The 115,096-nt window shown below is 38.6% G+C and overlaps 1 protein-coding gene across 3 annotated transcripts; it reads right to left on the bottom strand.

The window, feature by feature from the left end:
- Positions 1-10,348: 10,348 nt before the first annotated feature.
- Positions 10,349-75,315, bottom strand: LOC135469760 (regulator of G-protein signaling 22-like). 3 transcript variants are annotated; one of them, XM_064748344.1, is made up of 22 exons: positions 74,973-75,315; positions 72,615-72,643; positions 55,084-55,146; positions 53,255-53,485; positions 51,175-52,451; positions 50,476-50,637; positions 49,939-50,110; positions 49,016-49,275; positions 48,261-48,555; positions 47,911-48,012; positions 47,171-47,365; positions 46,496-46,579; positions 45,438-45,770; positions 39,913-40,140; positions 39,408-39,485; positions 35,317-35,478; positions 34,099-34,278; positions 33,013-33,174; positions 32,006-32,023; positions 26,637-26,874; positions 14,179-14,346; positions 10,349-12,606 (listed from the first exon to the last, which is right to left on the bottom strand). In XM_064748344.1, the coding sequence occupies exons 1-22, from the start codon at positions 74,995-74,997 to the stop codon at positions 12,410-12,412; spliced, it is 4,659 nt and encodes a 1,552-aa protein (XP_064604414.1). In that variant the 5' UTR covers positions 74,998-75,315; the 3' UTR covers positions 10,349-12,409. The 3 variants fall into 3 exon arrangements, with proteins under 3 accessions (XP_064604414.1, XP_064604415.1, XP_064604416.1); XM_064748345.1 differs by lacking the exon at positions 39,408-39,485; XM_064748346.1 differs by lacking the exons at positions 72,615-72,643; positions 74,973-75,315 and adding an exon at positions 65,488-65,699.
- Positions 75,316-115,096: the final 39,781 nt, after the last annotated feature.

Here is a 115,096-nt window from a genome sequence, read left to right on the forward strand (position 1 = left end):
ATGGTATGGCAGGGTGATGGGTTGTGTGTTTGCCTGAGAACCAGCAGGTACATGGATGGCTGGGGGCATCAATTCCCACATCTGACACTAAGCAAAGTGACAGTTATGGTATGGCAGGGTGATGGTTTGTGTGTTTACCTCAGAACCAGCAGGTACATGGACGGGTGGGGGTTCAATTCCCACATCTGACACTAAGCAAAGTAACAGTTATGTTATGTCAGGGTGATCGTTCGTGTGTTTACCTCAGAACCAACAGGTACATGGATGGGTGGGGCTTCAATTCCCACATCTGACATTGGGCAAAATGACAGATGCATAGATAACTGGTTAGTGGGCGTTTAAACCTATCCTTGCAGTGCAGTGACAAGATGACTCTGGTAAAACTGGGAGAGAGTCTGATAGATTATGTGCTCTGTTTGGCAAAAATCATTATTTCACAATCTTAAGTAATTGTCAAAAGCACAACTGTACTATAAATAATATTGGCTGTAATACTCAAGGTTTCTTTTTAAGTCTTTTAAAGAACACACATGTATACATATTCTGAAAGTATAACATGAAAATTTGTCAAAAATTAATGAATTTTTCAAGTGTTAACTACATATACATTTGCAATATATCTTCCCGGTTGGACAAAACAAGAAAGAAAATCTGAGTTGAGTTAACTAATAATGTTAACCCAAATACTCTACACTTGCAAAAGATGATATCATAATAACCAATCTGACAAATTTTCCGTGACACGATTTATTACAGATGACAAAACGTTAATTAACCAGAATAATAGTATTAGCAAAGTTAGCCCATAAATGAAACTGCAGTATGGTTGACTTGAAACGGAGAGCGAATAATGCATTGTGTCCGCATACCTTTACGACTGACTGGAGTCTGGGTTGTGTAAAGTGTCGCAGGCAGATAATGACATAGTGTAGGGTAGAAGGAAAGCTCCAGCTACCAGAGGACCTTAAATCTTCCTTGTCTCCTCCCAGGCTTGGGTTGATTAAAGGGGGAAGGGGGGTGGGTTATTATGTGAAGTCAATGACACAGAAATAACATCTTAACCCATTTGACTTTTATATTCCCTTCAAGGCCGACTGATCACAAGAAGCATTTAGAACCCAAGAGGCACTAAGAAAAATCCGGCAGGCAGGATTTTCTTACAGACATACATGTAGTATGTAACCCATGAAGGTACATGTATAATGTATATTCAATCTTCTGCAATTAGAAGGCAACAAGAGTTAAAGTCCCTGAAAAGAACAAGACATGTACGTATGAATTGCATATTGCATTCAAAAAGCACATTATTGTTCAGACATGAGGCCAAAATGAAATGAGATCTCAATCGATGCCTTAAGAAAAACACCAGCTAAACATCCTACCACCTCTTAAATATCCTACCACATATCAACATGTCAAAGACCCTACAAAGATCTGGATTGCAAAAGGGGTAAGTGGAGGGTGGTTGGTGATTGTGTGGGTGGGGGGTTTGAGCAGAGGGGAGAATGAATTTGTTTGGGAAGCTAATCAAATATTTTACGAGAAATCAGGTGCAGGTAGTGGTACAGTTCTACATGTATTACCAACAAACTACAAACAGCTCAATTTTATTAGCTTGAGTAGTGTTTTAGCATTATGCCATACTCAAGACTATTTCTTCAGTCAGTTTCATGGGTAGATGGAACCAAAGGGCCCTTCCCTCTGGTAAGCCACCAACCTCTGGCAAGTTACTGATGAATTTTGTCACATATGATACACAGATTATCTATCCCATATCAGACAACATACTTTTCATTGGACAGCAATGGTCACATGGGGAACGTGTTCATATACATTCCCGTATCTTGCAACCAACGCCACATGCATCTTCCAACTAGGCTATCGGTTTGATCGGCTCTTAACACACAACGGCGTCACTGAAGTGATTCATTCTCACATCCTCTTTTTTCTCTGAATTGGGTATTTTACATACTGGTCGAGGTGTCCGTGACAGGACATGGAAATTTATCCCGCATGGGTCAAAATACTTGGGTTTCCATTGGACAGCAACAGTTATCTGGTGGACGAGTATATTCCTGTATCCTGCAGTTAACTAGGGTATCTCCCTTTATTCAGTTGTGAAAACAATGGTCACATCGCTCAAGCAATTCCCCTATACATTGGTCCTCTGCACTGAATTGATGGGTCTTTGGCAGGAAAACTCCATGACATGGTTACTGGGTCAGAGGATACGGAAATATATGGTGTCAGTTCATATTCAGTACAAAACCTTCATATTTTGTGAGGCATCAGTGACAGGATAGAAAAATATATGGAGTCAGTAACCCCCATACTTTGTGAGGTGTCAGTGAAAGGATACAGAAAACTATGGTGCCATTAACCCTCATATCTTTTTAGTGAGTGAGTGAGCACTTAGGGTTTAACGCACTTGGCAATTTTTAGTCATATGATGACAAAGGAGTCCTTAGAGTGCATGAATGTGTCAGGGATAGACATTAGAGGAACAGCTGGCAAGACAATTGTCCTGTTGATCCCTAAGAGTTACCAAACATTTTTTTGCAACTCGCAGGACAAAATTTCTCCCTGCTGAACTGTTGGCCGATCTATGATTAAATGCACTGTGTACGTATGAATCCACTTGAACACCAGTTTGGGAAACTGATCAAAGTAGCAAACTTTCATGTATGCGCAAATTTTCATCACCAAATATTCAATCACAATCCCTGCTGCACATAAATTTTGATGGACAAGGCCATTTTTTTGTCCGACATGTCAATTGTAATTTTAAACACTGCGTAAGACGTTCCTCCTTGTTGCAGGAAGGATTTCCACCGATCTTTTGTCCAGTGCTGCTTCATTCAGACGGCTTACCAAAGGTAAGTAAGCGGCCCCACTCACACAATTATACTGATAATGACAATGTCAATGTCAATGCAATGATAATGTCAGTAAGCCTCATATTTTGTATGGCCTTTTTATTGGTGTTACTGAGTAACTGTGTAAATAATAATGCACACCATATCAGTGGGGTTTTCAGTGAACGGTAGACCACACAAACGCCCACACAAGCATCATCGGCCACTTACTGCCACAGAGGCCCCGCGAACAGTGAGAGTAACATGTAAATGGGGATAATGGGCATAATAGTAAAATAAAACATGAAGCAAGCTTTTATAATAGTGGGGCATAGTAGACCTGAAACTATGGTAGATGTACATGTATATAGTAAGCTGAATAGTAGGACTGTAAGCTCAATATTTTATTGTGGGTGCCAGGGCACCTGACTGTTAAAATCCCAAGCTGTTGATCATCCCAAAGGTAAACATCCATCCATATTTCAGGTACCTCAACCTGTCCACTGATCCCAAGTTGCCAAAATGGCCTCGCGATTGCAAATGACGGGCATGTGTTTGTGATGGGCGGCCATCTTTATGAAGTTCAAGAGAGCGGAAAAGTTGAACTTGCTGAAACATGGATGGATATTTACCTTTGGGGTGATCTGCAGCTCAGGATTTTAATAGTCAGGTACCATGAGACACTAAGAATTGTAAAGGAATAGCTGCACAGGGCAGGGAGGTTAGTATTCAACTGTTTTCAGAAATTTTATGATTGTTCCTTCAGTCATCCACGGCTATTCTGGGATATGCACTACACTATAGTAAACCCGATTGATGGGTATAGTACACCCACTATCACTGATAGTACAAGTAAATAGGGCATAGTAGGCCCCAAAGTAGGTAATAGTTGGACCCCTAAGTAGATCATAGTAGACCCCTAAAGTAGGAGATAGCAGACTATAGTATTTGACACCTAAGAGGAGGACATGACAGACTCAATATGTTAGTATGGCTGAGTAGATCTAGCAATAATCCCAACAGTTTAACAAACAGCACATAGATCTCAGAGCATGCCAATCCGTACAGTTGTAGGAAGGTAGGCTTATCATGTACTGCATGTACTATACAGTAGGCATACTAGTACCTTAGTACGTTTGTAGGCCTATACTCAATGGTACAGTTTCACAATCGTAATATAGCTACATGCCTGAAGCAATCCACACAGATTTTACTTACAAATGGATATTTAGAATAGTGAGACAATCCCTAAGATTCCGTCAGCGCAGGATGTCAAAGGCGGATGCTGAAGTGCCGATTTTCCAGTGTTTCCGAACTTCCCTGAAAGTCGGTAGCTCCGGCTTACCAGTCTACAATGCCTCCATGCTTGCCTGTGGCCAAATCAAAACAAACTCGCTACTTCCACTGCACAGTGGAGAGTACAGCCGCTAACTTCTACAAGTATCTTCGGAAGTAGCTCAAGGTAGGTCCCCGAACACGACCCGGCGATTTATACCGAGGTAAACTTTCCAATAATTCCAAACTGTGCCTGTAACTTCACAAACCATCCGACTTTCCCTCCCGTAACTTCGCTCCGGCCATGCAGTTTGCGCGATGCATGTTGGGTAGATTATATCCTTCCGCACTCGCGTTCAGAGAAGTAGGTCACCGTTCTGACGGGTAGCCATGTGTTTAGATGATTTCTTCTCATTTGTTGCGCCACCGTTGAGCATTCAGACGTACTTTATCTACAGTTGTGTCACCAGAACAGCTGTGTTAGGGCTAGAGTCGTGGTAATGCCATGTCGGCGGAGGACTACTTCCCTATTTTGACAGCTCCGACTTACCTGTGTGTCGGCTGCTATCATACAGGCACGCACCTGACCTAGACATGGCTTTAATCTGTTTAGTTATTCGCATTAAATGCACTGTAAAGAAAACAAGATGAAAGCTTAAAACTGAAAGTAATTCTCACGTTTAAAAAACACAAAGGCATATCTGCAAATCAACAACGCAAAATTCTCAACAAATGTTGAAGTGAAAAGCATCTTTATTTATGGCACAGGTAGGCCTACGGTATGTATAGCCCTAGTCTATAATAACCACAGTAGAAGCGTTTGAAGTTCACCAGTGATCGTCTGCTCAGCAAAGTTGACCACGTGACCAGCTTACTGTACTCGGACTTGAAAACGGGATTCCTGACGTGAGGTGACATTTGAACATCGGCCCGGTGAACGTCGGCCCATTGCAAATAAAGTTCGACGATGTTGGCCTACCCTATATAAATAGACTCTCTAAGTACACCGTACTAATAAATGCACTTAGCGACATGTATGTCGACACATGTATATTTCATGCCTAAATACGAATATTATAGGCCTACCAAAATCGCAACGACATGGTCGTGTGAAATATTACTGTTGTCACTTTTAAAGCCATATGCTTAATTAGAATCATTAATTTATTTGGCAAGAAACATATTTCGGACCATTGGTTCAATTTAAAAAAGCAATAAAATATGAATTTTTACGTTTATATATATATATATATATATATATATATATATATATATATATATATATATATATATATATATATATATATATAACATACTGAAAAATTCAAATGTCCCACGTACGTGGGAAGGTCTTCTAGATACCTGCGGATGGTTGTGCGTTTCCCTCGGGTTCTCCCCGGTTACCTCTCATCATAATGCTGGCAACCATTGGATAGGTGAAATGTTTCTGAGTACGGCATACAACACCAAATAAATAAATAAATAAATATTTATTTCAATAGCCTCTGCTCTGGTTTTGGGACAGCTGCATGCATAAATTAGTGTGAAATCAGCGTATACTCAAATATTCATGGATTTTATATCTAATCAAGATGCCTAATTAAGACTGTTTTAGGTTATACTGTATATATAGTCAGAGCGCATCGGTTTTACATAAATTCAATATTTAAAATTGTGTGTATGTGTGTGTGTGTGTGTGTGTATTTGCATGCATGCTCCAATTTTGGTCATAATTATACATTTACATATATACATGCACATTTGCTAAAATAATGTCATATGTATGAGATAAGTCAACTTCCTAAATCATGCAGTCTGAACAATTAACGTCATACACTTTGTTATATGATATATAGGGTGTATGTATAAAGACGTGCATTCTAGCATCACTCAGGCAATAGACTTTCTGTTAAAATTAACAGGTTTACTTTCTGAGTGTACATGTACATATACTCCTAACTGTGGCATGATGCTTGATGAATAACGCAACATTAACAGTATTAGGTTTCATACTTGTGAAATACAAGTGCATCCACCGGAGTTAGTTATGTTTTTCTCCAGAGTTTCAAATCTAAATCTTGCATTGCAATTGCAAAAAACAGTTGGTGGGTAGAAGCAACATATTTGGCGCAAGGCAGTCTGTGCTCTTCGGTGTGCTCAAAATGGTGTCCCATTGAGGCATGCTTGCATGCGTGGGATGTCCCAATGAAGCACTGAACTTGTATATGAGCACTCAGGCCGGCCTGCTGCAATTGTAGTAGAAGCCGTCGTGAAATGTCCTTAATACTGTTAAACTTGAATTGATTGATTGATTGATTGATTGATTGAGTGCATGTATGATTGGTGTCAGAACTCGCTCAAAAAAAGCTTCGGAGAAAACCCCACACATAATCCACAATAAACTACGGACCGCCACCAGGTACCTATTAAACAAACACAAGACGGGAAAACAAGCAATCCACTGGGCACCAATTGCTCCATGCAAGATTTGAATACAGTCTGTCTGGGTGCGAATGATTCCTCTGTGTCGAAAAATTGTATGCTATTCTAAATAACAGCGTATTATGAGTGCGATATTTCATCTCATATAATTACTTCGATGTCACGAATAAGAATTTACATCAGAACATGTTAATATGCCGTTCTTACGTTCCTTCACGAAATCATAAAATCAGGACTTATGTATACATAAGTGACGTAGGCACTTCGGGTACGTAGTACCATTTATCAGCTATATAGCACTGTCATGCTCTAGTTGTACTCCCCATGCTGTCTTGTATCGGATATTTGGCACGTGTATTTAGCAGACTTTGGGAGATGTCTGTATATATGAAACCAGTGCCTTATTAGAACTTCCATTGCTCGGTTTCACTCAACAAAATAATCTCTTAATTTAGCACAAAGTCTATAGCCTGGGTGATGCTAGAATGTATTCTGCTGTTATATCAGATTATTCTTTTAGACATAGCACACCTATTCCATTAATCCAACATAAAGATTCTATTAATTTAACAGAATATTATGCCGAATATGACAGAACATTATGTTATACTAACAAAATATATTACATTCTAGCATCACTTAAAAAACAGACTTTCTGTAAAAATTAACAGATTAATTTTTTAACTGTCTATGATTCTGCCATTTGCCTGTGTACAGTCGATATGGGTTTACATTTACGAACAGATTTTCAAAAATAAACGGAAAGAAAAACAACAATCAGATCACTTTTTTCGACAAGCATATACATTTCTTTATCCAGGTGTAGGAAGACCTTTCAGCTGATTATAGAGCAGGGCCCTGTTCTTCAAAACTGGTTTAAGGCTTAAACCAGATTTACCTTTAGGCCAAGTCTTCAGTTTTGTACTTAGCCCGAAAAAGACTGTGTAGCATTATATTAAGTACTAGTATAGACTAAAATTGCTGCTGTTATTTTTTGACTTTGGAGAACAGCATTGGTTAAAAAATTAAATTTAAAATATGACTTGATACCAGTATTAGCTAATATACTTTCGAACAACTGGGCCCAGAAGGTAATCCCACGATGAGAAATTCAAAAGGGCTAATTAGTACTCGGTTCTCTTGGAATGCATGCCGAATGTACAATTAATAGATTATATGTACACAAGCCATACTCATTTTTTGACGATGAAGAGAAACAGTTCAGTGTATAGCTTTTGTATTCGTGTAATAAAGACACTTGTTCTGGATAATCCATGGCATAAATCGTGTGCGTGACTTGACTCAATACTGAACTAACCACCGGTTAGCTGTGTACAGCCTCCGGCATAGTATATCAAAGACTGTCATCTGGTGTATATGTCTCTTGTTAAATCCAGTCTCGGTCAACATCTTGTCGCATCTCTTGCATTCTTTATTCGCCTAATCCCCAGGGTTGTATGCCAGACAGGTAGGGTTTCCAGAGCACAAGGGTCGGTGAGTGTCGTATTGCCCATTACGGAGTCCGAGTGCGTGATTTGACGGGGATTGCTTATATCAGCTTGAACCAGTGCATGTTTGCAAGGTCCCGCCATCGGGTAAAGGTCGGCCGCGTATTTTGACAATACAATGCAACACAGATACACTAACCAATCACTTACACAATACAAAGAGCCTCCACTTCTGAAGGTCCATATGGAAATCAAAACTAATCGTATATTCTGATTGGTTTCTAAGGCTTAATTACGCCCACGTCATAATTTATGGCAGAATGGCCGCGCAAGGACGGAAGATTTCGTTTGGGCACCAGATGTCTAGCGGCTGTGTGTATACTATTACCAGTACTACATTATCACTATATGTGAACGTCATATTATTCAATGCTGCGATGTAAGTGTAGACCATCATATCCATCCATATATGAACAGTGTGCAGACTTATTTCACCTTTGTTACAGAAATACTATTGGATACACTTTGTATCGACTATTTACTTTCCCCTGTATACGTCTTAATCCTCCACCAGTCTCCTATTTCTTTTCTTTTTGGGTTTTAACAACGGTCTAGACTTCAACAGCTGCAATATTCATCCACGTTTCCATACACCTAAACGTGCATAATCCAACGATTGTACAGGTGCAATTACTCTCCCCAGGACAGGATGTATTATACTTCAAGGGTCCTTTGCTTCCTTTCCGGCCGTAAGTGGGAAAGTCTTCCAGCAACCTGGAATAACCTGCATAATACTGGCCGCCGTCGTATAAGTGAAATATTCTTGAGTAGGGCGTAAAACACCAATCAAATAAATAAATAAATGAAATGAACAGGTACAATTTTGAAACACCCATCCGTACTCAACTGAATATGGGACGATGGCTACAGTATCGTCGAATAACACTGGTTTTACTTTGCATTTTCTTGCCCAGATCTCTGACAGGGTATCATGTCTATTTGACGAGTGAAGGAACGATAACATTTCAGATAGTTGCCCAGACATGACAAAAAATGTTTCAAATGGACTAAGCTTGTATGTCCGTTCAGGTTATCTTAGTCGAAGTTAATAGAAAACACTTAGCTACCTCCAACGACAAGTGAATCTCCTCGGAAACTTCATTGAACCTATAAGCACCGTTCTAAAAGTGAACAATTCTTTGAGTACGTCTCTAAATACCAATCAAATCAATCAATCATTCAATCAATGCATCAAATGTATTGATAGCCAAATAGACCCAACAATATAGAGGTGAAAATTGAGGAATTATTTTCTTTTTAAGTCTCCATGCCCTCATGTAGGGAACTTATCTGGAAAGTAGAATATTAGTTTATCAGGGTATGTTACCTTCTTAATTTTTATTCACTTTGATTGGTATTTTAAGTGTTACCTTCTTCCACAATAGCATATAGCAATGGTGGGAGTTCCCGGTCCCCCCCCCCCCCACACCCCCATAACGTTGGCTGCCGCCGTGGAAGTGAAATATTGAGTACGCCGTAAAACACAAATCGACGCTAATTTTAATGTGCTGTATATATAACCTCATCATGAGCTACAAATACTTGTGGATATATATGTTTCACCGGTTACGTGTTACCATAAATCAAATATCGTATTGTCACAAATGATTATCATGAAATGACCTATTAATACCATGCCTCGTAATTTTCTGTTGCCTACAGCGCCACACCGAGTCACACAATAAAGAAACTGCTAGGTTCTTGTATCTTAATACGTCTTTATAGCTGTTGTATTACTGTTTTTACACTTCTAGCTGCCGACTGACAAAACCACAAGTCCTACTCGTAAAATGTTAACTGAACTTTCTCGTATACCACCGTTAGGACATGTAAGGCCATTAACAGTGCAGCATGATGGCCCAGGAGCCTGTCACCAATGCGGTCACTGTGAGTTCAAGTCCAGCTGATGCATGCTTGCTTCCTCTCGAGTCGTACGTGGAAAGGTCTGCCAGGAACCTACGGAAGGCCGCGGTTTTCCACGGCCTCTGTCCGGTTTCCTCCAATCATAATGCTGGCCACCGCCGTGTAAGTGAAATATTCTCGAGTACGACGTAAATCACGAATCAAATAAATAAATAACTAAAAACACTCTAAACAACCAGTAAATTCACCCTCTTATTTGACTCTTAATGACCAAACTATAGATATGTTCTTCTCTAACAAAACGTTGTAGTTTGAACAAGATCCATTCAAGCATACCATAAATGCCACCCCCACCCCAAAAAAAAACAAAACCCCTAAAACAGTCGAATTCTTTTAAAATTTCTGATTTATTTCATTACAATATTTTATATACATTTTGGACGGAAAACAGATATAATTACTTGGACATACAAATTTAACAAGCATGAATATATAATTTACATAAGCTTCTTGTATTCACCTATATACATAAGGTCGAATTACCTAATTAACAGTATATACAAGCATTAATTAAATACTTTTTTGACATTTTATGTACAATATATGTGCAGCCTGTTCCGAATTTGAACATTTACTACCCGAAAAAAAATTTAACAGAAAGTCTGTTGTCTGAGTGATGCTAGAATGTATATTCTGTTATTTCAGCAGATTATTCTGTTAAATATATTATATAAGACATACATTCTACAAATTCAACATAAAGATTCAATTAGGCTAACAGAATATTCTCTTGAATACAACAAAGTATTGTGTTATAATAATACAATAGCATCTAGCATCACTCACACAACAGACTTTCTACTGATTTTTAGTTTAAACCGTTCGGGATCCTGCAGTTTACTCATTTCTTGCACACATTAGACTCTGGAGTCGATTCTCAACTGATTTAAACTAGATCGACGACTACAGCTTGCAAGCACAATCAAACCTCCGAAGACCAGGTTTACATTTTAATCTACTTGGCAGGAAATCAAATCACACCCTGTATAAACTCACATGTAATGCTATCTGGGTAAATTCTTGGGCTGCACTGTTTTTTCCCCGTTAGCGCACTTTTGTTTCTAACGAGTGGTTATCAGTACTGTTTAGCCTTATCAGCAAAAGGACATATATACAAAAATAAATCATGCTCAAGCAGGCCAAGAAAAAAATAATCCACAGGAACAGTTTTAAAGGTTCTAAAACCCCAGAAGCCGTCTCTATAAAGTATGCAGGGAAGAAAAAAAAAGTAGATGTCTAATTATGTTGTTGGTGGAGGTTATCAGTTTTAGAGGAAAGTGACGGTAGCCCATACCGTGTGGGTTTACTATAAACGGAACTGGCTAATACAGAGCACTAACCATGCCAGAAAAACATTTATATTTTAGTGCAAATAAACTGCTCATGTGTTTACCTTTGAAATATTACATGGGAACGCGCAGTTACGTATGATTCGCTAAAAAGCTAATGTAAATACTAGTTTTGGGGTTATATTTTGTCAAACAGATAACACATGTTGATTGTTCGACAGTTCAGCATGCGTAAACAACCATGAATAATCAATGTTTTAAAAGGTTTGCCCAGTTTACAAACAGTCCTGAATTTCCATAACACAAATGGATGTTGATAACAAAAATATGTGCTTGACCTACTTCGCTCAGACCCATTCTTGTTCTATTATCAAACAGGTCACATTAGTTGCATAACACACCGTAGTTCTTCCAATAAACAACCAACCTGGCCTGTTTAAGTCATTTTTATATTGAACACTTCCACAGGAGACTGGAAGCCAATACTTCAACAGAAGACTGGAAACAAACACATCAATGTATTCACAGGGTTGCTAGAGAATATTTCTGAACAGGAATTCACGACTTGAGATAATAGTTCATGCCTTTTTCCATTCGAAAAGACACAATCCAAAGATGAAAACAAACTATTAATGTACATGTTGAGAAAAAGTAGGGTCTTTGGGAGTTCCACTTTTTGCATATTGTTTTACCGGTTGACAAGCTGAACTGTGAGATGGACACTTCCCTTACTCCATGTATTTCACCATCAGACCAAAATAACAAAGACATACATATCCACCTTTGACAGTTCATGCCATGAATATGTTATAAAAACGTAAGTACATGAGAAAAGAATATTCATAACTTTATCAGGAGTTTCTACAAAAGTTATAAACTTCATAACTTTTTAAAAGTGGAGGCTCTTTGTATTGTGTAATTCATGCCTAATGATCTGTCAACCCTAGTATTCAGGACATAAATAAAGGAGAGCTATATAAAATCTGTCAGAAGGCCTTATTAATTAAATCTATGCAGGTAGAAGACTTTGATTAATTAATTCTGTTTTCAGGTAGGAAGGCCTTGGCAGGTTGAGTTAATTTTCAGGAAGTAGGGCCTCGATGGAATGAGTCTGTTTTCAGGTAGTAGGGCCATCACGAGAAAGGCTGTGTTTTCTCCTAGACCCAGGCACTGTTAAGGTTAGAGAGGCCTCTGTCTTTGCCATAGGTTTAGGCAGGGATGCTGATTTACCAGCCTCTATCTTTGTTGTTCTACCGCTCCTGCTGGTTGCAAAACTTCTATCACTTCTTGCTTCTCTATCGGTCTTAAGACCGCCTGAAATTATAAAAAAAAGAAACTGAAACTTTTTTGTTCAGCTACTGATAAAAAAGTTTGTCTGACTCCAGCTGGCTGAAGGACATTTCCTAGTCTGAGATACACACAGCATTTCCCTTGTCATAAAACTCTGCATAGGCCAGGAAAAGTACAGTTTTATGACTTCAAAAGTGGGTTTTACAAACACATCATTGTCAAGAGTCCAAGGTGTTTTAAATCTGCCTACCCTTGCACCAGGCAGGCATTTTCTCCACTCTAGATAAGGACCCATATCTCATGTACATGTGATGCTTCAGTCTCTTAATTCTCTCCACTTTATAGCTTATATATGGACACATCCTAAATCATTAGTGCATATACACTTAAAACTCCTGACTCAGAACTTGGAATGAACTTTCTGAGAAAAAAACTTCTTTTAATCAGCTGAAAAGAATGTAAAAACTAAAGCCTCCAGTACATTTATTTAAGGGATATAGGCCTACATGAAAACTACTGTAAGTTTTTTTTTTTTTAAATTTCCAAATTTTTAGTTAAGGATGTGTATAAAAACAGAAAAAAAATTCTATGCCTTGTTCTTGGGAGTAGTCTTACAGACCAAAAATCAACAAAAATGCAGTTTTAATTTTTGAGACATAAGATGTGCCTCAAGAATAAATGTTTTTGTATCACTTTCTTTGGCAGAATTTCCTCCATTCCCTACATAACCATAATCTTCATACCAGTTCTTGATTTCATGTATGCTTTAAGGATAAAATTGATTATAATTTTTTTAAGCTGCACATACAGCTGAGATATGTACATATATAGCACAGTCACACACAAGACCATCCTGTACTATCACAAAATTTATACACCAGACACACCAAACCAATTCAAATTTCTGCTTTACAGGCAGAATGAATTTGTTTTTCAGAACTGGAGAAGGGTATAAAGTGAAACTAAAAAATCATTTATTTCTTCGAAATGGGAACTCTCCAGGCAATTTTTCCTGTTCAAGACATATTTATGTGATCAAAAAGCCTTGCAAAAAGGAAAATGATAAAATCACCAGGATCAGTCAAAATAGAAGTTGGATTTTCAATTTTATTTTTATTCCATTTTGGATTATTTTTTGGTGTTGTAATATACAAACTGAATTGGGTGTCGCCTGCAGACAGTCACTTGTTTATCCAAATCCATGGTGTCTAGTTACAAAATCTCTCATTGCCCTTTCAATTATGGTAACTAAATGTTCCATTCCATATATTTCTCCACAATAGCAATGCCATGTGTTTGAGGTAACATATATTGAGTATTGAGGTTTCCTGTGCAATAGTGACTCAGGTCCAAGCTGAACTGACCAAAGTTGTCGTGCAAAAAACATCATCAAAAAAGCAGTAATGAACAACAGATTACACTGCTTAGGCCTCAGTTACTTTAGGTGGGAAAGCGTCCCCTTTCACTGAGTAAAAACACCTTTCTTAATACTTCACCGATGCAAATTTTCATGAACAAAAATCCAACAAAACCCAATTTCATTTTTTTTTAAATTGCACGTTAATGCATTGTAAATCTAAACACACAATGTTTTACCTGGCTTGTTGTTCTTTTCTTTGTCTAGCAAAGAGTTGGGTCCTGACTTGAAATCCTTCTTGGAACGCTTGGAGGACGGTGGACTCTCAGACTTGTTGTCTGCCTTGGTCAGGGTGTCTGTTTGCGCACTGCCTGACAGCCGGTCCTTCTCCAAAGGTTTCAGAGATCCTGTCAATAACAGATTGATTTATTTTATTCATTTCATTGTTATTTAAGACCATAATCAAGAATTTCCAACTTATATGATGGCGGTCAGTTTTATGAGCGGAGGAAACCAGGGTGGCAAGAGTAAACCAAGGTGGCAAGGTAAACCAGGGTGCCAAGGTAAACCAGGGTGGCAAGAGTAAACCAAGGTTGCAAGGTAATAAGGGTGGCAAGGGTACACCAGGGTGGCAAGGGTAAACCAAGGTGGCAAGGTAAACCAGGGTGGCAAGAGTAAACCAAGGTGGCAAGGTAAACCAAGGTGGCAAGAGTAAACCAAGGTGGCAAGAGTAAACCAGGGTGGCAAGGGTAAACCAGGGTGGCAAGAGTAAACCAGGGTGGCAAGGGTAAACCAAGGTGGCAAGGTGAACCAGGGTGGCAAGAGTAAACCAAGGTGGCAAGAGTAAACCAGGGTGGCAAGGGTAAACCAGGGTGGCAAGGGTAAATCAGGGTGGCAAGGGTACACCAGGGTGGCAAGGGTACACCAGGGTGGCAAGGGTAAACCAGGGTGGCAAGGGTAAACCAGGGTGGCAAGAGTAAACCAGGGTGGCAAGGGTAAACCAGGGTGGCAAGAGTAAACCAGGGTGGCAAGACTAAACCAAGGTGGCAAGGTAAACCAAGGTGGCAAGGTAAACCAGGGTGGCAAGGGTACACCAGGGTGGTAAGGGTAAACCAGGGTGGCAAGGGTAAACCAGAATGACAAGGGTAAACCAAGGTGGCAAGGTAAACCAGGGTGGCAAGGTAAACCAGGGTGGCAAGAGTAAACCAGGGTGGCAAGGGTAAACCAGGGTTGCAAGGGTAAACCAGGGTGGCAAGGGTAAACCAGGGAGGCAAGGGTAAACCAGGGTGGCAAGGTAAACCAGGGTGGCAAGGGTAAACCAGGGTGGCAAGGGAAACCATGCACTTACCCTTGGCATGTTACTGACAAGTTTTCCCATGCTGGACATAAGATTTAAACAAACCACATTAGTGGAAAGAATTGTGGTCTTCAACAAACATTAATCCTGGGTCGAGTCACACCTAGGATTTTAAAAGAGCAAGTTGTAACTTCCTCGCTTGGCGTTCAGCACGAAGGGGAAAGTGCAATGGCTGGTTGACCCATATCAGTATAATGGCTCAGGCGGGGTGGCTAACTTGCCTTCGGGAAAGTGTCTCAGTGAATCAGCACTAGATAAAAGAGTGGTGGAAATCCGTTCTGCAACAAGGAGGCACATAACATGCACTCTAAGGATTCCTTCATCGTTATATGAAAAATTGTTAAGTACAACCTTAAACCCCAAGCACTCACTCACTCACTCAACAAACGTTAAAGACAAATGGCCACATGTGTATCGTCGAAAGCAATGGGCTCAGGGGAATCTACAAATATTAACTTTAATTTTGAACCTGTTCATCATACGTCCTAGAGAATGAAAGGCCAGCACCTTTAACCACTAGACCATATAAACCTCTCCCCAGCAATAAGAGATGGAAAACTGGGGCCAATGGAAATGTTAAAAAATCATGAACAATTCATTTTATAGTCTAACATGAATTTTTGGTGGTGTTCAATTTCTTAAATTTGAATGAAGTCAGAAATCAATGAAGTCTTTTGACTGAACATTCCCTGATGATGATGATGATGATGATGATGATGGTAAATTCAGCTTACATTGACCTAATTTTGGACACCCGCTTGCCATGCAAAAATATTACTCTACATCATGAGAATTTTATAGTTATGAACTGAGGAGCCTGCCTGGAGCATCACAAAAACATAGGTGTCTTCCACCATATCATGGCCTGTATCACATTGGATTAATAGTGTAGGCAATGATTGTGTTACACTATAGCAAACATGCAGATAGTGATTGTGTTAGCATTAGCAATGATTGTGTTACACTATAGCAAACATGCAGATAGTGATTGTGTTAGCATTAGCAATGATTGTGTTACACTATAGCAAACATGTAGATAGTGATTGTGTTAGCGTTAGCAATGATTGTGTTACACTATAGCAAACATGTAGATAGTGATTATGTTAGCGTTAGCAATGATTGTGTTACCATAAGCTATGGTTTTGTAATACTGCAGTATACATCTAAGTAGTGATTGTGTTAGCGTTGGCAATGATTGTGTTACCATAAGCTATGGTTTTGTAGTACTGCAGTATACATGTAGATAGTGACTGTGTTAGTGTTAGCAATACTTGTGTTACCATAAGCTATGGTTTTGCCATACTGCAGTATACATGTAGATAGTGACTGTGTTAGTGTTAGCAATACTTGTGTTACCATAAGCTATGGTTTTGCCATACTGCAGTATACATGTAGATTGTGACTGTGTTAGTGTTAGCAATACTTGTGTTACCATAAGCTATGGTTTTGCCATACTGCAGCATACATGTAGATTGTGACTGTGTTAGCATTGGCAATGATTGTGTTACCATAAGCTATGGTTTTGCCACACTGCAGCATACATGTAGATAGTGACTGTGTTAGTGTTAGCAATACTTGTGTTACCATAAGCTATGGTTTTGCCATACTGCAGCATACATGTAGATTGTGACTGTGTTAGTGTTAGCAATACTTGTGTTACCATAAACTATGGTTTTACCATACTGCAGCATACATGTAGAGTGTGACTGTGTTAGCATTAGCAATGATTGTGTTACCATAAGCTATGGTTTTGCCATACTGCAGCATACATGTAGATAGTGACTGTGTTAGTGTTAGCAATACTTGTGTTACCATAAGCTATGGTTTTACCATACTGCAGCATACATGTACATTGTGACTGTGTTAGTGTTAGCAATACTTGTGTTACCATAAACTATGGTTTTGCCATACTGCAGCATACATGCAGATAGTGACTGTGTTGTTAGGGGTTAGAAAACTAGGTTGTGGTTGATGTGCCAAATCTAGCATGCATAACGGGAAGGGGGGGGGGTCTAAATATAATCCACAAGCAAATGGCTATGCTGAGGAATACCTGCAGCATACACATCCCCAACTGCTTTGCACAAAAACAGAAGAAACAAGTCGACTATAATATATCTCCCAAACCATATGTTTATTTTGACATACTGCCAGAGAACTCATTTAAGGGATAATCACACTCTTGTAGCCACATATCAAAAATATTTATTTATTCATTGATTTCATTGGTGTTTTATGCCATACTCAAGAATATTTCACTCATATAATAGGTGGCCAGCATTATGATGGGAGCATATCAAAAATTTATTTATTTATTTATTCAATTGGTGTTTTAGAAATATTCAGTCGGCTTCCCTAGTACAGGCATCTTCTCAGGACCAGAACCAACCACTGTCCCTCACACAATACATGTAAATGTGATTTCACTTCTATGATTCCCAGACAGTCAGCTTCCCTAGTACAGGCATCTTGTCTGGACCAGAACCAGGCATCTTGTCACGACCAGAACCTACCACTGACCTTCACACAATACATGTAAATGTCATTTCACTTCTATGATTCCCAGACAGTCAGCTTCCCTAGCACAGGCATCTTGTCAGGACCAGAACCAGGCATCTTGTTAGGACCAGAACCAGGCATCTTGTCAGGACCAGAACCAGGCATCTTGTCAGGACCAGAACCAACCACTGCCCCTCACACAATACATGTAAATGTCATTTCACTTCTATGATTCCCAGACAGTCAGCTTCCCTAGCACAGGCATCTTGTCAGGACCAGAACCAGGCATCTTGTCAGGACCAGAACCAGGCATCTTGTCACGACCAGAACCAACCACTGCCCCTCACACAATACATGTAAATGTCATTTCACTTCTATGATTCCCAGACAGTCAGCTTCCCTAGCACAGGCATCTTGTCACGACCAGAACCTACCACTGACCTTCACACAATACATGTAAATGTCATTTCACTTCTATGATTCCCAGAGAGTCGGGTTCCCTAGTACAGGCATCTTGTCAGGACCAGAACCAACCACTGCCCCTCACACAATACATGTAAATGTCATTTCACTTCTATGATTCCCAGACAGTCAGCTTCCCTAGTACAGGCATCTTGTCAGGACCAGAACCGGGCATCTTGTCAGGACCAGAACCAACCACTGCCCCTCACACAATACATGTAAATGTCATTTCACTTCTATGATTTCCAGAGAGTCAGCTTCCCTAGTACAGGCATCTTGTCAGGACCAGAACCTACCACTGTCCCTCACACAATACATGTAAATGTCATTTCCCAATGTATTTGGCATTCTAAAAAGACGTGTCCATTTCAATGAATTTTCCTCAGGACTTTGCCCAGTTTCCTCCCTCCAAAATGCAGGCTGCCATTGTATTAGTGAGTATTCTTGAGTACTTGTAAAACAGGGATGAAACAAATAAATAAATAAATTCCAATAAATGAATAACACACATTTCTGTAAATCACATTATCTCTTTAATAATTCAGTCATTCCCTGAATGATTTTACTGTAAATGTTGGAGATTTTGAGAAAGGCTCTATTAACATCTGCAATGCTAGACAGTTCTACAAGTACACAGACTCCCCGCACGCTTGGCATTAATGTTTCATTTCCAATGAAAATCAAACAGGAAAAACATCAATGGGTGATCCAGTGTACTCTAAATGTACATAGATTCTTGACCACCCCTGTCTTATTTATCTTTGATGTTATCAGTCGATGTTCCTTATCAGCCAACGATGTTCCTTATCAGCCAACGATATTCCGTTATCAGCCAATGTTCGTTTGAGCCAGTGAGCTAAAGGCATCCTGTATGAGGAAGTCTTGTTGTTTGTTAATCTAGCCAAGGCTCCAAGCTTTTTCTATCTATTTATTGTGAAAACTTAGTCTTTTCCAGCCTGCAGTGAAAATAAATAGGGCTGGGCAAAGTGTGCAGTCTCCAGATGTCAAACTGCAGGGATGGCCAAGAGACTAGAGGGATGGCAGCCACAGATCCAGGAGATAATCACAGGGCTATGGAAACTGATAAAACCCAGAAACTTCCCACCCCCCAAAAAATGGTAGTCCAATTAGTTATTTGTCCTATTGCTGACAACCTCCATTGCCTTAAATCTGTGTATGTTTATTTACTAAGGTGGATTTGTTGATGCCAGCGCACAGTAATAATAGCCCGTAGGTAGCTGACACGGTCACAAAAGCATCAGCACCATCTAGCAACAAAATAGTCTTCCTCCTTTTTTTCCAATTTAACACACTTTTTTTTTAGTGAGACCAGTACGTGAAAAACCAGAAACTTAATTTCATGGGTTTTTTAGAGGGTCTTTAGATGCTTGGCAGGCATATTTACTTTCTGAAATTGGCTACAAATTGTATGTATGATTGCATGTACCCATGCAGGCCATGTAAACTTAAACTACTGCTTTAAACAGAGTTAATTTACACATTTACTTTTCTTTCCATGATTTCAATTTTTTTCGTCGTTTTTCCCCAAATAATAAAAAACAGTTCAAACAACTGCTAAAAAGTAAGCCAGGATTTATAATCCATGCACACAAATTTACCTTGACAAAGTAATCAGCTTTCTTTTTTATTTTTCTTTTTCTTTTTAAAAAGAATGAAGTGAGCTAACATCGCTTTTATGTATGCTGAGCCTTAAATCTAAGTGCACACATTTTCCATTGTCAAAGTAATCACACCGGTTTTTATGTCCCCCTATGAAGATCATGCAAATGACACATAACAGATTGTTTTGAAGGTTAAAAATTTTCGCATTCGTTTGTCAAGAATAAACAAAAATCTTAAATGGAATTGTCACTCCGATTACAAAACATTATGCAAGTTGTAGCTTTGTGACTTACAGTAATTATCAAATTTAAGAGTTATACAGAACAGCCGGATCCTAACCTTAAATTCTACGGCCAATGTGGTCAAATGCGTATCATATGTGGACGATCCAAGTATGATGGACATATCGTGATCAGGTAATTATCATTATCAGGTGTCGTTTTCCGGCATATCAACAATTCATACGCCGATCGTGGCGCCATGATCCAACCATCATCCGCATATGATGCCCGGATGATACTTAGAGGGTAACAGCTGACAAGTTCACTGTCAGTCCATGGCCCACATAGGGTTCGTGTATGGCCCGCGTATGATACACTTATTGTCTGGCCATGATTGGTGGCGGCTTTAGGGTTATGATGCAGCTGTACTGTAAGTGGAAAAAACAATTCCTATAAACAGCTTGCAGAACAAGTCAAATGGAGTAAGATGCCCTACTCTGGGCACAATGTACTCTTAAGGGCTACAGGGACTACTCGTTATATATCTACAAATACTTTAAGGGCCTCTGTGGCTCAGTTGGTTAGCGCGCTAGCGCAGCGTAATGACCCAGAAGTCTCTCACCAATGTGGTCGCTGTGAGTTCAAGTCCAGCTCATGCTGGCTTCCTCTCTGGCCGTACCTGGGAAGATCTGCCAGCAACCTGCGGGTGGTCATGGGTTTCCCCGGGCTCTACCCAGTTTCCACCCACCATAATGCTGGCCATCATCGTATAAGTGAAATATTCTTGAGTACGGCGTAAAATACCAATCGAATAAATAAATAAATACAAATACTTTAGACTCAAAAAGCACTCTGCTTTTTAACCTTTATAGTAAAATCTTCACAGTGTAATAGTGCTCAACCCCTAACCACATGGCAAAAAAGGTACAGTTTCAATCCTGGCCATGGACAGGAAATTCAATGATTCCCTGTTTGTAAAGGCCTTTGCGACAATAAATGGTCAACGGCATTCTTATGGCAGTAAACGCCGTCTCCCTGGTTGTAGGTGGAAAGGTCTGCCAGTAATTTGCAGATCGTTGCGCGTTTCCCCCCGGCCTCTGTTCAGTTTTCTCCTACTATAATGCTCGCCGCCATTGTATAAGTTAAATATTCTTGAGTACTGCATAAAACACAATCAAATAAACTTATTTATTTACTTATTTGATTTGTGTTTTACGCCGTACTCAAGAATATTTCACTTATATGACGGCGGCCAGCATTATGGTGGGAAGAAACCAGGCAGACCCCGACGCACGACCATCTGCAGGTTGCTGGGAGACAATCAAAGAAATCAATTAAATCGAACAATATGGCCAGCAAATCTATGTTTAGGTACTTAACACAGCAGAAAGTTTGTGAGCATTAAACTTGCCAATGGTCATGCAGTGGATCACATGCAAGAACTCCTGTCACATCCTGTCAAAAGCATATATTTCTATAAAAAAAAAAATCGTGAAATTTTTCAGTGGAAGTTGCTTTTTGTCCAGCCATCAAATAAAAGTAAGATTTTAAGTTGGAGCATCTTATAGTTCACTTAAAAAAACTTTACATGAAAGCATTCAACTGTCTTTACTGGAAAGTCATCATATATACAGTAAAGTTTCTGTCTGTACATTTAGACTGCAACAACTCTCATCATCGACGCTGCAGCAGTGTGTGTGCGTGTGTTTTCTGACAGTTTTGTCTGGCAGGGATTCCCTTTGCCCACTGAAGTATGATAAAAGCCAAGACTACCTGGAATGCCTAGGATGTGTTCAAGGAGTGCGGAGCAATATTTAATGAGAAGAAAACAGAGGGAATGCCAGCCTCCAGAGGTGGTAGATAACAGAATTGACGGAGAAAGGGGGGGGGGGGGGGAAAGCCGGTCAGTAGTTGAGTCTAAAGAGCACAGAGGATGCCCAACTCACCCACGCCCAAATCAGCCGAAAACTGTGGTTGTAATGTTAAGAAGAACTGTCCTACATAACCAGCATAGTTGGCGAGTCAAGTGTTTCACCAGATGTTTTCCGAGGGGACTTTGTTGGCACCACAACAGCTGATTCAATAGCCTAGATTTTTCCCCATGGAAAGCATGACTAAAGCTACTTATGAGTCTTCTCCAGCCAACACAGTTTATATATGTCTTCACTGCAGCACAGCTTTGTGAGAACATTTGGACTGATGAGGGCTGAACATGGGTACAGCTGTAGTTTTACAAGTTGACCTGGCGTTGTTTAACCAATCACATCCCAGAAGACCATTTATCATTTCCCCTTACCCCACAGACCTTATCCCTGCCCCTCCAGAAAACTCATACATCAAGGGAAACATCACCCTGAGGCATTCCTTATCCATAAATGTCAAATACATGACAGGTCAAGAATATAAGTCAGCATGAATTATGAAAGTCTTTGTATCTGATGTCTTCAGCATGTGACTCTGAAGCAGATCTGTATGATGGCCAGACTATGAAATATTGCATGACCTGTACTGTAATGCCATCGAAATATTGCATGACCTGTACTGCAATGCCATCGAAATATTGCATGACCTGTACTGTAATGCCATCGAAATATTGCATGACCTGTACTGTAATGCCATCAAAATATTGCATGACCTGTACTGTAATGCCATCGAAATATTGCATGACCTGTACTGTAATGCCATCGAAATATTGCATGACCTGTACTGTAATGCCATCGAAATATTGCATGACCTGTACTGTAATGCCATCGAAATATTGCATGACCTGTACTGTAATGCCATCGAAATATTGCATGACCTGTACTGTAATGCCATCACTGTGTGAGGCATGCATGGAATTAATGCATTCTTTACCTGTCTGAATATGACATTACTTGAGGATAAGACTGGCTGATGACAATATTATCTGATGATGACACATGAAACAGCCTGATAATAGTATATAAATCTGTTAATGACAATTTTTTATGATGATACCGTGTAATGATGATGTTGCCTACAGAAAACACTGACAGATGATGTCAATGCCTAAATATGACTGTCTGGTAATAAGGACATGTGATGACACTGTTTGATGATGACATTGACAGATGATGACACTGCCATAGGATGACAATGCCATAGGATGACATGGAGTTACATGTAGGATGACACGGCCACATGTAGGATGACACAGTAGGAGGCTGACACTGCCATATGTAGGGTGACATTGCCACATGAAGGATGACACTGCCACATGTAGGATGACACTGCCACATGCAGGAAGACACGAACAGTAGGAAGGTGACACTGCCATATGTAGGGTGACACTGCCACGTGAAGGATGACACTGCCACATGCAGGATGACACTGCCACATGCAGGAAGACACGAACAGTAGGAAGGTGACACTGCCATATGTAGGGTGACACTGCCACGTGAAGGATGACACTACCACATGTAGGATGACACTACCACATGTAGGATGACACTGTCATATGTAGGGTGACACTGCCATATGTAGGGTGACACTGCCATATGTAGGATGACATAGCCACATGTAGGATGAGACTGCCACATGTAGGGTGACACTGCCATATGTAGGATGACATTGCCATATGCAGGGTGACACTGCCATATGTAGGATGACACTGCCATATGTAGGATGACACTGCCATATGTAGGGTGACACTGCCATATGTAGGATGACACTGCCTGATAGTGACACTGTCCTGGCATGCGTTTTGTGTTCTGAATTGTTTCATGCATGACATCCAATGCCAAAAGTCTGTTAATATCAGAACTGTCCCTATCTTGATAAGATTCTTAATAGCCTGTATAACCTTCCACTTGCACTGGAAGTCCAGGTTTTTAAAAGAAAATTCTTCATAGTTTTTAATCAGAACATTTTAAGTTTCTTCTTTAATTTAACAATTATGATGGAATTACTGTTATTGCCCTAAAAATTTGCCTTTAATAAAAAAAGCATCTTTAGAGCCAAATTAAACGTCTGGAAAATATTGCTTTTGCTAGTGAAACGTTTTTCAGTGGTTCAACACAAACCTTGAAACACTTCCGTAAGATCACTGGAACTTTCAGAATAAGGTAAAATGAGCTCTCAGAATAAGGTAAAATGAGCATTATCTTGGGCAAGAACAAGACAAACATCTTATGATATCTGTCTCTATATCTGATTAGTCTGCCGATGAGAGTGGTATCAAACTGTAACTCTGTTTAAACTTTTGAACCACAGGTCCTTTATTATACACATCTTGAATATTGGTAACATACCACAAACATTAACAACCAAAAATAATTTACACATATTGTTACCAAAAAGACCAAAAGAAAACAATTATTAATACCCTATCTTATACCCTAGTTTCTCAACTTTTCGCATATGGAAGAGCAACTTTCCTTGCAGTTTATGGGCGTTTTAATTTGACTTTTGAGACAAAACTACATTGGTTGGATGGGGGCTTATTTCAGGGCTTCACAAAAAAGTATAAATATCCCCAAATATTTGGTGGAGTTTTGCATGTGCTTGTTGGTGTACATATTTACACAGTAAATTCTCACCTACCATACTTAAACCACACTGTTGGACAAAAAACTCTTTTCCCTGCGGGGTGAGTAAAGAAAAGGCATTAAGAGTGTGTACACATTTACCTCTGATTGTAGACCAGCATATACACATTAATGGTTGTGATAAGCCCCATTCGCATTGATAACTTACTGAAGTTCCAGGTGGATTTACCACAGATAAGACTCACCATGGTGTGCCTTAAAACTAACACCTGCCAAAGATCACCTTTAATGGAACATAAATTAAGTGGGGAGATAAAGCTAGTTTCCGCTGGTTAAGGGGGGTCCCCGTGGAGCCCCAATCTTCCCATCGCCCTTTGATTACAACCAGCTGTCTAGGAGGGTAATGAACTGACCTGTGCACCTTGTACCCATGTGCTGGAGAGATCAGTAAGTCTTGTATCCTGATAAGTGTGGTGGATGGGGGACAAGGTAAAGGCCACATTCCACAAATCTACAGCATGCTGCCTATGTGGCCTGCCTATGTGATCTACAGAGAATGTAATAATGCCAGTGGGGACATAATAATGCCATGGGAAATATAATAATGCCATGGGGAACATAATAATGCCATGGGCACCTGGAATAAGAACTATGGCCCAAAAGCACAACTCAAAAGCAAAGCACAAAGGAGTTTTCCATCTATCATAAAGCTGGCTGCTGTTGTGAAATATTCTTGTGTACAACATTAAAAACAAATCAAACAAATCTTGTATACCCATACTGTAGCATTCAAGCTAATTCTTCTGGGATTTTTTTTTTCTTGCGGACAGATATTAGTCCACCTGAAAGCATAGACTATGTTTCTTTCTCAGTGTTTAAAGTGTGAGAAAAGAGAAAGCCATATTAGATTCCTGTATTAGAATTACTTGTGTATTGGTTAAAAAGGGGGCAGACCAGATATCCAAAAAAAAAACCCAGAAGAATTCCCATATTGTAGCATTGGAGCTAAATCTTCTGATTTTTTTGAACAGATATTACTAGTGCTAAAAGCATAGATTATGTTTCTTTCTCAGTGTTTTAAGTGTGAGAAAAGAGAAAGCCATATTAGATTCCTGTATTAGAATTACTTGTGTTTTGGTTAAAAAGAGGGCAGACCAGATATCCAAAAAATCCCAGAAGAATTAATTTGTACATGTACTAAAAATGTTGGTGACATCAAGTACAGCTGTACCCAAAGCTTCTCTTGGGATCTAACATTTAAGTTTACACTATAAATGAACTCCAAATGACTGGCAATATGTACATAGTATAGCTGTACTTTAATTTCTCATGCCGGGCTGTGATGCTTAAAAGCTCATATTTTATGCTTACCAAATCTGAACAGGACAAATAACATTATCATGCTATTTAACTACCGCTATATTTATCGTAACTCGTAACTTATGTCAAGATTAATACCCTTGGAAAATTGGGGGATAAGATATCTTGGCCCATTGATAGCAAAATGGCTACGCCAGAAGTCAATGGCAAGCAGACAAGATATACTCAACCAAGAGGTTTCATAATTGTACATGGTAGGTTTATTTATGGACGATGGCAAGTTTTGCCTTCAAAGACTTGCATTTATTTATAATTTAATAGATATGCAATCCAGCCAAATCGAACCCGTCTCCCCTTCATGGCATAATGGACAGCTCCTGGTAACATTCTGGGCCAGTGGGTGTTACAGTAACCAAGGAGATGGATGAACTCATGGTATGAGAGGTGATGAGTGAATAGTCTAGTCTTGATTGGGTACATATGTTCCACAGAGGGACACAGAGCTCTACAGAGGGTTTTAGGAGAGGGTGGTATAATTTAGATGGAGATGTGGTTTAGTATTAACATGTTCCTACACTGCTTGATTTACTTTGTTTACTGCAGGTGCTTAACACGACAAACAAAATGCACCTGGTTCAGATGATGGTTAGAATTAAGAGAATTTTTTTTTTTACTGATGGTGACTTCATTAATTAAGAGATATATACCTGTTTCAGTGAACGAGCTTAACGAACTCTCATCCAGGTGATTTAGTATGTCTTCGGCCTGGAGAGCAGCCATGTACTGAGAGTATGTCCACGAGATACTGTCCTTCCCTGCGGCAGATCCTGGATCATCTCCCACCTCGCTTCCCTCCGCCTTCGTTGCGAACGGATCGTGGAAATTATCCGGCTCATCGTAATCCCCTTCTAAAGGTAATCCAAGAGCTTGACGTCTAGCGGCCTCCTGTTTACAGTAAACAGACAAACAGCACAAAGGTAAAAATCCCAGAGATTGTAGGAACAGAGTGCGCCAGCCAGGAGCTGGTTATAGGGATGTCTTCACCCAAGCACTACCGTACCATGGAGCTCTCCCCACAAAGACTGGTGGAACACCACAGGAAGGTGTATACCTCTAAAGCCAGAAAGGTTTTCTCCGTCTCTAGTTACTTAAGTGGTGTAATTTACACGGCAACTCCTCATCAGAATTTATCAGCCTCAGTTGGCTTACAGCTCCCTGCCCGACCCTACAAGTATAACCAGGCTACCATATCCCCTTCCCAAGCCCTTCTCAGGTTGCCTCTTCTCTTAGCTTGTACAGACCCACAACAACCCAGGGTAGAGCTTTAAGACATGCCGTGGGAAGAAACATGTAGGCTACACATCTCATACTGTATAACACCAGATAGACAGACTAAAAGTACACCACCCTAGCTACAGGCTAGTTATTTCTGAAATGGTATACCGGGAGATTTATGGAGGCTAAGCATAAAGTATGGTTTCAACTAAAGTTTAGCTTTTTTAAAGTGACAGATTTTGCTTGATTCTGATTGATCGATTCATCCACCCAACTCATACATCTAAAGAAATGAAGATAATTTATATAGTTACATGAATTTAGCTTCTAAGAAGAGCCTTAAATCTAGATAACTAAAGAATACTCAGGTAAACCATGACACTCATGCTTTGTTACATGTACGCACATGTACCATCAATTAAAAAAACAAAAACATTTACAGAATTACATTTTATATAAATGAGCCATAAACATTAATATTCAATATCATTAATTAGAAGAAAAAAATGTACCAATGACGCCGAGTTATCTGATGAAGGAGAAAATATACACACAAGATAAAATCAGCCAAATCTATGGAAACTGACTGATTGTCAAGTTTGAATATAAATTTCGAAATCGCAGGGGCATGTCATAAACAAATCACCTACACAGTATTACAGTGTGTTTTGATGATTACTGTGACACCTTGTAAACTGACTAATCCTATTCTTTATTCATTCATATTTTATACAATCATATTTATACAATCATATTTTATACAATCACATTTTACACAATCATATTTTATACAATTATCAACACTAAATGGAACATACCTTTCCTTCACTGAATAGTATTTTCAAAGAAGTTTCAGAAAAGTGATCCACTATGCATAGGTATATTAAGACTTGTGCCTTCAGCGTTCGTACTGCCAACTTCTTAAATAGTTTCCTTTGAATAATTTTTCAAAAATACTATGATGGTACAGAAATTTTCACTAAAAAAAGCATTTGTTTAAACTTTGCGAAAACTACAGCAAGCGACAATGTGGGGTCCACAGAAAATGTCAGAATAGAAGACATGCATTAAAGTTAAAATAGCATATACATGTATATTCACATATGAGGAGAGCGAACAAGTCAACTAAAAGACAACAAAACCGATATAAGATACACTAAAACTTAACGGACAGAACTGGATGATTTTTAATTGGGCATGAGGAAAAACTCTTGTCCATGTAGTGACACATTTTGCTGGATTCTGACAGATTTATCCACCAGATAGGATAACGCACTTAGGAGATTTTCCTGAAATTTGATTAATTTCTTATCAGAAAAACTTAAGTGTTAGCATAAAAAGTATAAATTTATAGCTCATTTTTACACACCACGCATTCGGTGAAATAGGGCTCCGCATGTAACTCACCGTTTTCTTAATTTCTCTAATTCCTCAACCTTCTTAAACATATTAATAACTGAGATTTTGGAGACAAAACTACAGAGGCCAATTTTACAAAAAGTACAGTTTTATCAGTCTACACAGAGTAATGCCTTCAGAATATGTTTAAATAAACACCTTGCAAATATGTAAAAAGCTTGAAGAATTACAGTAAACACATGTAGTTACATGTAGCTTAGGCTAGGCTGACTATAAACACATAATGGTAAGAACTACATTATTCTCCATGGTAATGGGACCGGTGAGAGACAGCCTGGTGTACTACTGGTAAATGTGTTTACTGTAAAACTTCAACATTTTTAATCTCGTTAGCACTTTTTTGCAGTTGAATTTATGCATACAATTACGATGCAAAATGACGCTAAAATATTTTTTTGTGTCACTGAAGATTCAGGCTTCATAAAACTGTGCAAATTATTTCTCTACATTCCATAATTCTCTGAGATTGTTTCAAACTATTAGATGCACAGGTGGTTGGAAAAGTTGAAAAAGTTGAAAAATCAGGGTATATACCAGCCTGGATTAATTTTAGACATGTTCAACTCTGAAGTGATGTAAAACAACCATAGTCAGCTGAATTGTCGATCTTACACATATACACAACAGTATATTAAGGAATTTCAAAAACTTTAGACAGCACATTTCACCTGAGTTTGTCAGCAAACTGTAAACAGTTTCTCAGGTTAATTCCGTGACCTCAATTTCACGGCTTTTAAATACCCTGATTTTCCAGGGTTTGTCCTCAAAAAGCAATGACAGTAACCAGTACAAAAACTACATACTTTACCATTAGGAAAAATACTACCTTCTGAGGATGAATATGGAAGAATATTACCTGGGAAAAACTAGCAGATAATCAATGAGGTTCGGACAAGATATATGTGCATAAATTATTTAAACTACAGGGCTCGTATTTGTCGAGCAAACTCAAGTTTTATGTCTGTGCTTTAAAAGCCAAACTCAGAGCAGGGAAGAACTCAAATTTTTTTGCAGTAAAAAAATCAGCGTACAAATTTTGAAATCAAACTTTCAAATATTTTAATGGTACCCATGAATTTAGAATTTAGACATATCTTAAGACATTCAATAAATATAAGCCCAGGTCTATTTGAGAGAGACTGATGTACAGAGAAGCCTGCAGCTACCAGACAGTTTATGTTTTTATGTTACAGACTTGTCACTGAGAACACTATTGTGACAGCTGCATGCAGAATTCACTCAGTTGTGACCCAATTTCCGGCAAGAACTCTAATGTTATTTGCTGACACCAGTTTTCCTTGGTGTTCAAACATCCAAAAACAGCATAAAAATGAACTGAAAATTCACGTCTTTCTTTTGTCCCATCTTGATGCTAATGATTTTTCCTGTTTTTCAAGATTTTCTGATGATGTAAACATCCAAAAATGGCATAAAAATGAAACTGAAAATCCACCTCTTCATTTTGTCCCATCTTGATGTTTATCATTTGTCCTGTTTTCAAGATTTTCTGATGATGTAAACATCCAAAAATGGCATAAATATGAAACTGAAAATCCACCTCTTTATTTTGTCCCATCTTGATGCTAATGATTTTTCCTGTTTTTCAAGACTTTCTGATGATGTAAACATCCAAAAACGGCATAAAAATGAAACTGAAAATCCCCCTCTTTATTATGTCCCATCTTGATGCTAATGATTTTTCCTGTTTTTCAAGATTTTCTGATGATGTAAACATCCAAAAACGGCATAAAAATGAAACTGAAAATCCACCTCTTTATTATGTCCCATCTTGATGCTAATGATTTTTCCTGTTTTTCAAGACTTTCTGATGATGTAAACATCCAAAAACGGCATAAAAATGAAACTGAAAATCCACCTCTTTATTATGTCCCATCTTGATGTTTAAGATTTTTCCTGTTTTTCAAGACTTTTTCCAGCACGCAGTTCTGTTCTGTTTTTCTACCCTGATCCTACACGGAGGAAAAATAAATTCTACCCGTAAAGCAACAATTAAAATTGGTGTGACTTTATGGTCACAGATTTTCATTGATCTGATACTTACATAAATAATAACCTTAAATGAGCTTGACATCATTAAAGACAGCATTCTGAGTTGTGAGTGCTCGAGTCTGTCCTTCATGTTTCAGTTTCTACATGTCTAAAGTTATTTTGACAAATAGCATTCCAGGAGTTGGTCTGAATACCTAGTAACAAAGACAACTGGACATTTCATGAGGTCTACATACCAGTAACATAGACATCTGGAGATTCCATGAGTTCTAAATATTAGCAATAATATGGAGTTTTACGAAGCTAGTAATAAAGACATCTGGAGATTCCATGAGTTCTACACAGCTAGTAACAAAGACATCTGGCGATTTCTTGAGGTATACAAACCAGTAACAAAGACATCTCGAAATCCCATGAGATCTACACAGCTAATGACGAAGAAAGACACCTGAAGAGTTCTACATGTCTTAACAAGGGCATCTGGAAATCCCATGAGCCCTACACACCTATATAGTAACAAAGACATCTGGGGATTCCATGAATTCTACATACATACTAACAAAGACGTCTGGAAATCCCATGAGATCTACCCAGCTAGTAAGAAAGACACCTGAAGATTCCATGAATTCTACATACATACTAACAAAGACGTCTAGAAATCCCATGAGATCTACCCAGCTAGTAACCAAGAAAGACACCTGAAGATTCCATGAATTCTACATACATACTAACAAAGACATCTAGAAATTCTACACACCTAGTAACAAAGACATCTGGATATTCCATGAGTTCTAGACACCAGTGGCAAAGAATCTTTAGATTCCATGAGTTCTACACAGCTAGTAACAAAGATGTAGAGATTCCTGGAGTTCCACACACCTAGTAACAAAAACATCTGGAAATCCCATGAGCTCTGCACAACTAGTAACAAAAACATCTGAAGATTCCATGAGTTCTACAAACCTAGTAACAAAGACACCTGGAAATTCCATAAGATCTACACACCAAGTAACAAAGACATTCTGAGATTCCATAAGATCTACACACCTAGTAGCAAAGTCATGGAGATTCCTGGAGTTTTACACACCTAGTAACAAACGCATGTGGAGATTCCTGGAGTCTGACACAACAGTGAAAAAGACAAAGCTAAGAAGGATAAAAATGAAAGAGAACTACAAACAAAAGGCTGAGAAAGCAAGCTACATGCATATTTTATCAATCACAATAGCAAGCAGAAAGGTCTACAAGATATAACAGTCATAAATATATAGATTAATACAACTCAACAGTAGTTGTAAAGTGAGGAAAGAAGTGTTCAATTACGTATACATGCAAAGACTACGGACTAAATTCTACTCCACAACTAACATACCTTCCGCTTTAAGATTTGCTGTGAACAAAGACAATCAAATATGTTCAGATTGTTAAAAACCAAGCCGTTGACAGTGAATGTGTACATTTCCATGCTCTCACTGTTCATGGTGGTGCCTTAGTGACAATAAGCGGTTGAATGGTGGTGCAAATGGCTTTACATTTTTACATTTTCTCACTGATTTGTCCTTATGATCTTCCTCGTTCACTCTCAGCAGTGGAGATTTTGCCACAGACACACACCTTTTTTTGTCAATTATTCTGTCATCCCCTGTCATATTAGATCTGGTCAAACTGTCTGAATGTTTCTGACAACACTTTCTCACTTTTATATTTATCCCTGATCATGCAACTTTCTCAGTCACCTTTTGCACTCAGCCATAGAGATTCTGATGAACATGAAGCAATCAGAAAAGACACCTTTTAATTTTGGATTTGTTAAAAATTAGGCCAAACTACCAAAAGATTTTTTTGTAATATCTCTTGCATAACAATGTTGCCATCGGGACACACATCTTTCCTTGTCAATTTGGATGACACCCTGTGTCAGACGACTTGATCATTTTCTTGTCCCATTTTCTCACTTGGTCTCCTGTGTTTTACGTCTCTGATTCATTACCTTTGAACTTCACCTGTGTGTACTAAGCAATATAACAAATCTTGATGTTGCAGTCTGAACACAGATCTTTTCTTGTCAAATTGTTATCCTGCGTTAAATTGCCAGGACATTTTATAACCACATTTTTTCTTTTTCACCAGTCTTTTATGTCCCTGATTCATTACCTTTGAATTTCACCTGTGTGTACTAAGCAATATAACAAATCTTGATGTTGCAGTCTGAACACAGACCTTTTCTTGTCAAATTGTCATCCTGCATGAAATTGCCAAGGCATTTTATTGGCACATTTTCTGTCTTTTTCACCATTGTTTTATGTTCCTGATTCATTACCTTTCGGTTTTACCTGTCCATACTGAGGAGCGTAACAATTTCAATGCTAGCACACGCACCTTTTCTCTCTGCTCCTCTAGCCGTTGCTGTCTCTCGCGTTCCTTCTTCTTCACGCGCCGTCTCTGGCGCTCTATCGTTGGTAACACTTTGTCTGGAGCTAAATTTGTTCTATATTCACAAAATTCGTTCCAGTGGGAAAACAGCACCCTGAATACAATCAGCTGAAAGCACAGGAAAAAAATGAATGATGACATGTTAAAAATCAACCTATGGATAACAAGGAAATGAGTCACTATTTCGCCAGCCATAAACAAATCTCCAAAGCAAAAAGAAAGTTGGACTTCATAACAGAAGCTTCATGAGTGCACTTCTGACAAAGTTCCAAAATAGTCAGGATATATGTTCCTTGACTCTATATTAACATGTTTATATGTTTAATTCTCTGTGTCCTCCTGAGCATGAGTTTTCAGTCGTTGATTTTAAGTTTATCACCAGTCTTCCTGGCCCATGGAGTGTCAGTTTATTAAAAATGAGCTTTAATCACTTTAAACAGCCTCACTGAACAATGCTATATTCTACGAACTACTCCTTAGGTACGTGTACATAAGCCTCATTCAGGTAAGGGCTGATCAGTGATATCAGGCCATGTTGGTGTCAAAACAGACATTCGTATACAAGTCCTCGGGCAAAGTGAACATTCCAGAACAATGTTCCTATTATAAGATCAAAAATTAAGTCCAATTCCCAACACAATGTTCAACGCAAACCATTAAAGAACTAAGAAAGCATATACAATACGAAATTAAGAGATGCAGTAAAGAATTTTCAGTATATTGGCAGGAAACAAGAAATGCTCAGGGTGAATGAATGAATGAATGGATGAATGAATGAATGAAAGCAGTATCCAAATCTTTATTACCATGCTAGGTTATAAGTTGTTGATATTCAAATAAGTATCTCAGTTGTACTTTGCTTGAAGAGAACTGAAGAGGTGCACCAAAAGAGTTTGATTCAGTTCATGAGTGGAAGGTTTAGTGTCTCAAAATGAAAATTAACATGATGCAAACTGTTATATGAACTCATTAAATGGGGACAGGACGTGAGTGAACATGACTTGTTCAAGGACATAATCTGTCAAACCTTACCTGAGCATCTCTGAACAGGTATGGCCCCTTTTCGTACTTCCTGTCGATGATTTTATCGGCCGTCTCCTGAGGGATGTCTACCTGTAAGCTGGGCGGGATGGGAGAATCCAAGAAACAGTTGATGATGGCATTGATCTTGTGGAGAAGCGTGGAGTCGTCTGTGTTTGTGTGGTGTAATTCCTGGTAAACGAGAAGAAAACAACACACAGACATTAAAGTGACATTAAAGAGACTACTCCAAACACTTTTTTGTGTGCATTACATCAATCAATGCAAATTCGATCAAATTTTTTGCAATATTTTAAGACAGCCCAAATAATTATCAAATATTCACAAAAACCAGCCTATACACTTTGTGTTAGGCTTCAAACTCAAACTGCAATTCATAATGCATTTAGAACTTTTTCAATCATTTTACCACTATAATTAATACAAGCATGAGTCTGACATTTACTGAAAGGTAATTCTATTCTTGGCAAATTGAAAAAATTTGATTTCATCAGCGAATAAGAATTTTTGCCGAAAATCTTACCTCTACATAAAGGTATATATTTCTAATAATAATAATAATATAATACATATAGGCTAAAAAATCCTAAACTATTTACTGCTAATGGTCTTTGCTAAATGCACATGAAGATAAATTATCTGTAAAAAAAATTATGTTACTAGAGTAAAATGTGCTCTACTTTAAAAGTTCATCTTGATTAATCCTCATGTATCTTTTGTCCTTCAACTTACCGCTATTTACTTTAGATAAAAGTTCCTAAAGATAGATTGTCTTTCCTAATAAATTCTTCATTCTTCACGTAAATCAACGAAACGATGTATCTGACAAAATGTCCAGATACATCCTCACTTTCAAACTCGATAATCTAAATAAAGTTACATCTCTTGTCCTTCTATCTTCAATGCTTCACCTGACATATTTCTAGCAAGAACAGTGCTACATTTCCGATCTCAGGTGCTGAATCAATTAATTTGTGTTCCTGACATCATCTGATCCAGAAATGATGACCATCTTAGACGTGTGTCTGTCAGAATGTTTGTCAGTTATCCAGCAAGAGGCCCAGTTTTCCAGAAGACTCGACACCGTCCTGTCACCCGAAACACCTGATCGCCATCACACCAGTGACATAATTTACAACCAGTGCATAAATCACCTACGAAGTAACATAATACACTAAACGAGTCTACGTCAGAAATGTCAAAAATCACCTTGTACTTTTGAACCTCCAGCCAGAAGAGTACATCATTCTCTAAGCTGTCGCCTTTGATAGAGATGTAGCGTCGGAACTGTAGGGACGTGATAGGGTTGAGGAGAGCCTTGCGGAACGTCATGATGTCACCAGATGATGTCACCCAGCGACTCTCCAACATCTGGAACATTTTAATACGTAACGGGGCCACAGTCATTAGCAAGTGTGAAGTCAAGCACATCAGTTGATACATGGATGAAATTTCAAATAGTCGCTCAACTGTTCTGTAATATGGAAAAAAGAAACACTTTTGTTGTTCTTAATTGTATCTTGATTCGCTAATCTTATTTTACCAATATATAATGTAATCATGATTCCTCCAAAGATTCTCATCTGGCTCCTTTTATATATATTCTTAATAATTTAAAGATAAAGATAAAGATTAAGATTAGGATTATCTAAAAAAAATCAGTGGAGGAGATTAGTGCTACCAGTTATTGATCCATTCCATCCTTGTCCACATGTATATTTGATTTATTTACCTGACTGATGTTTCACTTATACGACGGTGGCCAGCGTTATGGTGACCATAACGAAAACCAGGTAGAGCCCGGAGGAAACCCACGACCATCCGCAGGTTGCTGACAGACCTATCCACATACGGCACATGTATACTTAAGCCCACATACATACATGGAGTATAAGTAGTACAGTGCTCCAGAATAGTAAAGTAAGATACATCTATCAGAACCCAAATTAAGGCACACCATGATTGTGTTGTCAAAATTCATGTTTTGTTGGTAAATTATTGTACAAATGCACATGGGTATGGCATGAAACATCAATCAAATAAATAAATAAATAAATAAATAAATAAAAGCAAATTTACATGACAAAAGCACACTGTGTTTACATACACATGACAAGGAAACATCAAGAATAATGAAAGTAAATAAAAAAACTTCATACCATTAAACTAGGATAGAAATGTGAACTCTCATAAAGCAAAGAAATTTGAATTAACACAAACTGAAATCAGTTTCACCACTCAATTCTTCACATACAAATAATGTGTATACACATGTAGCTAATTTGTGTACATACAACTAATGTGTATACACATGTAGCTGAGTTGTGTACATACAACTGATGTGTGTACATATGTAGCTAAGTTGTGTACATACAACTGATGTGTGTACACATGTAGCTAAGGTGTGTACGTACAACTGATGTGTGTACACATGTAGCTAAGGTGTGTGCGTACAACTGATGTGTGTACACATGTAGCTAAGTTGTGTACGTACAACTGACACGTGTACACATGTAGCTAAGTTGTGTACGTACAACTGATGTGTGTACACAAGTAGCTAAGTTGTGTACACACAACTAACGTGTGTACACATGTAGGTAAGTTGTGTAACACGTTTACAAATTTTCTGATCAGGCCCAGGCTCAGACTTATGTCAAAATTTTAATCATTAAACTTGTTATATTCCTTCTTGTATTTTTTTTTTTTTTTTTTTTTTTTTTTTTTTTTTTTTGCAATTACTGCATTATCATGACAATGACATTTAAAATTAATTGTCTGCGTCTTTAAAGGTGCTAGCTTCATAAAACCTGGGACTGTATATAACAGGCCCACATAAAGCTATGCAAATTATTTCTCTACACTCGTAGTTCTCTCAGAATATTTCAAAATATTCAAAAAGATGTGTAACTCTGAATGAGTAATATGTTGTCTGCCAGCCTTACAAAAAGGTCTACTTGACAAGCTGAGCTGAACAGCACAATTCAGACAAAACTCCTTCAAAAACAAAAAATCTCCAGTAGTGCAAGTCTCAGAGACCATATCATGTTGCCATGACAACAAGTGTTTTGATGGCTTTCTGGTATGTTTTGTGACATCTTGGGTCTGACAAGATGTAAATCACAGTTTATAGGCTTCCTGCTGACATGTTTCAGCCTCTAATCAAGGAACAATTCAGAGAATTTGGTTTTCCAAGGACCTTTCATGTTTTTCTTAGTCTGAAGAGTTCCTGTAAACAAAGCTAGGAAGGAGAGAGAGTGGCTGGGAGAAAAAATGTCTTGGCTTGTCTAAACAGAAACAGGGCAGAGATGGAAAAGTCTGCAGATAACAGCCATCATCTACTTAACAGACATAATCTTTAGATCGCATGGCCAATTATTGTCAGCGGAATCAATTTGCAGCCTTCAGAAGTGTGGGGCTAGGATGAAAACAAACAGGCGTATGGTTAAGACATGTCACTCATTTCATCTGTGAAAATTATCATTTAAAAAACATGTGCAACGCAGGCTGTTTAATCGCAATGATAAAAAAATGGCATGTTATACTTAGATTTTAAATGGGTGGGGCTTTTCTACATGTATTTTAGCCATAAATATAGAATATCCGGTCAATTTTATGGAAATAACCTAATTCAGACGAAGCCTTCACATTTGCAAGCCTGTCAAAAATAGAACCTAGTTCATGTATGGAAGCAAATAAATTTTTTACATGATGGTTCAGCAATAACATAATAATCAAGAGTTGAAAAGCAACATAATTAAGGAATAGAAAATTGTAGTTATTTGATTTTTGATGCTATGTATTTGAACATAAAAAATGTAGTTTGAGTCGTAAACTCAAAATGTTTGAAATGTAGACTGTGCAATGCACAGTCTGGTAATAATGATTGTTATCAGATACATGTAAATAGCATCTGCGAGTGCAAAAACAACAAGAAAAATAAAAATAAATAAAAAATATTGTATTATATACAAATCTGACTAGTAGTCAGATGTAGTCAGAAATAGAGCTCATGCCAAAATACAACTTACATGAATAAACAAAACTTCACCAAAGCAATGTCAATGCTTAAACAATCAGACATCTATTCAAAACCAAAAAAGCACAGCAGACATCAGTCCATAATCCAACAAAGAAGATCAGAGCATAGCACAGACATCTGGCCAAAATCCAACAAAAAACTTCACAGCACAGACATCTGTCCAAACTCCAACAAGGAAGATCAGAGCATAGCACAGACATCTGGCCAAAATCCAACAAAAAACTTCACATCACAGACATCTGTCCAAACTCCAACAAAAAAGATCACAGCACAGACATCTGGCCAAAATCCAACAAAAAACTTCACAGCACAGACATCTGTCCAAACTCCAACAAAGAAGATCAGAGCATAGCACAGACATCTGGCCAAAATCCACCAAAAAAATTCACAGCACAGACATCTGTCCAAACTCCAACAAAAAAGATCAGAGCACAGCACAGACATCTGGCCAAAATCCAACAGAACACTTCACAGCACACCACAGACATCTGTCCAAAACCCAACAAAAAAGGCCAGAGCAAAGCAAACATCCGTCTAAAATCCAACAAACAAACATCAGAGCACAATAGAGACATCTGTCCAAAATCAGACAAAAAAGATAAGATCATAGCACACATATGTCCTAAATCCAACAAAAAAATAAGAACACAGCATACATCTGTCCAACATGAAAAAATCAGAGCACAGAGATCTTTCCAAAATGCAACAAAAAATATTAGAACACAGTACAAGCATCTGTCCAAAATGCAACGAAAAGAGCAGAACACAGCACAGACATCTGTCCAAAATCCCACAAAAAAGATCAGAACACAGCACAGACATATGTCCAAAATCCCACAAAAAGATCAGAACACAGCACAGACATCTGTCCAAAATAACAAAAAAAAACAGAGTATAGCACAGACATATGTCCAAAATCCAACAAAAAAAGACCACAGCACAGAACTGACATCTATTAAAAAATAAAAGAAGAACTGGGCACAGCACAGACATATGTCCAAAATCCAACAAAAAGATCAGAACACAGCAGAGACATCTGTCCATAATTCAACAAAAAGAATCAGAGCTTGGCACAGATGTGTTCAAAATCCAACAAAGTGGTGAGAGCAGTGCAAAAGACATTTATTAAAAAATCAGACCATGGCAGACATCTGTTCAAATTCCAACTAAAAGACATGAGCTTGGCAAAGAAATTCAACCAAAAAAAAAAATTAAAGCATAGTACACACATCTGTCCAACATTCAGATGTCCACAGGATACCTGAGAGCTGTGGTCAGTGCTGGTCAGTTCCTCCAGCATGTCACTGAGATCAGAGTCGCTGCAATCTGAACCCAGATCCTGAAATACCACTTCTGTTTTACTAATCATATATGTTTTGCCTTAAACTTATTGAAGTCAGCTAACTTACTCAAACACATATGCATTTCTGTATAACCAAAGACCCATTCTATGATGCTTATTGAGTAGTGACAATGATAATAGTACAGCTACTCAGATGAATTGTTCCTGTAGCAATTTCAGGATTATATTGTTTCATTTGTACTAATCAATCTCGTTCTGAAATATCAGTTGGAATTAGTAATTAGATTTTGTTATAAAGTTGTAGAGATAAAAAAAAAATTATCTGTTAAATATGTTGCTTTTGAGGGTTAGTTCGGCAGAACTTATGTTAATTACTTGTGTTAGTTATTTACATTTGCAGATGACACATTACGATGTTTATTCAGTCAACTGGGTGCATAGATTCCCCCTAGGCAAGCCGTACCTTAAGCACAGCCTGGGACTTGTGTCGTTTCTGAACGATGACATCATCTATCACATTGTCCATCGTCTGAACAGGTTTCTGACGCTCCATGAACTCTGGAAGAGCGAGGAACTGAGGCAGCCATTTTTTCTCCAGCCTCTCTTGAACATATTTCTGGGCCTCCAATAGAACAGGGTTTGGGGGTCGGTCTTCCAGCAGCTTCCCCCACCCTCCACCTACTTCTATCACCTGCCAAAAAAAGGTTTTTGTAAGATTTTGTTGGATATACTATGCTTTTCAATCGAAAACTGGTAATTTACAAGCCATGCATATTCCAAAAAGATTGGGAGCAAGCAGAATATTAATAAAAGTATCTGTGAAACCACCTTGTCATGCTTTATCAAATGTTAGACAAATATCAGAGAAAAGTGTCTGTAGAGCTATATATCAAGCCTACCATACTAGATGTGTCAAATTTTACACATATGTTTATGTTTCCCTAATGAAATATGAGTGTCATCCAGGGAATGAATTAATTTATCAATCACATCATCACTACAAACATTTATTTCTTTCTTGCTTATTCAGAAAAAAAAATAAAAATACATACATACATACAAGTATACAGTCCAAAAAATCAATTATTAGCTGAGATTCAGTTCTCATTTTTATCTACATGTGTCTGGGAAAAAACAATGCTGTTGGGTGACAAGCTTAGGAACAGTGCAAGGGAAGTAACTCTAACAATCTTACTTCACCTAGGGTACTTTGACTTGTACAGCTTTGTCATTACAGTTCTTTTCAGGTCAAGCACATGTGCTCCTATAGGCCTATAGTGCTCCCCACCCCATATGATGCCTCACTCTCCATCCACTCTGACCCCCTAAATCACTTGGCAGTGACCTCATGTACAGGATATCAAAAAAGTCTGTCTAATTGGAGCAATCTGTGGAGGCATTCTTCAAACCAGGCTGATCATTACTGAGGACACATGCTCCGTGGGGTTACAATCTGTATGACACACATGGCTAATAAGTGGCTAGGTGGTCCCCTGGGGACAGGTGCTTGACATGTGTGCAGAGACAATGGCCTGGGAGATTTTTAACCAAGTAACTGACACCATGCATGCTTACATCAAGACAAAGCTTATTTAAAAGAAAAGACAACAAATACTATAAAGTGAGTTATTTTGGAAGAGGGATGGAAACAGACATGAATGGCCAGGCACAGATATTTTTTTCTGATGCAGCTTGATAAATTGGTAAATAAGCTTCTAATCTGAATTTCTTCTGGGCATTCTAAAACCACCAGAAAAACGTTGTCATATCAGACTTGTACCTCAAGCAAATATGGCTAAACAGCATCGGCAGATACAGATTCATTCTCAGGCTGCACCTGATTGGTTAAAATTGATAACAGGTACCTGTTTTGAGTAAAACCCCAGTGTTTATTTATTTATTTCTTTCGATTGGTGTTTTGAGCCGTACTCAAGAATATTTCACTTATACGACGGCAACCAGCATTATGGTGGGAGAAAACCCACGACCATCTGCAGGTTACTGGAAGACCTTACCATGTATGGCCGGAGAGGAAGCCAGCCAGAGCTGGACTTGAACTCACAGTGAAAACCCCAATAAAATAAATAAATAAATAAATAAAACTGGTAACATGGCAATAGTTTTGATTTTCTCATAGTGCACGATTTTGGTTACCAGTACTTTGAACTGTGATATCTAAGATATACAATATCATGAAAATAAAAAGGTACATTTATACATTTTAAATTTTATGAGGGATTCGCTTTTGATGCATATATATACAATGGTCTAGTGTTGTCTTTTCTTATAAGGAAGAGATGAAATTTTCCCTTTGTTTAATGGATCAAACATAAGCAATATTTTTACATGCTCTGTTTTTTTCTTCTTGAGTCACTGGCCTTGCACGGCATCATGATATGTCTACATATAGGTTGATTCTCTTATTTACCAGTAAATGATGAACCTGATAAGGAAGAATTGAAATGGCTGGAACCAAAGTCTACAGAACTTTTTGTGTCCTGGCACTGAATAGCTGTGTAACAAATTTATCTGGCAAAATGCATTGATTCAGTGCAGAAGGCTGATGTATTGGTGAATTGCTCCAGTCATATCATTGTTTTCACAACCAAACAAAGGAGATAGCCTAGTCAACAGCGGCAAATGGCATCAACTGCAGGATACAGGAATATACATGTACCCCACATGACTGTTGCTGTCCAATGAGAACTGAAGTATTTTTGTGATGTAACATATTTGTAGTAACACAGCTGTCAAACGATTATATAAAAGGTAAAATGAATATGGTCTAGTGCCTTGGAGTAATCAAGCACACACACAGAGGTTAAAATGTATAAACATCTTAAAGCAACTATACCACAGGGAAATAAGAAAAATAAACTCTTCAAAGCCCTTGCTGGCTATTAAGCCTTAAATTAAAGTCAGATGTTGATGAATCAAAGCTAGCTGCAGAACTCACTGGTTATCAGTACATTATAGGCCCCAGTGACAAGGGCTTGTGTGCCCCTGGCTGCTTTATGCCTTAACTACCCTGCCCCTCATCCCAACCTCAACAGTCCCACCCAGCACATCTGGAGGTAAAATCAGTCTAACATATAACATGGATATACACATGTCCAAATTAAGTGATCGCAGTACAGTAAGGGGTCATCTGCAAACTTCAACAACAAAAAAAAAAAAAATAAATAAAAAAAACGAAACAATAATAATAATTATAAAAAAGAGGTGGCTTTAAAGACAAAATGTAGAAAAGTTATGAAGGGTTGATTCACTACTGAACACTAATTCATTCTGCTTATTTTTATTTTAAATACCTCATTAAAAGTTTGGGCTACAACTACAAGGGAGCAGCTAAATGTATCATTCAGTCCACACAGGCACAAACACAAAAAAACCAAATATGACGCACATCTTGCAAAACTGAGGTGTACCAAAGTCCTAAAGGATCGTTAAACATTATCTGGAAAAAGATGTCATTGTTTCTATTTTTTTTTTCATAATGAGTTTTCAATATGAATAGAAAGTGTATAAAACATCAAATTATTAAGTGTATCCCATCTGCAATTTTTGCTTGAAATAACTTATTTTGAAGATCTATTTGCTGAAAGCATTCATACCGTTGTATTTGTACGCATTTTGAGTACAGAAGCCTAGAAGTGAGTATTTATTGGCAAAAATCTGATGTGAAGTTACTGGTCACACAATGTGGCCCACCACAAAATCCAGTGTTTCAAATGCATTTAATTTCTTTACAAAAAATTCTAAAAAAAAAACATATCAAATTATTTTTCTGGACACTATCTAATTGTGCTTTCACCTGACATATACTTTATGTTAGTTTTCAGATTGCCTTTCAACCTTGGCGTCAAATGTAAGTATCCCGTAGCAATTTATTTTACCACATTTTGAGTTGCAAAATGGCCCCTTTAGCCAGCTTGCTTCACAGTTGGAGTTCAGTTGCCTTAACATGGGTCTTTATGTGACATTAAACGCCCAAAGATATGGACGCCTGGCTTGCGTCAAACTGACAAGTTTTGATAAAACGCTCTTCTTACTTTCCTCTAATCACAATATATTAGGACTGCATGTTATATATTTCAGTCAGTCTCACGCTCATTCTTCACCTTTGATGTAAAGAGACAGCAGAACATGAAAACACTTTAAAGTGTGACACTAAATAAATCTTGATTAACATATAATCTCTGTTACTCAAGACTTGACTGAAAAGATAGAAATGTTATTGGCGAGAGTCTTTTATAGAGTTACAAACTTATCTTCACAAATACACTGTAACTTATACGCTCAAAGATATCATGTGACTGATTCAGAACTTTGAGTGACACAAGAATAATTGGTCATACTTGTCGATGTTTTCCGACCACGTTTAGATAATTTACGTATTACAGTCACTTTTCTTCTGCAGTTTTCTCTGCTTTTTCTGGTCAAATATATCATCTGACTGATACATAAGTAATCTGTGACACCTGTTAAAGGTTTTCAGGTCACTGTTAAAGGTTTTCAGATCACTGTTAAAGGTTTTCAGGCCACTTTTAGACAGTTTATGTATCATTCATATTTTTTTTTCCTTTTCTGGTCAAATAATTATGTGACTGTTACAGAAATTTAAGGGACACATGAGTAATCAGTTACACTTGCAGATGTTTTTAGGCTAATATTAATTAATTCATGAGTTCAAGTTACTCATTTTTTTTACCCTTTTCATATCATATTTATAATTTAACTGATGCAGAAATTTAAATAAATAAGAAACACTTCTCGATGTTGTACACTAAATACCACTGTTAAGCAATTCATGCATTACTCTTTTCACCTTGTGGTCTTCTGTACCAGTAATTAGGCAGAATTATTAGGTGTGATAAATATCACCTATACATGTAATATGAAGAGCAACTGGAGACTTCATAGCCTTAGTTACACTGCTGCGTTTTGGACAACATAACCTTATTTGGCAAACCACTTTCATGGCATCAACTGTTCTTTTCTCAGCCATTGGTTACTGTGGTCAAGTAAATGGCCAATAAGGGTTTACTAATTTGTCACAGGTTTAACTCGAAAGAACAGATTTACTCACTGCTGGTGTTGCCATGGTAATAATAAACAGTCAACAACACTCGTGTAGTTGCCTAAGTAATAATAAACAGTCAACAACACTCATGTAGCCGTTGATGTATTCTGGAAGAAATTGCATGCTTTCGCAATACATGTATCCTATATCTATGTTAAAATCCACAACAAAAGAAAAAGGGAACTCGAACTGAACTTGTAACTTGTCTTGCTGAAACCGTGTTTCAAATGTCACTTCAGAATAAAGAAACATTTTGAATAAAAAAATTTTGGAAGCAGTGCATAAGAAAAAAAAAAAAAAAAATAACATTATTCTGTAAAAAAACTCACAATTCAGCCCAGAACTCAAAGCTGATCTGTAACTCTGCAAAGTGAGGGTATATGCCAAGTTTCAATTCAGTATGATGAACAGCTTGGAGTCCATAAACTGTTTTGTGATTGACTGACAAACAGACATACACACATGAGGTAAATGCATAGTCCCCTCTGGTGGCTGAACAAAAGTCGACTGCTTCACTGGCCTTATTGTTAGAACATCCACCTGGAACGAGACACCTGATCAAACCCGGTACGGGTCACACCAAAGACATTAAAAATGGTAAATGTTGCTGCCTTGCTTGGCGTTCAGCAATGAGAGGTTAAAGCAAGGAAATATGACTGGCTGGTCGGGTGTCAGTATTATGTGAGTGGGTAGGGTGTCATGTCTGGTGTCTTCGGCATGATACTTTGGCGACATGGACTCACCACATCACAAGAAGACAGTGTATGTTCACATATCTAATGACACCTTAGTGTCACATGACTGAAACATGACTGACTGCTCAGTACGAGGTTAAACCCCAAGCATCCATTCATTCGTTCAACAAAATTCTATTGCATTTCCCTGTTAAATAACTACAAAATCACCTTATCTTGTCCCTCTTTCCCAGCAGGACTGTTGGCTCCGAAGAAATATTTCTTGTTGAGGTATTTGGCATTGATGTCTTTGGCCTTGGCGTCTCTCTTCTTCTCCTCCGTGTGCGGAAGTCTCCTGAATGACTCAATCTCCATCCAGCACATCAGGTCCATGCTGGCGTAGTTGGCATTGAGGAACTGACGGAACTGTTCAAGCTCCAAGCGATTGTGGATGAGCTTATCCAGGGAGTAGTCGCGAAACTCCTCAGGGATCTTCTCCAGCAGAGATTCGTCGTAGACCGGGTCTTCGTAGCCCTCCATGGGATCTTCAGGTGTGAGCACTCTCTGCAAGTTGATTTAGTTGACTAAAATCAGATATGTGCATTAAATGCAGCTGTCCACTGAGATTGACAGCTTTGAAATGAAACACAATATTTAAAAAAATGTAATTCACAGAGAAGCTCTTTTTCACAGACATAAAAATCAAAATTTTATTATTAAGTTTATGAAAATTAGGAAGATCTTGAAATGAATATGTTCTACACTTGCTAAGAGTAAATGTTTCTTCTCAACATTTATCCTCATTGAAGTATGGAATAAATTGACATATAAGAAAGCCTAATGATATTGATGCTTACATTACTTGCACATAATTTCTCAAAAAGAAACAGAAATTATAAGTACATCTGAAAGAAAAAACAGTATTATAAGTTTCTTCCTTAAGCTTATCAAGCTAGGGTTATAGCTGAGAGCACTGCATATTAAACATATCAATCATTAACTTGTCTAATTATACACACAAAATACAACTCAGGGGAGACTACTTTGAGTTCCGGCACACTAAGGGGGGATAACCATGTACATAAGAAACGAGCGCGACACCATGTTATCACACCATGTCACTGCTTGTGACCAACTCATGTTTTTCTTTCCTATTTGACTTATGCCATGAAACAGATCTTTAAAGGATATTGAAAATTTGACCAAACAGGATCTAAAATGAATGCATGCCTGGTTTATACAAATCTAATTTTACTGTAATTAATTGCTTCTTCTTGTAATTTACCCACCTCACTAATTAGTCCCCTCTTCCTCAGATTCAGGACGTATTTTGACTTTGTCTCCAGGTGGCGCTTTACTTCAATTAACTCCACCTGCAGGGAAACAAGCCAAAGTTTATATATGCATGTACATGTGCATGGTTGTGGCGAATGGCCGTTCAACCTAGCAATATTAATGTGAGGTAGAAAGCTGTTATGGCCTAGCATCACAAAACTTCATCAATCAGTTTTTTTCAAAAATTGGAAAATGTTTACAAATTTTATATTGTTTTGTAATAGAGTTTTCCCGCAGCCCAAATTTTATCATAGCTCATTGTTAACTTTTCCAAAAATATGAAAGCATCAGTGGAAAAATATGTCCAGCTTTATTTTTCAAAAGACTCCTTTTTTTGAATTTTCCTTGAAACAATTTTCTCTCTCAAAATCTTTCAGTTTATAAAAAAAAACAATAATAAAATAAATAAAAAAATAATAATAATAATCCGAATACCTGACCTTAACTTTTTGACAAAACAGGGTTAGGTCAGGTTGATTATAAGCACTAAAGATGTAACAAGCTTTTGCCTGCTAACCACACCTGGACATATCAGAATTTAATACTATGCACACACTTAGAAAATCCCAGCAAAGTGTTGTTGGCCGTGAAGTGTATCTAGGGTATAATTAATAACTGGGTCAGCTGACCTTGCTGTAAGACTTATTGTCAGAAGCCAGCAGCTGAGTCCAGGCTCCGTACAACACCTCGATCGTGTATTCCTCCGCTGAATCAAATAGTTCCTCAAAGGGCGGGTCGAGCTGACAGTACACCTGCGCCCTGATGTCTGCACTACAGCCGATGTCACGGGGCGCACCACCCACAATGTACAACGAGAAGATTATCTACGAGAAACAGGTCAAGGATGATTATTATAACCTGACTATTAAAGCAGACATCAAAGTATTCATGCTAACAACACTTCATCAGCACAGGTGAGTTTATACTCAAACTTCAAATAAATGTAACTTAGCCATGTTGTGTCCACCTTAAAGTATTCTCAGGAAAAATCAACACAGGATAGATTCTTGGAAATAAACTCTAAAATGAAGATTATGAAGATTTAAAAGAAATGAAGGAAGTTATTATTTCAGATGAATTTCAACATTTCCACCACACAGAGTTGTTTTGACAGCTATCGAAAATAACTCTCCAGACTGACCATAGAGGCCTTATATATACTGTAGATTTCATAAGTTCATAAGCTTTTTTGTACTTCTATATGTTAGGACACTTCCACAACTTAGGATTAAGAAAGAAAAAGCCAGTGTTCTATGTATCCTTTTAGGAATAACAGTCAGACAATATACCCCAGAAATGTTGGGATAAACTAAGTCCTCCAATTATATTATATATAATTATGACATTTAAAGATGAAGACATTTCGCACCTTGGCCTTTCGTTGTACAGCGGCATGGTCTAGGGATTGGCTACAAAAAGCCTGGTGGTACTCTTGAACTGCACACCAAAACTTTAGATTATTTCTCCACAACTAAATAACACGAAACAAAAACAAAATATTTACTATCTGGATGATTGGTAACAAACACTTTCAAAGTTTCAAAAGTATTTTAACAATATGAATATTACAGGTACAAGTCTGATACTTACTGAAAGGCAATAATTTGAGCTATTCTTCATTGGTAAATATCGAAAGTCTGATTTGATTTGCAAATGTTGGTTTTTTGCCAAAAATTCTTCTTCATGTAAAACTGTTAATTTAATTTAATAACCACCCACACTGTTGTTACTCTTCTCCACAAATCTTTTGAAGAACCCCCCAGAGCCTCTCTCATGGTGTAGAGCCTGTAACAGACACTCCATCCTCTGACCCCCCAGGAATACGGAGCTGGCCTGACTGGAGGAGCTGCGGCTGCTACTGCTCCTGGAACTCCTGGCTGAACTGCAACGAGATGCAGACTTATCTCCCTTCCCACCACTCTCCTCTCTCGGACTCTCATTCGTCAGGCTCGACCTCCCCTCTGTTACACTGGATAGTGCAGACTTTGTTCTGATGGAACAGGCTGTTTTGGGTCTGAAATTAAACAAGTATCAACTTTGAAATATTCCACAAAGTACACTGTTTACTGCTTTGATTGATTTATTCTGATTTCATTCTTGCTTCATACCAAACTCAAAAATCTTTCACTTTATAAGATGGCCGTCAGCTTTAAGGGTGGAGGAAAAAAAAAACTGACGTGACAAGTACCACCTGTAGGCACTGACCCTTGGCAAATTACTAACAAACCTTCCCATATATGATGATACCAGAGATACATGTACGCACACCATACTGGAGCAAGACAAGTGGTTTCCCAAAAATGTTGGCCTGTGCAATGGTCAATATGTTTGTGACTGAAAGAAAAGTGTCTTTCACCACTTGGTCCACTCCAACAGTTAGACTGAGAGACACAGTATAGGAAAATGACAGAATTTCATTCATTGTTCTTGTCCAACTTGACCAAGAATGATGCAGACATTTAAAATACAAGTACCTTCTGTCCCTGGAAACTGGCTTTGACGTAGGAGGTGTAGGTAGCTTTTTTTTCCCGGATGGAAGTTGTGGCAAAGATCTTTCCGGTTTTTTTTTGACGTCACTTGTTTGATTGGCGATGTCTTTTCCCTTGCCCATATTAAACGCCCTCTGGATTTTCTCAATGGCAGCACTAGAATAAGTTCGCCTCATTCCCACCGGGGGTGAGGTTTTCAACTCAGTCTGCTCCTGCATTTCTGCGGAACCTTCACTGGGTGTCCTCTGCAGAGAAGCAAATTGCATCATTGGGTTTGATTTATTTATTTACCTAATAAAGTATACGTTTAAGGGTTTAATATTGTTGTGTAACCCGTAACCTCATCAAATCCCTCAAATGTGCGAGGAATCGCGACAAACATCAAGACGAAGATGTTAAAATTTATTCTACCCTCAAGAATGAAGAAAATGTCGCAAAAAATGCAATATTTCATGTAGCCGTTCACTCCCTCCACAGATGTCATGCATTTTAGGCCAATACCACGGAACTCAGATTGGAATGTATTGAAACAAATCTTTCTTTTTCCACCACATGGCGCTGTGTGTAAAATATTAAATATGTACAAACAAAAGCAATGTCTATAAACTGTGTGAAATAACACTTTTATCACTGAAGGAAATTCCGATAGTTCACATCTATGTTAATCATAAAAGCAAGTCTAACAAGTAAACACAATTCTTTTATTTATACAAATAAACAGCATAAGATAATATTATTGATGAACACAAATGTACTGGCTGGTATGTTGTATGATGCATTCTGTGTTTTTTGAAAGGTCATCTCTAATCAATATGTACTAAGTACACGTATATTTGCACACGGCCCATAACCAACAGCCTGGTAGAATTATTCATTATAGAAGAGAAGCTGTTGGTACAAATGCCTACCTCTGTCACCTGTCTGATGCGAGGATGACAAGATTTTGGCCTCAGCGGTAACAGTGCACCCTTTGTTACTGCATTCACTGGTCGAACATGTTCACGAGCCTGCAGTTCCCCCTGGTATTGGAGTTTCTTTGCTGTCATTGGTCGTTCTTGTTGGAGCAGATATCTCCGAGCCCTGAAAGACAGAAGTTATAACATTGATTCTGTCCAGAAATAATTCAGTAATAATTCAGTATTATTTCAAACTTGTTTACAGGAGATAATACAAAAAAACATGATAATCCACATATTAAATTCTTTCCGATCTGGATGTTTTTAACAGTTTCCCGTTTTTCAAGGCTTTCCAATCGTGTAACTAAATCTTCAACAGGAACAGTTCTGGAGATAGTTTACATTTTCCATAAATTAGATGAGTTTTATTTTTATACTTTGCTAAAGACATTAAAATAAAGATTTATTATGCCTGTAAAACAAAAATTATATAATGGACACAGCCTAACTGCAGATTTTTGCCAAATTTTAAGCCATTATTACACTCACCAGTATGTCACCAGGGGTTCTGCTACTTTTGTCTGAATGCTCTTCAGCTTTTGGGGTGTCCAGCCTTCTGGTTGGCTCAGCCCAAATTTTGCTGTCATTTCATTGGTTAGAGGGTAGATGGCAGATGGAGACTGATACTTCTCACGTAATTTATGTGCATACCTGAAGTCAATTTAAGGAAGTCAACGCTTAAATATGCAAATTTCCCACAATATGGACAAAACTCATTACTTTTTTCCCACAGTTGCTCACAGACTGGCAAACAAGGAAAACACAACCTTCATAGCAGAGGTAACAAATATTTATCTTAAACAAGGGCTTGTCATGAGTTGAATTTAAACATGAAAATGAAGAAAAATGAATACACATATTCAAATATACACTGTAAATGTCTGTATTAAACCCATAAGCATATGGCAGATATACACTGTAAATGTCTGTATTAAACACATAAGCATACGGCAAATATACACTGTAAATGCCTGTATTAAACACATAAGCATACGGCAAATATACACTGTAAATGTCTGCATTAAACACGTAAGAAAATGCATTTTGGGGGGAATGTAACAATGAAGTGAAAGTCAATGTTTTCAAACAGTTAACAACATACATACATTAGAAAAAGCAATCTAGCTAAATGGAATTTCCACTGGTAAAAGTTTTTCAAACCTGCAAGAATTCAAGGCATAAACTTACTTAATTTGACACTGAGGATCAGTCATGTGAAAACATTTGTCGATATCAAGCCATAGGTTCCAGTAGATCTCTCCATGGGTGCCAGCAATGAAACTCTTAAACTCCTCAATTCCCTTTTTACTCGACAAACCCATCACCTTTGGTTTTGGTCGTCTGAAAAATGTGTCCTGCTCCTCAAAATCATCCTCGCTATCTAACAAGGAATCGGCGTCGCTGTCTTCGGACTTTGGCTTACAGTTCAACGATGCAGGTTTCTCTGGCTGCCTGTTTTCATCCAAATCGATATCAAAGCTGTCAAAATCATTCACATTAATGTTCATATGTTCCTCACTTGGATACACCTTACCGATTTCTGGGATTCTTTGAGCTTTCTTAAACTCCATTTTCCTGACATCGGCGAAAATTTTGGCCAGCGTGTCTCCCACAATGACGCTGCTCAATTCATCAATGCTTTTAATGACTCCGGTACTTGTCTTTTGATTGGTGGAACTTTGTAATGTTTTTGTTGATTGACTGGTGCTCACTGTACCAAACTTTGTATCTGCCACATCATCATCTCTGTCAGTATCAATGTCCCCAACGCCGGACTCTGAGTCTGTGCTTTCCCCTTTATGGTGGGGCATATACACCACACCTCTGGGCACATCCGCTCCAGAAATGGAACAGATGGGTTCCGAGGGCCGTGGGGTACAAGGTTTTAGGATGCGGCTTGATGCCCCGCCCTCCTCCTCCTCGATGGAAGCCACGCTGCTGGCGTAAGCACTGATGTTAAGGGTACTGCCAAACACAGACCCCCGGGTAGAACTCCCGATGCCACTGTCCCTGCCGTAACGGTCATCAGATGTGCTGAGAGCGCTAAGTGGGCGCGCGCTGTATGGGCGAATTCTGCGGGCACTCCCACTGGGGCAGGGAGTTACCATGCCTATAGCACTGCTGGGGCGGGTGGACGTGACGAAGGTGGGGTCTGTGTCCTGGGCGAGCTTAGCGGAGGAGAACCATGCCTCGGATATCGTAGAACTGGTATTACCCATACAAACATACAGCTTCTTCTTTAGCGTTTCCAGGGGATCGACCTTAACCTCTTTGGGTTCCTCGGCACGTGCCTTGGCCTGGTGGCTGACATCAATCTTCAGAGAGACATACTGGCCATGCGAACCTGTCAGCTGGACCTGAGCTAAGATGTTAGCCAAGCGGTACTCTAGGTAGCACTGGCTCTCCAGAAAGAGAGGCATCCGCTCTGCCTTTATCCAGTGGATACCTTGCTCCTTGTTTAGGGTCTAAAGCGCAAAAACAAGAGCAGATCAAGCATTACAGAATTCATGAAAATTAATTACAGTACACCAAGATTATGTTTTTAAAGAAAATTTTAAAATAAATTTTTGGTTTTCAAATAATAGCACTATTTTATGCACTTATACCACTATATACCTATTATATAGGTATCAGTGGGATATCACAACAACTCTGAAAATAGTTACCTGTGATTGATGTCCTACCTGTACACTAAAGGTAGTGTTGATTTCTGACCTGCTAGTTTCTGGGGGATCTTCTATAGGTATCAGCAAGATGTCACAATAACTGTGAAAATGGTTACCTGTGACTGATGACTTACCTGTACACTAAAGGTAGTGTTGATTTCTGGACTGCTGGTTTCTAGGGGGTCTTCTATAAGTATCAGCAAGATGTCACTATAACTATCAACATGGTTACCTGTAATTGATGACTTACCTGTACACTAAAGGTAGTGTTATTTCCTGACTGCTGGTTTCTGGGGGATCTTCTATAGGTATCAGCAAGATGTCACAATAACTATCAACATGGTTACCTGTGATTGATGACTTACCTGTACACTAAAGGTAGTGTTTATTTCCTGACTGCTGGTTTCTGGGGGGGGCTCTTCTATAGGTATCAGCAAGATGTCACAATAACTATCAACATGGTTACCTGTGATTGATGACTTACCTGTAAACTAAAGGTAGTGTTTATTTCCTGACTGCTGGTTTCTGGGGGGGATCTTCTATAGGTATCAATGGGATGTCACAATAACTATCAACATGGTTACCTGTAACTGATGACTTACCTGTACACTAAAGGTAGTGTTGATTTCTGGACTGCTGGTTTCTGGGGGGTCTTCTATAGGTATCAATGGGATGTCACTATAACTGTGGTTTTTGGTCACCATGTAGATCTTGGGCTTTCTCTGCTGAGCCCTAACCACAGTTTTAATCTGACGTGCCAGTTCTTTCTTGGCCTTACTGACCACTTCAAAGCCACCGGTCTCCGCATTAAAGCATACTGGTTCAGGAAAGGACTGAAATGGCCAACGTCAGTTTAGATATTTTCATGGGTTACAATCAATCCTGTACAATTACTTAAAACAGTTTTATGTCCATATTTTTTTTTTTTTTTTTTGACTGCTGTTTTACGCAGTACTCAAGAATACTTCACTTATATGACAGCGACCAGCATTATGGTGAGTGGAAACCCGGCGAAGCACGGGGGGAAACCCACAACCATCCGCAGGTTGCTGACAGACCTTCCCACATACCACCAGAGAGGAAGCCATCATGAGTGTTTTATGTGTGTAAGTTATAGCTACCTGTGACTGATATACAATCATGTTTTAAGACATTTTTTTTTATTATGTATGAAACATTCCAAACATAAACATCTGAATAAAGATATTTGCTTCAATCACTTGTTAATTTCATGTTTTCTTGGATGTTCAAATGCCAATCAACCACACTGCATATAACAGCAGTTTAACAACCAAAGGTGATATCAATTATATTTTTGTGTTTTATGGACGAGCTAAAAATGGAATAAAAATAAAACCGATAGTCCTTCATTTTATTTTGCCCAACTTGAATGTTTTTCATGATTTTATGATTATCAATGCTTTTTTATAACATAAACATGTTTTTAACAGGAAGAATTGCTGGGCCATGTACATGTACATCTCCCAAAAAATACATCTACATCATTTCTCAGTTTTATTTTTTGTATTTTGATACTTTCCTCTGGCTTTGAAACAGATTCAAGCTGTCAGTAAAACAAAAATTTTCACTGACGTGGCCAAAGTACTACTTATTTATTTGACTGGTGTTTTACGCCGTACTCAAGGGTATTTCACTTATATGCTGGCGGCCAGCAGTGCTGTTGGAGGAAGCCGGGCAAAGCCCAGGGGAAACCCACGACCATCCGCAGGTTGCTGGTATACCTTCCTACATACCGCCAGAGAGGAAGCTAGCACGAGTTGGACTTGAACTCACAGCTGCTGCATTGGTGGGAGGCTCAGGGTCATTGCGTCGTGGTGGCATGCCAAACCTTTCTGCCATGGAGGCCCCCCAAATTGCTATTTACCAAGTTGTCCATATACATTTACATAAAACCTGGTGTCATATATACATTTATGAAGTTTGTTTGAAACTTTTCCTCTGTAAATGAGATACACGTAGATTTAATATAAGGTTTTCTTACAGTCTTTGAAAACTTTCTTTGAGATGCGCTGATTGCAGTTTCACTGAGTGTAAATATCTAATTAATATTGCATTTATAATAATAGAATATGCATAATGACCCCTTATATTTCATTATATGGCATATCAATTGTATGTTTTATTAATGTTAAAGCAAATTATTAAAGGTGAATTTTTTTCAGAGCACGATGTCCTGAGGTCAATTTTTTTATAAACGAGACTAGGTGAACGCCAAAGCAATACAGTCCTATTTTTATTTAGTAGGCCTACACATAGACAGAAATCGGCATATCATGTTACCACGGCAACAGCCGAATGGCACAACACATCCTCAACTTCGTATCTTTGAACCCACCAAAAAATTAAAATGTATTAAAGATTAAGTTACCGGTTTTTAAAATTTTCTGCATACAGAACAAATTATACTTACTGGTAATGCCAGGAAAGTGTTGAAGTAGTCGACAAACATGTCATCTGTGGCCAAGAAATCTTCCTGTCAACAAAAATACGACATGCACTTAAAGGAAAACATCTTTAAAACTTGAAGTATGCATCTCTGAATAGACAACTTAAAACTATACATATATGTATTTTTTTTTTTTGATTTTTGTGAAAAGAGTTAAAGTTGCTCAAACACTAGGAATCTAAGGTAGGCTTTATGGACCATACTATCAGAGGTTAAGAACTCTGACACTGAATGTTGGAATAATTCTTTTTATCCATGAGTGAAAGATTACTGAAATAAAGTTCCCAAAAATTTCTTCCTTCTGATGAAAATCAAGAAAAAAAAGGTGATGTGACATCAGAGTTCCTAGATACTGTCAGTATGGCCCATAATGCCCAACATAGTTTTCAAATATTTGAATACCTTTCAACACTCTTAAAAAAATCTGAAAAAATAAATGAAAGTATTTGTAAGCATAGTTTTCAGTTATCTTTATGATGAACTTCACATCATATTTTATCTTTCTTTTACTTCAGCATTTCACAAGTAACATGTGAGGCATCAATAATGCTAAATAACCTAAAATTTCGCTCATGACTAAGGTATGCACTTTGCTTGATTCTTGGAGTTCTTAGAAAAGCATTTTGAAATTTGCTTGGAAGGTAGGATGATATACTACTGGACAAATGTGGGTTTCAGTGTGGCAATTTAGGTACCCTAATTCCTATGCCTTTTCGCATATGAAAGTGTAACTTTCAATGCAAGACACACTGAGCTACATGTACATTCGTTGGATTGACCAATTTCAGGGCTTCACAAAAAGTACAATTTAATCAGTGTACAAAGAATAATGCCTGGAGAATATGCTTGAATAAACACCTTACAAACGTGTGAAAAGGCTGAACAATTGTAACAATAAAGTTTAATGGAATTTATTTAATATAGCACTTAAATATGCAAATATACTAAAATGTTAACAGTCATTGTTGAAATGCATCACATGCATGTCATCTCTACTATAGCTTAAAAGTATGTGTAAATGACACTTATTCATTAAATCACCATGCACATTGGCGGCTGAAATATTTCAAATGTGCCATATGCTAATCTCCAAGCAATCACTCAGCTGATTTGTACTGTAAATAGTAATGTTCTACACGTGCATCAATCTCAAGAATGTTTTATAATCCAAGTGTCAATGATGCATATCATTATAAGTACTTGAGCATGTGTATGCATGACAACAGCTTTTGATAACTAATAGGATTTGAACTCTCAACCTCATCGATACAACCACCTCAGAGAGGGTTCAGACTGTATCTTGAAGACTATAACTGTGCTAGCAAACTTTGTTCATGTTTTTCACAACCAGTTTTAATCACTGGATGTTTCATTTATTTTATTTCGGTTTCCTCCCATCATAATGCTGGCCGCCATCTTTTTCACTTGCAAGTATTTGACAGCAATCAGATTTCTGGAGGAAATCAGGAGGACTGCAGTTGACCACCACCCTTTGCCTGGCACGTAGCTTACAAACTTCCTCACTTTCAACCGTTGCCGAACTGGCAAGAGCTGGATTTGAACATGTGACCTCATCGTTTCGAAACTTACTGTTCAAATATACAGGTACATGTAGATCATACTACCTAGCCTGTTTGAATTTTTTTTTCATTAAGACCGTTTATTAAATTAATTAAAATTAACTTAGCTGCACTTTTTTGTTTTATTTTCTTCTGCTGGAATAAGCTTTACGGTGCTCAGAAGGTGCAAAAAGTAAAGTCTAAGCTTTACATGAACAGTTAAAATAAAACTGGTAATATGACCAGAGACCTTGGCCCAGTTTTCACAAAGAGTTGTATGCCTTTTTTTTTTTTTAAACAATTGTCGTACGATATTTTCTACGTTGATATTACCGTACCATTGTCATATATGTGCGATTATCGTACATGTACGACATCTTTGTGAAACTGGGACCAGAATGCATTAGTTATGTATGACCATTTGCCGACTGCCACATTGTGGTCGTTGTTCTAGCTGCTTTTACTGTCGTAATTCGTAGGCCTTTATATTTAAGTTTCTCTGCAAATGTTCTAGTCAGAAAGGTCTATAAATATTGATGTTTGACATTACTTGCTACACACTGACTGTGGCCTTTTTCTACAATTATTATGCAGTGCTGGCATTAAGCCAATATATACAAGTTTACAGCTGGTTGCCTTTACATGAATCATCTGAGGGCAATTCACAGAGAACACCTCAAAGACCATTGTAATTTTCAAACACTGCACGTGGCCTGCCAATGTTGGTCATTTCAACTGTACATTGTTAGTTTAATGAAGCACCCAATGACAAGTGATGACCTTTTTGAAGAGGGTATTCAACCTTGAGGGTAATACTGAAGTCAGTGACAATACATGTAGTGAGAGTCTTATTTTTCAAGGTCAAAACATCGCAAGGTCACACCCCAGTGATAACTTTTACAGGCCTGTTAAACATCCCTAGATACCATGTACATGTATCAAAGGCAGAAAAATGCCAAATACTGGCAGATCCTCTCTTGACAATTACTTTGCCTATATAAACTTCTTTGATGATCAAATAAATGCATGAATTAATAATTAATAGATGTATAATGAAGTATAATTTTTTAACTTCCCAGTCAGAAAAGATAACAACTGATTCAAAAGATTTCAGTTGTTTAGGTCTAGATGGAAAACATATATATGGTACTTGTTTTTTTACTGGAAATGTATACAGGTAGTTAGGGAAGTTAGGAAATTATGTTTCTTTGGAGAAGAATGAATGAATTATTATTATGACGTAAAGCTTTGGGAAAGAAGTTTTTGCAGTACATGAGATATCCAGTCAAACCAAATCAGTGTTAATTAAGCTTTATAAATGGCAACCCAGCTCAAATATAATTTGACAGGAATGTTTAGGCCTACACATTATATGCTCATATGAACTATCGAATGAAGTCTATTATTTATCCCAAAATAAGCTGTAGACACTAACACAGCCTTAGAAAATGCACTTTGTGTGCAGGGTATGGGATATTTCACAATTTATATCTCTCCCTGCATACTGACAAAATTTAATTTCGCTTGTCGCACTCAACACCACTTCACCCCTGCGATGGAGGCCATCATTATTTTGTGAGGAAACCGAGCAGAGCCCAGGGGAAACCCACGACCATCTGCAGGTTGCTGACAGACATTCCTACATATGGAAAGGAAACCAGCATGAGCTGGACTTGAACTCACAGTGATCACATATAACTCACATATGTTGCACTAGCACTCTAACCACTAGGCAATAGAGGCCCCTTACTTGAATACTTATAAAATACTACATGAATAAACATGTAATATCTTGTGTAGTCCAAATACATGCCATGTAATAGGACAAGTTGTTATCAATGGCAATTAAATTCCTCTCCAAGTGAGGTGTGCCAATACTTCTACAAAGGGAGGGATTTGTGTCTACATGGGCTGAGATTGAAACAGTATGTATGTAGATCTATTCACCTAGAGACAGGTAACAATGTAAACACTGTACAAACAGGTAACACAGGGAGTGGGTACAGTGTAGACACTGCATGTACTAACAGCTACTAACATATACAAAAAGGTAAACATGGAGTGGTAACAGTGTACACACTGTACTAGCACTTAAACATAAAACCCGGGGTGGTAAGAGTGTGCACACCTTACTAACAGGTAAACATAACATCTGGGGTGGTGAGAGTGTACACACTTTAATAACAGGTGAACACAACACCTGGGGTGGTAAGAGTGTACACAATGTACCAACAGGTAAACATAAGATCTGGGATGGTAAGAGTGTACACACTGTACTAACAGGCAAACTTAAAATCTGGGATGGTAAGAGTGTACATACTGTACTAACAGGCAAACTTAAAATCTGGGATGGTAAGAGTGTACACACTGTACTAACAGGCAAACTTAAAATCTGGGATGGTAAGAGTGTACACACTGTACTAACAGGCAAACTTAAAATCTGGGATGGTAAGAGTGTACACACTGAGAGTGGTGCACATTGTATGTGGCCTTTACATGACAAATGTTCAAAACAAGACCTGTCAATGTTATCAGCATGACACATTGGAACACTGGGTATGATAAGCTTGTAATGATGGATTCCTTGATTTCCAGGCAACACCTACATACAGCTCTTCCAGAAATCTACTCCACTAATGTCCCTACCTTGCATATACTTCTTTAAATAAAGTGTGTTTTTTTCCCCCATAATTTGTGCTGTTTCCTTGTGCCGCATGTCCACTGGTAAAATCATGTCACAGCTGAAAAAACATGAACATTCTTCATGTGTGTTTGATCACATGTATATGCTACCAATATTCACTGATACTCTGTACAAAGTGCTCTGTCAATGCTGAGTACTTCGGCAACTGAGAGTACTGTCTTTAACTCGTCCAATTTAAAGCCCACATTTTGCCTACCAGAACTGCATACCAGAAACCAAAAGATGAAATATATGTGAAGGTCTCTACCGTATACTTTCTTTCCTTGTGCAAATTTTTCAGTCATACAGTACAAGTGCATTGCGTACATGTGAGGTAGAAACGAACTCGCTTTGTCTGAATTCTCTTTGTCTGAACTCCCTTTGTCTGATCAGTTCTTGTTATTTATTTACAGATGTAATTTACAAATTATTCATTAAGTCAATAGCTTTTTTTCTATAATTCAAAAGAACCCATGTGAACATGTCCAATCACCTTAAGATGTAAGACTCACTGATAACTTCTGAGGACAGCTCATGCCGCTTAAGGGAGGAGGTGGAGAGCTGGCCATGGTTTTGTGGTTAAAAGCACTAGCTGTTCAGTCTCTATTACACCCAAGGTGTGGGTTCAAACCTAGCACTGGACAAAAAAAATTGTAGATTCTCCTGCAATTACTGCATATGGGGCTTTGGTGGCAATAAATGGCAATTTGCACAGCTAATGTTCATTGACTGAATTCCACCATTGTGGTGTACATGTACATGCCTGTACATATGACACAATACGAAAATTCATAGGTAACTTGCCCAAAGTCAGTGGTTTATACACTCTGGTTCTCTTCACCCACAAAATTGAACACCATTGAAAAATGAAAAATTCTTGAGTGTGGAGTTCAGCAAAAATCAAATAAATAAATAAATAAACAAAGATATAATGAATTCAAAGCAAAGCAATCGTTCAATTCTTGCAGATCCTCTGCCTCCAACGACGAATTGATATATATATATATATATATATATACAATGATGACAGCTATGACGAGACACTAACCTGACCTTGTCAAACTTTATTATTAATTGTTCAAAGAAAAAAGAGGTGCTCATGAACTTTTTAAGCTATCAACAATATTACACTGGGAGCAATCTCTCAGCGCATGTGCTATACGCAGTGTGCTGTCAACACCTTTTGATATGTCAGGTAGTGCAAATGTTAGTGATGCAAGAATAACATCAGAAAGGGTTAACGGTGCACTGTTTGTAGTGTGCACATGTGCAAGAGTCGCCAAAAACTTCCTTAAAGTATTCTTTGCTTTAAACCATCCTTAAAAGTGTTCTTTGCTTTAAACCATTCGTAAAGTACTCTTTGCTGGGACCCATCACTAAAAAATAGGGTTGATTTGTACTCAATAAGGGAATTTTTTTATTCCTTACCATAAAAAAGACAAAGATTTTAAACAAAATAACCTTCAAGTTGAGAGAAAGAGAAAGAAAAATAAAAAGAGAAATTCCAAAAGCCCCCCAAAAATTAGTGTGTCCCTTTTTAGGAGGGTCATTTGGGTTACCCCAACGAACTCATTCTTAATAATGGCCTGGTCATTTTGAATTTCTACAACCTTGGTCTATCTGTCAATGGACAATGCTTTCAATTTCCTTGGTCTTCTTAGCAGTATTTAAAGTGTAATGCACAGTTCTGTATGACAACTTCTCTTAAACCCTTTAAACACTCTTGTTCAAAGGATAAGATATTAAAGAGCTAAAATGTCATATAAAAGAAGACATTTAAAGAAAAACTAAATAAAATAATATATGACATTATGATAATATAAGGAAAAAACATCTGAAGCCTGGGCAAACACATCAGCCATTTAAGTCTCTGGGAATCCTTATATTTATGATTAATTCTTATATTTGATTAATGTACGGATTAAGTGGTAAAGTGGATTATGGTATAAGTGGATTAACGGACTTTGACCTTACATTCAAGAAAATCATTGCTATTTGAGTTGATGTAAAAAGGCACATTTTAACATCTTTTGTTATACATACATCATATAAATAGACATAAGGTCTGCACACCAAGTAAAGCATGGACATTTCTTGGCAATTAAAACTGTTTTAAATAAACAATTAGCCCAAAGGTCAAAGAGCCCATTGAAATCAAAATATCTGTGTTAGCGCGGGCAACATGTATCGCACTTTGTTTCTTGTTACCGTCACCAGCCTGCACACCATTTTATTCCCTACATGGAGACTCATCATTTTCTTTCTTGGCTGGAAATTATCAAAAAAGGCGGCATTATCACATAACCTGAATATTTACTTACAAGCCAAAAAAATAATCCATCTATTTTCATGACCATATATGCATTCAGTATGTATAGCATACCCTTCCCCCCATGATACTGATGTCCACATTTTTCGTGATGTCATAAGTACCACATATACATGACACTGTGGCAGCTCAACTACTCTAAATTACTCTCATCTTGGCCAGTACAGCTTTGAACTGGTCAAATACAACTGTGAACTTGCCAAATACAACTTTCAACTCTGCCAAAACAACTGTGAACTTGGCCAACGCAACTTTGATCTCAGCCAATACAACTTTCAACTCAACCAATACCACTTTCAACTCGGCCAATACAACTCTGAACTTGGCCAATGCAACTTTGGACTTGGCCAATGCAACTTTGATCTCAGCCAATACAACTTTCAACTCAACCAATACCACTTTCAACTCGGCCAATACAACTCTGAACTTGATCAATACAACTTTGAATTCGACCAAAACCAATTAGCTTTCAGCTCAACCAATGCCACTTTCAACTCAGCCAATACAACTCTGAACTTGATCAATACAACTTTGAATTCGACCAAAACCAAGTAGCGTTCAGCTCAACCAATGCCACTTTCAACTCGGCCAATACAACTCTGAACTTGATCAATACAACTTTGAATTCGACCAAAACCAAGTAGCTTTCAGCTCAACCAATGCCACTTTCAACTTGGCCAATACAACTCTGAACTTGATCAATACAACTTTGAATTTGACCAAAACCAAGTAGCTTTCAGCTCAACCAATACCACTTTCAACTCGGCCAATACAACTCTGAACTTGATCAATACAACTTTGAATTCGACCAAAACCAAGTAGCTTTCTGCTCAACCAATGCCACTTTCAACTTGGCCAATACAACTCTGAACTTGATCAATACAACTTTGAATTCGACCAAAACCAAGTAGCTTTCAGCTCAACCAATGCCACTTTCAACTTGGCCAATACAACTCTGAACTTGATCAATACAACTTTGAATTCGACCAAAACCAAGTAGCTTTCAGCTCAACCAATACCACTTTCAACTCGGCCAATACAACTCTGAATTTGATCAATACAACTTTGAATTCGACCAAAACCAAGTAGCTTTCAGCTCAACCAATGCCACTTTCAACTTGGCCAATACAACTCTGAACTTGATCAATACAACTTTGAATTCGACCAAAACCAAGTAGCTTTCAGCTCAACCAATACCACTTTCAACTCGGCCAATACAACTCTGAACTTGATCAATACAACTTTGAATTCGACCAAAACCAAGTAGCTTTCAGCTTAACCAATGCCACTTTCAACTCAGCCAATACAGCCTTGCTCTTAAGGTCTGTAATTTGTCAGTCCACATTGTCTTTATTCAAGTATTAATTAATATACAGAGTCAATTAGTAACACAGTGAAGTGTTTTTAATATTATAGGACCCAATAGCTAATATGTGAGGTGATAAGAAAGAATTAAAAAGTATGATCCAGTTATACTAAATGTACCCAAGTTTATACGCTGTAGGACTGGTAGGTGTCAACTGGTACTACATATATGTAATTAGCTGACAATGGAGAACTGGGAAATTGGTCCACTTACCAGCCTTTTCTCTGCCTCTTTGATCTGAAGGCCTGCCATGCTGTCGACAGTAAGTAATTCCACAAGATATCAAGAAATCCTCACAGATATCATCAGGAGTTTTTAGTGCTAGAGAAGCCTAGCACTGGTGCCATGTTTAACCCAGCCTAACAAAGAGCCATAGTATGTGTGGTCTGCACCCGACCAGGTAGGCCTATACACAGCAATCACCAGCTGTACAAAGGGCTTACCCTACCAGTTTAGCGCTCCACTCAGCCAGGCTTGCCGGGTAGTTACCCACTATACCTCAATGACTTGTCTTGACAAATCAAAGCCAATCTTTTACTAGCTTTCTCTGAGAGGATTATCTCCCCACTGGATTATGTCTATTGTCAGTGTTAAATCAGATTTGCACGAATAGCTATTGACACGGTGCAGCCCTAAAAACCCTTAATCCACCTTATCCGTGCATGGTCAAATATGGTCAGTTTGGAGACAAGCTAATAATATTGTCTCATAAGCAGCTATAAGCAGCAGTTAAACATCATAGATGGCTGACACCTTTAATCAGCAATCTCATTCCATGAAGCGATTTTTGAAAGAACGCGAAGGTTAATATTTCAACATGGTGCCCCAGAGGTTCAAATCGGGAATGATATGTCTTCTCACAATAGCTGCAATGTCTTCCCAGTTGTAGCTTCTAGAATCCAACGATGCCTGTTTCAATCCCATTTCTCAAATTTTGACTTGAAATCTTCCTGTAAAACCTTATTTTGTGACTCAGGAGCCTCTCACCAATGCGGTCGCTGTGAGTTCAAGTCTTCCTCTTTGGCTGTACGTGGCAAGGTCTGACAGCAACCTGTGGATGGTCGTGGGTTTCCCCTGGGCTTGCCCAGTTTCCACCCACCATAATGCTGGCCGCTGTCGTATAAGTGAAATATTCTTGAGTACCGCACCAATTAAATAAATAAATAAATAAATAAAACCTTATTTTGGAATCTGCCCTTGATCATTCACTTTAAATGTGATGTACCTTTCATCCTTATAGGGAATGTAAATTAACAAACGTTTTTGTGCACTACTTTGTACTTTGTTACAATCACATGCTCACAATCACATGTGAGATAAGGTCTACTTATCTCACAAAAAATCATGCACAAAAGAAATGCTTGTCAATGTAAAATAAAGATAAAAACTATGAATTTTATACAGACATTATACTCTATTATGAAATAGTAAATTTCGGTGCAATTTCTGGACCTTTTAACATGATTTTGGAGACAAAACTATTGCTTTGGCCAATTTCAAGGCTTCTCAAAAAGTGTTATTCTACACAGAATAATGCCTTTAGAATATGCTTGAATAAACACCTTGCAAACATGTGAAAAGGGTTGAAGAATTAGGGTGGAGTCTGATAGTAGGCAAAGAAAATGTTAAACACCTATATGTGTATATTTCCCAAACAGATACCACACAGTATACACTGAGACTATAACTACGTCCTAGGCAACCACAGACAAACAAGGCACTTAGTTGAATTTATTCTTGACTGTTTACAGCTAAAAGGCCTCTCTGAGCAAGAAATGGTAAAGGCTTCGGAAGACTGTTAAATGATTAAACATAAAGTGTTAATACAAGGCCGACGAACAATCCATTAAACTGATCCCACTTTGACAAGTCCATTCATCGGGGTTATCAGTCAATGCCTTGCTTTCATATCACTATCTTAACATGTGTAAATAAGTTGTTGGTACAACACGGTTTAGGTAAATTATCTCTTGACAAAATAGCGGACGCCAGCCATGGTGATTTGTGCTCTGCTGTGATACATCGTGTCATGTTTACAGCTAGCGTGTGATCAAACGCTTAAGTGCCGCAAAACGGTCTAAACGAGACTACATATACAGGCCGATCAAGATCAGGGTGTGATCAGGGTCGTGACAACATCTACGCATGTCCTCCCATCATGGCCGCACCACATGCGATCTAGAAGCGCGTAGAATGGGCGGATGATACGCGCAAAGTATATCGTTAGCATCGGGCAGTACTGTATATACAGTACACTTATACAATCGTGATATGACCGGGCCTGCTGGTTTGATACGATCAGCTATTAGAGACTGGTCTGACGTTAGGTTTGGCAAACTTCGTTCGTCCAACTACGATAAATCAAATGGGGCCATCTGGTACTATCAGTCTCTTCTAATACCTACAAGTTTATGTTTAGATTGTACCTCACCTCACAAGTTGCGGACAAATTCAGCACCCATCCACATCATGTAAATCTTTAAACAAAATTTTTCCTCGATGGTTTCACCCAGAAACAGGACTACACGCGAATTAACCAACTGAGGACGGAAGCTTTCCATGTTTTCCAGCTGACCACGTGTTTGAAAAAAAAAAACAATGGCAACATAGATGGCGCTGTGTTGAGTAGGGCCCTACATTTCAGCATATAGTAGACATAGTTACCATGCTACATTTCCACAAATAGTTCAAATGCATAAAATATTATTTCTATCAAAACTTACCTCCCATGCCTTTCCTCGTTTTTCTATAGCTATGGAATTTTGCTGTTCTCTGAAATAGGGCCTACCTGTACACCTGAAACACCTGAGTCGAGATAAAAGCGGCCTAAATAGGCCTACTAGCTTAGGCTACATAGGCCTACATATACATATGTACATGTACACGTAGGCCTACCATTAACCTATGCGTAGACAGGCCCAGGTGCATATCGATAGGTCTACCCAATCACAGATTCTTTTTGCTGAATTACGGTGTGTGTATATATATATATATATATATATATATATATATATATATATATATATATATATATATATATATATACTATGAAAATTTGTACCAGTGTAACTGAGTTCATATGATGTAATTTAGTTTACGGGAACCGAAACTGATTTAAATCTTTTTTCCATAGAACTAGTGGTTTAATGTGCGGATTGATTGTTTTTTGCATCGCATTATAGTTGTTACCAATCGCTGGGACACACCAGGTGGGAGTTCAAAACCGGTCTTCGATTGGGAATTAGTGGATTGTTTCGAGCTCTCACTGTTGCGGGGCCTTGGTGAGAATAAACGTTAATAATTTGTTTGTAGAAAACCACTTACCCTGCCATATGATGTGCACAAAGTCAGTCTATAACTTGTCAAACGTCGGTGCATGGTTTATCCCAGACAGCTTACTCCAGTTTCCTTCACCATCGTACTTAAGCAAAAAATTCTTGATTTATTAAACAACAATACAGCAACTAAATAACATTTGTTTAACATCAAACTGGTCCTGTAGGCCTATGTATACATACTCTGTTTCTTATCCGGACATTAGAACTGATTAAAATTTAGGATTTCCATGGTATGTACCCTACCCTAACTGGGGCGAATGTCCTGGGTCTCCTGCAGGTAACTTCATACACGTGGCCACTGAAGCAGCTGTTCAGTACAGATCTACATGTACATGGCCACTGAAGCAGTTGTTCAGTATAGATTTACATGTATATAGGCCACTTAAGCAGTTGTTCCGTATAGATCTACATGTATATAGGCCACTGAAGCGGTTGTTCAGTACAGATCTACATGTACATAGCATAGGCCCACAAGTGTAGTACATCCTTGGGAAGGCTTAAAATTGTAAAATAAGACAACATAAATCTAGATGCTGAAATAATATACTGTACAATATTACACTCAAGTTTGTCCGTTTGAAATTGGGATTTCAAACACTGATATATTCTGAAATTAAATTAGGATTCCGTCCTTTGCATACGCACATTATTCTAATTCCTCAACCTTTTCGCACATGAAGGAGTAACTTTCAGTGCAATTTACGCACATTTTGATTTGATTTTGAAGACAAAACTACATTGGTTGGATGGGCGAGTTTCAGGGCTTCACAAAAAGTATAATTTTATCAATCGAAACAGAATAATGCCTTCAGAATATGCTTAAGTAAACACCTGGCAAACATACAAAAAGGTTGAAGAATTACACTCAAAAAATCAATCTGTTAATTTTAACAGAAAGTTTGTTGTCTGAGTGGGGCTAGAATGTATTCAGTTATTGAAACACAGTGTTATGTCATATTCAACAGAATACTATCTTAGTCTAATAGAATCTTTATGTTGAATTAACAGAATATATGAGTTACATTTAACAGAATAACCTGTTACAATAGCTGAATACATTTTAGCATCACTCAGATAAGACTTTCTGTTAACTTTAACAGATAATTAATTTGAGACTAAATTAATAAAATGTATGACTGTGTAATTATAACACAGCGACCGGGAGATGGCTCCTAAAGGAAAGATTACACTCAGCAAAGATCGCTATACATGTATTCGCTTCATTGGTTCGTTTTAAACAAATAGGTCCTACAAGGGCTTTAAAAACACATTCTCACGCCATTCGTGTAGGTATCGTATGCCTCACTTACACCAAGCTCAACACCAACCCCGACCCCCAACCCCACCCCCACTTCCACCCCTCCGACCATACACCATTCCCTCTGCAAGCAGTTCACTGCATTGAGTTATGAAAACGATAATTGTTTTGCGAAGAATGGGAAACAATTGCGCATAAACACTACAGATTATTTGCAAGTCCATTTAAATATTCAAATTGTTAGCTCTAAAATTCATATGTGCATGTAGATTTTCAGAATGGAATTTAAGAGTAGGCCTATAGCGACATTTTGTGTTACATTGGACGTACGGGTACACCTCTTTAACTGGAGGCATTGGTTGTCTCCCTGATATATCACATTTCACACTGGGCAGCTCGAGCCTAGATACCTACAACATAATGTGGCCAAAGTGTCGTACGTTATATCTGCTTTAAACATGATACTGACATTTGATCTCGTATACAGAAATATAAAACGACGTGGATCTAAATATATCCCACATTATAACCATTGCAGATATATATCTCAATGTACACTGAATAGCATGCTAGCTAAGTCTATGTCAAACTCAGTGCTTATGTTCTCTGAATTCCTGGGGTATGTACTAGTTAAGCCCTTATCCAAGTGCCCTTGCATTTTAAATACATGTATGTATATAGGCTTGGAATATATTAAATGGTAAAATGGTCAACATGTTAAAGAGTACCCTGGGAGACTAGGGGTTTTATCTTATCACCCGATTTCACACTCCTTTTTCATCCCAGACACTTTTACAGAACTACATCAAAAGGATTCAATTTAGGCAAGGTACCAGACTGAAATACATTCTGGGCAGAGACAGTGCAAAATATCTTACTGACACTTTCGATCATTCCATATTGTAGCGACCTGAGACATAAGTTTGTACTCGAAAAATTCCCAAGTGTGCACAATATTTGCCAGATTTAAATATGTATAATTCTATAATTTAGTTTACTGTGAGGATATCAAGTGACCGATTGTTTTGCGCTTTGAATGTTAAATTTTCCCTTTTTGGTGAAACACGGAGAACGAAAACGTAGTTAAACGTCTGTCTACGTATGACAGATATCTCGGCCCCGTTGCTTTTCTTAATACATTGAATAAATTTACTCTAAATTACATCATCAAAACTTGTATGAAGAATGAATGAATGAATGCTTATAGTTTAACGTCGTACTCAACAATTTTCCAGTCATATGGCGACGAGGAGTCATTAGGTGAGTGTGCATATACTGTGTCTTCTTTTTGCAGAGCGATTCCATGTCGCTAAAGTGCTGTCGCCACTGAAGCATCATGCCGAAGACACCAGGCATGACACCTCACCCAGTGACACTATACTGATACCAGGCCACCTTGCCCTCTTTTGACGCAAATCACTAACATAGATACAAGTACTTTTCTTTTGGTGTTTGATGGAAGATCCTTGTTCCAAAGCGTGGGCATAGTGGCAGATCTCCGCCAGAGTTGTGTCCCTTGTTCCGATGTTATCCAACAATTTACGGTCGTTACAACAAACATCCTATTAGACGCCGTAAACCTTCACCATAGCTAAATGTCTCGCAATGATGAAGACTCATTTACAATCCTTGGATTCGGATTCAAATCCCCACCCTGCAGAACGCAGAGGACTGATGCTTAGCCTGACTCCTCTTTAAAATCTGTCCATAACTATCATTTTCCATTTTGAGAACTGAACCAGAACGTTTTGAATCTTAAGAATGCGTCAATCTATAAGAATCTCTCCACAGCGAGATATCTTTTTTTATCGAAAGGGTCTGGAATGATCCCAGAGATCACAGTTTGATGTAGAAACTATACTGTCAAATAAATTGCTGCTGGGATAATGTTTTACTTTTAGTACAAAGAGAGAATATTTAATCCTGAATTCCCGCACATTCAAAGTTTCCAAATACATTCTTATTGGTAGATATGTGGAGGTGGAACGTGTGTGGTCTCTGGGGACTCATTCGAAGAGTTCAGCCTGAATTCAGGACACTTTCTACAGGCGACTTCTACTGTCTCGGTTACAAAATTCTCTCTCTGTACTAAACGGTAATAACTTTTCATAACAGCAATTTATTTACTATTTGTAAAGCTAGCATGCACTGCAACATAGCAATGCAACGAATGGAAGGACAAAAAGTCTTCACGTTATATCTCAATTTGCGGACCAGTGCAAACTAACGGACTGCTTGCACTAAGAAATACCCAGTGCCCGAAGACTTGTCCAATACATTCGTTATACTAGCTGGTAATAGTATTTTAATGTTGAACCACACGTAACCTCTTCCCATACACTAGTCACTTACAAGAGATAATATAGAATAGACCCCTTACTGCTTTATTTACAGAACATAAACTTAAGACTCGCGATAAAACACACTCTAAATACTTTCTAGACCCCTCACAAAGCGTACGCATCCTGTTCAGTGTAAGTGGCGACATGCTCACCTCTTTTGTCCCACGTCAACGTCAACATATATTTTTCTAAGGGCCCCTAATATAAAATTATGCGGGTGTTAAAAGTAACAAGCATACCCCTCTGTGACGATTTTAAGGTTTTTTTTTTTATGTACTGAGTACCCGAGTACTTTAATGCAAAAGATATTGTTCAATGCACTAGATTACAGCACGTCTGAAGTATATGTAATGTGTTTACATGACAATGACAGCAGTGACCCAACGACCTTGGAAAAAAGTCAGAGTCAATGAAACAGAAGGGAAGGGGGGGGGGGGGAGGGGAGGGAGGGTTATTCTACATGACAAGATGAGCATATGGTACATGTTTGATGAAAATTACTCAAAGAAGTGTTGTTTACAAGCCAGTCATAATTTAAACATAACTGAATTGACCTCAATAACCTGAAAAACGGTCACTAAAAGTCACTATAAAGCAACTTGATTCTTCTAAATGCCTACGTGTATACATGACAAAAAGTTTTGTAAAGCTGGATGCGATTGTTCAAAAGATAGATTGTTTACAAGATAATGGAGACACAGATCCAACGATTTTGAAAATATGCGTAAAATAGATGGAAGTATACAATTCGAGAGATATTCTATTTACAAGTTTGTCACAAAATACATATTAAATAACATCGATGACGTTGAAAATATAGACCAAGGTCACCATAAATGCATAGGGTTCATGGCCATGCCTAAGTAATGTAAAATTTTTGTTAAACCTGACTACAAGCATTCAAAAGGTAGAGTGTTCAAAATATTGCAGGCACAGACACAACGGCCTTAAAAAGTAGGCCAAGGTCACTGAAAAACAAGATTGATGAAAATGCCTAGAGAAAGATCCTGTTTACAAGCCTGTCACAAAGCTTAATTTCAATGACCCTCTGACCTTGAAGATATAGGTCAAGGTCTTCGAAAAATCGGAATGGACGATTATGGCTAAAGGCCACTTCGGTAACATTTTAGCCATACTGTGGCGACAAGAAGTTTAACACGAAGAGACAGTAAATGAGTTTTGACGCTAGGCGATGATGGAAAAATCCAAAATGAAACAAAAATGACGGACATTTTTAAAACCAGCTACAAACAGGGTGTTATAATTCGAAAACAATTTTGATATTTACACAACAATATGAAAGTTGGAAAATTGTATACAGAAATGTATAAAGCTGTATTTTATGACATAGGCCGAGAACTTTCGAATAATGAATTCCAGCGAGGGTGTCATATAATTCGAATATGAAGTAGACTGTTTACGACCTTTGGGCAAAGTATACGTAGTCACTCAACATGTTTGGAGCCATTTAGGGCATCGCAGGAAACACACTCACGCCCAAATGCCCCAGTTCAGGATAAAGAGCCCAATATGGCACCCCTTTAGTTTCTTCGAGATATACCTTCGTAAGTTCAGGAATAATAGCCAGTGGCAGGACGAGTATCATATAGTTTAGTATTGGCCCGTGGCGGAGGTGGTTAGCGTGTCATCGCGGGGCAATGACTCAGAAGCCCCTAACATAAAAAATATATGGATCACAACTTCTTTTTATTCAGTGAGCGACGTTTCGGTATTAGTACCTATACTTTAAAAAGCTGGATTTAAGCGTGTACAAAGATGTCTACCGACGGGACGGACTGTCACACAGACAGATGTTCCAGGCAGCACAACAACAACCCTGGGTCATCATCAAATCAAACCGGCCCCGATAGCTCAGTTGGTAAAGCGTCCGTTTCGGGGCCGGTAGAATACAGGGTCAAGCCTGGGTCGGGTCACATCTAGGACCTTAAAAGAGGAAGTTGTAATCCCCCCTCCCCCCACTGTTGTTCAGCAATGAGGGTATAGTGCAACGATTTGGTTGACCCCTATCAGCATAATGGCTCGGGTGGGGCGACTTACTGTCTCAGTGAAGCAGCACTGGATAAAGAGCGGTGGAAATCCGCCCTGCCGCAAGGAGGCACATTATATGCCTTCTGAGAGCCCCTTCGTCGTCATATGACTAAAAAAATTGTTAAGTACGACGTTAAACCCCAAGCACTCACTGACTCACTCATCTAATCGACCTGTACCAAATTAACCTATATCAGGAAACACTTTAATTTTATTTTTACAGCATTATAAGTACAGTCAAATATTTTAATTTGAAGACTGGTCTTTATACGACCTGAGTGGATGAGTGAGTGAGCTAGTGCTTGGGGTTTAACGAGTGGATAAGTGGGGCCCTATTACATAACAGGCATAGGCCTCGGTCTTAACCGAGTGCATGTTTGATGTTAAAACATCGCTTTCTTCGTGTGCTTTTAGGCATATAAACACACACCCAAAATTCTGCCCGCACACTAGCTTTCTCTCCCGTTTTTAGGAATCTTATTCACAATTGTATTGCATTTAAAAGCAACAACAATGTTAAACCGGTTTAATACAACTATATTACAGATAATAGGCAATGCAGACAACTTACCAGATCATCTTGTTCAACAGTCTGCGGATCTGAAATGAACAAACACAAGAGAAATGCTTATAACGCGCAATTTAAAAAAAAACAACATACACACCTAAGGCAAATTGAGACCCACCGAAGTGACGACGTGAGTCTGACATGGCCATTTTCAATACATCATGGCGGGCCCTTTCCATTGTTTTCGTGTTATTGTATGTTAAATGTGATGACAACACAACATTTTGAGTAATTCTAGATTATACAGTGACGTCTAATTAATTGGAAGTAGCATCACTATATTTGTTATCAGATTCTGCTTAAGCCATTGTGCTATTAAAGCACATATGTGAACAGTTTAAAATAAAACCATAACTGCGGTAAATTGACAATACACCGTATCTCACCAATATTTACCTGGTACATAACTCTCCATATTATATTTTCTTATTTCTTTTTTTCCATTTCAAATGACGAAATTGCACGAGCAGATAGAATAACTTAAACTCTAACTCGTATTTTTTTGTCAGGTTTGCGTGGGTCACGTGTCCATGCTAACAAACGTTTGCACGTTTGGATAGAAAGGTAACACGTATTAAATGATACATACGAAGCAGAAGTATTCATGGAACGTGGAAACGACTTTGTACATAATGGACAAGAACATGCCTAAAACCAACGTTAGAACACCTTTAGCGATGCCTAGATGTTTATACATAAACTGGTCTTATGTCGCTATATAGGAAAATATTAGTCAAGAAAAAATGGTTAGCTGGAAATGACCATAACTACATGTTATGTTGTGCGATGACAAGCCACATCTTTACATGTGGTCATTTCTGCTGAATCGTAATGTTGCTATTATTTTGACGACATAATCCGTGGTAAGCTATAAACAATTTATCAAAACCATGGTAACTTTTAAGGAATAAATCAAATTCATTGAATCACTTCAGATGTGTGCTCACAGACAGAAGAAAAGGCTGGGATTTATCTGCATGGTCTACTTTGCTGACACATTATTTGTTATGGTACTGACAAATACTGTGAATTACTCTAATTCTTCAACCTTTTCAAAAATTGGAATAACTGACCAATTTGTCTGTCATAGTTTTAGACAAAGAACCGTTACCCATGAGACAGGTTCATAATGCAAAATGTGTATACATGTATGTATGTATTTTTTTTTTTTTTTTAGGACAAACATTAATATGTGTTCATTGACGACCTGGAGTCATTCGGTTTTGGTGTACATATACCGTATTTTCTTGTGGCAGAGTGAGTACATGTCGTCATAGTGCTGCCGCCATTAAAGTATCACGCTGAAGACACCAGACATGACAACCAACCCAGTGACATTATACTGACACCGGGTCAACCAGTCCTGCTGTACTTGAGCGCCAATCAAGAATTCCACCAGTTTTTAAAATCTTCAGTATGACGCGACCCGGGTACTGTTGGTACTGTTATGTCAGCATATTGTTACTGGCAGCTCCAAATCGACATAGCTGACCTTGTTAGGCGCGAGGACCTACAGGTGGTGATTACCTCGCAGGCCACAACGCTGTGTACACATAGTACAAGTATATATACACCTATATAGATACACGTATACCCCAGGGGAACACGGAATAACCTTGTCCAGCTATTCAGGCGTGTGGTGGACAGGAATTCGACACTTCCAGCTCCAGCCCAGTCTAGCCCATAATGAAGTTAAGGAACAACATGCATGTATATACACCAGGCTTGAATTTACACGCAGCTGTATATCTTTACATTATATATGTGGAGTTGAGAGATTCAATTACTGCACCATTGCGTAGCTTATGAGATCGACGTATAGCCTAACTATTTCAGTGATTCACTTAAACCCAGCTTTGAAATTTTGATCGTCCGACTGACTACGCAATTTTTCAGTATTGATCATAATTCCAATTCAATTTCTTTTTTGGATTAAACGATATAAGTCCTAAGAATAAGTAACATTATAAATCGGGATAATTCTATTCTCAAAAAAGTATCCTGTTAAATTTAACAGAAAGTCTGTTGTTTGAGTGAAGCTAGAATGTATTCTGTTATTCCAGCAGACTGTTCTGTTATATATAGCACATTTATTCTCTTCATTCAACATAAAGATTGTGCTTGACTAACCAAATATTATGTTCAGTACGACACATTGTTATGCTATAATACATAGTAGCATCACTCAGGCGACAGACGTTCTGTTAAAGTTAACAGATTACTTTTTTGAGGGTAATATTAAGCACAGCGCCATACTGGATGTAGCCTATTTGACGCACAGCATTCCACGTTTGGAATCACAGAGCAAACAGATTTGATCTTAGCAAACTCCCGCATGTGCCCACTGAATATATCACTTACCCAACTTAACAACGATTGTCTCCATGTTGGTGTCAATCAATCACGATAACAGGAAAATCCCAAAGTTTACACGCCGCTTTTCATCACGTTGTCCTCACTGCTCATAATCTTTGATCCAAATCCCGATGTTTGTTTGCCAGAACATATATAGGACATCATAACTTAGGTCCATCACACCTGATCCAGTTATAATTTACTGTTATAAAGTGAAAAGTTATTCAACACTGAGCTGTAACCCAGACACCACTGTCTCTATAAACATTTAGACAACTTGAGAAACAGCCAAGGGTTCTGGGTGCCTAGAAAATTAACGTTCAGGTGTTAAGACCTTAATGGAGATGGTCTAACCCCCAAAACTTGACATTATATCTATATATCTACTTATGCATATCGGGTAACCCGTACAGCTCAACCCCCTGGGTGGCTAGTAGGTGTAGGCGCTACCATAACGACCCTACTGATAATTGACAGTAGATCAATGAGCGGAATGGAAACAAGACAGGCTTGTCACAATACTCGTACAAACCTAGATCAGAAGTGTTGATAACTTAAGTCTTTGTTGTGAGGCTCCCGTGTGGGGTACACGTTTTATCTGTCTTTGTACAGGCCGTTAAAAACGTCAACACATATAACTGTCCACGTCCATCCGTGATTCAGTTTACAGTCACTTCAAAAATCATATGCCTTCTTTCCAGTCTCTAGCGCAGCACAAAGACCCACGATCCTCTCACCAATGCGGTCGCTTTGAGTTCAAGTCCAGCTCCTGCTGCCTTCCTTTCCTGTCGTATACGTGGGAAGGTATGGCATCAATCTGCTGATGGTCGTGGGTTTCCCCCAGGCTCTGCTCCCGGTTTCCTCCCATCATTTTCCTGACCGCCCTCGTGTATGTGAAATACACCAATCAAATAAATAAATAAATTCATCCATGCTTGCCCTTTAAAAACTGGTTTTCTGGACACTTTCTCACTTACCGCTCAACATATATTAAGAGACAAGTGTAAGACTACTGTGAACGGCTGGAGTGGGGGGGGGGGTCATGCCTGGTGTATTCGGCATTGCATATTTGTGAGGTAGTACTATAGTATGCAACATATTATAGCAAAATTATTACTTTGAGCGCAAGTTTCAAATGTGTTTGTAGGAAACTTTAAAATTTATCTTCCTCTTTAGAAATATAGATTTAGATTTGGCTGTTTTAATGTGATTGTATGTTAAATGTGATAGCAGCACAGTATTTTGAGTAAGTCTAGACCAGTGACTTCTAAAACAATGCAATTAACATCACTGCATTTTGTTTTACCTAATTCTGCTTAAGTCATGGTGCTATATAGGGGACGTGTAAATTGCTACTATTTATGGATTAAATAAACAGTTAGATTAAAGCCTTGACTGAAATAAATTGACACGAGACTGTATTTTACCGGTTACGCGTGACTATTTGCCAGGAACCACACTGTCGTCGCTGCTCTGGTTTTACTCTGTATATGCAGTACATCTTTAATCATAAGGATTGTGCTGGAATAAACACAACATGCACTGACTATGTAAGAGCTGCCATTCCAGACATTTCAAATACACAAAAAATTCAACAAAATAAAGAAGTCAGTTTTGTCGTCAATCGTCCTTGCTCTAAATACATTCATGTGACAAAAGTATCGAAATTACATCCATGGATGCTTGATGAATTACCGAACATGATTTGTAGCATAACCAATTCACACTTTGTTAAATTAATGGCTACGTGTATTGGAGTTCATAACCAAGTTATATACCTCCACCTAACAAGTAGCGCCATAAGAAACAACTACAACGACCTATACGGGCCATCGATGTTCATAAATCATTTGAGTCTTTGGCATAGGATCGGGTATGTTTACGTACGAAGTAGCGAGGCTGTATAGATCGATCTCAATATCCTGTATGTGCCAGCCGATATCAGCGGGCACTGGGTAAATATTGGGTAATAATAAGGCCCGTATGTACATATGCCGAGTAGATATACAGGACTTATATATTGGTGGTGCTGACCTTATATATTGGTGGTATTTAAGAACCTAGGTCGTTCACACAATCTGATATGAGAGATTTATATCTACAGAATATCATATAGACAAATCCATTAAATATGACTTTTCTCTTAAAAAGACACTATACAGGATAGTTAGCGTAATTTTTCGGCCTTAAGGATATACCTGAAACGCTTGGTTTTTATTTCTTAATACCCAGTATATGATATGGCCCAACATATATACAGAAGTCCGTAGGTGGGAAGGTCTGTCAGCAACCTGCGGATGGTCGTCTGTTTCCCCCGGGCTTTGCCCGGTTTCCTCCCACCGTAATCGTATAAGTGAAATATTTTTGAGTACGGCGTAAAACACCAATGAAATAAATAAAATAAATATATACAACTAACTTATTGGTGCGTAGAAATGGCTTAAAACTTGAGTTTTCTTAAGGCCCTAGCGGTCAGTCCGGAAAGTAAGTAACCTACTGTGGTGAAGTCAACGATGACAGTTGTCAAAACAACTTTGTTGAGGGGCGAACGCGAATTGTGGGCGCTAAACTGGTTCCTCGTTCCTAGTATGTTCATCAATGAGATCATTTCCTAATATTTCCGACCACTTAAGCAAGATGTGCGTAAAATAGAGGGGCCATTAAGAAATATAAAAAATGCCTTAAAACTTAATTTTTTGGGGAACATATATTTCTTTACTTTCCTTAAAACCGTGCTCTTATTTTATAGTACCTTTTCATGTTTCCTATAAGTTATTTTCATTTGTGATTGCTCTCTAATAGCCGGTTCAGTGTATGCACACTCTAAATGTGATGTGGGAGATTAACACACATCGGAGGCACCTGCAAAAGTTTGACATGTTACACAATGTATCAAGATGCGAAACGCGTTTAGCAAAAATCACAAAGTATATGTTTCATGACGTTTTATTGCTAAACACGATTAATGTAAACACGTAATCGTCGTTTATTGTCCATAGGGCATTTGTATGAGCATATCCGAGCTAAACATGAAGATGACACAAAGCTAAGCACTTATCTGTCTAAACATTTAGAATTGCTTAACGGAAAAGTAAGCACTTTATTAACAACACACGTAACAACTACACATGTTTATATGATGATTTTTTATGGCGCTATTATTTTGTTCAATTGTTGAACTTGACGTGTTTAGTCTAAAAGTGTGTAGGCCTCTACACGTCCAATTGCTCATGTTCGCCATTGTACACATGATCTTATTAAAAACGAAGCTGGTTGTCTGCTCATTTTTGAAAGAGAAGATGTCGAGAAGTGTCTCTATATTTGCTGCTGTAGTGCATAGTTGTTGTTGCGAGTAGTGATGTTCAAGCGGTGGTTGTGTTGTGGACGTAGTTGTAAGTTACTTTTAGGATTTTCTATTCTGTGTTCAATTTCACGTGGTAAACACGTCATCTTTGACGGAAACAATATATATATATAAGCCCCATATCCGTAAAATTGCGCGTGGTACTATGCCATGCCACTACATGCAGCTTGCACTTTCCTCTACAACAAATACTAATAATTCAACCTGCACGGCCACGATTTGTTGACTATTAGTATTACTGCTAACATGCACACTGTAAGAAGAGAGCTATATGCAATGAGTATGTATGTGTATGATGACTCACATGTTTACGCAATATGATGCCGACTCGTTCAGATACTCCTTAAATTTGACATCTTAACATGTGGAAAGGACTGTGAAGAAATAATAAACTGCTATGCTATGAGAGAGACAGAGAGAAAGAGAGAGAGAGAGAGAGAGAGAGAGAGAGAGAGAGAGAGAGAGAGAGAAGAGAGAGAGAGAGAGAGAGAGAGTGACAATATTACCATGTACTTTGTGCACAAAATAATCTTTGCTATTTAAAACCCAATGTATGCAAGTAAATGTATAAGCAAAATTAACTGATGATTTTGAATTGTGTGAGATGCTGTTTGTACATATACATGTACATTAATAATACAAGGTAATCAGTTCCATGGAAGGTAACTCTTTAAATACGTAAAACAGTTACCAACAATTAACCATTGTACTACCTGTGTGTTACGTTACATCTCATATTTCCATCTAACAGTAGTGAACAGAAACATTGAACATGTTCAATTCTAATACTGGCAACTTGCTTCTTGTGTTGCAAAAGTTTTTAAGGTCATATTCCTTCATTTCTTCAGGGTTGTTCACCGGTTATTCGAGTTGAGTTCAATCAATATACGTGCTACGTTTCAACCAATGAGGTGCTACAGCAAAGAAGCTGGTGTGGCCAATCAGATTATCCGTCTTAAGTGTGCACCGCAGACGACAATCACACTTGGATATCTACAGGAACGACAAATCACTGAAAATATATGCTGAGTCTGAGAGACATGAACTTGCAGTGTTCAATTCAACCAAGGGTCCTACTGCAGCGAAGCGAACTGAAGTTGAATTTGTGAAGGTGGTAAATTGTGGGAGAATTGATAGTCAGTTCATTATCGTAATATCCAGGACAAGGTTTACAGTTTCAGTTGTTAATTACCTGCAAATAGTGTTCTCCTGAACAATGTCTGTTGTATGGTTCTGAAATTTCTTTGGAACCATTATAATTGCATCCTGACACACATTAGGATTATTGTTGTGTGCACAAATCACATGTACATTATAACATTATGTTGACTACACGTAGTTGTATTGATTTAAGCTTTCAGGTGCACAGAGTAGACATGTATCCCTCGTTAGTATCGTTGTTTCCATAGTAACATGGTTCCCTAGAAATGTTTGTTTATTAATTTCGGATTATTAAAATTTCCATGTATGATATCCTTTGGCCTGTTGTATTTTCTTATTGCATTATTTATAACGTTATTATGTGAAAACAGTGACTCACAGCTAAAACATGACTGACCGTGATTGAACATTGGTACGAGTACAATCGTGGCTGTAGATATGTTTGTTTGCCACGGTTAATATCATTTTCAACATTACTTCAATGCTCTATATTGAATAGTTAAATGTAGCATACTTTTACGGATCTTTCTTACATACTGGTGTGAATAAAGACATTTAATTCCACAGTAGAACAAGCCAAGCACGTCCTTTTCTATACATTTTTAGATGATCTGTTTAAAAAAGTGAAAACAAATAATGCATGGAGGTTTGGAGTTGATTTGTACATGGGTATCCAACAATTTTAGCACAACATCTCTTTTGAATGTAAACATGTTAAGGTTTTCCAGACAAAAAATATTTTGTGCCCTCCAGATGTTTAATGCCTCCACACCTTTTTTCATTACATGTTTAGCCAACCATGTCTTTAAAAATTGAAAGCAAGATTGTGTGGAACTTTGTGTTTCGGTCCTAAACACATATCTTAGATTGCACTTTCACAAAAATTCCATCCTCTGTTTTCAGTAATGATTTTTAGTAGTTCCAGTTCGATCCGAATTAGGAGGCCGCTCTACAAAATTTTGTACAAAATGGATACCTTTATTTTCATTTTATTCTCGGGCGAAATCAGCTGTGTGGTCATGACGTCATCAAAAGAATGAACTTATGTAAGCATTTTGCGGGATTTCCGTTCAACCTGTTTGCAGCCATATTGATTACCAATGGTCGTATAGGCCTATACATGTATGTGTGTTGCAGTGCATTATCCCAGTGCATATCGCGAAAAGTGCGTAGAAACAAATTTTTCTAACCTAATTGGTCTTCAAATGCTTACATTTAACCATGCAGCATGCAAAACGATTTTATTTCCTCAACATACATACATACACAAGTACCGATATAGTCCAGTGTACCTCTTTAAAGATGAACCTCAAAGCTGTCAAGGGGGCCTCCGTGGCCGAGGAGGTTAGCACGCCAGCAGAACAACTTGCGGATGGTCGTGGGTTTCCCCCGGACTCCGGTTTCCTCCCACCATAATGCTGGCCGCTTTCGTATACGTCAATTATTCTTGAGTACGCCGTAAAACACCAATCAAATAAATAAATAAATAAATAAATCAAAGGTGTCAAGGTTACGATAAGCATTGCTCATGCATGCAAACATATGTTTTCTTGTCAAAGTCGGTCAGAATGTTTGTGTATGTAGCAATAACGAGTTTACCTAACCAATGAGGTTGCAGAATCGAATATTTAAGGGCAAATTCGCTATTGTGTGCGCTATAGGTGTGCCACCCCGCAAAAATTCCGACGCGTAGGGATTCTTGATGTCTTGCACTCAGTGGCCTTGTTAACTGAATGGTTCACAGACAGCTGAATATAGGCGAGTGACTAAGAGAAATAGACTATCAATCAAGGCACAGCAAATTATATCGCTATACGCTTTTAATAGCACTCAGTTTACTATATGTGCCTTGATCCGACGGTTATACGCGAAGGTCTTCGTATAACGGAACTTACACTATACCGTGACTCAGGAGTCTCTCACCAATCGTATGTGGGAAGGCACGGTTTTCTAACAACCTGCGGATGGTCATGGGTTTCCCTGCGGCCACCGTCCTATAAGTGAAATATTCCTGAGTACCGTGTAAAACACCATTCAAATAAATAAATAAATATACTATACCGTCATCGTTATCCAGTGAGATACCTACCTGTTCAATTTCACAAAGGATTTATGCAAATCGAAAATTCAGGGTAGCCAATGAAAGGAACTGTATACAATTAACTCACTTAAATACGGTGCTGACCAACCTCAGGAGGCAGTCCTATTTTGACATCACGCACATGTATATGACAGCAAACCAACAGCCTGCCGCGTCTGCCGTTTTGTTTCCATTTTTCGTAGAGAAAGCGGAAAGTGCTTGTTATCAGATTTTACCTATCATCGAACGGTTAATATGTCATTGTTTTGTACCTTTCTGTCCATCATTAAGGAAATTACTATTTGATTGGATATTGTATTTATTAATATTCATCAGGTACGGTGTTGGGCCCATCGGTTATTTGTGCCCGTTAGACAAATGCAGTAAGCGTAGCTATATTTGCGATGTGTCTAATTTCATACAATGCAGAGAATAGCAATGGACCGATAAGGTAGAATGATCAAATGTGACATTGCAAGGTCTTGCATCCAGCTCTGCCATTTCGATTCAACTCTATAAGCTATCAAGATGTTGTTTTTGGCTATACGTTTGAATGACTTTTTCAAATATTTCGCAGATATGATTACTGATTATATCACCTCGATTAGAAATGTTCATGGATGAAGCAAACCACACCTTCCTTGAAAGAAACAGAAGCACGTCTACAGGTAGCCCAAGCCCTCGTAGCCAAACCCTGGGGGCACTGTTTTTAACACGAGATAAAATAGACTCAGAATGACTTGCAAAGTGAGCATCGACCCGTCTTATGAAGCACACTTAGTTAGGTAAGCCCTTAATTATCATGATAATATATGCTGTAGTCATTTAAAGTGCACTTGGATATAAGGGCTACTTATCGCTAAGTACGCTTCATGAAACTCGACCATGGGGTCTAGACGGGATGCTCTCAGCTCGGTGGAAATTGACGCGGGGCCGGTGCCATGAAGTGTATTTAAGGTTAAGTTTCCCTTAGCTAAGTGATCTTTATATCTCTACAACATATGTTGTCGTGGTGTTCAAGGACATACTTAACTTAGTACAATTCATGAAACCGGCCGAATTCTGACTTAAGTCCAAATTTTGAAATAAGATCTTGAAGCTTATTTTTCAGACTTAGAAATCAAAATTTCGTCCTCCTCATCATTGTTATCTAAAGACAAATGTATCCAAATTTCAACTTTCAGTACCAAAACCTAAGCACATAAGGGCCTACACAGGTTTTGAATTTTGGATTTAAGCTAGAAGTGGCTTTGTGGAATCGGCCCCTGATCGCCAAACGACATAACTCTACTCCCTCTAATATTACCCAGCGTCCACTGTGCTCCCTGATTAGAACATTATGAAACAGCGTCATCCAGCAATATTACGAGCGAACATCCAGCTCTCATATTTTGAGTAAGTCATATTGACAGAGTCTTAAAAACCAACCAAGGTAACGTTTTCTCTTTAGCAGCAATAGTTTGACAGTGTGCAAAGCTAGAATTCACCAATAGTTTGTGAGTGTATATACAATGTAACAACTAATGCATACTTTGTTAGTATATCAAGTCAGGATTTTGTCATATTTTAAGGCTGTAGGAAGCAAAAATTTTGTCCTACTTTGCTGGTGTTTACAAAGTTAGTATTTCGTCATAGGTTAAGACTTTACAAAGTAAGAATTTAGTCATTTTAACTGATATGTACAAAATCGGTATTTAGTTGTAGTTTAGCCTACAAAGTACCGGTAGGAATTTAACCATACTTTTTTATAATTATCAGATATCAGATAATTATTATCTGTATACAAAGCCAGTTTTAGTAATAGTTTATGAGTATACAAAGTAAGATTTTAGTCATACTGTGTTGAGATACAAAACCCATATTTAGTCATAGTTTGTGGTTATACAAAATCAAAATTTAGTCATACTTTTGTAGTATATAAAACCGGCATTCCGTCATCATTTGTTACTATACTCAGTTTATTTAGACAGTTTTAGAGTCAGAAAAGTCATAGTTCGTTAGTGTATACAAACTCAGTGTTTAGTGACAGTTCTGTTATAAAAATACATTTAAGATTGGCCTGAGACAATACAAAATAAACATTTGGTCTTATTTTATGAGCACATCTTTCGTTCTATCGGTAGAATAAATTTGACTTCCCGGGGTAAAACACCGACAATTAGCAACATAATGACGGACCCTCTCACGTTACATACAGATATGCATTTACCATATTGAACGAACGTAAGAACGTACTTGTCACAAAGGCTCCAGAAACTGTGAGAGCGGAGAGTATTAAACACTCTGACTAAGAAACAATCCGGCTCAGCTGTGACTGTTATTTACAGAAAAAGAGAAAAAGTCTATATTCAGTGCTTCAGTCGTGGCGTGCCATGCGTCAGACCTATAGACCTTCTGACAGCAATAAGTTTCTTCCATTATGATTTATTTATTCATTATGAATTATAATGTCTTTTCGATTGTAAACACCATTACCATAAAAAACCATTATCAGCCGTATCCGGTTGGATTCGAACTCAGAAAACTATCATCTCTCTACTCCATCGTCGTCCTTTCTTTCAGTGCGCACGGTGCCTCGTATCGGTAGTTGCATCAATTTATTTATTTATTTACTTGATTGGTGTTTTACGCCATACTCAAAAATATATCACTTATACGACGGCGGTGAGCATTATGGTGGGAGGAAACCGGGAAGAGCCCGGGGGAAACCCACGACCATCCACAGGTTGCTGAAGGCCGGACAGGAAGCCAGCATGAACAGGACTTGTACTCTCAGCGACCGCATTGGTAAGAGGTTTCTGTGTAATTGCGCTGCACAGGCGCGCTAACCAACTGTGCCACGAAGGCCCCTCAGTTTTTTTATAAAGTTATATTTCTGAGGTGGAAGATAAAGTTCAACCAAAAACATCTGACGTTTTGCAGATTTTTACATAAGTAATTTCAACTATTGGTTGTTTCGTTCTGCGGTTTATTTGTGTGTGTTCAGACACCATTATAAAGACGTCATTTTAGATGAAAAATGATAGATTTGGCCAGGTTTGTTTCTCTAAATTGAATAAACTGTAGATTTTAAGCACACGTAAATTTTCAGAGAATTTAGTATTGTGTTATATACGTTATTTTTAATTTCAAACAAAATGTTTAGAGAAACAATATTCAAATTTTACCCGGATACAGCGCCACCTGTTACAAACTCTTTGCTAAATCGCGCCAGGTCCTTCACTCCTTCTCAAGTTTAGAATTTCTTACATCTACATTATCTAGACTATAATTCCCGTTTGGCTGGATATGCTCTCTCGGAGTTTGTCTGTAGCGGCTCGAAACGTTTATAAGTCTAGTCAACCCCAATGGGTTCAAAAGAAACACCGCGAGATAAAGCCGTATCGGTATCTAGCAAAGCTCTCTGGACATTACATTTGAAAACGCGAACTCACTGGTTACCGGCCAAAATGCACTCAGTCGAACCGGCTCAGTAAAACGTGACGTGATCAATTATGACGTCACGGCGAAATGACACCTACGCCTGTGACGTATTTCCTCTAATACAACCCATCGTCCTTTGCGCATGCCGTTTATGACGACACAATGAAATGACGTCACCCAACAATATTTGTGAACACACATCCAGCTCTCATATTTCAACAGTACGAGTCTTCCGGACAGAATCTTTAAAGGTAAGGTTTTTCTCATTGTTATAGAAATACTTTGCTGGTGCGCAAGTCAATATTTTTTGTCATAGTTTGTGAGTATAAAAAAGAGCAGTTCGTAATATTAGTTAGTTTTAGAGTATACGATGTGGATATAGTCACAGTTTGTTAGTATACGAAATCAGTATTTAGTCATAGTTTTATTAAGCAAAGTCAGTAATTAGTCATAGTGTGTTAGTAAGCAAAGTCAGTATTTAGTCATAGTTAGTTAGTTAGTAAGCAAAGTCAGTATTTAGTCATATGTTTAGTAAGCAAAGTCAGTAGGCCTATTAGTCATAGTTGTTTGTTAGTAAGCAAAGTCAGTATTTAGTCACAGTTGTTTGTTAGTAAGCAAAGTCAGTATTTACTCATAGTTTGCTAGTAAACAAGTCAAGTGCTAAGTTATAGTTGGTTAGTAAACAAAGTGAATATTTAGTCACAGTTTGTTAACATGCTTATTTGGTCCTAGCTTACACAAGTCAGTATTAAGTCATAGTATGCTAGTACATGTTGGCCTATGCAGCTAGCTTTTGGTCATACCTCATTACCATACACAATTTTCATGTCTTAAGCAGCATGTAGTTATAGCACATTTACCACTTCTATTTTTATTCTTTCACCACAATACAGAGATTTCCATTATGGAATCGCACATAGACGTTGCCCAATTCTTTAGAGAGAGAATTGAGAGGCGACGGTTGCAACAACAACGTGAAAGGATGATGGAAGGGCAAGGTGACGATTCAGGTAATTGTTAGTGTGTTGATCTATAGTCTGATAGTTAAACACAGTGGACAAATAAACACAGGAAGCCAAACTCCGAGGCGTATTGAATGAAAAACATTAGTCTAAAATCTAAAATACAAATCAGAATATATTTTTGTGACTGCATATATATTCGTGTTATATAAATCAGAAAGTTACATACAGTGACAGGCGGTTATGACGATGTTACATAATTAATTTCGAATTTCTTCCGTTTCTCAGACACAGCCAATATACACTATATGGAATGCCGTCAAAATGGCGCACACACGGAGCCACAAAGAAAGAGTAACGCCACGAAAGCAACGTGTGAAGACTTCAGAGGTCAAGCACTAGCCGTGCCTCTGCTTGGCGTGGATCATCAGCTGTCCTGTTCTTTGGTGACCATCAGAAAGAACTTCAAAGAAACCATGGATTGGATTTACGAAGAGGCCAACATTCCACGCGGTGTTTCTTTCAAAACCAACTTAATGCAAATGACGCACATGCGAACACAAGCATTTCAAACGGTGGGAGTGAAACCTACCCAATGCAAGGAGAGTGAAAGATTTCAACGGATCTTCCGTGAAAGACTCGTCTCTTGCCTAGAAGAGACTGATGATCTTGATGATCCTCGACCTGAGCAGGAAAACACGTATAACTCCTCAGATTCAAGTGGATCAGACGACAGAAGAGGTGCTCGTACTGCACAGATGTTAGTCAATATGTCCTCTCCATCTGTTGACAAAACTGTCAAAGACAAGACATTTCCAGGTATGCCAAGGAAATGATATTATGTCCTGTAAGTCACACGAAGAATTATAACTTATGGAGCTGAGAGGAATTTTTGATTTATACAATTGTTAAATATATTGTTAATTTTCTAAAGCAGCCACATAATGTATATATAATAACAATGAAGATACACTGTTTGGTTCAGTAGCCGTCCAGAATAAATTTTTCACCTCAGACTAGAATTTCCTATGCTTTATTTTAACAGAACAGACGAATGAAGAGCACAAAACACCCGAGAAACCATTTGACTTGTCAGGAGATAAGGAAGTCCCTGCTTCGTCCAGCGCCGTGGATACTTCAACTAACCTGCCAAAGAATGATCTACGAAATACAGCAGCACCTAATCCAAAGGGTAGAAGATGTCTGTATTTGGAGCCAGCTCCTGGCACGCCGGAAGTGCACATCACCCGCCCAAGGTCCATGCGGCAAAATCGAGGATCCTGCAAGGCCATCCCACAAACAGACCGGATGTACTCCATTAATGGCGCCTCTATCAAGAATCGTTGTCCACCACGACTGTCATATTGTGGCAACTCCAACTGCAAGTTCGGGACTCGACACTTTGACAACCCAGCGTCAAGTCCCGAAAGTCCAAAGCCACGATGTTCCAGTGGTTCTGCGATTTACAGAATATTGTCCGGTGGTTTATTCCCGGATGCTGAATCGAGCCACGTCATTGCTGATAGTTTCATCCCTCAGGTGTCGTCACCTGTGTCAGACCAGACCGACGCGAACCAGGGCAGACCGAAGGGACTTTTCCTCCGAGCTAAAACCCAACTGTCCCACTTTTGTCGCAGACTTGTCCTTTGCTTCACATCTGTCACAACAGATTAACTGACTTCATGGACTTATTCATATACTTGACATGGAAATGTAAAGATTTATCTCAAGATTTACGTAAAATCATGTATCATCTGAGAAACAAAATCCTTTGGGCTAATCCGTGGACAGATATTCAGAATTGAGCGGCACATAACCTATATATGCTCCAGCATTAATGCCAAAAAGCCAGACAGAACACTTTTGTGTGACCATTTTGTTAAGAGCTCCTTAAGAACGGGTCCTTAAATTAACCGAAAAGATTATCAACCAAATTTTAAAGAGCAGCTTTTTACCAATATCCCTTGATGTGGGTGGGGAATATATACATTGAGCCCCCCCCCCCCCCCCCCCATGAAGACAATGGTGAAGCCATACATACATAAGTTAGAAGATATAGGGCCTACCATGTGCTATAATTCTTGTAAGCACTGACTGGGGTAAAACTAGCAATAAATTTGTGCCCCCATCAACAACTGTTGATTCTTTATTTCCTTTAATTATCGTGGTGGTTATTGTCCTTAGGAGCGGGATAAAATATCGGTATGACTGCATGTGTCAGAAGGATGTTTGAAAGATTTAATTGGTGTTTTACGCATTGTGTTAACAAGAATATTTCGCTGCAGCGTTAGAGCCCATGGGTGGAGAAATTTGTGCACATTTACGGATGGAGATAACCGCACAATGTCGTATCTTAAATTATCTGCCGTGGCACTGATCCGTAACAACATCATCTTTATTTTGGATCATTGCTCAAAACGCTGTTATATATAGCCGGCAAAAGCCACAGGGAGTTGGGATGCATTATGATATGATGTACGACTAAAGAACAACAAATGGGCACTCTGTGGATGGGCTTAGCTTACAGTTATTTTTTTAAAAATTTATTTGATTGGTATTTAAGCCGTGCTCCACCAGTGTGGGAGGAAAGGGCGTTCGTAGCCCGGGAGATACCTTCGACAACCGGCAGTTTTCTGTCATACATTCCTACGCCTATCAAAATTATAAATCAAATAATTTCTACCAATCTGAATCGTGACAGTTCCTGCAATGGTCTTCATTTGCTGTCACCTTAGCAATCAATGACGATGTCCAAACTTCATTAGTTTCTACAATGATAACACAAGACCAGATATATATGCCTATACTGATACGCTGACCGCAACTTCGTATATACAGTAAACCTACCTGAAAATACTTGGAGACGATCACAGGTATTGCCACGGTAGAGTGTGGTAGAAGTTATTTTATTTCGGATTTTCTTTCACTCACAAAATTAATCTGTTAATTTTAACAGAAAGTCTGTTGTCTGAGTGCTGATAGAATGTACTCTGTTATTATAACACATATGGTGTGAAAAATTTTAACTTTCTGTTAAAACTAACAGATTAATTCTTGGAGTGTTGAAAACTGTGCAAGCGAAGGCCATCGCCATGTGGTGTTTGTTGATTTATTGACGCATGCAGTCTTAAGGCTATCCGGGCCACGGCTGATCACCCCTCTCCCCGGCCTCCCTCCCCCTAAGCAAAAGGGGCTAATCTAGTATACAGATTGTCATATGGGTATTATATTGCAAAAAATGGGTTATTAGCAATTACAGTCTTCCTATCTGCATAACTAATCTGACAACAGCCCAAACACCCTCGTCATATTTTTGTCGGGGTTTACGAAGTTCTCAAGTGAGAGGTGATTTGTATCTAAATGCTGCAAGAGCCCCTGGCACGCGGTACTTTTTCGTCTTTATCGTGTAAGGTATCCTAAATGGCCGCAAATTCCCGCATGTGACAAACGTTTGTACTTACCGGAATAATTTACGAAAATGGGTGTTTCAAGGGAGATAATACGTAGAATTTTAATTATTTGGCAGCCTTGGAAGATTAGTCTCCCTTACATCATGTCCTCCGCTATGTGTACAACCGTGATAAGTGTAATAACATTGAAAAGTATGGTTTAGTCGTTACATCACTAGAAGACCCTATTGTCAATTGGTAATCAATACGAAGCCTTCATCGCCTTCATCTGAGCGTAGACCTCTCATTTATACTACACTGTACTCCTAATAATTTCGCCATTATGAGTTTCGTGTTTTCGGGGATTTGAAATGCGGTTACTGACAATGCGTGAAGTTGTAGGAAAGCTCGGAACATGTTTCCATGTTATCCAGCGGGAAAATTTTATTTACCTTTACAACTCGAACCCGTCAAGTTTGGGTAGACTGTATAGATCCACAAATACAAGTACTTAAGAGCATGTGCCGTACGTGGGAAGGTCTGCAGCAACCTGCGGATGGTCGTGGGTTTCCTCCCACCATAATGCTGGCCGCAGTCGTACAAGTGAAATATTCTTGAGTACGGCGTAAAACACCAATGAAATAAATAAATACATGAATTCATGTGAAGATGGCATAAACCTGTACACAAATTTGTAGAGAAGTTGTGGAATCATGGATACATGGTGAAGTCGCTGGTTAAGTATGGAGTACGATATCTGCATAGCGAAAAAGGCTTGTGCAAAGTTCGAGAGAAATGATGAAGGAATTTAGGGTATACGAATAATTTTAGCTAGACTCCATATAGTTATACAAAACCAAAACTAGAAAAGGACGTGAATCTCCTGTTAAATAAATACATGAATATACAGTCAGGCTATTGCATGGATAAGCACTTTAACGTGAAATTCATGTATATGTAAATCAAAATCGCGTATGCACTTCATAGCGAGATGTGCACGGTATTGTATTTGGCTGGTTCCATTCCCCTGACGTCACGTTCAAGGTACTCAGAATACGCCAGGGAACCAGACTAGTTATTAGATAGGCTCGTGTTCTCGTCTATCTAGAATTCTGATAAACTTCACGAGATTTCACATTGCGTGTGAACAATATTACAAGGACTTGCTCTCACACCATGCAGCATCAGTGTCAGAAACTGTTGACGGCGGTCTGTATATATATCTTTAAGACGCACTCATGGCTTCTCTCGGCCAGACGATCAAGTGACTCAGAAATTCTCTTTTACAGCGTACACGTGTGTTGGAACATTACTGGTCTCGCGGGTGGAACTATTGAGAATTTTATAGTTACTGACATCGTTGATAGAATAAATTGCGAAAAACCAAAGTTAGGAAAAATGGATCTGCCGTGTGGGAAACTTGTAATGCAGGTGTTGAGATTTTAAGCATGTTCGTGTATATCCAGACATGCATAAGAAAAGACAAAAGTCAGACAATTATGTAAGCTGGATTTGAACTCATCTTTATCTACCGGCAAATATATATAAAAAAAAACAAGACAGAAATGAAGACATACAGTGTATAATTGCGTAACTGATTAGTGAGGAAATCCATGCAAATATATGTACATCATTCTTTTATTTGTATTTTACGCTGCATGTTATCAAAGATATTTCACTTGTTTGACAACGACTGGTTGAGACGTATCAGTATAATGGCTCGGGTGGAGCAGCTTACTTGCTTTCGGTAAGGCGTCTCAGTGAAAAAGGACTAGATAAAAGAGCGGAAATCTGTCCTGCAACATGGAGGCACATTACATGCACTCTAAGGATTCCTTCGTCGTCATCTGACTGAAAAATTGTTAAGTACGACGTTAAACCCCAAGCACTCACTCACTCACTCCTTTTTAAGGTCTTACGTGTGACCAGGATTGACCTTGGAACTACCGCTCCCGACGCGGACGCTCTACCCAACTGTGCCATCGGGGCCGGTCTCACTTGTTTGAAGGCACTGGCAGAAACCATTTCACTGGGCAAAACCATACCTTGCAGCTGCGAGAGATATTTTTTGAATACTCGATCAAATAAATAAATAAACCAATAATCAATTTTTGATTGACTGATTTAATTGGTGCTTTACGCCGTACTCAAAATCATTTCACTTATACGACGGCGGCCATCATTATGCTGGTATACTAAACTGGGTAGAGCTGGGGGAAACCCACAACCATTCGCAGGTTGCTGACATACCTTTCTACGTACGGTCGTATTTTGATGAAGAAATGAACGCTCTAGAGAGGGTCCATGTGTATTACCAGTTTCGTGACATCGACCAAGCCAACGCCCAACTTATGTTTTAGATATAAAGCTATATACGTATAAACCGCAGTTATAATAAAACCTTAGAGCACTAATGTGTCCATACACAAAAATTAGTAGAGATTGTAACATCCGGTGCCGGTAAATAAGCCTAAAATAAGTCTGACTGTATAAGCAGGCCGATTACTTCCCCGGAGTAACATAAACTAAAACATAATAAATAGCCTAATTTAAACAATCGATAAATATATACATAAATAAGAAGAATGTCAGTTTATATGACGGGCTTCAGTGCGTGTGTATACATTTATGTGTGATAAATTGATGAGGGTGGGTAGCTTGGCCTTGTCATGACCCAAACGTCTCCTTCTTAGGACTTGCTACCTATCACGACCCTATCAAAGGACAACTCCCATGCTTAACATAAATCAGTTCCCTTGGAGCCAGGGCCACTCAGTACGGACGGGTATCGCGTCAGACAACCATAGTGCACGCTTTAAGAGACATCAGAGACTCCCCTCATCTCGGCAATTCGCACGGCCATTTCCAGGGGTAATTACACCCATAATTATATGGGTTGAGGTACTGGTAGTTAAGGAGAGGTAGGGAGAGAGTATTTAAGGGCTCCATGGGAGTACCTGTTGGAATGTGTATGTTCTCCTAACGCGCGAGGTGTAAATCTCATCTTGTCGAATCAATACATTGCACACGGTGGCATCAATACCGCGTGCATGATGATGACTTGAATGCCACGCCGAATACGGCGTATGACAAAATGAATCCCGTCTGATTTCCTCCCACCATAATGTGGGTTGCCGTCGTATAAGTGAAATATTCTAGAAGTCAGTGTAAAAATCTGATTGAATAAATGAATTCTGTGAATGGTGACTTGAATAGTACGTATATGTGTGATGATTTTGGTACCACATATAATGGCATGGCGAGGCCTCCGTTGCCGAGCGGTTGCAATATGGATGGACCAAAATGTAATATTAAATGAGACATGGCCAAGTTGGTGGCTGTCATCTGATAGACAATGGTTAATAAGGTCGTGTGATCAAATCAGTATTATCATCGTTATTTGAGGTGTACGCTTTCTGAGAAATTGACATCTATACTCGGCTCTCGTCTAGGCATATGCTACATGGACGCCCCCCCCCCCCCACACACACACAAATGGCCGTGACTTTATGACTGGTTGTATGAATATAATTAAAGACGTACATGTACAGAATATAACCAGTAAAACCTGAGCAGTGACGACGGTGTGGTATATAGCTGGCAAATGATCATACGTGATCGCTGAAATACGGACCCTTTTTTCGACAAGCTTTAAACAAGATGTTTTAAACAATATTTAATCAATATCCTACAAATGTCTTAGCTGACTTTCCTTGTGACTAGAGGACAACAATTCTTTGCAGCTCATATTATACAGTTAGCCTAATATACTGAAAAAATGGAGCAAGGGAATTAAAAGTGAACGATTTTTCTTTTTCGTTTGCGTTACTACTTTTGGGTCATGCTTGGTTATTTATGAGTATCAAAAGCATAAGCGAACGAGCACGATATTGCTGAGAAGACACGTGTCCTTAAACTGTCGAGTTCTTCAGTTTCCTCTATTCTAGGAGCTTTTAGGAAAAGCCTCTTGTTCAAAAGAACTGATTTTTCAGATAATTAGAAAATTACATTTTGCACTGTATCACGGGTTTGTATCTCTTCGTTGATTAAGCCTGTTTGCCTTGAAAAGCGAAATAATGTGCGGCACACAATAGGCTTTCCAGCGTCAAGCTGCTCGGCTGTACGCTCTAATTACCGAGCAAGCGGGCGACCGAACGCGACCGCGTGCGCAGAGGGTTGCATACATCAAAATGTCGGCCCGCACAAGAATACGGAAGACAAGCGGCGTGGTGGTGGTCGCCGATGCAAGCTTTTTCATTGTTAATGAGCTCTGGTCTGGAGCCAACTTTATTTTCAATTCATCCACTGAGCGCTCATTTATGTAGAGGGGCATCATAAATCCATTCCCGGGGGTGTGTTATTGAGAATCAAGAAATGTCTTCCTTTCTGTATATGAGATTTGAGAACTTAAACCGTTCTAGAATAGAAACCAGAACAAGGCATCAAGAAACAGTTCCCGATTATACAATGGTGGCTGAGGAAGCCGTTGCGATATTATTTTCTCTGCCCAGATACTTTTTGTACAAATGCAGGTGTGCTGAGCGGCAAGAAAGAAATGCTAGTGTGAACAACAAACAGAAACATGTTTCGACATGCACACTGAAGATAAAGTACAAAATTTGACATCAATGACGTATTTGGTACAGTGCAATTCCGTCACGATTCCGTCATATTTTTTGTACTTTATACACTTCCTTAGTTCTTTGATTCTTGCGATCATTGACCGGAAACGTCCTTACTGCTTGACGGCTGGTATACGAATGTCTGTTTCGACGCATAGATTTATATTGTAAAAGCCATGCAAGATCTTAGTAACTTAATATGTATCTTGCAGCAATCTTGAAATATTGAATAATCAGATATTGATATGGATCTTCACAATTCAGGCCTACCTGCCTGATAATACATTTCACGTCTGTACTTACACGTGTGAATAACATGGAAATATGTCTCTTTAAATATATTATGAAATATTATATTTCTGCCTTTGCGACGTTGCCTGTACTGAATGTTTAGTGACATCGATAACGGGTGTAGGTTGGTGGTTTTCCAGTTCTTTCGTAAACCGTCATGTATATTCAATTGAGAGTGGAACATGTTGTGGTCTGGTGTCGTCCGTCATATGTAGTGGTTAGAGGCGCTAGTATTTAAAGGGCTAGGAGACACATGGTGCGGGTTCAAACCCAGCCTCGGACAAGGGATTTGTGGATTGACCTGCTCTCACTGCGTGTGGGGACTTGGTGACAATAAGCAGTCAACGACGTAGGGGGTTGAGCACTTCTGTACGCCACATGTGGGAAAGAAATTCTCCAGTATGACGTCAAGCAACAATCAAATAAATAAATAAATAAACATGTGCGATGAAGAAGATGCGTTTATGTGACTAAACTCTCTGTGTCTCCAAATAAAATCGCACAGCAGATACGGCGTATAATCGAGTAATTCTTCGTTTAACTGTATGCGCTCGGTATCTTTAGTGGCACCAGAAGCAAACAGCGTCATCGTAATCCGTGTCTGTCTGTGCTCACTGTCAATTCACCGTGTTCACATCGCCCTGTACAGCAGGACCATTCAGCACAACACACAAAACAACTATAGATACAGTTCCGTGCGCAATAGCAGATCGATACGACCCTTTTGGCATGCAGAAAAAAAGTGCATTACCAGTGGTCTGTTTTAATTGGGACCCATCACGGCTGTATCGATTCAATTATAACGACATCAAATCCTGCGGATAGCTACAGGATGAAGCTACTTCTAACTCTACAGGTTTTCTATACCAGCATCCATTGGTACAGGTCTATATTGGTCAAACGTGTTAGTCGTTCGGGTGAATGGGCGGAACAGGCATAACCCGGCACTAATGTATACATTAGTTCCACATAAAACTAATCGGCGCTCAGAGATAGAATATGGTTTGTCGACAACAACTAACGGGAACAGAGTTATGAGAGATACGTGGCATACCGTACGCATTCGCGGTGAAATGTGCCACGAACGTCCTAGCCAGCCGACTGGCCATTCAGACGTAAACATAAGCACGTGTTTTTGGTAGGGCGCGGACATTTTGGGTCAGAGGTCACGTTGAAGCTTGCGCTGAGCACGTCAATGTTGTGCAGCGTGAAGATCAGTGTTTTCAGAAGAATCTCTCAGCGTTCCATGGTGTGACTCTATATCCAGAACCGTGTTCAGTCAACAGCATCGGAGAGAAACGGAAGTTCCGGGCTGGTTACACTCGTTCCATGTGCGGAAGGGCTTTAAATATCGGACTTGACGTTCAGTTGGATTTTGGCCAGTGTGGAGTACTTGGACTATGGCGGGTTGTCAGTGATGATGGCAGAGTGACAGCTTCCTGTCTTCTCTAAACCCCCACATGTCGGATGCCATGGCGTCATTTGCCCGTGGCCCTGCTGGAATCTGCTAACTTCTATCAGACAGACATCCCCTACGGCCATTCTTAACTCTTATAGTAACGTCGCACAACGGACGTTATTCGCGTCGAGCCGATATCCGTGTATCAAGTACCGGTAAGATATTTATTTTTGCGTGCTTCAGTGTTCATCACACTTTCCTTTCAGTCGTTAAAAATTTTTCAGGATGCGCGCAGAAATAAAATCGGCTTTTGTGTCGCTGAATGTTGAAGAGGTGTTTTAAAAATTCAAGAGTGTTTTCCAAACTGAAGCGGAAATTTGAGTCTCGACCCGATTCCTGGGTTGATACGGGTTGTGTTATAGGCCCACCGGTAGTGTTGCTTTTGGTCGGGTCTCGATGGCCGGCATGTAACTGACGTGACTTGCGCGCTACTGTTGCTGGCCCATCGCCCGGGGCGTTCATGCTGGGTTTGCTCCTGGGAAATGCAATGCAATACCTGTCCTGCGGAATCTCTTATTAAAACACTTAGTGTTAAAGGGGCTGGTGGGGGCTGGTGTATCAGAGGGAGCATAGGGGCGGTAGAGATGAAGGCTGAACCGTGATCGCCTGTCACTAGCACTATTGATTCTTGTAGAAGATGACCGGCCGATAAGCTCGACTAGGCTCGCTTTTACTACGGAGGTACCGTGGGCCTTTGCAGGCGCATGTCCCCCAGGGGAACGGCACAGTCCAGGGCGACCTATTTACATCCGAACCCCTCTGTCAGCCCAGACTCCCTTTCTCCACCAGAGATTCTTGTGGGTTGATAATTAATTTGCCAGTGGCTGCATGTAATCGGTTTTAGATACTGTGTAGGGAGCAGTGCACAAATCACTTCTCCTCGTTCAGTTATAGTAGGCTGGCTACCCAGGGAATCACTGGCTATACTAAATTCACAGGCCTTCTTTTACCAGTGGTTTTCACACCACAGCTCATCATGCAGTTTGTTTGCTTTGGGTGGGGTGGGGGGGGGGGGAGTCTAAGACACTCTCCTTGTGGGAGGTGGAATGGATTTGAAATAGATCTTTGGCTCAAGTTCTTCATAATCCTGTGCATGATCATTGATTAGGGCTTTAGCGTATTGATACTCACCTGTATTATAGCATTTACAGGTATGAATATGAAGGTGTAACTAAAGCCAGTCCATATTGAGAAATTAAGATGTTATGAACTTTTGGAAATATGCACTGATCTTTAAAAAAAAAAAATAAACTGTTTACACAACATATTGAAGTTTTCTGCACGACAAAGTATTGAATACTTTTTAATTGATTTAGTACGAAAAAAAAGTGGATCATGGAAATAATAACAGTTGTCATGTTGGACTTACATTCAGTAGTTAATTTATTGTTTGATAATGGTAGATGAACATCTAGAAACTACTTAATGTGTAAACTTTATGTGGAGAAAGACAGCAAAAATATTAAAAGTATTGCCAAGCAAAATTATGGTTCAGGCTGCAGTTTTAAAAAATCATTAAGTCATTGTTCTTACCTGGTTTCCTTTTTTTTTTGCTACATGTATTTTTCACGAGTACAATTAGACTGGATACCAAACTAGAATCTAAACTTTGTTCAAATCGATCCTGTTCTTCTTCTTTGAACTACTGTGCAGGTGATGGCCTATATGCACATCATGCACTAACCAGTTTCAGCCCACCCCCCCACAGTATCAGCTCTTACCAGCCCCTCATCCCGTCGTCGTGTCTGGCACGAAGAATAGTCGCATAATGAACGACACACTTTATGACTGTGATCAAGTATGATTCTAACCTGGCAGATTTCATATTAGCTGCCCAGTGTGTAACATACTTTGGAATTTTTTTTCTTTTACCCTGAACTAAATTATAAAAATTTCGCAAGATGAGACTACTTGTGAATGCAATTCTCATCTTAGTTTTTTTTTTTTTTTTTTTTTTTTTTAAGAGCGTGTATCCCTGGGGTGAGACTTGGGGGTTTAGGAACTAGAGCAGAATTACTATGGCAGACAGACTTAATGCAGGATTTGAGCATGGTTAAGTTCCTACCCAAGCCTAGTATTGACAATCTTTCCATTTTCTACTGTGCCTAAGGGCAAGCTGTGGGGTTAGGGTGAGCAATAGCTATATTAAGACCCAGTGTCCTCCCTCTGTGTCGGTCAGCTGATCGCTGCGCTAAGACAGTCCGGGCATGCACCTTGCCTGAGGACATTGCGTCTAATGGCATGTCTGATTGGGTTCCGCATGTGGTGCATTGATCACAGCATTGTCGGTGTGTCTTTGCATGTGGATCCAGGTCGGTGTATCTTTGCATGTGGATCCAGAGCACCATAGCTGTGTATCCTGAAGGAAATTCACTCACAGCATTGCAAAATATCGCCAGTAGTGTGATTTCCTGATCTAGGACGTTCTTAAAAGGTAAAGTTCACCAGCTATGCAATTATGTAATCAGCCATGTTTTCTGCTTATAATTGACATTCGGGGGGGACCTCCGTGGCTCATTTGGTTAGTGCACCCGTGTAGGGTAATGACCCAGGAGCCTCTCACCAATGTGGTCGCTGTGAGCTTATGCAGACTTCCTCTCCAACCAAATGTCTGCCAGCAACCTGCAGATTGTCGTGGGTTTCCTCTGGGCAGTGTCTAGTTTCCTCCCCCAGAAAGTTAACTGCCGTCGTATAAGTGAAATATTCTTGAGTATGGCGTAAAACACTGATCAAATAAATAAATAAATAAATTTAATTGACATTGGAATGTTTTGGGACTCTTCCTTGGAATAGCCTCAGTGTTGAAGTTTGTTAACTGCCAAAGAATGCCAGTTTATTGAGTATACGAACAAACATTGATCTCTCCCTAGCTCCCACCTGAAAAAAAAAGACATGTGCAATCACTGGAATTGAACCTGGGCACTAATGCAAGTTGTTCTACCGTATTGTCCGTATCATGTCATATTTGCCATTTTAGATACTTGTACTAAAAAATTTCATTCAAATTTTGAATGATGAACGATGAAAATTATTCCCTGGAACCCTTTTGACTAGGGGCTGCGTGACGAGGTTGGTCTGTCTGTCTGTGATATGAAAATAAAACTCAGAGCGTTTTTATTGTGCTCAAATATTCAACCTTCCAGGTGCATGTATATATAAATAATGTGGGTTATATGGCACAGAAAGACTCAACAATAGTACTGCACAGCAGTGACAGGAGTGAGGTGAGAGATTTATTGTGACAAGACTCTCATTTGACTGTTTCGCTTGTGCTTCTCATGGCAGGTTGATATAATTTTGGATCTAGAGCTATGTGATTTATTCATTACAATGTTTGCTTTGTCTGGAATTACAAACCTCTTTGTTTTTGTGCAGTAAGGCTTGTCTTGGGAACTGAAGGGTTTACAGTTTCCATGGTAACAAATCGCGCATAATTTCAGCTGCATTCTGCTTGCACTTACAGGAGATTAGCATTAGTAATTTAGGGAGAGGAGAAAAAAAAAACAACATTTATGTATCTTACTTAGAATAAAATTGGCCTGCAGGCACACCAAAGATTTGTGTTGTTACTAAATATTCAAATGAAGCGCCATTATTGGAAAAGTTAAAAGGATGTATTAATGGAGAGTTTCAGCCATTTGTGAAGTAATTTCAAATGGTTATTTAAATTAAATTTGATATGTTAACTTTAATGTTTCAAGAAGTTTAGATTTCAAGAATCTTTTAATGTCAACTTTCATGAAGGCCACTATAATTCTTTTGTACAGTGTATTTGGGTTTTTAATACAAGTAGATGCATAAGGTAGTTAAAGGAGAAGAAAACTTCAAAACATGACACTATAGGCTGAAAAGAGCACATTTTTTTTCTATCTGGTGGTGCCTGCTGCATAATTTTGCCATTTTGCCTCGCCATTCAGGAAAAGCCTGAAAACGGCAAAGCTGGCATAAATCGCATCCTCCATCTTTAACACCCTGTAATTTATGCTGGGGGTGTGTTGCCTCTCAGCCAATGAGAGTCGTTAAAACTGCCGGCTTGTTTGTGTAAACTCGGAACCTACGTCCAGTATTCAGGTTTTCTGATCGTCATGCAGAAAACGAACTGTATTGTTTGCTACCTTCAGGGAAGAAGAGTTCTACCGGAAATGTACGAACTTCACTTCGGTGGTTTCCAACGGCAATTCGCCTCCTAACACAGAAGACTTCAGAACTGGTTCTTAGGCAAAATGGAGTAGCCCACAGCGGATTTTGGCGCTGACTTTATTTATAATTTGTCAACTTGAGGTACATATTAGAATTTTTTTATGGCATGCACCTGCGAGAAAAGGCATACTCTTTTCAATGGTATTTGATTGATATTAAAATTTTCATCTCCTTTAAGTTCATGAAGAAGTGGTCTATGAGGGGAACTCAAGTTTGTTGATGTTTTAATTTTATCACATTGCTGATTGTTAATCGCTCTGGCAGGTTTCTTCACAAGAAGACGGGCTGCCTCTGGTGTCAGCAGTGGGAATCAATATTGTGCTATTTGTGAGCATTTGTCTGTCAGATCGAGCATTGAGGAAGGGGATTCCAGTAAAACTGCACCTTTAGGTAGTGATCAGGTTTCATTGACAGTGCCATGAGTGAATCTCAGCCAATAGGCATTGTGAAAGCGGTTATCATGTGACACGTTTCTGCCAATCCAGTGGTTGAAATTAATTTAGGAAGTCTTGAGACAGTCAAGGTTTACCTGTTCTTAGACACGGATTCATCAAGATGATTGAAAAACATTAATTATTGTTTTATCTAAGGTATAGTATTTTATTGTCATTATTGTGTTGGAGACATTGAATTGGTTTTAATAATTTTGGGAGGGGGGGTTGGAATTAAAAAAAAAAAGAATTTTGAGCAATCGCTGAATATTGTTATGTAAAGGGGAAAGCTTCTAAAAGAATGTCAGCCACAAACCAAGACCCACCCATCTCAAAAAAAAAAAAAAAAAAGGAATGAAGGAAAGAAAAAGAATTCTAAGAGGGATCTTTAGCAAACTTTTTGTCCATACCCTGGCTGTGTTTACTTTGGTGGATATGTTAAGCTGCAGGGAAAAATGGTATTGTATGAATAATGTCTTTTGCATTGAGAACTTAAAAGCTATTACAAAACTTTGGCAATGTCAACATTGAAATAGGGCAGGTCAAACAGTGGGGTAATTCCTTCGCTAACATTGCCCGAGCTCTGTTAGCACAGAGGTGTGAATGGTCTAAAGCCGTGGGGAAAAGAGCAAAGGGGTTAGAAATGGGAAGGGTGTTGGCTGGCAGAGTATGGCTCTACACCACTAGATAATGAGACATTTCAGCTGAAGGACTCCTCCCCTGTAGCGCACTACCCCGGGGACGAGAGTAAGTCAATGTTTCACCTGATGCTAAGCTTCTCTGCCATTCTCCATCCGACTGCTGCGCAACCTCGTCCTCTTTCAGGTGAAAAAGACACGGCCACAAAGGACACATTGGAGCACTTTATATTCTCGAAATGCGGAAAAAAAAAAGACGAATGTGTCAATATTGACTTCTGAAAGGTAAAGAGGTTATTTGAGTAGGCTAACAGTGCCTCGACTAAGTTCTCGCTAAGCTGTGTGCTTTAGCCTAGTCACGGATACTTACAAATTGGAGTAGACAGATAAGAGACTGAAAAGCCCCTGAATGGATCTGAAGATTCTCAGAGGATACAGAAATGTGTCTTCGTCTTGAGAATCCTTCGCGCCCATTGTTGACGGTGCCGCTTCGACATTGTCAATGTAACCTTAGCTTACTGCTCACTCACCTGCTCCTCCATTGCTCCTAGCTCTACGCCTCCCACCCCCACCCCCAAACACACCCTGACACATTAGTGCCGCACTCTCACACCTAGCTGCCAGTTAGACAAGCTATCCTATATGGATCGATGTCCTGGAGATACTCGTATCATGTGAACGTAATCTCACCACTATTGAGTTTTTTGGGGGGGTGAAAATGCTGTGGCTAATGTTAAAGCTGTTAACCTAGGGAGAAAAAAAAAGCATTTAAGGGAATCAAGTGCAAAGTCTGTTGAGTGCATGCAGTTTCCCTGAGCTGAGTAACTCTGTCGCTCTTATTTGTGATTAGAAGATCAGGTAATAAGGCGAGGGAGAGATGTCACCTATATTTTATGAAGACTTGGAATTGCAGGTTTTTCACTTAACTTGTGATCAGCTTTTAAAAGTAGTTCTATTATGTGATTGCTGTGTTTCATTTATATATATAGATGCAGTTACTTATTATTTAACGTCTTACCTAAGAATTTTTTTTGTTTTATAATGGTTTTATGGGTGGAGGAGAGTGGCAGGAACAAAACACCGGCCTTTCGGCAACTTACTGACAAGATTTCCAATGACAGATATGCACAACATATTCATTGAAGACAATATTTCTTCAATGAATGTTCAGACTGTTCAGATGGCTGCGTGAGTGTCGCTGAACGTTTATTGTCACCAACGACCCACAAATAGTAATGGCATGGAAATCTTAAAAAAAAACAAAAACGAACAAACAAACAAAAAAGAACCACCCAGTTTAATCAAGCTGTATTAAAATTAACAAGTAAATTGAACAAACAGATGGTTTACCAGTTAAAAGTTTAGTTTTCATAGAAATTTGTTTCATTCACAGACTTAAAACCTCCCAGAAAGGAATGTTTTGAGTTGCATTTTACAAAATTTCTTTATCAAAGGTCTCAATGCTACCTATGAAGTTTATGTTCAAAACATTCAATTTTTTTTTTACATACAGATATTGTGCTGATATTATCATGGCTATGATATTAGTACGGTTGCTCAAATAAATAAACCTAATGTAAATGTCCTGACACATGGTGCAAAATGGAGCCAGTGGCTCACATTGTGTTGAGTGTGCAAAGAGCACACACACACCCTCTCCCTCTGGAGCCCCACTGTGTCTGGGTTCCACCAAGGTAATGAGAGCTGTAACCAGAAGCCGTGTATGTAAAGAATGATAATGCCCATGAAGCGCTCACTTAATTTTGAGCAAAAACAAGTCTGGTTCGTACCATACTGGTTAGAAACAGCCACAATAACTTCCCAGATTCTCTCTGTCTCCCTAACTGGTGCTAATGTAACATGGCAGCTTGTAACAAATAGTTCCTGCTAGATTACATGCCTTGATGTTCTTGGGTCCTGAGGTTCCGGAAGGAGGGATACATACATACGTTCCTCCCCCCCTCCAAAAGAGACAAATCTTCCATTCAATTTCACTTTAAATTGGTTACAATGTCCAGTATTTTATAGGACATTTTTGTCATTTTGAAACTAAAATCTGGAAAATTTAATGTGGGTTTATAAATCCAAAGAAGAGAAATGTTTTTCATTCAGACTTGGGGAAACCGTGTTCAATCTGTTACACCCAGTGCTTTTTGCCTTCCTTTAGGGAGGATACGACATAAGAATGTGAAACTTGAGGCACCTGCTTTAAGCTGAAGGTGTGGAGATGATAAGCCTTTGCGTGTTGCCATTAAGGTGCTGTATGTTACAAGTAACGGATTTGTGACTCTAAGGTGTATAATTGAAGTTGAGCAGTTCACCGAACCTCAAGGCCCTGTTACTCAACGAGCGAGCTAAATTACCTGTGAAGTTTTCTAAAGGGCTGTCAAGCATGGTGTCTAACTGGATAGTGTTGGTTGATGCTCAGTATATCTTCGAAGAGCACATGTTTGTGCTACTGCAAACAACAGAACTCACAGGTAGGCCAGTGCTGTTACAGACAATTACAGACACTTGACTGCTTAGTGGCAGTGAACAGTTGACCCGTCTTGTAGAGACGTTCGTGTGGTCTTACATGATGTCCAATGTACATTACTTACCCTAATTCCTCAATATTTTCGCATATGAAAGAGCAACTTTCTGTGCAATTTATGTACATTTTAATTTGATTTCCTAGCTGCACAAAAAGTACAATTTTACCCCTCAACACAGAATAAAGCCTTCAGAATATGCTTGAATAAACACCATGCAAAAAGGTTGAAAAATTACAGTACATGAACCTGTATTTGGTGTTGTGGCATAAAGCTATAATCATTGTTTTCTCATAAAAATGAATGTCGTATAATTCCAAAATACATTTTTGTACATGTATTCTTTTGCAGCAGTAAATGATACATAAGTAAATATTGCATAAATCACATATATTGCACAAATCAAATCTATTGCACAAATCAAATATATTGCACACATATCTGATAGTCTGACTTTGATTTTTCAACTGTTCAGCTTGATGGCAATGTGTTGATTTGATTTTAGTATTTGACACCCAACGTTTAAAGGTGGGTGCAATCCGTCAAGTGGAGCATTCTGTAACAATCTTAGCTAGCTGTGATTTACTGTGACCGCCAAGAACTTGACCAGTGGAGTTGCGTGTTTGAATCTAGCTGTGTTTCAGCGGTGGGTTTAAGTGAAGAGTCGGTAGGTGAGACATTTTGGAACACCATGTTAAAACACCAATCAATCAATCGGTCATTTAATCAGACATCTTTACCTTACCTGTGAAATGGTGTCTTAGGTCAGAAATTCATGCACATACATGTACCTTATTGGCTGACACCCTAATCAATAGATGTAGCTCTGGCCAAATTATCAGTGACAGTAATATTTAGAAATCAGTTGTGTACTTCCACCATTTCTCTAGGATTCATAAATTTCAAGTGGCATGATATTTCCAAAAATTTCTTTTTAGCAATACGTTTATTTTGACTGCTGGCACACATATCTGTAGTCTCTATTAACTACATTGCTACATAGGTGAATGTGTATTTGAGAAATAGGTAGAGCATGTATACACGTTTGTAAAGAAAACAATGTGTCCAAACCTATTTAGTTGGTGTACAGGTCAAGTGCATGTGCATTATCTTTGAAGACTTCTTTAAACTGTTAAGCTTCCCAGGGGTGTTGAGTGAACAGAGAGAGAAGGTTCAGTCAAACTTGACCTGGTTGCAAATTCATGCATACCCATTCCAAGGTGTCAGGAAGGTTTCTCTTGATCTCAGAAATCCTTTTTCTGAAGTGACAAAAGTTCCCCTGGTTTATAGTAGTTTTATGATAGCCATTTACCTGATTTCTAACTGTGTCACGTGTGGTTTTATGGAGCTTGATCTAACTGAGGGTCTTACAGGGTAAGAAGGTGAGTGCAAATTGGAAGATACGAGCAGTTAAAACAGAAAATAGGCCCGTTCACCCTGTAAATAGGTACGTGGTTCAAAAGGATGCTCACTGGCCTAGATGTTACAGATTGCAAACTTTATTGCTTTGTCATGCTTGATGAACAGAAGTCAACTTCAGCATATCAAGTATAATCCACGGACCATGTAGGCAGATAGAGGGTACTTTGATTTGGACACACCTGTTTGATACTTACTAGGGCACAGTCTTCAAGCAGGTGTAAATAGGTCTTTGTCTTGTTATTTATGACATTTGTAAATACTTAGTAAGTAGAGATTCATCTTCTGTATGACTATATCTACTGTTGGTTAGGTGGACATGGGTTTGCCTTGGGGACACCTTGAAGAAAAGATTTTATTTTGGTTACTACATATTTAACATGAACAGTGTAAAGTGTAACTGTCCTATTTGAACTAAACATTTATCCCAAGGAATGCATTATTGAACTCAAGTAAAGGTGAATCCTTAAAATATTACTTTTTCCAGTAGATTTATCATCCTAGCTTCCAAACAAACCTCAAACCACATTTCTAAAATCAGTAGAACTTATAGAATCAAGCACATAGTTAATCTCTATGGGTAGCTTAGTGTCTCTGGTCATCAGGTGAGTGAGGCTTCTTAATTACAGGTGAGACATTAATAATTGCATTAGCCTGTATGCCTTGGGGGCTGCAGCCATTACACCTAATGTCTGTTCAAACATGGATGCTCTTGACCTGGGTTCTTGTGCCAGAGACCATAAATAGCCGTGAAATGTTCGTTTCGTACTGAAAACTCAAAGAGGAACCTCAGCAACAACAGTTGGCCTGATAATCTAAATCCCCTGACTCGGAGTGTTGTTCATTTCGGTCTGCTCAGGTAAATGCTTCACAGTTGAGCGATCCTATTGGTAGGTTGATCTCAATTGGATACTTAATCTCTCCTATCACTTTACTAAAGGATTGGGCCACAACAATTGAACGGAAGTTCTTTTCTCTGGCTTTCATGTGGGTATGTACTTGGACAAATGAAGATACATTCAGGAGCCATTTTTTGTCGTGATAAGCTCACTAGAAACTCAATACCTTTTCTCACGTTTGCTTGCAAAAAGGTGTCGGGGACCAAAAAAGAATGATATTTTTACATTATTATGCATGGGTCAGATTTTGTTTCGGACCTGCATGTATCTCATTTTCGGTTAATTTCTTTTCAAAGTTGCATTCTTATGCAGATATTAGTGGTATTGTGGGTAAAAAGTATTGGGATGCTACAGGTTATGATTGGCCCATTGTGTACAGTTCGTTGACTGTAAAGCATGTAACATCGTTGTTTTTTTTTTTTATGGACAATATGGTGTAGCATAGATACTGTCCAAGATACTTCTCTTTCTCTGCAACGACTTTCTCTGCAACGACCTGAATCAGTATAATGCCTTGGGCAGAGCACCTTACTTGCCTTCGGTAAGGTGCCCCAGTGAAGCAGCAGTAGATAAAAGAGCGGTGGAAATCTGTCCTGCAACAAGAAGGCACGTCACATGCACTCTAAGCATTCCTTTGGCGTCATATGACTGAAAAATTGTTAAGTAAAACCCCAAGCACGCACTCACTCACTTATCTTTCTCTCTTTGTAATACATCATTATCTACATGATGTGATCTAATTGTGGGAAATATTGCCTGATAAATTTAACATAAGTGTTTAAAACAATCACCTTTGTTCATATGTACTGCCTGTACTGAAAGATATATGAGTAATTTTGATACATGTAGTGTAATTCAGTATATATTAGGCTTTGCTTTCAGGTTTCTGAATATGTGAAGTATTAGAGCCCAAATTAGGCTATTAAAAGGTTCCCTAAATTAGATAGCTCTATTTAACCCTGTTGTGTGATGTGATAATCATTTGGGTACAAGCTTTTGATGAAGACAAGAGCCAGTAAGGCTGTGTGAGGGTGCCTCCACCCCAGCCATGTTTTGACACATGTATGATTGATGTGTGCCGTAGTCAACATACCATAAATGTCACTTAGCCGTGTATTAACAATTAAAGGTCTGTCCTGGGAGCTCAAGAGAGCACAACATGACTGGGAGGCGTTTACAAAGCTGCAAGGCGTCTCAGGGGTGGGGGGGAAGACAGGAGTTTGGCAAAACTGGCCATGTTTTTATAATTACCCACTTCCTTCCTGCAGTTGTAGGAGAGCGATTCTTGATGAGACCTTTTCATTATCCGGCTTTAGCGGCGACATGATAAATTAACCATACTCATCCATCATTTGCTCTCAAATTGTCTTCTATGCTGTAACAAGCATGCTAACAAATTAGCTTTTGATTAACTGTACACATGAGAATGTTTCCTGTTGATGGGAAACAAGTTTTATTTGCTTATTGTGCACTTTTTGTTTTAGCGGAGGTATTTCTGTTGAACTCTGCGCTCGGCTTTTGGTAGAGTTTTTCTCAAACCTTCAGCTGGCATTTTTCTTTTTTGGCTGTTCACTCAAGATGTTGATGCATATAATGTTCCCTAGTTTTCTTCAAAGGTCACAAGATAAAAGGCAATGATCGAGGGCTAAGCTAGGACAAAGTTAGTTAAGATCTTTCTTAAGAAAAAAAGGTATAAAGAGTTTGTGGAAAATTTTGAAGAAAATGAAAAGACCTAATATCGTCAATCAGATCATCACAAGCTTTTCGAAACAGTTGGATTGGAAGTTTGATCAAGGGCTTTTGGCATGACCTGTCTGAATTTGATCAAGTGTTGTGAAACAAGGTGCCAATTAGAGGAGGCTGGAGAAAACTGGGAGAACAACGTATAGTCACACTGGCCAGATCTCTAAACCACAGGGTAGCACACACTATCCCTGAACTATTTTTGTGGAGTGAAATTTTAAGGAGTGCTAGGCTAAGTTTCGAGGGGGCATTGTTCTCTGGCCTCCAGATGTGGCTGATTTGTGGGTAATTTAGGGAGGATGTTCCCGGAGTTCTCCCATCACTGGCTCAGTGCAGCATCGCCCAGCAGCGAGAACAAGATCCTCTTTTGTGCTACCATTTGTGGACAATGCTCTTTAATAACTCTGATGTTAGCCTTTATGAGAACTCTCTAATGGAGGAAGGGAGAATAAGATGTGAGTCATGTGGCGGTATAACAATTGTGACGGGACAATAGTCACTGGCTGTGCAGCGAGCCTAGGGTTGTTTCTTCTCCCTCCTCTGGTTGACAACTCTGGGAGATTGTCCAGAGCTTGCAGTCACGCTGACGTGTGACTGAGGTGCCCCTAGTTAAACACCAATCAGCCCTAATGTAACAGATAATTTTGCCAGTGGCCAGTTGAAGTACATGCAGTCTTCTGTCGCCAACATTTTCTCGGGAATGAGGGGCTTCCCTGAAGTGTTGGGTCGGACATGTAACTTTGTAAAGCTGTGAAAAATTCATTTCCTCTCATGCATACGGATCAGATGTGATTTTTGTAAGTGATAAAGAAATGCAATCCCAAACGTTTGTGGTACCAGCGCCTCTTAAAAATGCAAGGGTATGGTAATGTCATGACGTCAGTGTCTTTAACATGGACTCGTGTAAAGCTGACTATAGTCCAATGGGTGTGAAGTCAGGGGGGCGGATTTCAATATCTCTGACAGTTTACATGAGCTCCCACAAGTGCTGAAGTGTCATTCATTGTTACTCACGATGGCTTTATTAACTTGATGACATGTGCTCCGTCACTCTGTGTTGATTATAATGTTGTAATCACTTCACGGGGAAAATGGCCTTTTTGTTGCGAGTTTTCCTGTGACAACAGCCACTTTCTGTGCGTCAGCCTCCAGACCCAGCAGCAAATATTACACCATTCTGTGCCAAGCATGTTTATCTCCCCTATTGATTTATGATTCTTCAGAATTTTTGTTGCTCAATCCTGGAGTTACTTCTTCCGGAAAATGCTGCCGTTGGCAATAGAGCCTGTGCATGTGTAAATTTTGTTTCATCTTTTTGTGAGTTTGTGTGATAAATGAAATATTTCGTGACCTTGTAACTAGCAACTTTCTGACACCCACCAAATGCCATAATGGCTGCGTTTCTTGAGCAATAATTAAGACATGATTTTAGTGCCATTGGGGAAAAATAAAGATGAGTGTTTTGGATTTATGGCCTTAATTTATTCAACCCGTTGATTATGGGTTGGTTAATGAAATTGGTAAAAGATTGGAATCTGATTCTGAAAAGGACATAAGATAAATCAGAGCACAAGTCTCTTAAGACAATGATTAATTGCCCAAATTTCAATGTCATTTTTTTATCAGTATGTTTAATTGCCAACCATTCAATCTCTAATGATAAACGTTAGGGAAGCAAATTCCTGTTTTGTATGCAAGCAAGCAGCAGATAGAGCCATTGAGCTTAAAGCTGTAATACATGAATTGTAGGCTCAATGATGTTTCAGAATGTGGAGAATTATTTCACACCTGGTTTATCTTCTGCAGTGAAAGCACTAAAATTGTAATTTATACATGTATTATGTGTGCATGTGTAACATTATGGTTTCATTTGCATAATAGTTATTCGGCTTTGCACCTGCATTTCAGTACAAATAGTGAATGTGCAGTTTAAATCACTAAGGAAATAAATTTGTTCAATACAAATTGCAGTGTTTAGTAACAAAATAAACGGTAGTATGCTAGTAAATATTATTTGGAGACAAAGAACTAGTCAATGACAAGTATAGCATCAGTTAAAGGCATAAACTTTGTAATCAGTTGGATTTACATAAAACCAGATTCCTGTAAGTGAATGTTATTGAATTAGTGGAAAAAGGGTTAATCAAAGAAGCCGTTCTGGATGTTGGTGCACTTATCATCACATTTTGTCAGCTGGAAGAGTGTTAGAGACCAGGAAATAACAACATGTCTAAAATGTGTCAGTGGTACTCCTCAAGGAGGCCTTCTAATACCCTTCCATTTTGTTGTAAAGCTACTCAGTGGAGTGGAATAGAGCTGTTACCTGGAGGCTATTGCAATCATTTGGAGATATTGACATGGGTAAGGGATACTGCATGGTGGCATGTAGCTTCAGGCGACTTGACCAGAAGAGTGACTTTACACCAATATAACAGAAAATGTTCCGGATTCAATCTGGCCTTGCCAAAGGCAGACTTGAAAGATGCAAGTATAAAGACAGTGCATAATGAGGTCCACATTCTAGGTTGAATTTAATAAAAATTGGAATGAATTTGCTTAACGCCACATCAGTAATTTTCTAGCCATATCGTGGCAATAAAACTATTAAAGTTGCATAGCCACAATCAGGGTTTTAACATGGCCTAAAGTTAAATAGCAGTGAATGATTGAACAACTGATATATGATACAGGAATTGCAATACAATATATGCATTGGGCTGTTATATTCAGTTTTGAGAATATTTGTTGTGTGTTATTTAAATAACTGTTGTTAGTTTGAACAAAGAAACAAAGTATTTTTACCCCTAATTCATCAACCATTTCAATTGCCTCTCCAGCAATATTTTGAAACATTCTGAGAGAACTATGGGGCATAAAGAAATAATTTGCACAGTTTTATGAAGCTTGCATCTTTAATGACAGGAACAAATCATTTTTAGCAGCATTTTCACAATAATTGTATCTATAACTTCTACTGAAAAAAGTGCTTTAGTGGTTGAAAAAGTTGAAGATTTACAGTAAATGCAAATTAAATCTCAGTTGCACATGAACATTTTTCTGTATTACAAAATAACTACAACTCGATCTTTCAGTATTGATGAGCTCTAAAGAATGAAAAATTTATTGATCACGTTCAGGTTTAACAGTTTTTGCCAATTTCATGGTGATGATGACATCAGTTTATTGTAATCTGCTATTTTGTTGTAATAACCTCTCTCATAACTTATTACATGAAGCAGAAATGTAATAGTTTTAGAATTATAATGTCTCTATATTGGATACCGTAATGTTTTGTTTTATTTTATTTTGTTTATCATTTATTTATTTATTTGATTACTCTTGTATCCCATGACTAAGAATATAGTTAGGTTTTATTGGTAAAGGAAATCAGGCCTAGATAGGAGATTCCATATGATGTTATCAGCTATGGCTAAAACAAACAAATAAGGCTAAAGCATCCACTTCTCGGCTACAGTGTTATTTTTTTGTGTTGTTCATGAGTATTACAGAAATAATCACGCTGAATTGAGAATGTCGTTAAACCTCATACCCTGGGGCATCTTTTCAAATGGGAAATTGCCCGTCCATCAAGCAGTATTTTGTCCCACAGTTGTGATAAGCCGGGCAATATTGTAGGTTGTATTCCCATTGTGCCGGGCAATGGTAATTGAATTAGAACTTTGGTGTAATACGGAAAATTACCAGAGCGGGCCCTGACAAGGATAATCAGGCTGAAGAGTGCGCTTAACGTGGACAAGGGGAGACGCCCGATATTCGTAGCTGCATTATCACTGGTTGTTACAGTGGTGCGGTTTAATTCATCTAGAGGACGTATGATTTACTGACTTGTGTATGTACATGTATGTAAAAAGTAGAGCGACATGTACGTGTGCATTTAAGTATTCTACATTTAAATAAAGGGAGATAATATTGCATGCAAAAGCGGGGTATATGCTTGTGTATCAGCTGAGGTATATCTCTGTATGTAAATGCGTGTTTGAACAATTTTGGAAATAAGTTAGCTTTTTTTTTTGTGTATAGCTTCATTGGTAGAACTTCCTGAATAGTTTGGTTTCCATAACTTTCTTCAGCATTCTTTCTTTTCTTTTTTTCTGAAAGAAGAGAAATGAAGAGTGGAATTTCATTTTGGAGGAAGACGCTAATTATATTAGCTGACATTCCAACAAAAAGTTGCTGGACAACTGAGTGATATTGTCGGCAAAATGTCCCCTTCCCTGCACCACCCCCCCACTCCTCAAGAGATTAGTGACTAATTGCCTGTAGGTCCCAAGCCAATTATGAATTATAGAGGCTGCATTAGGATCTGAGCTCCTGAGGGCCATGCGAGATCGAGCAAACATGTAAACTTATGTAATTTCATATATTTATCTAGCGAGGTTTGATCTCCACAGAGCATATAACCTCTCAGCTTTATCACCTTAACATAATTGAATTTTCAGTAATTGAGTTTGTCTAAGAGCTCACCTCACCAATTTACTTATCACAATATGTTTTCCTCTTGTATTAACATTGGACAAACAGGCCCATAATTGCGTATCAATTTAATTTTTCATTTCGGAAGTGATGCTCACCAGTGGTGTATTGAGAGAGACAACAGCCATGCGGTGGTATTAACAGTATCAGTATCGCATCAAGTACGCTCTTGTTGTTCTGGAGTTATGAATTATTCACATGTCGGCGTCATGAACTGAATCATCTAATGGACACTTAGAGTCTACCCGTGATATGCACAGCCTCTTTGTTTTTTCTTCCTAATGCCATCCACTGGGAGGTATCCCATCCCGGACGAGCTAGTAACCAATACAGGGCCCTGTCTGTATATGTCTGACTGTATGGCTATTAGCAGCCAGGAAAGTTGCTTAGCAGCATTTCATTTACATAATTTGATTTAAAAGTGGAGAAATGTGTATGTGTGTGGAGATGTATTTGTTTTTGACAGTGTTTGTGTCTTTTAGCAGATTATGGCTGTATCATTTATACCCTATGTCCACATGTCACAGTCCAAGGTGTATGTCTAACTGAGCTATAATATCAATATGACAAAGTTGCAGAGGTATATTTGAGGTGTAACTTTAGCAGGTATTATCAGCAGGAAAATGTTTTAGAGGTATACATAAACTGTAACTTTTGCAGTCCTTATTAGAAAAAGTTGTAGAGGTATCTATAAAGTGCATCCAAAAAAGAACTTATTTATATGAAAATGTTGCAAGAGGTATATCAGAGGTGTAACTTTAGCAGTCTTTATGAATATGAAAAGTTCAAAAGCGAGGTATATATATGAAGTGCAGCTTTGGCTGTCCTTATCGTTATGAAAAATTTGTAGAGGTGTACTTAAAGTGTAACTTTGACAGGCCTTAATATGAAAAAGTGTTAGAGGTATACATCAGATGTAACTTTAGCAGTCCTTATCAGTGTGAAAGAGTTGTTTAGGTATCTCAGATGTAACTCTAGCAGTTCTTTATAGCGATGTGAAAAGTTGAAGAGGTGCATGTACATGTATACATGAAGTGTAACTGAATTTAGCAGGCCAAGGTGATGAGTATGGAAAAGTTGTAGAGGTAAATGCATATCTGAGATGTACCTAGATGATCAAAAGTCCTTATCAGAATGATGAAGTTGTAGAGATATATCTGAAGTGTACTGTCAGCTATCCTTAGCCACATGACAAAGTTGTAGAGGCATAGCTCAGTTGTACTGTCAGCTGTCCTGTGCTGTATGACAGAGTTGTAGACATATATCTCACGTGTACTGTCAGATGTCCTTTAGCCATGTGACAAAGTTGTAGAGGTATATCTCAGATGTACTGTCAGCTGTCCTTTGCCGTATGACAGAGTTATAGAGGTATATTTCAGGTGTACTTTCAGATGTCCTTAGCCATATGACAAAGTTGTAGAGGTATTTTTCAGGTGTACCATCAGATGTCTTTAGCCATATGACAAAGTTGTAGAGGTATATTTCAGGTGTACTGTCAGATGTCCTTAGCCATGTGACAGAGTTGTAGAGGTATATTTCAGGTGTATGGTCAGATGTCCTTTACCCCTATGACAATGTAGTAGAGGTATCTCGGAGTTGTCGATATGCGCATATATATAGCTGAGTTGAATCCTTGGCTAGATACATCTAGTAGGCGCACATATATCTCAAGTTTTTACACCTCTGCTACTCCTCAAGAGGGAGGTGATGCACACATGGACATCTAATTCACCGACGAGGTGTATAAATGAAGTTAAACTACTGATACTGTACACAGATACACGTATGTCTGGGCATGCAATATGGGTGATCACAATGAAAATGGTCTAATGGCTCCTACTACAGCCGTTGTGATGTCTTCTCCATCCATGGTTCATGAGCTCACATCACAGTGTTGATGGAAACTTTATTGCATTTCTTTTTGGAGAAGAAGCATGTCTGAATATTAGGGCCTGTCCGAGTTTTCAGCTGTTCCAACCGCTTTTCTCCTGTGACAGATCAGTATGGATTTCTCAGAGATAATGTCTGACCATCCCCTTGACCTGTCCAGTTTGATTATCTTCCGTTAGCCTTGAGAGGACCTGTCCAGTCTCACTGCTAGATTTGTTTGACCACTGCCCAGTCTGACAGATCTGTAATGGAGTCCCTATTAACTCTCAATAATTGTAACAACTGGCCATCACAGTCATGCACATCTGTGGTCAGACTGCATTGAGACTTTTCTGGTACCTAGGGTAAGTTCCACTTAGGTAAAATGTCACTTGTGACCTGCTCTAGCGAATCGGTTGATTGATTGATCATGTGCCTAATGTAAAAAGTCATATCTAAAAATTACCCCGAGGACTTTTAGCTGCTGCCTGGGTTAGCCAAGCAGAGTAAATTTCCTCCATGGGCCAAGCACTAATCTCTTTTTAACAGTGACTAACACTGCCATATTTGCATTCATGGCGGCACAATGGAACTCGATTTTGAGCCATTGACGAGCCCAAGGGATAGTTTGTGAATCATTTTTTTTTTATTAAGGGATCACTTTGCCAAGGCTATCAGAAAGGCATTAATAACCAGTGTTATATTTAGGAAAGAGTTAAGGATGTCATCAAATCACTCATTGTAGAAAGATAAGTGGGAAATCAGAAATAAGTGTTTGTCCCTCTGTATATGTTTGTAAAGTCTTCGTGACTGATATAAAAGGAAACTAACGCAATCATCATCAGAACAGGCAGAAGTTGATAAAATGATACAGTTTGAAATGTTGTTAATTATTAAGCAGATAATTTGTGGAAAATTGCAGCATGCTGTTGCAAAAAATTTTTGTGCCCTATACTATCGATCAAGGACTAATTCTAAATGTGACATCAAAATGTGTCACCAGTATCCATCCGTAATTAGTTATATCTGTTTTGCTACATGTATTAAAATTCAAAAACCCATTTTGTGGGAAGAATATGTGACATTTCTCCTGAAGAAAAAAAAATATGTGTACTGGTACTGTCGGCAATTTGAGCTGTCAGAGATGATGTAAAT

Source organism: Liolophura sinensis, chromosome 7 (assembly GCF_032854445.1).
Source record: "Liolophura sinensis isolate JHLJ2023 chromosome 7, CUHK_Ljap_v2, whole genome shotgun sequence".
NCBI classification, from domain to species: Eukaryota; Metazoa; Mollusca; class Polyplacophora; order Chitonida; family Chitonidae; genus Liolophura; species Liolophura sinensis.

What these genes read in the sequence shown, in the direction of transcription:
- LOC135469760 (XM_064748344.1), bottom strand. Translation starts at nt 74,997, where the DNA reads ATGGAGACAATCGTTGTTAAGTTGG. An exon ending in GATCCTCAGTGTCAAATTAA is followed by an intron (nt 50,638 to 51,174) that starts GTAAGTTTATGC and finishes AATTGACTTCAG; the next exon opens with GTATGCACATAAATTACGTG. An exon ending in AGAGGGGACTAATTAGTGAG is followed by an intron (nt 45,771 to 46,495) that starts GTGGGTAAATTA and finishes ATCAACTTGCAG; the next exon opens with AGAGTGCTCACACCTGAAGA.